The sequence below is a fragment of the Sceloporus occidentalis genome, unplaced genomic scaffold (genome assembly GCF_023333645.1).
Source record: "Sceloporus occidentalis isolate IW3139 unplaced genomic scaffold, rSceOcc1.0.p SCAF_1, whole genome shotgun sequence".
Taxonomy (NCBI): domain Eukaryota; kingdom Metazoa; phylum Chordata; class Lepidosauria; order Squamata; family Phrynosomatidae; genus Sceloporus; species Sceloporus occidentalis.
The window spans coordinates 126,845,290-126,967,185 of record NW_028316981.1 but is presented as its reverse complement, the minus strand read 5'-3'; the positions used below and the strand labels follow the sequence as shown (position 1 = coordinate 126,967,185).

General features: G+C 41.3%; 3 protein-coding genes and 2 non-coding genes across 10 annotated transcripts; 1 reads left to right on the top strand and 4 right to left on the bottom strand.

Annotated features, from left to right (window-relative positions):
- The first annotated feature begins 370 nt into the window (after window positions 1-370).
- On the top strand, window positions 371-44,422 carry LOC149322112 (nuclear prelamin A recognition factor-like). 3 transcript variants are annotated; one of them, XM_089534758.1, is made up of 12 exons: window positions 371-534; window positions 5,177-5,324; window positions 10,249-10,329; window positions 11,725-11,868; window positions 14,909-15,041; window positions 16,683-16,817; window positions 24,831-24,949; window positions 27,949-28,078; window positions 32,834-32,906; window positions 34,413-34,550; window positions 36,863-37,020; window positions 38,707-44,422. In XM_089534758.1, exons 2-12 carry the CDS (start codon window positions 5,298-5,300, stop codon window positions 38,946-38,948), a joined length of 1,380 nt encoding a protein of 459 aa, XP_089390884.1. In that variant the 5' UTR covers window positions 371-534; window positions 5,177-5,297; the 3' UTR covers window positions 38,949-44,422. The 3 variants fall into 3 exon arrangements, with proteins under 3 accessions (XP_089390884.1, XP_089390903.1, XP_089390893.1); XM_089534777.1 differs by lacking the exon at window positions 371-534 and adding an exon at window positions 1,111-1,552; XM_089534767.1 differs by lacking the exon at window positions 371-534 and adding an exon at window positions 1,725-2,260.
- A 1,896-nt stretch (window positions 44,423-46,318) lies between these two features.
- TRNAQ-UUG (transfer RNA glutamine (anticodon UUG)) lies at window positions 46,319-46,390 on the bottom strand. Its single transcript has one exon. It is a non-coding gene; the product is annotated as a tRNA-Gln (tRNA).
- Window positions 46,391-47,335: 945 nt separating this feature from the next.
- On the bottom strand, window positions 47,336-47,407 carry TRNAQ-CUG (transfer RNA glutamine (anticodon CUG)). The gene has a single exon. It is a non-coding gene; the product is annotated as a tRNA-Gln (tRNA).
- A 5,614-nt stretch (window positions 47,408-53,021) lies between these two features.
- On the bottom strand, window positions 53,022-71,074 carry LOC149322109 (dehydrogenase/reductase SDR family member 7C-like). The gene is made up of 7 exons (XM_089534743.1): window positions 70,919-71,074; window positions 70,244-70,403; window positions 67,280-67,392; window positions 63,638-63,848; window positions 60,140-60,232; window positions 58,573-58,728; window positions 53,022-57,187 (listed from the first exon to the last, which is right to left on the bottom strand). The coding sequence occupies exons 2-7, from the start codon at window positions 70,395-70,397 to the stop codon at window positions 56,979-56,981; spliced, it is 936 nt and encodes a 311-aa protein (XP_089390869.1). The 5' UTR covers window positions 70,398-70,403; window positions 70,919-71,074; the 3' UTR covers window positions 53,022-56,978.
- An 8,268-nt stretch (window positions 71,075-79,342) lies between these two features.
- On the bottom strand, window positions 79,343-107,622 carry LOC149322108 (germ cell-specific gene 1-like protein). 4 transcript variants are annotated; one of them, XR_016279797.1, is made up of 6 exons: window positions 107,328-107,622; window positions 96,870-96,917; window positions 95,618-95,770; window positions 94,387-94,498; window positions 88,248-88,843; window positions 79,344-80,002 (listed from the first exon to the last, which is right to left on the bottom strand). XR_016279797.1 is itself a non-coding variant. In XM_089507701.1 (5 exons), the coding sequence occupies exons 1-5, from the start codon at window positions 107,620-107,622 to the stop codon at window positions 88,552-88,554; spliced, it is 900 nt and encodes a 299-aa protein (XP_089363827.1). In that variant the 3' UTR covers window positions 88,084-88,551. The 4 variants fall into 4 exon arrangements, 1 of the variants encoding a protein (XP_089363827.1); XR_016279799.1 differs by having other exon boundaries at window positions 95,618-95,746; XR_016279800.1 differs by lacking the exon at window positions 95,618-95,770 and having other exon boundaries at window positions 79,343-80,002.
- Between the last annotated feature and the right edge of the window lie 14,274 nt (window positions 107,623-121,896).

Sequence of the window (121,896 nt, the reverse complement as noted above, 5' to 3'; positions counted from 1 at the left end):
TTTTACTATTCCAGTTTCCTGCTGGGTTGTCTAGTTTGAACGTATGTAATTTCTCTGTGGCCATTATTTCTGCTGCCCTTGTGTTTTGAACAGTAAGCCTGGCTTTGCACTTTCTCCCTTGGCCTCCCTCAGGACTGAGTTGACCTGGGCCAGGTCTGTGAGGAGGACGAGGAGCATCATCATTATGGCGTCATCTGCGTAGATGTGCGAGAGAAAGAGAGGCAGCAGCAGCAGCCGCCGCAGCAGGGGGCGCTGTGGGCCAAGGCGGGCGGCTACGTGACAGGCCTCAGGTCCACAATGGAGGCCGGCGGGCGGCGGGGGCGGAGGGAGGGAGGGAGGGAGGGAGGCTGAAGAGCCAGGCTCCCCAAAAACAGGGCGGGAGGGAGGAGGCTTTGCTCCCCAGACTGCAGCCGAGGAGGCCCCAGGCCCCGTCCTCCTGGGCCCCCTTCTCCCCTCTCCCTCAGAGTGGAGCTGTCATTCCTCCTCCTCTTCCTAGGGATGCCATTTGTGACTTAAGTCCATTGTGCAGCCAAGGTACTCTCTCTCTCTCTCTCTCTCTCTCTCTCATATATTCCTTGGCATGGCTTCTTGCATTTCTTATTGTCATCCATCTCCCTGCATGCTGCCTCCTTTTCTGCCTCTGCAAAGGCGTCCTCCATTTCCACCCTTCTGTCCACTGGGGACTTCCAAAGCGTCCTCCATTTTGAGCATGGCTGAGAAGCATGGATTTCTGTTTACACAGTTATATGAGTGTCTTTACCTCTTGGTTTTTAAAGGTCCTCCATTTCCACCCTTCTGTCCAGGGGGATTCCAAAGTGCCCTCCACTTGCATGGATTTCTATTTGTATGACTGTTTTTTTAGCTTCTATTTGGTCACATCCTCCATTTCCTTCCACTCTCTCTCCAAGAGGGACTTCAAAAGTGTCCTCCATTTTGAGCCTAAGAAGCATGGATTTCTATTTCTGAGTGTTTTCATTTTTTATTTTTAAAGGTCCTCCATTTCCACCTTCTGTCCAGGAGGAATTCCAAAGTGTCCTCCATTTTGAGCATGACTGAGAAGCATGATTTTATATATATATACACACACACACACGAGTGTTTTTTTACTTTTCACTTGGTCATGTCCTCCATTTCCACTTTCTCTCCAGGAGGGGCTTCAAAATGTCCTCCATTTTGAGCCTGACTATGAAGCATGGGTTTATATTTCTCTGAGTGTTTTAAGCTTTTTATTGGGATAGGTCCTCCATTTCCAGCCCTCTGTCCAGGAGGCATTCCAAAGGAGCCCAAAGTGTCCTCCCTTTGGAGCAGGGGTTTCTGTTCCTGTTGCCCGTCAATTGGGTCACGTCGTCCTCCATTCCGCGGGGCCTGGTCCTCCTTGGCGGTGTGACCCTGAACGAGGAGAGGAGGAAAGCTTTCCTAACTGATCGTTTTATGCAGAGTTTGCAAGAATAAGGAGGCAGGGACCTGGAAGGGCTGCGGATTGGGGCTTGGCTCCTTTCCCAACCGGGATTGGAACCCAAGACCCCCCAGACGCACGGAGGTGGCATTCTGGGTAATCCCTGGGATAAAGCGTTCCTTCCCAGCCTTGTCTCGCCTCTTTGAGAAAGAACCGCTATTAAACGCTTCAAACTGGGAAGGAGACCTCCCAGAATGAATACAAGGAAAATGGTTCTCAGGTGAAAGCCAAGAGAGGAGATTAAAAGAGGCAAAGCCTAGTAAAATACCCTTTGGCTGCTAGAGACACACCGCTTAGCCATGCAGGCTGCCCCTGTTGCGCTTGTGCTTTGTGGCTTGTGGTGGTGACCCTAAAGCAGTCATCCCCAAACTGTGCCCCTTAAGAGATTTTGGACTTCATCTCCCAGAAGCCTCAGCCATGTTGGCCAATAGCCTGGGATTCTGGGAGCTGAAGTCCCAAATTCCCTTAAAGACCGCTGCCCAAAGGAGAACCTGTCATGGGGTTTCTGGGCAAGATTTCTTCAGAGAGGAGTTTGCCATTGCCACCCTCTGAGGCTGAGAGAGTGTGACTTGGCCAGTGGGTTTCCGTGGTCAAGCTGGGATTCGAACCATGGCCTCTGGAGTCGTAGTCCAACGCTCTAACCACTGTGCCACACTTGGCTGTGGTAGTGTTGTGCATAGGTCCTTTTTTTCCCCACGAGGTCCTGTAACTTGATTTATTACCTTCCTTGAGGAAACCAGCCGTCCATTGTGGTGACCCATGCTTCTAAATGCATGGACATTCACAGTATGTCTTTGCCTAAAGGTTGGTATTTGTTGTTGTTGTTGTGTGCCTTATATGGTGACCCTAAGGTGAACCTGTTGTGTGCCTCCAAGTCATGGGGACCCTAAGGTGAACCTATCATAGGGTTTTCTTGGCAAGTTTTTTTCAGAGGGGGGATTTGCCATTGCCACCCTCTGAGGCTGAGAGAGTGTGACTTGCCCAAGGCCACCCAGTGGGTTTCCATGGCTGAGCAGCAACTCAAACCCACATCTCCAGAGTCCAGTCCATGCTGGCCCAGGCACCATCCCTTAACCTTGGGTAGGTATTATTGACTCAAGGGATGAAAAGAGAAGATGGATTGACCAGGGATGAGTTCCAGGTACCCAATATTTAGTGTAATGTATGGACCAGTATAAACAGCCCCTCAGTGGAAAGTATTATTTATTGTTTGTTGTTGTTGTTGTGTGTTTCAAGTTGTTTCCTGACTTACCTGTAATGGGGTTTTCTTGGCAAGTGTCTTCAGAGGGGGTTTGCCATTGCTGTCCTCTGAGGCTGAGGGACTGTGACTTGGGTTTACCTGGCAGAGCAGGGATTTGAACCTTGACCTCCAGAGTCCAATACTCAAACCACTACACCACACTGGCTTAAAGATTTATTATTTCCATGCCACAAAAGGTGCAGTGTAGGTGCTTAAACTTCCAGGTGTATGTGGATGTTTATTTACTTCTTCTGTGCATGGTACTTGTTAAAAGTGGATCAACAGAACGGAGTTGTTACAAATGGCTGTAACAAATAATCACTAATTTTACTTGAGGCACCAAGCTAAGCTGTGTCTTTTGGAATGGATATATCCTGGCATTAAGAGCAATTGGGTACACTGTAGAGCTGTGACATGGCATAAGGGAAATCTTAGAAGCCCAACTATCTGTTGGGAGCAGTTGTTGTTGTTGTTGATGATGTTGTTTGCCTTCAAGTCATTTCCAACTTATGGTGACCCTGAAGTGAACCTGTCATGGGGTTTTCTTGGCAAGATTTCTTCTGAGGGGATTTGCCATTGTCATCCTCTGAGGCTGAGAGAGTGACTTTCCCAAGATCAACCAGTGTGTTTACATTGCCAAGCCAGGATTTGAATCCTGGTCTCCACAGTTGTAGTCCAACACTGAAACCGTTGTGCCAGCCTGGCAGCATAATGTGCTCATGAAAGGCGATAGTTCCGAGGGAAGACGTGAACAAAAGGCAGATTCATGCTTCAAAGGCTTGTAGCTTGTGTAATGGTAAATGGCAGATATTTGAAAAACAGACCAGATGCATTCAGTTAGGAGTTTCATGCCTTACATACGTTTTGAAAAGCAGTTGTGTTGTTCACAGCTAGTTTTCAAAAGTAGTAGTTGTGGTGGTGTTGTTGTCTCCTTTGGAAGTCTTTACACATTGGCTGGATGGTTGTCTGTCAAGGATACTTTGATGGCAGGGGGTTGGAGTCAATGTCCTTTGGGGTCTCTTCCAACTCTATGATTCTCTATTCATGTGAGAAAGAATTTGCCAAATTCTCCTTTGTCTTTTAGCATGGCACAATAGTAATATGCATATGTGAAAGCCTGAAACAAAACGTTAAGGGGCATAGTACCCAAAACCAGCCACATTATTTGGTACTTGAGCCAGAAAATCCCACAAGGCCCTCTCCCCATCCCAGGTACCAAGCATATGATGTGTGTGTGTATGTGTCTTCAAGTCACCAGCTGACTTATGGTGACCCTGTGAATTTCATAGTTTCCTTAGGCAAGGAATCCTCAGAGGTGCTTTTGCCAGTTCCTTCCTCTGAAATATAGTCTACAGCACCTGCTATTCATTGGCGGTCTCCTATTGCTTAGCTTCTAAGATCAGACAGGATCTTGGTGCCTTTAGGATATTTAGGCAAACATGCAGTAGCAATAGTCATTGAAATAAGTAACAATTTGCTGTTCCCTTATATGACGCCCTGAAGCTGCTACCTGAGACAGGTGCTTCACTCCATCGAGTGGTACATCCAGCTTTGGACTGTCTTGAAAGACACAGTTCAGAATCTATTTCCCCAACTCAGATTGTAGAATTTTTTAAAAAAGTAATTGACTGTATCCATTATATCCCAAGGAATCAATTGTGGCCATTAAGTGTCTTAAATGTTAGCGTCTGTGTGTGTGTGTATGTAACTTGTTACATTATTTGTTACTTTTTTGTTGCTTTTTTAACTTTTAAAAAAATTGTAAAGGAATGGCATAGAACGTAAAACTAAAAAAATATTTTTAAAAAATGCAAAAACCTCATCCACTAAAGTGAAAGGTACAGTTGTTCCCATTTGTACTCTTATGACACCCCTAGCTGCCAAAATAAAGTAGCAAGTACATGTTACTTCCAAGATCTGTTCACCTGCCGTCTCCTATCTGATCCCATGTAACGTTAGTAGAAAGATGTCTGAAAGTCATCTCTCCTGTGTGTCTGTCTCCGTTTCTTTTTTGTTCATTTTATTTTTATCCTGCCTTTCTCCCAAGTTGGAACCCAAGGTAGCTCACAACATATATTTCTTAAAGAGAGACACCCTGAACTATAAAATCAAATGCTGGTCTTGGTTTCCATGGCAAGGAAAGCAAGGTGTTTTGTTTATCAATAGGGTTCAATAAATACATGTTTCATTGGAGCTAATTATTGCCAGGAATATAAACATTGCAGTGTGACAGTATTTCCGTGTTAGATGAGCTGACAACAGGCATTCATTGCTGTTCAGTTAATTCTCCAAAGTTTGATGATTAGAAACTTCCCACTTTCAAGGAGCAGTAAGAGGTGGAACTGGCAGACAAGCCGTCAAATGGCCCCTCCTTCCAAGTTTCCCATTGGTCACAGAAAGTCTCTAAAAGAGGTACTGTATAAGAGGGCTGAGATTGCAAATGGCAATCATAACTGCTCTTATGCTTTGTACTGTTTCAGGCAGCTGAAAAGCAGAAGTTGCTTCGTCTTCTACAGTTTTTGAATGCAAAAATAAGGACTCAGCAACATAAACAGCAAAACCTAGTTTAGCCACCTTAAAAACAACACCAAAGACCTACAAATGAAGTGTGAAAATTGCACCAAAAAGGTGAGTAGCTTTTAGAGTCCCTAAAGTTCAATCCATGTGCACACGCATTTGGTAGCAGGTGTTACTGAACTTGATGTGACTTACTTTGTGAGTAAACATACATAGGTTGAGCAACACAGTGCAAACCTGCCTTCCATTGAATTTTGCAAGCCATATTTCCAAGTAAACATTTACAAGATTCCAACCATGACAGCTAAATGTAATCTGTTTAGATACAAGAGGTTGCTTTTGAATTTCTGTAGCTTGCTTTATGTATCAGACTGTGAAGAAGAGTACTATAAACTTGTCTGTCCTAGCAAGTAAGAACCACTATAATAGATGCCCTAGTTGAGCAGTTTAGTACTTATGTTCTATGATTAGAATATATAAGAATAATAGCATCATCAAAATGTATTAATACCATTGATTCACCAGAACAGATTTATTTCTAAGTGTAAATACAGTAAATACAGTAATGATGGCATTACTTCAGAATGTCAGTGAAATGCATCTGGTAGTTTTCCCACTTTTGCAGTGTTCAGAATTTAAATTGCTCAAAATAGAGTTCTTTCCCAATGTCAGCCATACATGATCTTAGGAGCTTGTAATGTTATAACAGAAATAATGTTCTGTTTTGAATATCTATATATTAACATACAGTGTGAGTAACCATTTTGCCATAATTTTGCAGATTGCTTTGTAGAGTCCTTTCAGTTTATGTGGTATGGAGTGGGGTACATGTGAGATCATTTATAGATTTAATTATCTTTCTCACATGAAAGGGACTCAGAGCAACAGACTCCAAAATGTATATGCTGTCACTGCATTTTGTATTTGTGAGTTCAGAGGGACTATATCTATTCACAGACAGTTCTCCTTTTGCATGTATGTTGTTTAGCTTAGAAAATATGTGTTGTGTATGCAGTATCTTTCTGGTGGATCCTAGTTTATTATCCAGACTGAAGCAATAGAAGCATATTATTGGGCATAGTAATACAGAATTTATTACTTATTTGTTATTATTTGACAATTAGTAACATAGAGGATGATAAAAGCACAAAGACCAATAGATCCAGCTTGGAAAGAAATAGTCTTTATCAGTTATATATAATAAAATTATATCACAATAAAGTTTCAAGTGAAATCACATTTTGCTCTCTTATCTTAATTAGTTTTCATCAGTCTTCTTTAGGTTCTTAGGATTTTGAAGAAGTCTTTTTCCTTGAGCTAGAAAATAAACCATTTATCTTGTTATGTATTATGCACAGTATAAAAAATACAAAAATAAACTCAAACTCATTTGAGATACATTCTCCTTATTTCAGCTCTTAACAAAAAGTCTTATGCTTATTTAATTGTCTAATACATATTTAGTTTTTAAGTCCTCAGCTCTTATTTTTGTAAAGAAAGCTTTGTCGAAGGTGTCATTTGTTCATTTACAAACCTCCAACAATACAAAAGATTGCATACAGAGTATGAAAAGGAGAGAATTAAGTATGCTACTATCACAGAGTTATAAACTGTTAAATATCCAATACGTTTGTTTTTACATTCCATCTTGTTTCCCATAAGGCCAGAACCTTTTTCCAATCATCTTTCCTTTTCATTATATCTTGATCTTGTCCTTGACAAGATCTAGTTCTTTATACTCATTCACTTTTTGCATCCACTCATCCCAGTTTGGTCTTGCTTCTGATTTCCATAGTTTGGCTATTAAGATTCTCACCGCTGTAACTAAATATAATATTTTCTTCCAATATTTCTTTTCGTTATTTTACTTTAAACAGATGGAAAAATCATCTTTCGATATCGCTCTGAAAAGGATTATTATATTACGTTAGAGAAGCCAAAATCTAAACAGGTTGGCAATTTTGTGGACCTCAACAGGTGTTACATTAGGAATAGCGCACACTACACACAACAGGGCAGTGAACATTTTCCTTTTCCTTTCTTTTTCTTTTTAACTTTTTCTTTTAATTTATTTAATATACTATTTTATCTCCAGTGTGTCTGTTTAGATATTAATCGTTGTTGGGGGAGGGGTATAATGGAAAAATTTGTATAAAAATACAGAAGAACATTAAAATAAACGATTCATTGAAATAATTGCCAAACTGAAACCTGCATTCACAGAGGAAACCATGTTAGTCTGTTGCTACAAAAATAGGAGAGTTGTGTGGTACCTTGGAAGCTAACAAGTTTATCACAATATAAGCTTTTGTTGACATTTCCCACTTCAGTAGATCCATGACCTGTTACCTCAGGTTGGCACACCTATGTTCACCTGCATGGGTGGATGGAGGCTATCAGCAGTGAGGTCAGAAGAAAACTGAAGTGCTGAAAGTACAAGTGGGTGATAAGAATGGCCATTAACAAGATAACAGTTTTGTGGTAGCAAAGACATCCATGTGTGGATGTGCTGGTTTCTAAACACAGGATGGTTAAAAAAAAAAGCCATTGTCTCTATTCAGGCTAAAGGAGATCGTGTTGAATTTCTGACATGATCTGATCCAGAAGTTGCAGATTTTGATTATCTCTCCTATAACCCAGTCATATGGAAAAATTACTGTTTGGACCACAGTCCCTAGAATTTCTCACTCAGCATGGGAAAAAATGGGGGGTGTTATGAGAGCTGTAATCCAAAAAGTAATGTTCCCAAACTCTGTCCAAAACCAATTTATTTCGGTAGTTTTGGGCTTTCCTGCATCAAATATTTATATGCTCTTTGTACATTATGTGGTTTGTTGTTAAGTGCTGTCATGTCAACTTTGAATTATGGCAACCTTATGTCTGAGAGACCTCCAGGTCACTCTGTCATCAACAGTCCTGTTCAAGTCTTGCAGATTCAGGGCAGTGGCTTCCTTGATTTAGTCTATAATGTAGTTTGTAATGTAATCTTCCTGTTCCTACTGTCTTCTACCTTGCCAAGCATTATTGTCTAAGCATTATTGTCTTTTCTAGTGAGTCATCTCATTATGTGTCCAAACTACAACAGTTTTAGTTTAGTCATTTTGGCTTTTGGGAGAGTTCAGGCTCTAGGGCTCATTTATTTGTCTTTTTAGAAGTCTGTAGAATTCTTCTCCAGCACCATATTTGAAACGAGTTGAATCTTCCTAGAATCTATCAGTTTCTTCCTCTTCTACCTCTGTAGTTGGAATATAACTTGGATTATGGTTATTTTGAAATGTTTTCCCTGAAGTCTTAGCTTTCTTCACTGTCTAGCTTTCACAAACATACGTGGAAACTGGAGATATGATGGCATGGACAATCCTAACTTCAGTTATATATCATGACCCTTCAGGATCTTGTCTATTTCTTTCATGGCTTCTTCCTCTGTAGTTGAAACATAAGATTGGATTATGGTTATACAGTTAGGTTTTCCCTGAAGTCTTATTGATATTATTCAGTCAGACTTTGACTGTTTTGCTACATTAATGCCACCCTATTTCTTCTTAGGTTTTCATTTCCTGAGTAAAACACTGTTAGTCATCAGACTTAAAACATCCCATGCTAAGTTGAGTTCTCTCTTTTTTCTTTGTCCAATCCTGTCTCTACAAGCCAGCGGTAGTATGTTACTCAGTCTCATTCTATAGCCTGAATCCTTGGTTTGTTGCTGGCTTATGAACTTTGTTTGAACTCTTATTTCTTAGAATCTTAGAGTTGGAAGGGACCACAAGGGCCATCTAGTGAAATCCCTTTCCATTTTATTCCACAAATAAACCACTCCTGAATAATGCCCATTCAACTTTCTGTTTAACGACCTCCAAAGATGGACAGTCCACCATCCTCCAAGGCAATCTGTTCCACTATCAAACTGCTCTTACAGTAAAAAAGTTCTTCCCATTGTCTAGGTGGAATCTCTTTTTCATGAATTTGAATCCATTGGTTCATGTTTCAGTCTCTGGAGCTGCAGAAAACAAGTTATCTTCATAATCTTCATGACATCCCTTTAGATTTTTAAAGATAGTTATCATGTACCTCTTAGTCTTCATTTTTCCAAACTAAACATACCTAGCTCTCTAAGCTGTTCCCCATAAGTCTTCATTTCTAGACCTTTGATCATCTTGGTCGCCTGACTTTGGACATGCTCCAGCTTGTCAATATAGTTTGCTGTGGTTTGGCTGCAGGACTCCCCATGGATATCAAAATCAAATGGATGCTCAAGTCCCATTAAATAAAATGGCATAGTAAAATTGTGTCCCTTAAACAGAATGGTAAAAATCAAGGTTTGCTCTTTGGAATTTATATATTTAAAAAAATATTTTCAAGTCTTAGATGCTTGAATCTGTTGATAAAGAATCTGTGGTTATAGAGGGCTGACTGGACACAGCATTCCAAATGAGGTCCGACCAAAACAGAATAGAGTGACACAAATACTTGCTAGAACACTATACTCCTGTTGATGCATCCCAGAATTACATTGACATTTTTTGGCTGCTGCTTCAACCTGTTGACTCATGTTTAGTTTGTAATCTACTAAGACCCTTAGCTCCTTTTCACATGTACTGCTTTCAAGCCAGTGTCCTATATTCATACATTTCACTTTTAAATTATGTCTGTAGTTATGTCTAAACCCAGAAACATAGCTTGTCTATGGTTTGTGTTCCTAGCTGTCACCTATAACATACAAAGTAATAAAGGGGTTGAAAACGTAGCAGGTTAGAAACAGAGAAGATAAACTGATTTGTTAATCCTCTGCAGGATAGGTCATGGCTAGTAGCTAGCATAAATTATGTGTTAGTGTAATTTTAAAAGGCAGTCATTTATGATACTACATAAATAATAGCTGACTATATCAAGTTCTGTCTTTTGTTTAGCTTGTAATATAAATATTCTTGAAAAATTTGTCTATCGCAGAATGAAAATACCACAAAAAACCCATCCTATCTTCTGCAAAATTATTTGACCAGTGATTCCTTAACTAACAACCAATGATATGTTTCAGGAATGTAGTAAAAAACAGAAAAATGGAGACCAACCAAATTCACCAGCTGATGTACCCAGTTCTAATGAGGAAAATGAAGAGGTAACAACCTTTGAGTTGATTTCTAATTCATATTTTTTCCAATCCAGTTAAAGAACTGTGCTTTATAAAGGGCACATCCTCCCCAGGACAGTACTCCCGTTAAGGAGGACTGGAGTGGGATATGCCTCTGTATTTTTTGTGGCAACTTGTTTGGACTACTGTAATGCACTCTACATTTGACTGCCTTTGAAGAGTGTTTGGAAATTGCAACTGGTCCAAAGAGCTGCAAGCAGGCTGTTAACAGGGGCAGGTTACAGAGACCACACAACGCCCCTGTTGAAACAGCTCCAATGGCCAGTAATGTCGCTGGGGGGGGGGGAGCATCAGGTGACACCATGGGGGGAATGACACCATGCCACCACCCCCCGCCTATACCAGTCTTCTCCCATCTGCCCCTGCCATCACTCTGTCATCCCCCCGCTTGTGTGCATACTTTTATTTCCCTGTAGGCCCACACTTTTCAATGCTATCTTGAGTTTGAGGCAGCCATAGACCTCTGCTTGAGAGTGGTTTCTTTCTCTTTCCTGGGCCAGAGAAGAGAGAAACCAACACCAAGCAGTGGCTTTCCTGGCTGGAAAGCCGGTAAATACCACATGGCCAGGGAGCCTGCTTTCCTTGCCCTGTCCCCAGCTCCTTCAAAGTCTCAAGATACTTCCAGTACCAAAAAGACTTCAAGAGGAGCTGGCAGCCAGATATCGTAATTTAAAGGTGTAATTTTAATTTTGCTAGTTGTTTATGTCACAACTATTGCCATTACATTTAATGTTATGCGGAAATGGCTGCTAGTTTGTTTCCGGGCACAATTGAAAGTGCTGTTTATGACCTATAAAACCTTATATGGCTCAGGTCCAGGCTATTTGATGAACCATATCTCCCTATATGAGCTGGCCCAGGCCCTGAGATACTCAGGAGAGGCCCTTCTCTCAGTCTCACCCCAATCACAGGGAGGCTTGGTGGGGACACAAGAGAGGGCCTTTTCCATGGCTGCTCCTAGACTGTGCAACACCCTAGGGTGACCAGAATGGTCTCTTCCTTGTCTCTTCCAGGTTAAAACCTTCTTATGCAGACAGGCTTTTGAAACAGAATGTTTTTAAAGGACCGGCTTGGGGTGTTGTATTGTTTTAAGTGTTTTAAATAGTTTTATCTTTTAAAACTGTTTTTTATTCTTTTGCTAAGCAATCTATTTTAATATTGTAACAATTTAATTCTATTTTAACATACCACTTTTCTATGTTTTTAATTGTGCTCTTCTTTTATTATTGTGAATTGATATTTTAATATTTTTTGCTCATAGTTTAACCACCAATCAAAGGACTCCTACAGCATTTTGGGAACAAATCAACAGATATCTCTTTGTGCATTCAGTTTTATTGACTTTTTTCTTTTTACTTTCAGCCAAGTGAATTCCATAAATTGGCTAATGCTAAAATATTTCTTAGTGACTGCCTAGCTTGTGAAAATTGTGTAACATCAGATGAGGCAGTCAGAGTTTCCCATCAGAATCAGAATGAGCTCTTCCATGTATTGAACCTTAATAAGGTAAATGGATATCATTTGTATTTATCTGAAATGTGTGGCATTGACACATGGAACTCCAATTCACAACCATCTGCTTGTCCCACAAAGTTTGTCCCCTTCCTGTTTTTGCTCTGTCTATCCTGCCATCCCTGGTTTCCATACTTTCATTTTCCTTCTTGTTCCTCTGGAATTTTAAAATTTCATTTTCAAAGCTGTTCTCCTTATACCCCCAACACCTCTTTCTTTAATTGTTCTCCTGAGTAAATATCTGTTCCATATCTTCCTTTATTTCCTAGAGTCCTCAAACATAATGTTCCCAACTAGCACACTGATTTTAGTCTTGGGATTTATAGTTTATTGTATCATTTATTTAGTCCAGGTATGCAAACTGGATAGCATTTTTTCTTGTTCCCCTTTTTTCTTGCCAAAATTCAGTTAATTGCTAAATCCAGTTGACATCGACATCTTAATAATTTTAGCATTAAGTTTTAAAAAATATTTTATTACTAGATTTCTGGCTTATTCTGAAAGGTTTATTCATCAGTCTCATCTGAAATCTTAGTCTTCCATCCTACACCTCTTAATGGTTGATCATATTGTTTTGCTTTCTTCCTCTCTTTCTGCTGAATCTTTTATCTTCCAGCATTTCATTCAAACTCTCTTTTATGCTGCTCTACCTTTTCCATTCACCTAATTCCCACTGCCCACTTTGGCTGCACCTTAATTCTGGCACTGTCTCTTGACATTCAGAGAGCTCCCTTGATTATCCTGTGTAAAGAGTTTTAATGACCAACAATACTTCCTTTCACTGCCCTAACCACCAAATATAGGTTTTCTTTGCTTCTGGTCCTCCTTTTTCTCCTCTTTGCTGTGAACAGAGACTGTGGCCCTCTTCACACATTATATGTAGTGTATATCTAAAAGCAAAAGTTATGAATGCAACAAGCACATTCTACAGACACGTATCCTTCAAGTACACACATAAGAGAGTCAGCACACACTGGCTTCAGACTAAATTTTCACTTTGTGGTAAACCTTATTTTGTTGCTGTGAAATGGCCTGTTTGATTTGATTTCTGCTCAAAATGAAAAGGTACTTTCACTATTTATTGAAGAATTAATATATTCTATGTGTTTTGGATAGAGCATAAATTCAAGACCTTTCTCGCAGATTGTTGCTTAAGACGTCTGAGAAATTATAGATCATCCACCAGATTTAAAGTTGTGCTTATCCTTACTGGACAATAATTCTTCACTAAATTAGAGAGGCTTTTTTTCTCCTGTTGGTATTCCTTGCTCCTAAGAGAATAACCCTCTTGTTTTTTCATGATTTTATGAATTATGGCTAGAAGAAACACAATGCAGCTAAATTTATAATCCCATCTAGCAGTTTTCCTTTCATTTTTTAAGGCTAGCATTTCCACAGCTAGAAATTTTGGATTGTGGCAGTCTGAGTATCAAAAGAGTAGACAGCACAGCTGAATGAGATGTGATACGTGTAAATATATCATTAAATAGGCTCCATATCCTCCATCAGAAAATAAACATGTATGCAGGCAGGGCAGGAACATCCCAGTGAGATCAGTGGCCACCCTGCCATTCTGGGATGGAAGACTAAAGTAGGAGTGGAAATTACATGGCTTTACCGATGATGGATTTAAGTTTCCAGCAGCCCTCACCATTTCTAATACCTACAGGGACTTGCTGAGACTTGCAGTCCAAAAACATCTGGAGGGCTGCTTGATTCCCACACCTAAACTAGAAGAAGGTTTGGGTTAGTTAGCCTCCCTTCCCATGGCTACAGGCCTGAAGACAAAGTGAGAGAAAAAATACATCACATCAACACTTACCTTACCTGTATTGTACTGTGGCAGCTGTGGTGCCATTTCATGTGCCAAGGCAATGAGAGAGAGATGGACAACTCCAGATTTGAAGGAGTTTTCAGCTAAGGTGTTTCTAACACAATGCCTGATTTCATAGGCCTCTAGTTGTAGACCTACTGGGCAGTTGTGGAAGTGGGCAGTGTTTTGGATGTCATCATGCCCTAGAGGAATAAGTAGTATAGGAAATTAAAACAGCCAGCCAGCAATGCTAACACAAGGTAAGCCCACAACTGGATGTCCAGTGCAATCATCAGCACTGGTTGGCTATATTGGAACACTGAGGTCTTGGCAGAGCTGATGCCAAGCCAAAGGGAGAACAGGCTGACATCCACTATAAGTCAGTACTTTTTTTGAAGAAACAACATGTTATATTATGGCAACTGTCAATTTGGAGGTATTCATTCTCTCCTCCCCTCCTTTTCTTGTAATGATAAGATGAACAGCTGAGACCAGGACCTGTCCTATAGTGCTATATTTCCCCCAGAGAGAAGTGTGGAAAGCAATGAGAGATGGACCAATTCCCACTCTCTAAAATCTTACTTGAAAAAATGGATTAATATTTGTTGGAAAAGCCAGTACTGTGCAAGAAAGCTATATGCTGCCTTACCTTTAAAGCCCTAAATGGTTTGGGTGCAACCTATCTCTGGGACTGTCTCCGTCCATACAATCCACCCTGCACACTCAGGTCCTCTGGGAGGAATTGATTGCAACTTATAAAAACTAGGCTAACTGCAACCACCGAGAGGACCTTTGCGTCAACCTCTCCCAAATTATGGAACGGCCTGCCAGAAGAGATCTGTCACATCACCAGTCTAGACAGCTTTCAAAAAGCTGTCGAGATAGATCTCTTTCGGCAGGCCTTTCTCAAATAGAAAACCCAGCCACCAATTTGAACCCTCTTACGTCTCTGAAGTTGCTACAGTTTATTGTCCGATTGTTGATGTTGATTTGTTTTAATCTATGGTTTTAAATTGTTAAGGTTTAATTGATGTTTTAAGGGGAGGGTGGGATTGGGGATATGGGATTGTATGTAAATTAAGCCACCTCGATCGTCATCGATAGAGAGGCGGGCTGTAAATAAAGGTTTTATTTATTATTAGTATTATTTAATTATTAAGATATTCTCTGAACTGTTAATAGTAATGCAGCTGTATGTTTTCATTGTATATTGTTTTCCAGAAATGTGATACCTCAAAACACAAAGTATTGGCAGTGTCTATATGTCCTCAGTCCTTGCCTTATTTTGCTGCTAAATTCAATCTCTGTGTAACAGAAGCAGCCAAGAGGCTTTGTGGTTTCCTCAAAAGTCTTGGTAGGTTTTATTATTATGGTGAGAAAAAAGAGAACATAGCATTCTTTATCTATTTTCAAAATTTTACATGTTGCTTCCCTGGCAAACTTTTATAGCATGTGGCAGGTCACAAGACAGAGTTGTGAAACAATTGAGCAAGTGAATTATTCTGGATGTGTTTACAGTCGTGATAAATGGGCTTATAACAGAGCACTTATAAGCATGTGGAAATGATGAGAACAATCAAATCTTTCTGATGGTATAGTTAATAATCAGGAATCTAAAAGTCTAGGCAACTGCTAATGAACACACAGACAAAATTCTCAGCACAGCATTTGAGGAATTCATGTATCTGGTGACGACAAAGAATTCTGTACTAGGAATTGTACATTTTGCACCTCTCTGTTCATTGTACACATCCAATCCCCTGAATGGGGGTAGTTTTGAATGCACTGTGTCCTATTATCTCTCACTCACTCACCACCATAATCAGTTAACTAATCATTCATAGTAATGCCAATTCAAGCATGAGGGTGGGATGTGGGGAGGAAACCTTGCCACATGAAAGATATTTTAAGTTTGTCAATTTTTTATAATTAATTGAAATATCTGATCACAGAATTGTAGGTGAGAGCAAGTCTTGGTTTAATATATGCAACAAATTGAAGTGGTAGGGTACTTGTCTTGTGGGGAGGGTGCATATTTTTAAATGTTTCCCCTATGAAAATGATCTGCAGATAGAAAGTAGCACAGCTGAAAGAAGAGTTTTCACCCAATCCAGTCTATACTATGTTTCTGTCATCTATCTATCTATCTATCTATCTATCTATCTATCTATCTATCTATTGATATATAGATATGGGTCAAAGTAATGTATTCCAAACCTTCTGGCTACAGTCTCTTTTGGACATGATCAAGAGTCTATGTGTGGTACTTTTGGCTCTGTTCTCTTGGACAGGGGAGTCCTGTCTTGTCACAAAGAAGAAAAACTGATAGGTAACTGCTGTGAGATTGTTTCTCAATGTGATAACCTTGTAGCTTCTGCCCATAATACAATTAGTATAGTCATATTGATAAGTTTGATAAAACTCTCTTTCTGTGTCTGCGTGTTTGTAGGAAAATACTAGTGTAGATTTGTACATCTTTGTGCAAACAAGCAGGGTACATACTGCCTTTGAAATGCATACTACGGCCCTTTACAGATCAGCCTGAAAGGGCAGCATGGTGGCAGAGTCAGAGTGTAGCATCCTGACGATGCATGCCCTACTCCTCCCCCCAGGGCTCCCTGATGCGTGCGCTGTTCCAGACAGTGCGCAGCGTCATGGCACGCCTCTGGCTCTGTGTCCATATTATGCAGCCCTGAAGGAGCACCATATAGCTGTGCCGCTGTGGCTATGGCATCCTTTTGAGGGCACATAAAGCAAACGCAAAAAGTGGCTCTTTTTTGCACCTTCGAAGGGCCAGATCGGGACTGTGGCGTGAGGTGGCCGCGGCTCTGATCTGGCTAGGAAAGGGGTGGCATTCCCTTTCTGTATACACCTACATCATTATTTCTAAATGGGATGAAAAGCTTGGAGAATCCAAAAATGCAACAACATTGTGAGCAACAACATTAACCTGGGTGCATCTCATTGTCCTACTTTCTTAACTTTGTTCTTCTAGGAGTTCATTATGTCTTTGACACCACAATAGCTGCTGATTTTAGTATTCTGGAGAGCCAGAAGGAGTTTGTGCAACGCTACCATCGTCAGAATCAAGAAAAACATGCCTTACCAATGTTTGCGTCAGCTTGTCCAGGTAAGAAACTAATTCCTAGAAACTTTATATGTTTTTTTCAAGCTGACACTTCTGAGATGGATATTGAAGCCTGTGAAAGACAGTAAGGTCTAAATTTTCTTAGGTCCAAAACACACTGTAGAGATAATCCAGACTGCTTTAACTGCTCTGGTTCAGTGCTAGGGAATTCTGAGAACTTTAGTTTTATAAGACATTTAGCCTTCTCTGTCAGAGAACTCTGGTGCCACAATAAACTACAATTCCCAGGAGTCCCTAGCATCGAGCCAGGGCAGTTAAAGCAGTCTCAAACTGCATTATTTCTGCAATGTGTTTTGGACCAGGGGAAGGAGGGGGCCATGATTTGTGTCGGGGGTCAGTCACAGCGCCAGTTCCTCGGCACGCAAACATTTTAGAGAAGTTCTGGGCTATTTCATTATCTTCTAAAAGCATGGCAGCTAGGAAAATCCCCTTTGTACTAAGAAGGCTAGCACTTTTTTCACTTCTGTAATAACCAAATAAGGAAAGTCAACTAAAAAGCTTGCTGAAAAGGCAACCCACATAACAGAATTCTTCAGTGAGGATTGTAGTCTCCACTAGATTTTTTTGCTAAAACTTTGCAGCTCCTAACTCCTGAAATTTGAGTATACATGAGAACCTGGACAAAACAAAAATCAAAATCATGTTTCTTCTGAGATCATGATTTTGCTTTTGAGAAGGATTTCAGATGTTTTTCTGGTCCTTCACATAGTCTTCATTACAACAACATTACATTGTGACTTCTCTTTTCCATCTCTTTGATCCCCACTTTAGCTGGATGGGATTACGTGTGGAGGGTATTCATATCAGACATTGTATGGATAAAGGGAGATGGGTTTGAGTTTCATTTCAAGCAAGTCCTCTGTAATCCATCTTCCTTGAGCTTTGTTTCTGGAGTTCAGTCCTATGGAAGTCTGTGCAGAAAAAGCATGGAAACCAGAGAAAAGTTTCCTGGGTTCTCTGGCATAGGCACAAAGACTGTATCCACACAAAAGCACATTAAAATATTCTTTAAAAACTCCTAAAAGCAGTCTAAAAACAATCCTAAAATCCAGTTTTTAAACAGTTAAAACATCAGTTCCAAACATTGAATGCCATGCAGGAAAGCACTGCTTTGGTTGCCCACCAGAAGCTTGAAAGAGATGGGGCCAGGCTAACTTCCTTGGGCAGGGAATTTCATAGTCAGACGCTGGTACAGAGAAAGCTCTGTTGTGTGTATCCACCACCCTAACTTCACAAGGTATTGGGACACACAACAGTACTTCCTCTGAAGATCTCAAATTTCTGACACGCTCATGTGGGAGGAGGCAGTCTTTCAGATACTTTGGTCCCAAGTCATTACTTGTTGCATCTGTCATTACTGGAGTTTGTGAGTATCTGAAGCAAAGCTAACTCCACTACTGTGACAGATGAGACAGCAAAGGCCCTGTCTGGATGGGCCAAAAGGCCTATTTCCCCCCTGTTCTGGTGTTATTCTGTTTGGGCAATACACAGCTCAAACTCAAGTTCTGGTGTGAGCAGCCTGGATGACATCTGGGACTTTCTGCAAAATAATTGGGGTATAATAGCCTTAAATTGGTTTTTAAAAATATCCCCCTTGCTCCAGATCTTGTGGGAAGGCCTGGAGCCCTCCATTCCTATGCCACTGCAGTTGTCATGGGCTGAGCTGCCCAGTACATCTGCTGCCACTGAAGGTCACTCAGTTGAAATAAGAGCAAGATGCCCAGCCATGTGATCAAGACTGGGTGCCTCATTCTGATCTCATGGGAGCCACCTGTGGCGGTAGTAGGGGAAGGCTCATCAGGAAACATAGAATATAGAATCCCAGAGTTGGAAGAGACCACAAGGGCCATCCAGTCCAACCCCCTGCCATGCAGAAACTCTCAATCAAAGCATACCCGACAGATGGCCATGCAGTCTCTGCTTAAAAACCTTCAAAGAAGGAGATTCCACCACCACCACCTCATGCAGATAACCACCGCAGCTCAGGAAGGGAGGGCTAGGTAATGGGGCAATTGGGCAGCTGCAGAGCCAAGATATTCCAGGTTGTCCCTGGAGTAGGAGATGGACTGGTCCATGCAGACAGAGCCAAGAGTGAGAAGCCCCTTAAACCTGTGTCCCAGCTTTTTAAAAAAGTGGCTTATAAATAAAGGAGTACAGTAATGAAGTCTGTACTAATAATAGTAACCTGGAGAATTGTCTGAGCTTGACTAATGGGGTGAAGCAAAAACTAGACATCTGATCTTAACTAGTCCATCTGTCTATAGTCTGCCTGTCACACAGTGCTCATTGCTTTACTCTTGGCCTCAAGAGTGAGTATGTTGTCTGAGAGACATACATGGCACAGATAACAAGTCTTGTTCCTTAAGATCAGTCAGCAAGGAATCTCTCTCTTTTTCTCTTATCCCCTTATTTTTCATAAATCCCAACTAACCTTCATGCAGTTTTATTCAATACATGTTGTGACAGCATTTCATCCAATACTGTTAGCTGCCCCTTTATTGTAACCCTGAAGAGTCTGGGACTTTGTGTGGGAACAGATAAAAACTTTCTGGGCCCTTCAACGCATACTTTGCATAACTAAACAACAGTCAAATGCAGGCTGAAAGGCTAGGATTAATTGACTCAACTCTGTTTTTCTTCCAGAAAAATAGATAGTTGGAGGTCAGTCAACTTACAGTATGAAGTGACTCACTCTACAAACAAGCTCTTGGCTTTGCTCATTAAACTTCACCAAGGATTGCTTGATTATAAAGGAAGCGGGGCTTGAGGGGGAAAAACAAATCAGGACTGCAGTGAGATGAGACAAGCCTGTTGCAATGACAGAGCCTGGTCATGTACTTATGGGGACCAGAGGCTAAATCCAATTGACTGGAATGGACCCTTTGAAATCAATGGGGTTTATGCAAATGTTCCTTTAACAAGTCCCATTGGTTCAGTGTGACTAATCTAGTTGATAACTAACAAATGGTTATCTAAAAAGTCCCCAGTGAGAAAATGATTTTCTAATTTCATCTCAACTTTCTTTTTTGTTTTAGTTTTGCTTTGGGAGGCAACAGCTGCTTTGCATATTCATAGCACACTACCTAAGAGAAAGCTTTATATCTGGACATGGCTGAAAGCAAGGAATTCATAGATATGGGAGGGTGCAGCCAAGGCGGGTTAAGGTACAAGATAAGGAAAGCAGAAGGTGTGCTCAGATAGCTTGACTAAAATTGACTAAAATGTCAGCTTCCTGCTGACAGTTGTCATAGCTTTTAACAAGTTAACTAGTAAGACATTGGTTACACACTATCTATTCTGTCCCCCATATCTGCTGCAAAGTATTAGGCCAAAAGATTTTGATGAACATTTTCTAAGAGAAACCTGTCCTCTTTTTCCACCAAATTTTTGAGGGATATTTAAAAGGGAGAAAGCAGGTGCAGCTCAGAGTTTGAAGGGGTGTGGAGGAAAGAGCTGTCCTGTGTGGCCTATCCTCCTCTCCCCAATTCTCCAGTGACAAGACAGCAACTATGTTAGGAGGATGGCTGTGGCTGAATGTTGGGGTTAGGAACTTGGGGGATTACTGGTACCTTAGGCCCCGTACAGAGCACCCAAAAATGGCGGTCTGCCGGTGCCCTAGTTTGCTCCGCGAGAAAGTTGTAGCAGACAAACCATGCGGCTTCCTTGCGGAGCAAAAAGAACCCACGAAAAGCGGGTTCTTTTTGCGGTACCATAATGACGCCACAGTGTGCCAATGGTGCACTTGCAATGTCATTATGCCACCGTGACGTGCGGACGCTAAGTGTCCCTCGCATCAAAATGGCGGCACCCATCTGTACAGGCCACTGCCATTTTGATGTACGGAGGATGTGCTAGGGTTGCGAGGCGTCTGTAAGAGACGCCCCGAGGCAACCCTAGCATGTCATCAAGACGTGCCACAAGGCCCATCTGTACCGTCTGTACCGGGCCCTAGTCAGGCTTGATGTAGGATTATAATATCTCATCCTGTTCCAAGGTCATTAAAATTACAGGAGTCCCTGTCCTTCATCCAATCTGGCAACCTCACCCAAAAAATTAAGATATACCAGAGCATGGTGTGTGGTGATGGTGGTTGGGTGGAGATGATGTCAACTATTAGAAAAACACCTCTGAATCCACTCAGTGCCTGAGCACCAATTTGGCTGAAGCGGGATTACAAAAACAGGAGTGGGTTGTCCCTGGCTGCTTGTGCTTCAGTATCTGCTTGAGCATCTCCCTTGTTGGAGGTGGAGAAAGGAGACTACACATTATGTTGTTGTTGTTGTTGTTGTTGTTTGCCAACAAGTCAACTTTGACCTATGGTAGCTCTATGAATGAAAGATCTCCAGATGGACTCATCAACAGCTCTGCTCAGGTCTTGCAGCCTCAGGACTTCCTTGATTGAATCAATCTACCTATAGTGTGGACTTCCTTCTTTCTTACTGCCTTCCACTTTACTGAGCATTATTATCTTTTCCATTGAGTCACACTGGCCCGTTACAGACCGCCGAGAAGTGGCGGTCTGGCGCTGCCACTGGTTGCAGCGTTCGGGAACAGCAGCAGCCAAACGGCGCGGTTCCCGGACGCTGCAGAGAAGGAGCACGAAAATTGCACTCCTTCCTGGGCCCTGGAAGAGATGCCGCGAGGCGCTAGTCGCGCACTCGCCCCGTCACTTCTGGGGCGCGACGTGCGGGCGCAGAGCGTTCGCTACGTCAAAATGATGGCGGCCGTGCGGAACGGCCGCTGCCATTTTGACGTCATTACGTGCGAGGGGCAAGGCGTGTCAGGAAGTGCTGCCCCTCGCGAGTAATGATGGCGCAATGACGGTGCCTCATGGGCCCATCTGTAACGCGCCACTGTCTCATTACATGTCCAAGATATGACAACCTCTGTTTAGTCATTTGGTTTTTTGTCCAGTAAGGATAGTGTCTGCACCCCTCAGTTCATATTGAGAGCCATGGAACTGATTGTGTTTGCTAACATGCAGTCAAAGCAAAGGTACTATTTCCTCATCAGATTCCCTACATGGCCCCTGTTCAGGTGAGGCCACACAAGTGAAGTAAAAAGAAGCCCTAAAACCGAGTACTCAGCAACAGTGTAGCTACAAACTGCCACTGGGGTGAGTGAAAGGTAATGTTTCTATGGAATTTACTACATCACTTTTCAGCCCCCAAATATTTGCTAAAAAAATTCATCCAAGCAGCCCCTCTGTCGCCACTAAGAGCAAAAAATTGCATGGGCTGACTGTTCCTGGCAGACTGTCTTCTGCAAGTCTTCTCTCTCTGTCTCTTTTTCTCACATACTGCCCAGGGCTTCGATTTGTGTTGCTGAGGCTGCTAAACACAGTGTTGGAACATATAATTTGTAAGGCAGTTTGGTGCTCTTTAGAAGATTAGGGAGAGAAATAGAATCATAGAATTGGAAGAGACCATAATGGCCATTCAGTCCAACCCCTTGTCACAGAGGAATACACAATCAAAACACTCCCAATAGATGGCCATCCAGTCTCTGTTTAAAAACTTCAAAAGAAAGGAGACTCTATCACTAAGAGGCTGTGTTTTCCACGGTTGAACTGATCTTAGTGTCAGGAAATTCTTCCTAATGTTGAGGTAGAATCTCTTTTCTTATAGTTTGAATCCATTGCTCCCTGTCCTGGTCTCTGAAGCAGTAGAAAACAAGCTTGCTCCATCCTCAATATGACATCCCTTCAAATATTTAAACATAGCTATCATGTCACCTCTGAACCTTCTTTTGCCACGCTAAACATACCCAACTCCATAAGCCACACCTCATAAGACATTGTTTCCAGACCTTTCACCATTTTGAATTCCGTTGCCTAGAACTGGACATAGTATTCCAGATGAGACCTGATCAAAGCAGAATAAAGTGAAATATTACTTTCCTCAATGTAGGCACTATTCCTTTATTCATGCAGTCTAGTCTGCATTGGCTTTTTATCTGCCACATCACAATATTGATCATGTTCAACTTGTGGTTTACTAAGATTCCTAGATCCCTTTCATATGTACTGTTGTCAAGCCAGGTATCATCCCTACTATATCAGTGCATTTCATTTTTTCTTCCTAATTTTAGTACCTTGCATTTCTCCTTGTTAAATTCATTTTGTAATTTCTGTACCCAAGTCTCTAATCTGTTAAGGTCATTTTGAATTCTGATTATGTCTTCTGGGGTATCCTAATTTGGTGTCATCTGCAAATTTGATAAGCATGCCTCCTGTTCCATCATCCAAGTCATTTATAAAGATGTTGAATAGCATTGTGCTCAGGACAGAACCCTGTGGCATCCTTCTAGTCACTTTTACTCCAGGATAAAGGGGAGCCATTGGTGAACATAATTTGGAATATATCTTGGGTGAAAACTGTGCAAAAAAATAAATATTTGTTATTCTGGCTCATTTACAAGCAAAAGAAGCTGACTTGCATTTCAGCCATTGCCATGTGGATGCCTTTTTCTATGCTGAGATCCCACCATATTGGGGAAAGTCATATCTGAAATTATCCCCCCAAGCCATGCTCCCCGAAGAGGATGTAACACTTAATGCTGTCTTTTTAAGCAAGAGTAATTAGTTAAAGTTAAAACAAATTGCTCTTACCTTCACCTGGCACGCCTGCAGCTTTGGTTCGGGCTGAGCTCAGCCTCCCCTCCATCAGAGCTCATATCCATTTTGCTTTATTTAACTACTGGAGATCTGTAATAGATTCTCCGGTTAAGGTTTTTCCTAAGTTGTGTTTCCAACATTTTCCAAATTGCAAAGTCTGGAGTTTAAGATACCATAGGTTGCTTGAATCATATCCTGCTCTAACTGAAAATCCTTCTACCCAGAATTCAAGAGAGAAGCTACGTGAATACATTTTTAACCATGATGTGTATCTGGATAGACTGGCTATTAACAATTTGAAATTTTCCAAATGATTTAGATTATATAAATTGGACCATCAGATGGCTGTTTACCTAGGGAAGCTTACATTCCCAAAGTTTAGGCAGGCTTTTCAAACAATGCCTTCACCCATGATCGATGGTAGATATTCATACACACCTACGGATTCCTGTTTATGTATTTGTGGAGCTCCAGAAATTGAGGATTTGCCTCATTATCTGCTTTTTTGTTCACTATATACTGATCCAAGAACTAAATTTATGGGATTTATTCTGTCCAATTTACAGTCTAATACCACTTCTGAAAAGATTTTTTTATCCTGTCTGATATTGATTTTAAGGTAACTTATAATGTTTCACTGTTTGCCTCAGCAGCAATCAAAATTCAGGCAAGGGTAATAGCAAACATTGCAGTTGATTGTCATGGGGATGATCTTATCTAAACTTTGAAGTTCTTTTTAATGTTGTTTTATTTAATTGTCTGGAATTTTATTATGTTTAATGTATAAAATTTGGATGTTAGTTATTTGATGGAGCATTTTATAATTCTGAATTTCTGTCATCGATTTTACATTTTAATCATGCGAATGACCTTTGGCTTAAGCATTGATTGATTGATTTGATTGATTGGTTAAAACAAATAGGAATTTAAATAGTTACGGTGCTAAGACAGTTAGAGAGCCCACCTCCCCATCTCATTCTACTCGCCTGGCTAAATTAATTGTGTCTCTGTTAATCTGATTAGCCCAACATGAAGTGGACAGTGTTGTAAAAGGACCAGCTTGGTTTCATGGGTGGAATGTTGGACTAGAAGTCTTGGAAACCAGGATTTGAATACCTTCTCAGCCATGGAAACCTACTGGGTGGTCTTGGGCAAGTCATACTCTCATCCTTAAAGGAAAGCTATGTCTTGTCAAGAAAATCCTAAAATAGTATCACCAGAAGTTGGGGTCCACTTGCAGGAACGTAACAACAACAAATTTAAAATCCTGGGTCACTGAGGAAATTCCATATTTTGTTTCTTTATCCTTTAATGAATTTAATAGCTTCCATCATAATAACCCACAGCCCTTCCTGTCTTGTTCTATTCATCCATTCTAGGTTGGATCCAGTATGCCGAGAGGGTCCTCTCCAGCCTCGTGACTCCACACATTTGCACTGCAAAGTCACCACAGCAGATTATGGGTTCCCTTATAAAGGGTTATTTTGCAATGAAACAGGTAACTGACTCTGTTCCTTTTCTGGAATATTGGTGGTTGGAAGAGAGAATGGGTTTTTCACAGTGTGATTTTGATTCTAACTTGTTGGATTCCCCATAGTAGATAATTTTATTGATTGTTTTAGCAGAGTAGCAATGATGGACAAGCTTTTTAGTCCTGAGGGCTACTGTTGATCTTGAGAGTCCAGCAGGAAAGGTGGGTGGTTATCCCCCCCCAGCTTGGGGGATGGTGAACATGGTGTGGGAAAAGGCCACATGCTGCCCTAGAGCTACCCCTGCTCTGGTGAATGAAATGGGGCTGTGTCTCTATGCCAGATCTTTCCAGCATATCACTTTTTCTTCTCTGTTCATGATGATTTGTAGCTCCTGAATTTGCTATCACTTGAGGTGGTGGAACATTCTGATCTGGTTTTCTTGTACCTTCCATCCCAAAGAACCAGAGAATACACTGATACTTTCAGTGCATGATAGTAATGCCATTCACTTTGCTCTCATTCTGCATGGAGTTGGAGACACATGTCCACGTTGCTAATGCTTGCTGTCTTATCTTGCTTGTAGAGGTTTTATTGCCTAGGTTTGCACACAAGACAGGTTGTACTGGTCTGGTTGCTTTAGCAATAAGGCCATTTCCATGCCCTTCACACTGAAAAATCAGTTGTAGAGTCCCTTCTTTTGAGGGCATGAAAATGTTGGTAAACATTGGGTTGTGCATTAGCTATGCTCTGCACTGTCACACGGATCCTAATAATGCCACCCCAGGAATGAGTTCTGCTGACTTCAGTGCAGCATCTTTCCTTTCTAATAAATTTGTTTAGTTTGTTTAGAATTTAATACCTTCATCGAAGAACCAAGATGTATTTTGCCTTCATACTGCCCTTCTTTAAGTCTCTTTTTGCAATATATCTATCTCCCATGGATACCGAGGGAGACGTGCATAAGACTGTAGTCTTATTAATCCATTACCATGTTTTCTTTGAACCATAGTTGGTCTCTAAAGCAGCCAATGTATTTAAAAAATACCTAAAAAGTTAATAATAATATAATAATAAAGATTTATTTTTAGCCCACCCAATCACAAAGAATCCGGGTGGGTTACAACAATAAAATACATCAAATTACAATAGAGTTTTTTTAAAAAATCAAACCCTAGACCTACCCCCCCCCCCAATTCCCAGTACTAAAACAGAATTAAACAGAAATAGTATAAAAACATTAAAAACATTTAAAAAAATTGGCAGAAAGATAGGCGGGGAAGAATAGACAGATGAGGGGACAAAAATCTCTATATCTGGGGAGGGTAACTATGTTGGAAAGGCCTGCCGGAAGAGATTCGTCTTGAATGTTTTCTTAAAAGCTGTCAGAATGGGAATGTGACAGATCTCCTCCGGCAGGTCATTCCATAGTTTTGGAGCAGTAATAGAAAAGGCCCTCTGGGAGACTGATGTTAGCCTAGATTTTTTGGGGATGTAGTAGATTTCTTCCAGAGGACCTTAGTGTGTGGGATGGACAATAGGGAAGAAGGTGTTCCCTCAAGTACTCTGGGCCCAAGCCATGTAAGGTTTTAAAGGTAATCAACAACACTTTGCCCGGAAAATAATAGGCAGCCAGTGCAGGGACTTCAAGACCGGTGTTATATGGTCATTCTTAGAAGTTCCCGTGATCAATCTGGCTGCCATATTTTGTACCAACTGAAGTTTCCAAACTTGGCACAAGGGTAGCCCCAAGTAGAGCACATTACAGAAGTCCAATTGAGAGGTTACCAGTGCATGTACTACTGTTTCCAGGTCCCTCGGCTCCAGGAAGGGGCGCGGTTGGCGTATCAGACGAAGCTGACAACAGGCACTCCTGACTGTCGCATCCACCTGAGCTGTCAGTTGGAGCGACGAGTCAAGGAACACCCCCCGACTGCAAACAGAATCCTTCAGGGGAAGTGTGACCCCATCCAGAACTGACTGACACAACTCCGTTCTTGGATTCGGGGTTCCTATAGCAAGTACCTCTGTCTTACCTGGATTCAGCTTGAGTTGGTTTTCCCTCATCCAGTCCCTTACTGCCCCAAGACAGGCATGCAGAGGAGAGATGCCATCCTTAGTCACTGCTTCAGTCTGAGACATAGAGAAGTATATTTGGGTGTCATCAGCGTACTGATAACACCCCGCCCCATGTCTCTGGATGATCTCACCTAGCAGCTTCATGTAAATGTTAAACAGCATTGGGGACAAAATCACACCTTGAGGGACGCCCGATTTGAGCTCCTTCTTGGCCAAACAACTGTCCCCAAGCGACACCATCTGGAACCTGCCCGAGAGGTAGGACCGGAACCACTGCAATGCAGTGCCTCCAATACCCAACTCTCTCAGGCGTTCCAGAAGGATACCATGGTCAGTGGTATCGAAGGCTGCTGAGTGGTCCAAGAGCACCAGCAAGATCACACTTCCCCTGTGAATGCCCAGACGGAGATCATCAACTAAGGCGACCATGGCAGTCTCAACTCTTTATCCCGTCCTGAATCCGGTTTGAAATGGATCCAGAAAATCCGTTTCCTCCAAGACTGCTTGTAGTTGATTGGTGACCACTCTCTCGATCACCTTGCTCAGAAATGGTAGTAGCGATACTGGTCTATAGTTATTTCTATCCAGGGGGCCCAGGGAAGGCTTTTTTAAGAGTGGTCTAACTACTGCCTCCTTGAGACAGGGAGGCAGGGAGCCTTCCCTGAGGGATGCATTAATTATGTTTTTCAGCATCACCATGATTTTTTTCTCCCCCCTGGATAGCCAGCCAGGTTGGGCAAGGGTCGAGAGGGCAAGTCATCTTTTTCAAACTACATGTTAATAAGCAAACGTTAATATCAAGAAAAGCCTCTCAGAGTCTAGAATCTAATAAAATCAAAATTCTACTAATATGGTTTCTTTTCCTCACTAGGGGCTACCATCATTTTGCTGCATTTACTTCTTAATTTCTCTTGCAATATGTTAATTGTATGTTTTCTTCCTTTATCAGAATCTATCCCCTGATAAAATTTTCCACATAATTGTGGCACCTTGCTATGACAAGAAGCTAGAAGCCTTGAGAGAGGACATTTACACCCCTTTGTATCATTCTCAAGACATTGATTGTGTTTTAACATCTGGTAAGCATCTATTCTAAACTTAAGTCCTTTTGGACTTAAATTTGGACTCATATTCAAATTTTATTTTCATTTTTACACAGGAAATAATGGAAAAACAAAAAGTAATATAAAAAAAAGGTCATCTTCACAGTTACAGTTTGGTGTTTGGGGAGACAAGGAGAGAGAGTGAGGAGTAGGATAAAGTGTCTTGTGGTGTACTCCCGTTGTTAAAATATTGTGATATCATTTTTGTCAGAACTGAAGGTTCATTGGGTCTGTTTGGGATCTATCAGGTTCAAACTACAAAGGAGAGTGAATGTTCCTCTAGAATTTGTGGTCCCCAAAAATAAATTTTCCAATCTGTGTGCATAAAAAACCTTACATTTGACTCTGTGTGTGTGTGCATATCTGCCCAAATGTCATGTCTCTGAGAACTCATCATAGTACCATGAAGCAGCTTGAAGGATATTGCATAAAGTGTCAGCTTGGGTATTTGTGGTAAGATGAATTTTGCTTCATGGGGTCAGAGGTAGAGAGGAAGGCTACTGCATACTCTTTCTTACTTTGATTTTTGTTTTTGTTTGGGTGTTGTTGTTGCGTTTGCTCTGCTGGTTTGCTTTCTCTTCCTGTCCAGCCAGCAGAAGCTGCCCCTGGGACTTCAAGTATGCAAGAAGTCAGGCCCATCTGTAAGCAGGGAAGATTTCAGGTTTTCCTGAAGTCCCAGGAACGTGTACATTTACCTTGTTAGCACAGTGGAGACATTGTGAATGCTGTGTGGACTGGAACAAACAGTCATAAAAGATATCCAGGAAAGAAACAAATAAGGGAATTGCATGAAGGGTCAGGGAGACCATGCTCTTTATTCCTGATATGTTTTGAAGGATAACTCTTTCCGCAGCAATGTGAATTGTACAAATATACTAAAGGCAGTTTGCCTCTGCTTATCTTGAACACTCACTCAGAACTGAGGGCTGAAATACAAACAAAGGGTACAATCAGTCTCTGTACAGCTGTCATCCTGTTCTTTCCCCCATCCCTACCCCTGGGTGATACACTTGCTCCCTGGGAGAACTGGTGGCCTGATTAGCACTATCTGCAACTGGCAGTGGCCACTGCAAAATGACTGAAAGATGAAGAAGAATTCCTACTCTTGCCTTTAATCGCTGGGAGGGCTTGGTGCAGGCTAGTGGCACCTCTTAGTCAGCAAGGGCATGTTTGCTGACTGGATAGTTGTTCCTGTGTAGATATGAGCTGCTGATGTCAGCAGAAGGAACATCTATCTATTTGGCTGCTATGTGCCTACTCAGTGCTGATTCAGGTCTGCATTTAGAGACAGACTCAGGAATCCCCCCCCCCTGCCCCCCAGCTGCTGTGCGGTAACAACAGTTTGTTTTGCTAGCAAACCATCACACTGCCCTCTGCTGCCTACTCCTGAGCACTGGGAGGCCCATCTGTGCCCATTTTTATTATTATTATTATTAACCTTTATTTATAAAGCACTGTAAATTTACACAGCACTGTACATACAATCTTTTTAATTGGACGGTTCCCTGCCCTCAGGCTTACAATCTAAAAAGACACAACACAAAAGGAGAAGGGAAAGGTGGTGAGGAAGGGGCCTCTCTAGTAGGATAATACATATAAAATACATAGCAATACAGGAAATGATTCAATAAAACAGACAACAAAAGAACAACAAAAAGCAAGTGACAATTATGCAATGCCTGGGAACGCTTCTCTGAACAGGATGGTCTTCAGCTCCGTTTTGAAGCTGGTTAAAGAAGAGATGGCTCTTGTTTGCGGGGGAAGAAGGTTCCAGGAGTGAGGGGCAGCGAGTGAAAAGGGGCGAATCCGAGATGGGGCAGAGGAAATCCTGGGCTGGGACAGCAGACCTTGACTACCAGAACGGAGGGCCCTAGTGGGAAGGTGAGAAGAAATAAGGTCTGATAAGTAAGGAGGGGCCAGCCCATGGAGGGCTTTAAACGTGGACAGCAGGAGCTTATACTAAATACGAAAAGGGAGGGGGAGCCAGTGAAGGGATGCCAACACAGGAGAGATGTGGTCACAGCGGTGGGTGGATGTGATAATGCGTGCAGCTGAATGCTGGACAGAAATTAAAGGACAGAGGTGAGAAAGAGGAAGCCCAGCCAGGAGGACGTTACAGTAATCAAGTCGTGAGATCACTAGGGCATGGACCAGGATCTTGGCAGTAGAGACAGAGAGAAATGGTTGGATTTTGGCAATATTGTACAAAAAGAATCTACAAGCCTTGGCTGTGGTCTGGATCTGAGGGGTACACGACAGAGAAGAATCAAAGATAAAACCAAGACTGCAGGCTTGCTGGACTGGTTGAATAGAAATGTTGTCCACAGAGACAGAAAAGGAGTGTTGAAGTGTGGGCTTATACTTCGAAGTATGACTTTCAACTATAAATTCTTGAAACATGATACATGAGCCAATGTGTTAAACAGGCCATTTTGATGGGCAAAACAAGGATGCTGCCACACTGCAGAAATAAAGCAGTTTGACACCACTTTTAACTTCCCTGGCTAAGTGCTATGGAATTCTTGGATTTGTTGTTTGTTGTGGTCCCAGAGCTCTCTGACAGGGAAGGGTAAATATCTCAGAGAAGTCCAAATCCCAGAATTCCATAGCACTGAACCACAGCAGTTGAAGTGTCATCCTACTTTATTTCTGCAGTGTAGACCCACAGACCCTATAGCCACAGGACCCAGTGGATTCCAAAAATGCCATACTTTGACGATACCACACCCTTAGTTCCTTTTTTCTTTCTTTAAAGTAAAAATTCCCTGATTTTTCATTTATTCCATCAAATGTACTTGATCTGTCTTCTTCCATGGCAGTGTAATAGCACTTCTATGCAGTGGCAGCTGATGATTTCTACATGAGTGGGGTGGTAAATTGGTCCTGGTGTTTAGTCTGAAATCTAGCTATCAAAAATGCTGAACCCCATCCCCCAGATAAATTCATTCCGCAAGTCCTTTAAAGTTCAGATTAAAATCCAAAGCAGAGCCACTGTTCACAGATATAGTAGCTACCAGCTGCCACTGTTTGTATATCGAATTCCTAGAGAGAAAGAAAAATAGTTCAGCTGACCCTGGTGTAAAAGGACAGGATAATGCACAACAGGAGATGAATACAGCCCAAAACAACATGAGAAACAAGATTCAGCACAAGTATAATGTATGCTAGGGCACATTTATTTAACTAGGAATACACACTGGTGGTATCTGACCTGCTAGTCACTGTTCAAGAAGAAGAGATCCTTCAGCTGTGCTGGATAGCCCAATGAAGATATCCATGTAGAGTGCAGTAGTAGTGGGAAATGATAAACAGCATGCTAGACATTCCCATTTAAGTCAGGGATTGCCAAAGAAAGGAAGCAAAAGGAATGGAAGGGAAAAGGGGAAGAGAAGAAAAGAGAACCTGCCACATATTCTTTTGTATAAATGGATGGTCAGCCAATATGGAATACAATTCTGTGTGCCGTTCTTGTTGCTCAATCTCAAAATAACATTCTAGAGCACGGTACAGTCCAAGGAAGGGTAGTTCATAGGATCATTTGGAGCAACTTCATTAGTGGGAAAGGTTGATGCTTTGGGGGCTTTTTATAGAAAAAAAATACTTAAGTAGTATTCAAATGTAGTGGTGCAGAATATTTGGCTTTCCTGATACTTTGGTCTAAAACCACCATTATTTCCATCTGGTATGAACAGTGGTGAGAGCCAATGTGGTGTGGTGGTTTGAGCATTTAGTTTCAACTCTGGAAACCAAGGTTCGAATTCCCTTTTATTCATGGAAACCTGTTGGGCAAATCATATTCTCTCATCCTGAGAGGAAGACAGTGGCAAACTCACTCCAAACAAATCTTGCCAAGAAAACTACATGATATGTTTACCTTAGGGTCACCATAAGTTGGAAAAAATAACAATGGCCTGTGGTTAGTCCAGAACATTTGGAGGGGCCACCACTATTTTAGGTGTTTATCAAATATTATGTGCCAAGAAAAGATTTTCTATCCCATGTCATAACAGTAGAGCTGCGGGACAGGGTACCCATAAAATCAAGTTGCAGTAGATTCAGGACAGATGAAAGAAAAACTTACACAGTGCATATCCTAAGCTTATAGTCACTAGCTTAGGTATTTTTGAAGGGGATTAGAAAGATTCATGAGGGACACACCTATCAATGGCAGTTAGCCATGATACATAAATGGGACCTCCATTTGGACTGCTGGGAGGTGGGTTGGTTTTGCCTTCATGCTCTCCTGGTGAGTTTCCTAGATGCATTTAACTAGCCATTTCTACTAGAACCAGGCTGAGAAACCTATCAACCTTGTTATGTCAATAAACTACTATTCCTATCATCCCACACCATTAGGGAGATTAGCAATGGCAGATGGGAAATGTAGTCCAGCAACATATGAAAGGCTACAGATGCCCCAGCCCTACAGTAGGGCCTTTCTCTTATCAAGTAATGCCACAGAACAGCTCTAAAATCACAGGTGCTATTGTGTGGGAGGTAGTTTTGCTGCCAGGATGCTATGGCCTCCTCAAGATGTTGCTCAAGTTTAACACTAGACATCAACCAGCATGGCCAGTGATCGCATATGATATCAGGTGTAGCCCAGCAGCATCTGATGTAGCGTGAAGGTTCACCATTCCTGTATTTTTGCCTGAAGAGACCTCACTCCTTCTTCCCTCATGCCTATGGCCTCTCCGTGTACTGAATGACAATTTATTTTTCTCTGTGCAGGTGAAGTCTTCCAAGTCATGGAGCAGAGAAATGTGTCTTTGAAAGAAGTAGCAGAGGTGGCCTTTGATACTGTGTAAGTAGCTGTTGTGAAAAGGGTTCATTTTGGCAGTATGAATCTTAAAGGAACAGGGGCGAAAGCATGGGATATCAGTAATGATTATGGCTTCCTATTATTTTTCTACAGTATTTAATTTTGTGGTCTTAGGAGAAAGACGTAAGACAACATTGCCTTCTTCAGCCTGTGTCACTCCATTGCACAATACAGTTGTGAACTCACAGGTCCGCTCTAGGGAGCAAGGTATCCAGGTTATCTTTGCTGCCTCACTCAGCATAGGCCCGATCTTCAGCTCTTCTTGTCACTTAGGCTCCCTACCAGGAGTACTGCTTTAGCTGCTAGCTTCCGCCTTGTGTTCTTTGTGTCATTTCACAAGCAGGCACAATGGACAATGAGCAGCCACCAGTAATTTCCCCCTCTCACACACACACATACTCTGCTTGCAAATAGGCTTATTTGACAGTGTCATTGTAGTAGGCCAAGAGCAAGCTTCCAAGCATTTCACTTTTGCGAGCAAACCTATGTAGCAATGATGGCTGCCTCTTAGAGCAGCATGTGAATGTTAGCCCATTCACATGTGCAAGGGTGGAGACTGCACTAGCACTGCTGTTAGGACTCACAAGTGGCCCCAGACATTGGGAGGCAGGCAAAGCTCCATCCCCAGTACATGTTGCTAGGACACATAGTCCCTGGCAAATGACTTGTTATGCTGGTAGGTAGTGTGGGCCTGTGTGTACTGGCCAGAGGTATACATTTCCCATCGAACTGTGGCTTAACTGTCATAGCAACAGATTCCACCTACAATGGAATGTCCCATAAAGTCCTCATGAGATATTGCAAGATGGTACAAGGTGTCATCGAGTAATGAAGACTTTTCCAGATGTGTGACATCTTCCTAGTTTGTTGTGCTAATTTAACACCTTTAATGGAACAAGAAACCCCGATCCTGATAGCAGTTTCTAAATGAATACATGCCTCTTTCAAGAAATTTGACCATATGACATGTTTGGGCAGCAGAATGGGGCATCTGAAAAGCATTTGCTACTGTGAGGTATAATGTTTTTAAACACCAATGCCACTTCACTGTTTTAGGGTATGCCAGCCTTCCCCAAGCAGGTGACCTCCTGATGTCTCAGACTACAGCTTTCAGCATCTCCAGCAAGCATAGTTATTAAGGACTGGCCCTGTTGATCTTGGGGAAGGCTGGTATACTGTATATCCTGTGTTATGATGCAGGTCCCTTGACGGATAGTGGTGGCAAAAACATGAATGAATAAGCCACAGTGAACTAAGCAGCAAAACTAAACTTCTGTCATCCTCAGCACATGCACACACACACACTTTAAATACATGTTTATTGATAGGTTTTCAATTCTGTTGGTTTAATGTGGTTAACTAATACATGATTTCCAATTGGCTGATAACTTACTGGGGTGTAGGTACGGACCACCTAAGCTCCATACAGGATTCTTCATTTGCACAAAGTAATCCTACACTTCCTTGTCTACTCCCTTATTTTATAAGGTTTGGTGGGATAAATGAGAATGATTTAATGCGGCATGATGGAAGAAGATCAGATGGTTACCTAGAGCACATATTTAAACACGCTGCCAAGGAACTGTTTGATACTGAAGTGAAGGAACTCACGTACAAAGTATTAAAGTAAGTTCTTTATCTAAATCAAATTCATTCAGAAAATAGGTACTGCACCACCTATATCCATATAGCTGAAAACATCTGCATCATCTGCACCCATTAAATTGGCAAGGGGGGGGGGCTTAAATTTTATTTGCATCAAGCTAATGGCCATTACAGTTTTAACAAATGCTGTACATACAGTAAACACAACCAGCTTAAAAGCATTCTAATACTGATGATAAAACAATCATAAATTCAAAAAATATATCCCCTGCACTAAAACAAATATAAATGATGTAATCAAAGGCCTTGTGCATAAAATTATTAAATTAATTTAATAATAAAATTGTACAGTTTAAAATGGACTTGTTTGTAGCCTGTTTTAATAGCAGTTGCTAAGAACTTCAGTTTTTAGTGTCAAAATCAAAGCCTTTAAGGAGGAAATTCACATACAAGTTGAGCATCTCTTACTCAAAATGCTTGGGAACTTAATATACTTAATGAGACATAAGGGCTGGAGTTGGGGGCGGGTCTGTGAAATGGCAAGAAGAGTAGATTCCCACCATTTCACAAATCTTGCATCTCTCTACAGCCTCACAAATACAGTACAGGTACTTACTACACTACTTGTCCTGTAACTCAAAAAGTTTTGGATTTTGAAGTACTTCAGATTTTGGAATTCTGGATAAGGGATATTCAACCTATATTAGTTGGCTGAGTATCCTGGTTGAACAAGCAATATGGGGACATTTAACCCTTCATGTGAGTCTGTATACAATAAAAAACAAAACAAAACATGGACCACAGTTTTAATATTTCAAACTCCATGTACACACAACTGATTTCAAAACTGGATTCTACTGTATCTTCCTTCAAGTACTACTGAACAAAGTGCATCCAAATGTGGACTTGGGAAGTCTTTCCTATACGGTTCTCCAGATATTGTTGGACTGCACTTCCCTTCAGCCCCCATCACTGTGGCCTATGACAAGGTATGCAGGAATTTTAGACCAAGAACTTCTGGAGGACACAGCTCCCCCTTCTTGCATTATGCTTTTACAAGTAAGAATAAATTATTTAAGCACAAGAAAGACAAGTCCTTTGCAATTATGAAGTCATAGTAGTAGTTATTGTTTGACTTTGCTTCTGTTTAATATCCAGCTAAGCAACCATGTAAGGCAATTTCTGGCCCTCCAGTTGTTTGATGGCAATTCCCACTACCCCACTGCTGCCTAGAGATAATGACAGAACTTGAAGTCTAGCAACATCTGGAGGGCCAGACATCACTCTCTCCAGTATGGAATTCAGAAGTTACATGACGCATAGGGGACTGAGAATTGTGAACAAGAATAAATGGCTAAAACCTTAGTTTCCAGTTGCCTACAAACTCGCTCAGATCCCAAAAGACAGACACACAGTCTGAAAACAAGTTGATGAGCAACAATATTTTTCAACCTTGGTCTGATATTTAGGTATGTTGGCTGTATCACCAGCTTTACCCTTGAGGTTCCGAGGTCAGTAATAAATAATTTATAAAACAATGTTCAGATAAAGCACAGCTTCTAATAAATCCTTGCTCATTTCTGCTCTCTACATTCTTAGAAGGATTTATGACCTCCAGAAACTTCTCGAGTTGCAATGTACTTTAAGTAGAAGAATTTCAAAACTGGGAAGGCAGTCAAGTATGCTACCGCCTCTGCATTTGTAGCTCAAACATTGTGCATGAATTGTATCAGTGAACAATAGAGATAAAGGTAGTTCCTAGGATCAAAAGTTCCTGATTTGCTAGAAAAATGGAGCATATCATTAATTTAAAAATGGATGTTAAAAGCTCTAGGATCATATACCTCCACAATTTCATGTCAGAGAAGAGGTGCACTATCAACTGATAGCTGAACCATGAAGGAGGAGCATATAGCAAATGCATTAGAGTAGTCAAAAAGAACAATTGTGACTCTATCCAGTAGCCGTTCCATTAGACTAAGAAACATGAACATTAAGAACATGTGCCTGTATTTGCTGGTTTTCCTTTTACCTTTCCCTCCCATTTTCCTTTTATTCTGTGTCTTTTGAATTGTTCTCTTTGAGAGCCTTTCCAGATATAAGAGGGACATAAATGCTATTAAGAATATATATATCACAGTGTGTGTGGTGCAAAATGGTGGTTGATGACAGTTGATGAAAAGCATTTCTAACCATTACGTACATCTACATCTATCCACTCTTATCACTCTTTCTCTCGTGAAACACCCAACAGAGTATTTTCCAGCTGTCCTCAAGTTATTGCAGCCCACAGAAGAAGTCACTCTCTCTCTTTCCTTTCTTTGTCTTTTCAGAAACAAAGACTTCCAGGAAGTCACACTAGAAAAGAATGGCGAGACAGTGTTATGCTTTGCCGCAGCTTATGGCTTTCGAAACATTCAAAACATGGTCCTGAAGTTGAAAAAGGGAAAGTGTCCCTACCACTTTGTGGAAGTTTTAGCCTGTCCTGGAGGTAACAACTAAACATGAGATCTGTTTTGCCCCTTATACATAGGCATGCAGTAGGCGAGCCTGCTGTGCCATCCAGATGAATTGGACTATCAGTGGCCATCCTGGTTGAGAATGATTGGAGATGGAAGTCTAGCCCATCTGTTTGTTGCAGGCAGACACAATGGTTCTGATTCCTTCCTTTGTTGGTTTTTGATAGGTGATGGTTTTTCCAAGAAGGTCATCAAAGCCAAAGTCTCAAACCCTTGTCAATGAGTTCACCTTGGCAATGAAATGAGGCTGACATTGGCACCAATCAGGTCTCCCAAGGGAAGGACATTCCAGAGCAGTGTTGTTATAGCTGAGAAGGTCCTCTCACGTGTCCTCGAGTATTGCTTCCAATGGAGGGACACAGGGGAGGGCTCCTTTGACATTGGACATCATGGTCCCAAGACATTTGGCTATTTGTTTTGTGCATTGATGTTAAAGGAAAGGGTCTGAAATACTCCAGCACTGAATGTCAGTGCAAAAGATATCAGCTTGAGAAGTTTAGAAACAGAACAGGAAAAGGAGGCAGAGAAAGAAACTCTTCTAGGGAAATCTTGCTTTTTCTGTATTGTTGGCAATACTAAATTGGTAGCATTTGCTAAAGCATAGTGTCTCCCAACAGCATGGACAACAGTTTAGTAGCCTGGAACTTAAGATATTTTTGACCTTTAACTCCCAGAAACCTTTCCAAGCATAGTCAGTGGTGAGGCATCATTGGAGCTACAATTTAAAAAACATCTGGAGGACCACAAGTTAGCCATCCCTGCTGTAGGAGCCTTGGTGGCGCAGTGGTTAAATGCCTGTACTGTAGCCACTCACTCAAAACCATAATAATAATAATAATAATAATAATAATAATAATAATAATGGTTTATTTATATTTTCCCACCTCTCCTGAATGGATCGAGGCGGGATTACAACCAGTTAAAAAATACATCAGAATAAAATACATTTAAAATACATTTAAATACATTGATAAAATAGTACAGTTAATATAGAACTAGGTCCATTGAGTGGTAATGCAACAATTTATCCAGTGATATAATGATGATATTACAACAGGTCGGGTGGATAAGCTCGCCGGAAGAGGTTGTGAGTTCAATACCAGGGAAAGGGCTCAAGCTCAACTCAGGCTTGCATCCTTCTGAGGTCGCTAAAATGAGTACCCAGATTGTTGGGGGCAATTAGCTTACAGTTTGTAAACCACTTGGACACTTAGATACTGTTAGTTCAGTATGAAGCGGTATATAAATGAAGCTGTTTTTTTGTTTAGGAGATTGGGTTGAATAATTCCCATCTCTGAACTGGTCCATAAATACAGTACAGCATGAGAACATGCCTTTCTTCCTGAAACAGGGTTTGTATGCAAGCATAAGATCCAGTCCATGTAAGCACAAACTATGTGGTGAATTTTGGGATTTTATCTGGGATAGGCAATGTATTCTAGTACTGTACACATTGGATTTTAACCATGTAGACCCCATTTGAGCATAATAGATTGTGTGGAGCATGCAGGGATGCTAGAGGTTCATGGGGAAGGAAGGTACACTCTTGCTTCAAACCACACACATAGCCAACCAAAAGCAGCCAGTGATCTGGCTCTGTGTTTCTCTGTCTAAGCAAACCCATTTTCTCTTTTTTGACCTTGACCATCCACATTTAGGGTGTTTAAACGGGAAAGGTCAGGCTCAGACTGAAGATGGAAAACCAGACAAGGCTCTGCTCAAGCAGATGGAGGATGTGTACACTGCAGTTCCTGTCCAACTTCCAGAAACCAATGGGCACGTGCAGAAGCTTTACCAGGAATGGTTGGAAGGGATGGATTCTGTGAAAGTCCAACAGTCATTGCATACAAAGTATAGTTCAGAAAAACCAGTTGCCAACAGTTTGGATATCAAATGGTGACCATGCAACCACTAGACTTACATTAGGTTTGTTGTACATGCAGCACTGGCAACTGTTCTATGCAACTATTGACTGGGGCACGGATTCAGTGTTTGAAAAAAACTGGAATTGCCTTTGTTCCCAATTGGAACTTTGTAAAATTAGATTATTGCTTGATCAAATTGTTGTGCTGTATATTTGGACCATGTCTATTTAATCAGAGTCCAATGTTGTGTGTATCTGAGGACTTTTATTGGGCACACTGAGCCTCTAGACTTCCAGGATGGGACTGGAGGCATCATAACAGAATCAGGGCATATTGCTATGTGCTTTGATCTGGGCCACCTAAGTATGTGAGTCTGCCAAGAATGCAGTGCCATGGATTTCACTGATCTCCAAAAGGCATTTTGTTAATTTTACTGTTCATCCAAGACTTTGTATCTTTGCCAAACATTATAAGATACCAAAATGGGGTAAAGCAAACTCACTAACTTCCTACCATAGCATACCTATACCACTTTACTATATTAAGGGGATACTCCTCAGATTTGATTGTAACTCTGATACCTGCGGGTAGTGAATTTCCTTTTTATTCCTTTAATTTAATTTAATTGGCTCCTTTGGGAAAGAGGGAAATGTGTCCTATTCTTGCTTTCTGTTTCTAGCCTATTGTTCTCTCCCTAAGAATGTTGGGATCCTAACCTTCCAGTGAGACAGTTGGACATTCTCAGCCAAGTTGAAGACCGTATCTTCAACATCTTCAATAGCTCAGTTGTTGAGTTCTGGGTGAAGTAAAGTAATCAGAATGATTGAAAGGCAACATAGATGTAGGTACAAAATAGGATCATTTCACAAACATTTCAGGGGTGGGCAAGTTGAATGCAGATAAAAGTTGTTCAGATAACAGAGGCAGCCAACCTGAAACCAGAATCTCTAAGATAAGAATGAATTGGAAGTTAATATGATTGTGTGTATATGTGCCTTTAAGTAGCCTGTCATCCTGTGACCCCTTGAATTCCATAGGGTTTTCTTAGGCAAGAAATACAGGTGGTTTGCCAATTCCTTCCTCTGTAATATAGCCTACAGCACCTGGTATTCCTTGGAGGCCTCCCATCCAAGTACTAACCCTGTTTAGCTTCCAGGATCAGATAGGGTTTGGTGCCTTTAGGGTATTTAGTCCCCCAGAGAGGTTTACCTTTACCTTCTCTGAGACTGTGATATATGCCCAAGGTCATCCTATTGGTTTCCATGGCCGAGCAGGAATGTGAATCCTGTTCTCAGAGTCGTAATCCAACACTGAAACCACTACACCACACTATCTCTCAGAAGTTAATATACTTTACTGTTAATATTACTTTACTCCTCCTTGCATAATGATAAACTGCTATGTAATCTTTTAGGTTTTACCCACTTCTGCTGGTTGCTGAAGTTTAAGCTTTGGAGGAGTTTGCTAGGCTTTTATCTTGCCAGAAAATTCTACATGGATCAGATCCTTCTATCTGTCAAATGTCTTGGCTCAAGACTTTGGGACCACACCAGTGGTTCCTAGTGAGATTTCTTAATATTTGACCAAGTCTGCAATCCCTATAAACAGATACTCAAGTGCTTACTGAATTCACTGGCACTTGCTGAGCAGATATGCATAGGACTGCCTAGCAAATTACAAAGAGCAAAGTTACAAGCTAATGCGCAAACTCCCCATTTGTAACATTAGTATGTGTATGGGAGTACAGTGCAGGCTCACTGAAATTATTGGAAACTGTATACCAGCAGTATCTAATGTACTATGCCCACCAAATATAATTTTAAGTTCTATTTTTTCAACTTAAACAAAAGGGGCAATGATTTTTTATTTCTTCTGTTTTATTTATTAGTCCAGTACTGACAGCCCCAAAGTCTTTAAAAAACTTTTTGTTGAACTGCTTTAGCCGCTCCTCCAATTACTCCTTCATGTGCTTTTCCTCTCTTAACAAGAAAATACGGGTAAGCTTTGTTGTGATTTTACCATGACATTTACACATCCTTGTGGTATCCTTAAGTGACTGTCATGTTAAAAAACAAACAAACTGGGAATCTTAAGGTTGTCATATTTGCACTGTAAGATTTTAAACCTCTGATTAGAGGGCATTGGTGCTTCACTTCTCTTTAAAGGTTTTCAGTTCTCATGCTGGTTCTTATGGTAATAGAGACAGTTTCTAGATGCAATGAAAGTTTTGCTCAGATGGCACAGGAAGCAGTGCCACAGTGAACTGTTATGCCACTGGATATGGGGGCATTTGTGTGGCACGTCTTTAAAAGCAGCATAACGAAGGGGTGGGCAGAAAACGACTTTGTAAAAAGGAGCTTCTTTGTCAGAGGCTTTGTTATCAGAGATATGCCTGTATATATCATACTTAGTTCTGTCTTTGTAAAAAAAAAAAGGAAAAATAACTTAAGACAGGTATGCAAGTAATGCACCCTTGTGCCAGAAAAAGTACTTGGAGCAGCTGAGGTAACTGGGCATGGAGCTGTATCAAAAGGGTGCCCCTGCATGGCATTTTCTTAGTCCTCTAGATGTTTTCCATATTCCTGGTACAGCTGTAGTAGGAGAAATGTCAGTGAGAATATACTGAAAGAGGTCCACATTCCATCAAAAGCACTGATATACAGCCTCTGGTATCTTCATGATATGGTGGCAGTCTGATTAATTTAATTCTGTTTTCTTAGTTCGTTCGGATGTTTTGTATATAGGTTTTAGCTGTATGCGGTGTGTGTGTGTGTGTGTGTGTGTGTGTGTGTGTGTGTGTGTGTGTGTGTAAAGGTCCTTGGTATAAAGCTGGAATTTAATTTTACAAGCTGGGATCTCAAAACAGTACATCAGGACAAGCCCCCATGGATTGTGTTGCCTGCCCTTTGCTGAGTCAAAATGAAAGCTTCCAAGTGTAATTCTGTCAAAAAGACTCATCAGTGTACTTAAGTAACTGCTGGTAAAGGTTTAAACCCTGAAACCACAGTGCTGTACCAGGAGAAGGGTGGCAAGAACCAAATGTACAAAGCTGTGCAGTTCTCTTTTCCAGAAGTATTTGAAACGGGATGAGCTGAATAAAAATTCTGGCCATTTAAACTTTTACATTTAGAGTGCTTGTTACAAAATTTTTGTGCTGATATACATAATCTGGACCTATCTGTAGATCAGACAAGAAAAAGAATCATGTCTACTGGACATTCTGGCTTGGAGCTCTAATTAGACAGACCCTGCCTTTGCCTCTCTGGTGAGTCCATCTAAATGAAAACAGGCCAAGCTATTATTTTACATATCCATAATCTTATAGAACTGGAAAAGGTGTAAATTGTGTGTGTGTGTCCCACTTCTAGAATATCAGTGAACCTGCAAAATATGCCACCAAAATGGAGCTACACACTCAAGACTGAAAGCATTACTTGTCCTTCATATATTTGTTGCATCTTCTAATTAGTGAGGTGTCTAATTAGTTAGGGGGCTGCCCCTGAAAGGTAAGAGTGGGATGAACTGCCAAACACCTGAAATCCATAATACTGATTTGCTCTTGATAGCTTGAAATTAATCTGAACCAAGGCAAAACTATACATATAATATTCTTTCCATTCATGGAACAGTAAACCATAAGGCATGTAAATGTGTTAGATTTGGGACAGGTATCAAGGCAAGGATTCACCGACTAGTATAACAATGCTTTTCCATTATCTACATAGCTGTCTACACAGTAGCAATGCATATCTATTTACACAGTTGATAACTTAAATGCTCCCTTAAAAGACAGCATCGCTTGAATTCAGTTACCCAGGGAAGAGGATTCTCTCATCCAAAATGAGACTGAACCTTACTAGAATGTAGTTCCTTTTGTGATTGCAAAGCACTTGATTTCACAATTGTCATCTATTTCAAAAATTGTCCAGCAAAAGCAAATATGGGTGCAGTCTATTAACCACAACTGTTAATTAATGATGACAAAACATTAAACTGCCCACCAGGTACACCTTGCTGTTTTCTGGAAATCAGTTGTCTAGTGCTTGAAGTAAATCTTTTCATCAGCTTTGTATCCTGTTACTGACATTACCAAAGCCTGGGGCAATGTTTTTGGGAAAGCCAGCTTTCACTATTTTATTTCTCATTTGAACCTTTGGAAATAATTTTATTTCTGGACAGGTTGAGATGTGAAAAGTCTATGTGTTTGTACATATGTATATTTGCTTTTGTCTTTGTTTTTCAGAAGCTTGTAGAGATTAAACAATTGAGAATTGTTTCTGTAAAGCCATGAGGTCTATTGGCATAATCATATTCTGAAACCTCGGTCTTACAGACGTTCCACCCAATCCTAGGCATGCTTACGTGACACACATCTCCACTTTTTTGGGACAGCCCAAGGCAGGCTGCCATTGTTAAGCCTCAAGCCCCAGCCACTCCCTTTCCAGCTCCTACTACCAGTTGTACAGCCCTAGAAGTGGGCCTGTCCCTGTTGCAGCTTCCACAGTAAGCTTCCCCTCATATTGGTAGGAATGAGTACCTGAAAAGTTGCTTACTCGTTGGCATAACCTGGCTACTATCAGGTAAGCTGCTTGAGCACAAGGCCAGGGCAGCTGACACTCTCCCACTTGCCACTTCTCAAAGCGGAGTTGCCCAGAAGCAATGCATATATTGTACTGTTCTGGGAACTAAGAAACAGAATTAATGCAGTTTGACGCCCCTTTAACTTCCATGGCTCAATGCTGTGAAATCCTGGGATATGCAGTTTGTTGTTGCACCAGAGCTCACTGACAGAGAAGGCTGAATACTATGCAAAACTACAAATCCCAGAATTCCATAGGATTGACTTAAAGCTGGGTCAAACTGCATTAATTCTGCAGTGTAGATGCAGCCTCATTTGCCACTGTTGTAGTGCCAGCAGTTAAGCCCACTTGGGTGTGAAGAGTACCGCCTGGGAGTTGAAGTGCAACTGCAAGGGCTGGTTTTGGGTAGAGTTAGGAGGCAATGTGTGCAAATCCTGGCAAATGGCCCAGTGCTGGTGCCAGTTCTTGTCACTTGGAAGTCAGAGTCCTACTGAGTTGAATGCCACTTCCAAGGAAATATGCCTAAGATTGGGGCCCCAAATGCATCCATGAGATTTGTGGTCCTTAAATATAGAATTAGGAGTGGAGCCTAGTTAATGTGAATATGCTGTAATAATGGTACTGCTTACAGGTAGGCATTGTTTGGTAGGGAGAATATTCATACTATGTTATCTATCCACCTGAGGTCTTTAAAAGGAAGCAATAAATAATATGGGACTTTTTGGGAAAACCTCCGAGCCAAAGGAGATTGTAAAATCTTAATATCGGTACACACAAGTGACTGCAGTCCTTGACTGATATATCAAGTGTTTGTATTCAGCTCTGCCTTTTCAATATGATTGTACCTGAACAATATTCAGCTATTGGTGCAGTACAAATTTGAATGCTTAAACAATAATTAAAAAATACTTTGTAGATTTTTTTTCTAAGTATGCTTATTTATTTATTTATTTATTTATTTAAAAAATCCATCTGAGCACCAGAGCCAACCCCAAGATATTTTGGTGCCTCAGGGAATACAACTCCATGTGACACCTCACTGCAATTTATGGTGTTCTGATGTTAACTGCGCTTCTTTGGGACAAGACCTACTGGCTTCAGTGAGGATGATTTACGATTTGCACCTTGATTTGTATTGGACAATTTTCCTTATCAAGTGGCAGAATAATACAGGAACCTCCCTCAGGTAAGCTCTACATGCAGATCTCACTGTACATGCACCATCTTCTACAAATTTTGGATACTTAAGAGATGGACATGTTCAGTGCTGGATGCAGTGTCAGGATGAGTTAGGTGGGCATGCTCACATTACTTACACATACGGTGATGAGATTGCTGGGAAAAGAGATGCTAAAACATTTTTAATACTTAGTAATAAATAATCCTGATTGAGGATGTCCTCCCAATTTTCTCACAGCAATTCAAGCTATGCAAATGCGCCATATTACCAATAGAAAACAGCACGATGTGAAATGCTTATATTGAGGGGTTGAGGAAGAAAGGGCAGAAGGATGGCCACAGCTGAATATTTAAAAACACGCACAAAAATAATGACCAGAGATGGTTTACATAACTTAAAATATATGATATCAAAATGGTTAAAGACTTTTTTATACTTTGGCTCTATCATAAATCAAAATGGAGAAATGAGAAGACTAGGGCACATCCACACTGCAGAAATGATCCAGTTTGACACCACTTTAACTGCCATGGCTTCATGCTATAGTTTTGTGAGAGATCTCTGTTAGAGAGCTCTGGTGCCACAACAAACTACCAGAAATCCACTGCACTGAGCCACGGTAGGTAAACTGGTGTCAAACTGGATTATTTCTGCAGTGTGGATGCAGCCTTGGACTTGGTAGTGCAGCTCTGAAGGAACTAGATAAGATCCTTAAATGGAAAGATACTGAATATTAAAGTTAGAATCATCCAAGCCACCCTCGAGTCTCACGGTCCTTTCAGCACATAGCACTCAAAGTTGAATAAGCAAATATGAAACCTAAAAGATGAGGCATTACCAGTGTATGTCTCATCAGAAAACATATCGAGGCCTAGCTGTGTTGGCCATACAGCAAAATCCAATGACACCCAAACTCCATAAAACAGTGATGCCTTCATGGGGCCAACCAAAAATGCACAAAATACATTATGCAAGCTTTTGAAGCTTCATTTGCATCTTCATCAAACAAAGGTGTTAGAAATCATACAGGAGAAGAAGAAATTATGTAAGAGCCAAAGGCCTATATTCTCCCTATATTGGGAGGAAGGTGGGATAGATGATGATGATTTTGTCAAGACGTTTTTGTTGTTGTGACTTAAGATGGTGTGGAGGAGTATCCCTGCTGGCAGAGGCCACTCTTTGGCCATGTGGGCCAAAGATCCAAAACACACTGCAAAAATAATCCAACTTGAGACCACTTTAACTTTCCTGGCTCAGTGCTAGGGAATCCTGGGAACTGTAGTTTGTTGTGGCACCAGAGCTCTCTGACAGAGAAGGCTCAATGTCTCACAAACTCCCATGAGCTAAAAGGCCGTACAGAGAGGAAAGCCTTCAAGCAGACACGTGTTCTGACTGCATGTGAGAACTGGTTATGTCAAAGTAAAAAAGAAAGAAAGAAAGAAAACCTCATTTAATGAAATGGGGAAGGTAATGAGACCTTCTTCTGCAGCCATTTTAGTCCTGTCCGTGAAACGGGGGAGTTCCTATAGATTATTCCTTAATACAAGCCACCGAGTTTTGCCAGCACCGGATAAGGAAGCTAAAATATATATGTTGTATTGTTGGTGAAGCTTTTCTTTCCCTCCAAAATGTCCCTTTTTCAAACAGGTTCTACCGAGATTTGAACTCGGATCGCTGGATTCAAAGTCCAGAGTGCTAACCATTACACCATAGAACCACACGGCGGCTCTGAGGCCCGAAAAGTCCTCTATTAGCACGTCCCCGGAGGGAGGGGCGTCTTTCTCCCAATTAAGTAAATACTCAAAAAAGAGATTCTGAACTTTATTTATTTATTGTCCGGTAAAACTCTTTTCTTGGTGCCATAGGCTTCAGATTATGCTACTAGGTCTTGGAGGACACTGCAAAAGAAAAATGATTTCTTCCTCCTTCCCTGAAAACCATGCTGTGATCCCCAAACTGTGCCCTTTAAGAGATTTTGGACTTCAGCTCCCATAAGCCTCAGCCATGTTGGCCAATAGCCTGAGGTTCTGGGAGATGGAGTCCAAAATTCCCTTACAAGAGCACAGTTTGGGGACCACTGAGCCTCAGAAGCCGAAGGTCCAAAACACACTGCATAAATAGTCCAGTTTGACACTGCTTTAACTGCCCTGGCTCAATGCTAGGGAATTTTGGGAACTGTAGTTTTGTGAGACATTTAGCCTTCTCTGTCAGAAAACTCTGCTCTCACAGAACTACAGTTCCCAGAATTCCATTGCATTGAGCCAGGGCAGTTAAAGTGGTGTTGTACTGGACTATTTTCTGCAGTGTGGACGCCGCCTTAGTTGGGATCCAATTATTCCTTTAATTAAGCATAATAATAATAATAATAATAATGAAACCTAAGTTAGGCCTCTGGAGAGTAGAGTTCGAATCCTATCTCGTCCATGGAAACCCACTGGGTGACCTTGGGCAAGTCACACTCTCTCAGCTTCCTCAGGGGATGCCAATGGCCAACCCCCTCTGAAGAAACTTGAGAAGAAACGACAACAACAACAACACCAGTTATTATTTATTAAGCTGAAGTCAGGATGGAAAAGAAATAACAGAGCCTTCACTTTCCTCGTCCTCAAAACATTTAAAAAGAAAAAGTGACTGGGATTGTGGTAAAATGTAACTTTCTTTCAGGTTCCACCGAGATTTGAACTCGGATCGCTGGATTCAGAGTCCAGAGTGCTAACCATTACACCATGGAACCAGTTAAGGAAAAAGCGCTCTTCTGGATCTACTCATTGACGACGACAGAGAGCTCTCCCAGCCCTCTCAGTTAATCCGTTTGCCGAATAATAAGGGCGGTTTCAAAAGAAACGCCTCCCAACTGTAATAACGGCCGAGCCTCAACAGAGGAAAAAGCCTGCCTCGGAGGCACACCGCCTCACAGGGCGACGACATGGGCATAAAAGTTCTTTCCCAATAACGGTTCTCTAGAAAAACAAAGGTTCCCAATACATGTGCTGCCCCTCATGGAACCGTGTACGGGGCGGCACACTCGTCCTCGGAATAAAGCAATCAAATTCACACACAAAGGTCAACGCTGGGGCGACGTCTAAATGGCGGTTGAGACCCAGCGTAGGCACAAATAATTATATGGTCATATAAAGATATATATGTATATGTGTGTGTATATATATGAAGCGAGTAGAAATAAAATTAAGAGTTTTGACTCTAGATAGGCCCCATAATATAAAATGCAAGAATGGTTTTTAAAATACACACACATAACACATCCCCTGTAAAGAGTGTTTGGACTTCAGGTCCCAGATGGAAAAATGGTTACCTTTTAAATTCTTCACAACTCTTGTAAAACATCTTTTAAATAATGTGCCAAGAATACAGACTCAAAGTTTTGTTTAGTTTAGGATAAAGAAATAGCACTAAAGTTGTAACAATTTGGGGTGTATAAGCTACAAAGCAACAGACATTTTTTTCATCTGAAGATAAATAAAGAGGAGGGAGACTTCAGGAGACAAGCAACAAGCTCAGGCTATAGTATAGTTAATTGCAATAGATTTCACTTTTTCTACAAGGTAAAGTAGCGTTGAAGCGATTTTCTCTTCTGAGCATGCCTAATGAGGGTTATGAATATTAGTAACAGACCCATGAATCTATAATGATGAAATGCACATGCATTGTATGAAGTAGTATCTATAATGACTAAATGCACAAGCATTGTATGAAGGTATGGAAAATACACATGACATGGGAGTTTCATCAGCCAAAGAAAACTGAGATAAAGAAAATTTCAGTAGAAAATGGCTTATAAATATTGTGTAAAACTTGGGACAGTTGTGCTTAGTTGCCTGAGACACCCCTTCTTTCACGACTGTAATTAATAAATTGGTATTTGCGGCTTCACTTGTTTTGTCCTGATTAATTTGATTTGGTATGTTGGCACTTAGAAATCTATACCTCATGCCACACTACACTGTTCTAGTGTTATTATTCCACTTTAACTGCCATGATCCTAGTACACTACACTGTTCTAGCATTGTTTTTTCACATTAACTACCGTGTGACATTGGTCACTGAATCTTGAAGGCAGTTTAACAGCTCTCTCTGAAGATTCTAAACTGCTTCAAGCATTCACTTATAGTTTCTTCTTGCTATCTGAAGATGGTGACATTTATCACTCTTTACCCAAACCATCTCCAGTTAGATTAGGTTTTAGTTATTTTATGTAACATTTATTAAAGCCATTATTGTTCGTTTTTAAACTACAAACTACATGTTTGTTATTCTTTGAGTTAGTCTTTGTTTTTAGGAAGGCAGATTTAGAATAGTCTGACCCACACTTTTGCTGTTTCTACTGATGAAAGCTGAACTCTTAACAAGTTTAACTTTCATATTTGCATATTTTTGTTTCCCCTTAAAAGGGTTAACACCCTGGGAAACTAAAATTGCACCCCATAAAATCTAACTCATCTAATAATTAGCATCTGTACCCTCATTTCCCATAAACATCTACTGTCTCTTTTTATGTTCTATATAATTTTCTAATATTTTATAACAACAATACATCCTTTTAATTATAACATAATCCAAAACTCAATCCCTTTAATCCCATATATTTCCATTGTCCCTCCATATGTTATAATCAAAATATTCTAAAGTATATATTATTAAACAAAAAATCATTTTATATCCATTGTCTTTTTGAACCCATATTTTCCCATTAATTCCACATCTATTTCCATTATCCATCCACATGTTATTATTAGAACATTCTAAAGCAACTATGCATCATTTTGTAAAAAAAATGTTATGATCATAACACAATCCAAATCCATTGTCTAACCATATATTATGATTAGGATCTTGTAAAGCAACTGTTCATTTTATACAAATTCATTTTACAATTATTGTCTTTATCATCCTAATATAATCCAAATCTCATTCTCTTTAAACATATATTTTCCCATTAATCCACCAGGTATCCGGGATTCTTAACCCACTTTAACCCTTACTCTTTAATTTTTATACTTAACTCTTGGTTTTTATCCTATGCCTAACAGATCTTAACGTCACTGCCCACCACCATTGCCCAAGTAATACATCCATCCTCAAAACAGACATTGTCGGAAGCAGAGAACTCACCCCATGCCCCACAATCCTTTCTCTCCCAGAAATTCTCCCTAGCAATAACAAATTCAGTCTAGCCCAGGCCAGACAACAGTAATGGTAAAGTGAGCAGGAAGCCATTTTGGCTTTACTGGGATACTGGTAAAGCGATCAGAAGACCAAAGAGTAAGATGGTTGGGTAAAGGTAAAGGTAGTTCCTTTACAGGAGTGTCTAGTTGTAACCGACGGTGCTCATCTTCGTTACTAAGCCGAAGAGCCAGCTGCTCTGGTGGTCATGTGGCCAACATGATTGCACCAAATGCTGTTACCTTCCCACCAAAGTGGTACCTATTGATCTACTTGCATCTCCATGCTTTCGAACTGCTATTTCGGCAGGGACTAGTGACAGTAGCCCAACCCATCATGCAGCACTCGGGCCTCAAACTGCCAACCTCCCAATTGTCAGAATTGTCATCATAACCACTAAGCCACTGCATTCCTTAGATGGTTGGTTACCCAAAGACATTTCAGCTAGTTGCGAAGAGGAAAGCAAGAAAGCAACAGGGATGGCAGCCCACTGCCTGGTGGGATCTTACCTTCTCCAACTCCTACTGGCTTTACCTATTCAAAATCTTCCTCCCAAAAGGAACATTTGATGAAAACTAATGGAAGAACTCTGCCAAGAGAGAGGAGGGAAGCATGAGGCCATGGACCAGGTAGGTGTCTGTTTCAGGTCAGCCCTGTTGTCCCTTGGGAGCCTGCTGTGTGAAGTTGTGATGCCATGGAATGGTGATGGGAAATTGTGGAGTTTCCACAGCAGCCCCCAAATGTCGAGTTTCCAGCCTTTATATGAGGGTTCCGCCTTTTATCCCCCTGCTGTGGTCACCAAATGTGGGGGTTTACCAACCCTTATCCAACCTACTGTAGGATTTACATTTGGGCAATCACAACAATGCCAACAACTGCGAGGATTCTTCTCAGACAATCTCACTACTGGAGCCAAATGTTGGATTTCTATTCTTTAGCCCAGGGATAGGCAACCTGCGGCCCGGGGGCCGGATGCGGCCCGGGAAGGCCTTGGGACCGGCCCCAGCCTGGTCCTGCCGCTGATTGCCGCCGGAGCCTTTGGCCTCTCGTGTGAGGGTGTGGGGCCTGTGGCCTATCAGGAGGAGGCGGGCAAGGGGGGGCAAGCAGCGGGCAAGGGGGGCAATTGTCTATAGAAGCCTCAGAAACATGCATTTATATTAACATTTTTTTAAAAAAACAGCAATTTTTTTTGCGTGTCCTCCATTTTTTAAAAAGTGTCCTCCATTTGAAAAGTTTGTCCTACATTTGTTCTGGTTTATTTATTTATTAAAAATTATTTAATTATTTATTTTTTGGCTTCAGCCTCCCAGTTGTCTGAGGGACAGCAACCCGGCCCCTGGCTCAAAAAGGTTGCCTACCCCTGCTTTAGCCCATCATATGTGAAGACACTTTAGCCCATCAAAGGTGAAGGCTTTCCTCGATTCCCACCTCTGCTGCCATTTAAGGACTTCCTACAGTCCCACCTGTATAACGCCAACTTTGAAGACCATCTAAATGCCCTCAAGGTGCCTTTGAGGAGTTATGCAACTTCTATCCTCAGTGGATATCAGCACCTTTATGTTCACTGCTGCCACCACAAACACCTTGTGTGTCCAGACTCTCAGATAGGTAGCATTTCCAGAAGACAAAGCTTTATTAAAGCACCTGCAAACAACACATCTTTATTTACAGGAGTTAAACATAACACAGAGTTTATTTATTTATTACATTTAAAACACATTTTCTCTCTCTCCCCTTCCCTCATCTCAAGCTACTTCAGACACTTATCACTCACTCAGCTCAAACTTCCTTCTTTCACACTAACCCTAGTCTGACTCAAACCCTTTCAAGCTCTTTTCTCACTGCATTCTTCTCAAACCCTAGGCTAACTGAAACTCCCAACTGTTATTCACTAGATGCATTTACTAGATGCATAGTAGATAATAAGGTAAGGAGCTGTTGTGAGGGGTGACAGAATGAAATGCTGAGGATGAGTGATGAGGTGATCTGAATAAGGCTGTGAATGATAGTTGGTGAATGACAGATGACAGCGGGGATAGTGGTTAGTTAGAGAGCGAGGTTTGTGGGGTTGAGAGTTATTTAGTCAGGTTTAGGAATGAACGTGTGGTGTTTTAAATATATTAAATGATTAATCTGCTTTGTCATGTTCAGCTTCTGTTAACAAAGTATTATTTTTGATTTCATACACTGTTGGCCTCCACTATCAGAAAGCTTGGATTCAGACAAGGTGAATAAAGAGGGATGGTGTCAAGTGGGATAGAAGTTGCATAAAATCTCACAGGACTCTTGGGGGCATCTAGAAAGTCCACACATTTGATGATCCCACAGGTGGGACAGGATGTAGTCCTTAAAATATTGGGAGAGGTGGGGATCAGAGAAAGCCCTCATTCTTGGCAATTGCAGTGAAAATTATCAAAGTCTTCTCATTTGGTGGATTAAGGGGCAGAAACCACACACTTGGTTGCAGGGATGGGATTTTCCGAAGAGAAACACCACACAGGTAAAAAAACCCCAATGAAGATAGAATTCAAATTCATGTTCGCACAGCATAATTGATTTCAAATCCATTACTTTCCATTCTCTGCCACCTCACCAGGAGGAATGTACAAGACGCAGCCATGACATTGTTGCTAAGACAGACTTGCAGGTCATGGTAAAAAACTAAGCCCTCCATGTGGTTTGTCCTTTTCAGATGGTTTCCTTTCAAAAAGGTTCAAGAGACCAACAATGATACGATTTGTGAACAACCAAATGGTGTCAACAGGCATCTCTTGCCACTTTTACAAATATAGATGAATGGTTGCCAATGATGTACAGTCTGACCTTTTTATCCAGATTCTTTATCCATGGCAAAGCAAACTTTGATTTTGGCATTTTATATAAGGGACAGTATTTTACTACTCCAATGTATTTAATGGGACTTGAGCATCCACAGATTTTAGTGTCCATGGTGGATCCTGGAACCAAACCCCAGTGGATACTAAGGCCCCACTGTATATGGCAAAAAGGAAGTAAAGTGAAAGACAGTTTTGAAACACTTCCAGCAGAAGGAAAAAATGCTCCATATTCCTGACATTGTATGGTGTAACCTCTGATGTGCAAAAAATACGGATCCTCTTCCCACCATCTTCAGCTATTAACAGAAAACAGAAATGTACATAATTGAAACAAGTGTTTTATTTATCTCTCTTCAGGGCAGGGTTGCTGGTTGTGAAATCTAGAAGAAAGGGCAACACAATCAACATATTCTCTCAAATTTTAATCATGGTGCATAAGAGTTTTCTTCCAGGTTTGCCTAATGACAGTAGAGATTGTGACTGTGTTCTTAGAGGTGGAAGATTCTTTCAGAAGGTAGCAATATCTACTATAATTTGTAGCTAATGAACCCAGGGGAAGTAGATGAAGAGGCAGTGGAGTCAGGGAAGGTTTTGAAGGTGCGTGTCCCATCTAGGGTTGCCAGAGTAAAAACCGGCAATGCTTCCTGTCCCTTTAATGACCACATTGAAGAGAGAATTTGAACAGGTGTTGAACACGAGTTGAATTACCCTCTTTTGTACAGCTGTTAAAAAAACAGACAACCCTAGATCCAGCCCTTCACTCTGGCAACCCTAGTCCCATACCTTCACTTGGATAGAGAAAGGGTAACAACTATTCCTTCATCATGTCTACCATTTGGACACCAACACCTGGACTTTCTCTAGTAAACACAAGCCTAACAACAGCCATCTTTTACTTCAGCCACTCTCCTCGCACATGCATGTAAACATTTCCATAAAGAATGCATTTACTCCTCTTTCCTTCACGTTACATGTAATGCATGTCTGTTCCAACACCTCTCAGATTCCTGTTGCATCAATATGTAGTAATAATAATAATAATAATAATAATAGGATTTATTATTTATGTACTTAAAGCCTTTCCCCTGTGGCAGAAATGGGCAACTTCAGAGGGCCCATGGGCCAATTTCCTTTGTCTAGGACCCTCCATTGAAGGGAAGGAGAGGAAAATAGTTTTTTAAAAAAGTTTTGGGTGCCCTTCCATACTCTCTTGATTTGATTGGGATAATGCCAATTAATTCTTTGTTGTCTCACTTTTCCAGTTGCTTTTTAAAACGTCCCAGTTTCTCTCTTCTCTTCCCACTTTCCCTTTTTGTCCTCTGGCTTAGTTCAGCTGCTGCAAACTGAGTTCAAAGGGCAAAAGTAATTTGCACTCACGCAGAATCTTGCCCTCCTTAGTCAGTTTACAAAAGCAAATTGCATCAGCCCCTCCTTGTATGTTCTCCCTCATTAATAATTTTTGCCATCTTGACCACACTGCGGTTGCTTGGCCATATGTGTCCCAGTTAACATTTGTGAAGCGTTGGAGGATAATCCCCAAACTCCAGCCTATAGGCAGTCGGATAATGGTTCCCTGACACACTGTACATATTATAACAGTAATTAACATCCCAGCCACAAGTAGGCGCTCATATCCTATTTATCACGTTTCTTTTGTTGGTCCAAGCTAGTATCATATAACAGTCCAAAACCTCCTGCCTCTTGGCTTTATACAAAATACTTTCCCCCACTTTTGTCCCCTAACTAATATCTACAGTCAAAGGCCCAAAACACACTGCAGAAATAATCCAGACTGTTTAACTGCCCTGGCTCAGTGGTAGGGAATCCTGGGAGCTGTAGTTTATTGTGGCACCAGAACTCTATGATTGGGAAAGCTAAATGTCTCACAAAACTAGTTCCAGAATTCCCTAGCATTAAGCCAGGGCAGCTAAACTGGTCTCAAACTGGATTATTTCTCCAGTGTGTTTTGGACCCTAGTTAAACCTCAGCTTGCCACCCCATCATCATACTCACAGGTTTTCCATTTCAACTACTGTTCGCATACACAACCCACCCTTTCATTGGTATAAATATCTGTTCATAGGCACTGCCATATATGTGGTGTCCATAGGCACCATGCATCTGATAAAGCAAACACAGCCTATGAAACCTTATGCTACAAAAACTTCTCAGTCTCAAGGACCCCTTTGCATAATGCTACATTCTGACATGCTATGTCTTTGAATTCTGTCCATAACATGGTACAGCTTGACAGGATTCCCTCACTTTAAATTATACTGATGAAACATGGTGTTTTTCCCCACTTCACACTGGCTACATGAGGCACTATACCTAATACATTTCCTTTTTTATAAAAGTAAGAGGTGGGCCTTGTAGATTTAATTTGGGGAGCATCCTTCCTTTTCCTTCATAATTTGAGCCACTGATTGTGGTTGGGTGACCCAGTCTGTGAATTAGTTTTCCATTGTCAGTAGACACCTCTGACCTCTGTGCCTACTGAGTTATATTTTCTACTATTGCTCTCATCGGATAATCAAACTGAATCACCACCATGGTTTGTCATCCAAAACTGGTAACAAACCACTGACTACCATTACCAAACCACTACAAATCACAACAAAAGCTTCCTTATAGAGTGAACTGAGTTTTGCTGCAATAAATTAAAATGTATTTTAAAAGTCATTTTGGGGGCTTTTCAAAGCTCTCCTTTACCTCCAATTCTTATAGCTCTCTTACTAGACATTAGAAAGTCACCAAGGGCCAAAAGACTGCAGAAATAATCCACCTTGAGACTGCTTTAACTGCCCTGGCTTAGTGCTAGGGGATTTTAGGAACTGTAGTTTGTTATGGTAACAGAGTTCTCTAACAAATAAGTCTCTGAAGATGCCAGCCACAGATGCTGGCGAAATGTCTGGAACATGGCCACATAGCCTGAAAAACCCACAAAAAACTAAAGAAGTCTTAATGGCTCACTAAAATACAGTTCCCATAATTCCCTAGCGTTCAGCCAGAGCAGTTAAAGCAATCTCAAACTGGATTATTTCTGAAGTCTGTTTTGGCCCCAAGTCTAAAAGGCCAAGTGAGTGAAGTCATGAAAAAGGTTTAAAAATAAATAAATAAAAGTGAATTTAAAGTTTGTGATGTGATTCTCCTGATTAACTGATCTTTAATGAATGCTCTTAATAACAAGTACTTACAGTTAAATTATTCTGAGTGGATTGGGGTGGCTGGAATATATCTCCTGAGGTAGGGAAAATTATAAATATAAAGTAAATATAAGAAAATAAAGAAAATAAAACAAGTGGAGTTGGTTGGGGAGCAATGATGAACAGTATTTCCTATAACAATGAAAATGAATATTATAATAAATATTGTTTGGGGGGGTTAACATAATAATTTCACACAATTCCTGCCCTCATTTGGTGCATGGTTCTTGGCCAGTTGGCAAAGGAAAAATGGCCCCCACCAAAGCCCTGGTGCATTCCCACTACCTGAGGTAATGCTCCCCCCAGGTATTCTGGCTAAAAACATGCTAGAGACTCTCATAATAATCATGTGGATACCTGCACTAAACCACCAAAATATCATATATTTCCATGCCACTTCTTTTCTCCTTCCCTTGAGAATCTTCTCTCCTCCTTCTCTTGAGAATCTTCTCTCCATCTCTGTTTTGAGCCCAACAACACTTTGTTATCAAACATCATACACTCATTCCAGACACTGCATCTCTTCTCCAGTCTCCATTTCTCAAATTCCTAATGGTACTTCAGTCTCCCCATTTTATCCACATCTATATAGGTCTCTGAGGAACCTAAATACCCTAAAGGCACCAGAGCCTGTCTGAGCTTTGAAGCTAAGCAGAATCAGCCCTAGTACTTGAACTGGGAGAACACCAATGAATACTAGGTGCTGTGGTCTATATACTTGAAGGCACATGCAGACACACATTTAGGTCTTTCCCTATAACTGTTCTGAGCACAACAGCCAACATACTGAGCATATATCCTCTTTGCTGATTTATACCTTCTGTTAACTGTCTGCTAACTGTAATTCCTAGGAAACCAAGCAACACCCCAAGATTTCTGATGGTTCATAAAACACCCTGGGGATTGTAATCCAGGAGTGCAATAACTTTCCCAACTCCACTGCCTCCAAATCTTCAGAAATGTTTTGCCATTTCTTCTGGGGCTCTATCATCTTTCCCCACCTTGAGCTTGTCAATAGTTCCACCCATAAAATAAAAAGCTTCTGGCAATCCTATTGCCAAGATAGATGGACTAGATGCAATCATTTTTCATCTTCCATTTTCTGTTTTTCTTTAACTCCTGCAGCCACAACAGCAAAAAATAACTCTGGAAAGAATGTGCGTATGTAAACAGCTGCCTTTGCAATAGGATTTGCCATGAACACTTCTTGTTTCTTCCTGTTCACTGTTCTCAGAATTTCATCTGCCACTTCAACTGGGTGGACACCATAGGCCAGTTTTCTGCAAAGAACTGCAAAACAGACAGAGAAGAAAATATTAAAGCATGTGCTCTACCCACCCACTGTTGCCTTTTGTCCTTTTATCTTATCAAAACTGATCACAAGTGGTTTTTAGTCTCTAGACAATTATCTAAGGGATTATTTTGAAAAGTTAACATCGCATACTTTCCAACTGTCACAATTTGAGAGGGACAGTCCTGATTACTCATCTGTCATTCCAATTTTTCATCTGCTTTTAAAATGTCCCAGTTTCTTTCTGTTGTTTTCCCCTTCCCCCTTTGTTCTCAGCTTACTTCAATTGCTGCTGAGTTCAAAGTGCAAAAGGAGTTTGTACTCAGTTAACTCAGGAGCACAGAGATGAGAGGAGGGATGGAATCATGCCCTCCCCAATATGGTTAGACAAAAGCAAATTGCTGCAGCCTCTCCTAGCTTATCTGTTTGTCTTCATTAGTAACGTTTACCATCTTGACTGTACCCCAATGTTGCTTAGCCACACATGTTATAATTTTTATCTGTGAAATGTTGGTGGATATGACATTGGTGACTGAGCTGGTAAGGGGAACCCCATAGCATTTACAATAAAATAGATTTTAAAATAAAATAAAATCAGTATGGAAACAATTTTATAATGGTGAGGAATTATTGAATAAGAACCGGCAACCACAAACATTTTTGCTTATTTCAAAGGATTACAATATTTTTGTAAGAATAGACACATTCTAGAAATATAGGATGTATTTTCTCTCACCATTTATGGTAGAGACAGCAATTGCTTTATACAGAGCTATCATCCAGGTGGGGAAAGAGCAATGAAGCTCAAAACAATTGTGCTTACAACAGCTGTCCATTTGCCCAAACCCACCAGGGCAGGACAGAAAACAGTACTCCTTTATAGGTTGACCATATGACATCTAAGTCCCTGAAAAAATATTGCTACTAATTCCTTGGTCGCATCACAAGTTGATGATACTGCATGATGTAGAACAGAGGTGAAGAACATGTCACCCTTCAGTTATTGTAAGACTATAGCTTGGATTAGCCCTTGCCATCTTAGCCAGTCATGAGGAATGAGAGCAGCTGCGGTTCAACAATATCAAGAGGGCTATAATCTTTCTACTAAAGCATGGATGGGGAATACATAGTCCACAATGTTGCTGGATTGCAGCTGCTCCCACATGTGGCATGATAAGCTCTACAGCATATATGTAGTAAACTATAGCCCACTATCCTAATGGAGAGTCTTTTCAGTCTCTTCCCACTCCTTGGACAGGAAGGACCCCTATGATGTGCCTCCTCTATTTCCTTTTTATTCCAGCTTCACTACTCCTTTGCCTCTATGATCCTTCTGGTCTTTCCTCTTGTCCCAAGCTCCTTCATCCCCATGCTATTCTCTTACATTTCCATATGGAGGATTCCAAGTTGCTAGGTTGTGGCTGAGCATTGTATGAACATATGAAACTTGGAGTCACAGTACTGACACAAACACCAAACTCCTGCAGCTCTGCCCTCAGGCAGTCAAAGAACCCCAGAGCAGCATGCTTTGAAGCAGCATCTAGGAGCAAAACAGAGACAGCATTATTGACAATAGGATGGATAGATGGACTTACAGGCAGAGCTATGTTGAACTCTTAGTCTTCTTCTAACACTTGGGCTTCGTCTCTTTCCATATACTTAAAAATAGATGTGAAGGTTCCTAGGAGTCTTTTAATCTTTTAAACAATACAGCTAATTTCAACCCCAGAGTATAAAATATGTGTCTTGTAGAGCACCCTATTATTATTAAAAAAAAAAACCAAAAACCAAACCCCATCCCATTTTACAATGAGCCTTCCCCCTCCCATGATCCTCCAAAAATTTTATCTTGCAACATTTTCAGAAATTAAAATTTTATAATATGTGTATTCATATGGCATAAGAAACCAGGATTCCACAAGAATAGCATGCTAGTACATGCTGATTCTTTTCTTCCACTTGCCCAGAAGAAGCTTGCCAAATCACAGCTTCATTCTGTATTTGGGTTTCAGTTGTCTGGCAGTGGGCAGCTTCCCATATCTAGCATGTTCCCTTACAGCAAACCAAAGAAAGCATCCAGGGCTTGTGCTATCATGCAGGCAGCTGATGGTAAACCAACCATGGAGTAAAACTGTGTGCTTTGTTTAACCGCTGCTGCACTAGCACAATAATTTCCATGGAGGTAGAATTCAGAGACATAGCTGTATTAATCTGGAAGAGCATGCAAAAAGATCTTGTAGCATCTTTAGGACTGAGTGAAAAAAGTTGTAGAATAAGTTTTTGAAGACTTGATTGCATGTGAAAAAGTAGATCAAGTCTACGAAAACGTATGCTACAACTTTATTCACTCAATTAGTTTCAAAGGTGCTACTGCTTAGCACACTACGTATTCATCATGACAGGCCAAGGTTCCTTTGAACCCTGGTTTCTGTTATGTTATGAATGCATCCAAATGTTTCTGTTAGCCTATCAGTGGCATATTATGCTGAAAATACTTAAGGCAATACTTGGCCAATAGCTATATTTGTCAGTGTTGTATCAAAGATTCAGTCTGTTCTTTGGCTTCCACTAACAACAGACACAGGCTCTTAGGAGGAACATAAACTTTTTAATTTTAGTATAAAGGCCAGCTGAGGCCTGAAACCATCAGCAGTAACAACCCTAACAGTAACAACAGACAGTAAGTTATCTTCCTATGCTTCATCTGAGATGCAGACAGACCCTCCTACAAATCTAAACTCAATTCACATTACTATTGCATGCAATGTACCACAGTAATGCCAGTTTCTGACATCTGATAAATATTTATGTTGTGGCATGTGGCTGAGATGGGACCTGCTTTTCTTCAAAGGGCCTAAGAGTCGAAGACTTAAACAGAGTGGATTTCTGAAAACCATTCGTAACCATATTAAGCAGTCCATACTGTATAGCTACTATATTTGTAAACTTACAGGCAGCACGGAAAGGGACTCCTACTTTCCCCTGGATGTTGTTGACTAATATAACTTGACCGGTTCTCCTGGAGATCATGTTGGGAATAAGAGCTGGAGTGGGGTGGGGGTAGGGGTTGAGGAGAAGATGGAAGAAAGCAAATGGTATGAGTTTCAGCTACCAGAGGAAAGGGTATATCTTATTTAACTCTAGTCTCCCTCCTTTCTTTTCATTGCCTCCATAACAGTTAAGGTTTTATAGATCATTGAGGATAGTATCACAGAACTATATGGACCAAAGAATCCAGAAATACAGCTAACCCAATACCTTGAACAGTCAGTAATGGACTGGCACTGCCACTTTGTTTACCTTTAAAATTGTATTCAGTGCCAAAACAGTACTCTATTTCTATCCTGTCCTCAAAGGTTTGCAATTTATCAGTGGTGGCTCATGGATTCAGGAGAGAGGGAAACGGCTCATCCAGAATGGTGGAAGGATGAAGCTCTCTGCTTGGTCCACAAGCTGCACATGAAATATACACTTGATAAACAAAATCACAAGTGGGAGGGAGGGAACAAAGGTAGCATAAGAACAGAAAAATTGCCTTGCTAGAGCCGATGGAGGTATAACAAAGGAAACTGCCTTAAAACTACAGGCTATTTTTCAATTTCCAATTTTATTATTATTAAACAGCCAATTACAAGTTATAGCCAAACTGACTATTTTCCCATCTAGACCAGTATCATCTCTATAAACTCCTCTCCACAGCCTCAGGCTCTCTTTAACTACTCCCTAATCTTTTAAGGGATCATGCAGGAATTAAACCTGGGACTTTCTGCCTGCAAAGCATATTTCTGTATCAGTGTACTACAGTTTGTCTTCTTATTCTGTTGCATATTTCTGCCTTTTTGCATGAGGACTGTGGATGTTTTACAAGAGTTCAGATTCTCTGTGGAGATCTGAATTAACCACTTGCATGCATATTTTGAATAACGTCTTTAAAAGCTGTAGGCAGTTAGTTGTGCAATTCTATGTATATGTGTCCATCAGCCTGAAAACGCACCATGTTCTCCTTGGAGAAGGACATTGCTGAGTTGTTTGTACTCTACAAGGGAACATGGGATGCTTTCAGACAAAAGAAGTCATATTAAAATGACTCTTAAGACACTGCAGTTATTCTGTGTGAGTTTTTTTCTGAAGCAATTGCCCACAAAAAATGGTGGGTCATAGTTACATTTATACTAGAATCTTGTGCTATTCTTTAGTGGCTTGCCAGAACCTCTCAAATAGGGCACAGTGGTAGAAGAGCTGATAGCTGAAAACTAATGAAGAAACTCTGGGGATCAATCCAGTGTACTGTGGGCTTCACTGAGTGCTAGACTTCCAACTAAACACTGTCCACCTCACTCAGGGATTTTAGTAAGACATCAACTCATAGCACACAGCAGATAAACATTAGTGGCATGTCATTAAACAGATAAGGACTGAGAAAAAATGCAGTAGACTAGAAGTAAGTACCTGCAGGACAAGGAATAACAGCAAAGTGTAGTCAGAAACAGATCTATGGCTGCATCCGCACCACAGAAATAATCCAGTTTGACACCACTTTAACTGACAGGGCTCAGTAACATGTAATTCTGGGAATTGTAGTTTGTTGTGGCACCAGAGCTTTCTGACAGAGAAGGCTAAAGACCTTATCAGACCCATTTCCCCCCCGTTATGGGCATGGGAAGGAGATGCTGGGGGCCACGAGTCTGAGAAAAAACGCATTTTACTGCACCTCAAAGTGTCTTCAAATTGGCCCCATTTCGTCGCCCGGTGCCAAGCCGTTCCCATTCAGGACTGAGGCGTGTCCTTTGCTTCGGTCAGAGGACACTTTGAGGTGCGGTAAAATGCATTTTTTCTCAGACTTGTGCAGCCCTGAGTGGCCCCTTCCCATGCCCATAATGGGGGTGGTGGTGGTGGTTCCTAATGTCTCATAGAACTACAGTTCCCAGAATTCCCTAACATTGAGCCATGGGAGTTAAAGTGGTGTCAACCTAGATTGTTTCTGCAGTGCGGATGCAGCCATACAGTTGAAAAGGACCTTGCCAGACCTCTTCATGGGCCACTGCTCAGGGTAGGTATTTTGCCACTAGACTGACTCTCCTGTATTGTTATCCAGGTTCTGTTTAAATAACTTGAGTGAAAGAGAGCTCTGAAATTGAAGCTAGCTACTACCAGAGTGAAATGTGAACAGCAACTGCTTTTTCCTGGGATATATTCCTCAGTGGAAACAAAATTTTGTTTACCTGTTGCAGATCACAAGCTTTTGCCACCTCTGTATTTCACAATGCCTAGTGTGCTGGTGCTTCTCAATTATTGTTTAAATGCAGGCCTGAAACAGAGGGTGGTAGGTGGGGAGGAATTCAAAGCCAGACTGCCAGAGGAACATGGGTGGATCCATTCATAGTGTCCCCAACAGGACTGGAGTAAAACCTACACTCCACAAGAGAGACCTGGCTAGCTTGGCCACAGAATCGCTAGTTCCAACTTCCAGAGGTCTGTGAAAACAGTGGTGGGCTCTTGGCAGAAGAAGCCCACTTGCAGCCTTTCACATGATCTACCCAGTAAGCTGCAGAGCTCAAGCTAATTGCTCTGGTTCAGTTAAGGCCCTGTTTGGGGAATTTGGTAAATGGCTCACTTTAGTTTAGACCACATTAAAGGCTACCTGATTCAAGTCAGATCCATATCCAAATCTTCATGCAGAAATCCAAGATTTGGCTGAGTGGAAGCACATCCCATGTAGTACTAATAGTCAATGAGTTCAGCTGATACTGAACATATTTAATTTCCATTGATTTTAATGGAACACAAGCAAAACTGGACAATTGACACCCATTATAAGACACAGTAACCATTACTGGAATATTGCACTATTGATAACATTCAGGAAGATACTGATCACTTACAGAGAATGTTCACTAGTGTCTTCAAAGTACAGGTTGAGTCTCATCCAGAATTCCAAAATCCAAAATATTCCAAACACTAAAAGTTTTTCATGGGTGGCCAAGACAGTGACACTTTTGCTTTCTGATGGCTCAACATACACAAACTTTTTTTCATGCACAAAATTATTTAAAATATTGTATTAAATTACTTTCAGGCTATGTGTATGAGGTATATAAGAAACATAAATGAATTTTGTGTTTAGACTTGGGTCCCACCTCCAAGGTATTTTGTTATATACATATATGCAAATACAGGTTTTCCAAAATAAATAAAATCCAAAATCCAAAGCACCTTTGTTCTCAAGCATTTCTGGAGAGTGAGCTTCAACCTGTACAATTCCCAGGATACTTGGGGAAACCTGCAACAAATGCAGATAAACTAATACAATTTTAGTGTATTAGTAAATAGTGTAGATATGCCTAAAATGTACCAAACACCCCCCTCCCCAAGAGAGTAAACAGCAAAATTGTGACCCATCCAATGTTCCATCTTTCAAGAGAAATAACAGGAAGCATAGTTCCAGATACCTTTGGTGAGTGTTATAGGCCCAAAATAGTTGGCATCCATAATCTTTTTGTCAAGTTCCAGTGAGATATTCTGTACTGTTCCCTTCAACTTAGTGCTAGCATTGTTGATGAGTATATCCACACATCCATAGCAATCTAAGATTTCTTTAGCCACATCTTGGATACAGTTTACATCAGAAAGATCTAGTAGGACAAGCTTCGGTGTAAATGTCTACAAAATAAAATACTTGGTTACTGCAATACCTTTTTACTATTGTATGCCATACTTGTAAGTCAGAGCTGTGTTTACATATTTTTGAAGGGAAAAATGGTGAACAACCTCCTGAGTTGCAAGTACCCCGCAGAGGAACATATAATAGCAACCAACTGCCCACATTACACACAATATACTAACTAGAATTTACTAGATCACTGCAAAGTAATTAAACCAGGGTAGGATAAACATGTAGCCTAACTGCTATAGAGAGCATTGAAAGATGTTGAGTTTTGTAGTCCAACATCATCTGGAGGACTACATGCTGCCCCCACGCCTGATGTAAACTGAATTTAGGGATTACTTCATGTGAACATTACTGAAAACTACTGTACAATCCAAGAAATTCGCAGTAGATCCTTTGACTAAAGTGCTGCTTTTTCCAGGAATTCTGGGCACTTCTGCTGTCTCTACACAAGACTGCCCAGTTGTCACTTTTCATGTCCACTTTAATCATATCCAGGAATGATTGCCTGAGTTTGTTTGCATCAACAAAATGTTCATTGTGAAAGCTAACTCTTTACAAAAAGACTGTATCATTCCTTTGATTTCATTCAAAATATTTCTATACTCCCTTTCCTCCTGACAGATTCAGTGGTGCTATACTAGAATAAAAACACAATTCATAAAAACAACATGTCCATAATGTAATATAAAAGCAAAGTAGCAGGGCCTTAAAGGTCAGAAAGAGGCAAGGCGAACATAAGAGATAAAGTAACAACACCCATAGCATCAAAACACAACAACAGCCCTGCTTTAAAATGCTTGCAAATTATGTTTTGTCCTAGTGTTAAAATTATTTTGTTGCACACTGTTGTAGAAAGTGTGCACAGCTGTGCTGATGTATGTCTCACCCAAGGTTTGTTTGTTTGTTTTTTAGACATCATATGACACCCCTATATCTTCATTTTACACACCTTAGTCTTCAAATATGTGGTCTATTGACTTGTTTTGCTACTAAGAGTTTTTCTATGTTGTGCCTTAATTGTACATGTTCCCTACTTAAGGCACAGTGTTAGATTTCGAAGATCATAACCCTATTTTTTCAAAATTTCTTTCTTCATTTGCATATGAGTTTTATTATACTTGGTTGCTGCTGTCCTCAGTACAATAGCTAGATACCTTTTACTCATCTTCTAGCTATAATTTCTTCTGTCCTTTATTTCTTAACAGAATTTACATCTCTTATCTCAATTGAAATTCCTTGCAATTTCTATCCTGTTAGGAATCTTGAAGTTCTTACCACTAATCAGTACAGTATATGGAAAAAATTACAGCAGTTCCTGGAAAGCTACTGGGAACTTTTGCGAGCTGTAGTCTAAAAAGGACTCCCCCCCCCCCAAGCTCTGCCCAGAATAACATCTTTTGCTGCCTCTGAATGAGACAGCATGCTCCACCAGACCTGAAGGCCATGAGTTAGCTTAGGGGGTTCAGAGTAGGCTGATTGGCACACACACCTCTGTCAACATCCTCTCTGGTGCTGCCCACAGTGCACTCAAATAATGCTGGAAGGCAGCAGCAATGGTACTAGCTTGAATCATGACCACATTGATACATGACCAGCTGTGAACTGGCAAAGGAAGAGCATGGTAGCTTTAAAAACTCTCTGTGTCTCTTCCTCAGAACACCCAGCCTGCCAGTGTTTGTGAGGATCACAGATTCCTGGGACTGCCTCCTGCCTGATAACATCGGTTATCTCCCATCAGTCCCTCGCTCGGGAGAGGAGAAGAGGACGCACCTGTTTTTGCTACTTTGAACTTTGATCTGTTATAATTGTGTGTGTGCTTTTAAATTAATTGTGATAAACTGTAGTTTTTGATGTTTATTATGTTATATAGATTATGATTTTTGACATACTGAAATTGTTATTTCTATGTTTTTTATCATATATTATTTATATTTAATTTGCTTAATATTGTTTTGATGTGAACTTGTGCTGAGGGGTTGGGGAAAGGTTTTTTATGAACCTTGTTTGATTTATAACAGGGGTAGGCAACCTTTTTGAGCCGGGGGCCGGGTTGCTGTCCCTCAGACAACTGGGGGGCCGAAGCCAAAAAATAAATAATCAAATATTTTTTTTAAAAAAATTAAGTATATAAATAAACCAGGACAAATGTAGGACAAAATTTTCAAATGGAAGACACTTTTTTTAAAAAAAAAATGGAGGACAAAAATTTTTCTGATTTTCAAAAAAATGTTAATATAAATGCATGTTTCTGAGGCTTCTATAGACAATTGCCCCCCAAAGGCTCCGGCGGCAATCGGCAGCAGGACCGGGCTGGGGCCGGTCCCAAGGCCTCGCCAGGCTGCATCCGGCCCGCGGGCCGCAGGTTGCCTACTCCTGATTTATAACATTCTTATGTTTTCCTATTGATTGCCACTGTATTGATATTGTCTGCTTTATATAGTTGGGGGGCTGGGAAGGAATTCATTTGTTTTTATTGTATTTTTATTGTACTTCCACTGTTGTTAGCCGCCCGGATTCCTCGTTGACTGGGCAAGATACAAATAAATTATTATTATTATTATTATTACTATATTAAAGGGCTGCTGTCCAGTGGGTGGTCTGGCCTTGCAGCTTCTTGACCTATTTCCCGAGTTAGAAGACCTACTTCTGACTATGTGACCTGTAACATATGGAGAGAAGGTGACTAGGAAAGACAGCCAAGCAGCCAAGGCCAGCAACAAGCACTAACTGGTTTCTTGTGGAAGTGGGGCTGGGCTAGTCTGAGCCATGGAGGAACAGCTGGGGATCTACCACCTTAGGAAGCCACATCATCTTGTCTAATGGTAGAGCTGGCCCTGAAATGTAAGCTGGTCAGAAAAGAAATTCTATGTAAAATTCTTATTAAAAATATACATACAGTCCTCCGTTTTCGTGGGGGATCCGTTCCAGACCCCTCTGCAACAATGGAGACCTAACCCCATAGGCTTGAATGAGGCATGTGCCCACGAATGTGCGCAGGGGCGTGCCGCGGAGTGTGTGTGTGTCCCATTGAAAATAACGGAGGTTACCCCTCCGTGAATATTCAAGACTGTGGACCCTAAGTGTGTTCGACAGTGGAACACCCTCCCTCAGAGTGTGGTGGAGTCTCCTTCCTTGGAAGTCTTTAAACAGAGGTTGGATGGCAATTTGTTGGGGATGCTTTGATTGAGAGTTCCTGCATGGAAGGGGGTTAGACTGGATGGCTCTTGTGGTCTCTTCCAATTCTAAGATTCTAAGTCCGTGAGAAATGAGGGATTCTATGATTCTAAGTCCGCAAGAAAGGAGGGGCGACTGCATTCATATTCTCTGCTTGTGCATTATACACACGGAGAGAGACATACACAAGACAATTTCATTGCCTTTACATGGATCTTCAAGCTGTATCTTTATACAGAGTACTTACTGCAGTAGGATCAGCTGCACTGGTTAAAGAATCATAGAGACCTTCTAACTTGTCAAAGTGTTTACCACAGAGAACTAGCCTGGCTCCACCTGTGTGAAATACACGTGAGCATTCTGCAAAACAAAACAAAAAATCAGTGAATAATACAGGTTAATGAAGCTGTATTCTTGTTAAATAGAGAATTCGCTCTTGCCACCAAACAGCACACACATGCACACAAGCACGCACACTCTATTGGATATATTTCAACTAGTGAATCTTGCCAGAATCTTGAAATCTATATGTTCTGGTCACAACCCACAAATTGCATAAATATGCATACAGCTTTGTTTACAGACTGTTCCTTTACAGTGCTGTGTACACTTCAGGGTATAATAACTAGAAAGGATGCTGATCTAAACATGTCTCAAAATCATGATGCTTCAATAAGCAAATCATCCCACATCCAATACAGTAAGAGTGGGTAGAATACAGCCATACATATGCTGTTGGAGTGCACATCATATCAGCCCTGTCTAGGCAGCACAGTAAATGCTAAAGAATGCTGGGAGTTGTAGATCCACAAACTACAAGCCACAACCAGTTTACTCTAGAAAAGTTCCTTTCATTTAGGAGATTAAACAGTTTGTGGATTGCATCCTTTGGAGCCATGATTTTTCATGACACTAATTAAAATTTAATTTCCTTTTGGATAACTTTTTGAATAACATTGCCAATGTTTGACGTTTGTTAGAGCTTGGTTTAACACATTGGGCCCATTTGTGTGGCTCTTATCAAATGTTTGCCCAGCCCTTTTGGCCAAAAAGCAAGAGGTTTGAATTATGTTTGATATATGTTAGATGCCAGGAGGAATATTCTGGAGGAGGACACGGCTGTCTGGCTGGAAGCCTGAACAGGAGTACTCCTATTGGAAGTGCTGCAACATTTTCCTTATTTTCTTTATTTACTGGATTTATATTGCACCTTTCTCCCAAAATGGGATTCATTTTCTTATAGATTGTGTGTCTGTGTGCACACCTAAGTGTGTGTTTTACTCTCAAAACTTCTAAAGCCAATGAGTACAACTCTAATCTTCCAAAAAATGTCCCATGAGTCATTGCACTGAGTGATCCTAGCAACAATTTCTTCAGATGGAATTAGCAAATTCCAAAATATTTTTCTACTTGGTATCATCCATTGTTTTGTTTCTTTTTAAAAAGATGACAGGATACATCCTTGAGGCTGCTGCCACACTACAGAATTAATGCAGTTTGACACTGCTTTAACTGTCATAGTTCCATCCTATGGAATCCTGGGATTTGTAATTTGTTGTGGCAGCAGAGCTCTCAGACAGAGAAGGCTAAACATCTTACAAAACTACAAATCCTAGAGCCGTGGCAGATAAAGCGGTGTTAAACTGCATTAGTTCTCCAGTGTACATGCAGCCTCACTTTCAGTCTTGGTACAGCTCTGCAAATCTCTTGCCTTCAGAAAATTGATGCAAATGATCTCTCTCCATAACTCTGTGCACCTCCCCAGCTGCAGTTGCCAAGTGGTGCATATGAGCCATGAGGATTTCTCAATTGACAGCTCTCTTTTCCACCTGCCTGGCAGGCAACAGAGCAGCAGCAGCAGCAGGCCTAATGGAGAACTCCATCCACCAGAGGTATGAATCACTTTCCATTCCCCTGATATCCCATGTCGCTATAAACCCAGCTATTAACTGAACCACTGCTACCTCTTCAAGGTCTTAGCCCCAAGGCTAGCAAACAGTTTAGCTGCACGATAACCCTCTGCATATCATCTCTTGGTCCCAGAACTTAAAGCTCAGCACTGGTGCATAACTAATAGATTATAGAAATGTTCTATTTATACCATCTTGCTGCCACCTGATAGTTACTGTATGTGCAATTAGATCTCACCGCTACAGCACAGCCACCTTGCTATAAATAGAATCTTCCATTTCATATCAGACTTACGGTTTGAGGGAGGCAGCTTTGCAACTAATTCTGGATCTACCTGCCCACATTTCTCTGGTTGTATCACGAAACTGTTGTAAGGATGAGATTTTTAAAATATATCTAAAGCAACTTTTTATCACTACTTCTGCTTTGTGTAAGATGTGAATGTTGTCTATGAGCTATACGCTAAAAGTTGGCACTAGAAATAAATCTATACATTTCACAACAATAAAAGACCCAATTTCTGTTACAGAATCTTTTTATCAAGGTGGACTGATTTGCATATATGTATGTATAATTTGCTAATGTACATTTTTCTGTTGCTCATGTTCACAACATGTGATTTGTTTGGTATTTGGACCAAACATTACAGCCTGAATGTTAACATTTCAGTTTCTGCAGAATTTTGAAATGGTTTCAAGATGCAATGAAAGGGGAAGAGTGCAGAGGCCACAGGAGAACAATACCCAAGCCAAGATAACAACATATAGATTATGTGTTGTGGAAAAGAAAAGGAAATTAAACAACCAAAAATAGATAGATGGAAATAAAGCGAGTAATCTGGAGAACATCTTCCTTAGCCACTTTCTGCATGGAGAGGCTGCACTGAGTAACGGGATGGACTACTGGATGATCTTCAAGTTCTCTTCCAATTCTCTGATTCTAATAATATAATTGAAAATATTTATTCTACTCAAACATACCTGTTTTTTTAATGTTCCCATAGTTGCATTGTTCCCGTCATACCCTGGCTTCTAATCAGAATGATTGGCTTCTTAGCCTCTTAACAATGCTCCTTGGATTTCTGTTTTCATTTACAACCATGAATGCTAGTAAACCTCTTCTGTTCCTTTTTATTGGACATTAAGGTTCTTGGGATTCTGGATATTTCACATGTCAGAAAACATATCTGGTGTCTCCAGTCACAGCCATTCAGAGTTCTAGAATGTGAGTTTTTGTGCATTTGTGTATTTATTTGTGCAGTCACACTGTAGGATATTAATAATTTGCTACATCTACTTACCCTTGCCCATACCAGACAGAGCATCAGTGATCACTACAACTTTACTCCGCACAGCAGATTTTGACATCATCTGAACAACTGTCCGATAAATATATACGATCCCACTGATTACAACCACAAGCAGTGGGAGGATTAAGACAGCCAGGATACCCATCTTCACCTGATATGAAAATGAAAATAAAATAAAATAGATGATACAACACTGCAGTCACTTTTGCCACATACAATTTCAAAAAAGACAATAAAAGACAAGGAAGCTTGAAAGCTAGTAATATTTCAGACTAAGAATCCCCCATATATATATATATATATATATATATATATATATATATATCCCCCCATATACAAAGAGCTTTATAGAATTGCAGAAAGAAATTCTGTGCTTTGGGAAGTCAGTTTTCAAATAAATCCAAATCTTGAGAAAAAAAGAGTATGACATACATCCAATTTGAAACTGTATTGGGTTAATTTCCCTATTACCTAGAGCATCCTATGAATAGATTTGAAGTCAACACTGTTACAGGATAAATACTCAATTCATTATCACTGATCCAAGAAAAAAAGAGGAAAGAATTATGATATATTGTTTACTCAAACTAGAAATCAAAATCAAAGCTTCCGAAAATATGTCCATTTGACATCCACCAGAGGTTGTGTAACAAAGCAATAACTTACTTGGAATTGCACGCAGTCAACAAGCTGATGCGGTGGTATCTCCCGCCAACTGGTTTATTCAAGAAGTTTAATTAAACTCGTAGGCATTTTTGGAAAGGAAGAGCACCCCTGTACTGAAGCCTTTTGCCTTGAGCGAAGGTGGCTATGTATAGTGCTCAGCTGCATGACAGAGTTCTAAAAAGTAAATATAGTATCGGTGGCCTGAGCCACATACCTGACCTATTTTGTTTCACAGAGCTTCAAAGTATTTCTACAGCCCACAAGAGCAGACCAACTGAATGAGACAACGATACTGCAGTTACTTATTTAATTATATTTTTGCAGGGGAGACTGGATAAAGGCTAAGGTTGCTCTTGGAGCTTCCATTTGTAGAAAACATTTGTTTTTTGTTTGTTTGTTTTTAACTAAAGAGTGCCAGAATCACTGTGAGATTCTTGGCTCACTTCCTAAATGTTAGAAGGTGAAATCCTTCACATTTCTCATTGTGTGGTGGCATCTACAGTACCTCAGTGGTGGAAATCCAGTGAAAATTGTTGTTAATGTTTTCTACATGTAATATATGGTGGGTTTTTTTAAGTACATACGTATGTGTGCATGTATTATTCTTGTGGTTTTCTTTTTTAAAAAAATAAATAAATACATAAATGGCTACTATGCAAATAAATACATAAATGGCTACTATGCAGATTGTCCTTATTTTTGAGATTTGTCCAAACCTCAGTGACTGTGTTATTGTGCTATGCATTGTAACAATTACACCACATTGACTGCAGAAGAGCAACAACTGTACGGATTTCAGAAAATGTTCAGAGCTATAGTGGAACCTGCTCTCATATAAATGACACCTCTAAAGTATGCACCTGCCTTTTGTATTGGTGTTCTATAGTATAATACTATGATAATTTGTAGTACTTTGTAGTACTACAATAATTTATTGTACTGTGTCTATCCTTTATAAATACACAGTTGGATCATAAAAGCTAAGCTATAAAGAAAAAAGGCACTGTGACCTCTTTGAGCTGGCATAGAGCAAGAGGGTCACAGTATAAAAGTGAACTTTAGTAGAGAAGAGACAAGGGAAGAGTGGACATATTTATACTGACAAACCAGCTAATGATTTTCTTGTTCTTCAGAAGCATTCAGCTGTAGGAGAGCAAGAATGGAAATGCTGAATGGAAGGAATACGTTTTGGCAGGGGGTTCTACGACAAAATCTGTGAAAAGGGGGAAATCTAGCTATGTATTTGTGTGATTACATTGTAATTACTGGAGAAAACCGAAGTCAACTCTTTTTGGACTAAGTTTAAACAATTGGTTATGAAGAGATGCAAAAATCATGAGCTTCCATTGTGGACGCTGAAAAGGCAGTTCCTTGAAAAATTATGGGCAGGCAGTGCATCTCCAGAGGAGAGAAATGACCTAGTCTTGCATATGTGCCCCATAGGTGTCTGCACTGCATCTCAGTCCCCAAACCCCTATCCAACTGAAACTTTTGTATTACTGAATTCAAAGACAGGACAAAATTAAAAACTTGCTTGTGTTGAGGACCCTCAAGTAATGCACTGGCCTCCAGCTATCTGCCAAGAAATCAATGCATTTTAGGACTGCCTGCCTAACACCTCAGCATATAACGTAAAATGCTTGACGCTGTGGGACACTCTGCTACACTGGTAGCCTTTGTTGTTCCCCTCCCTTCCAATTTGTGGGGTGTACCTTCAAGTCATTTCTGATGTATGGCAACCCTAAGGCAAGCTTATCATGCTATTTTTTTTGGCACGACTTCTTCAAAGGGGGTTTCCACCACTGCCTTCCTTTGAATGAAACGGCCCAAGGTCACCCAGTGGACATTCCTTGGCCAAGTGGGGTTTTGAACCCTGATCTCCAGTCTTGTGGTCTGCATAGCTATTCATATTGAATTGACTGGAGCACATGATAATTGTCCAGGTTTTTTTCTTTTGTGTCTGTGGAATCAGAGTTTAGTCATAAGAACAGTGACTGGATAACAATGATCAGCATCTCTGGCCTCATTCTCACTTACAAATAATTCAGCTTGCGATCCGAATTGATGGATTGGTTCGGCAGCGGAGCATCATTCACGCTACACTTGTACTAATCAAAGCCCTCTTCCGCGGCTTCTTTTTCCCCATCAAGCCCGACACTCCAGTCCAGGCAATATGCTGAGGAAAGAGCAAGGGTCTGCAGTGGCAGAGGTTCCCTCCCCACATCTAACCTTGCATCCCCACTCCATGGCAGGGGTGATACAGGTGGCTGTAGAAGGCAGAAATGGCAGCAGCTTGTCGGAGGGGGACCACTGGCCCTCTCTGGGAGAGGAAGGCCATCCCCTCTCTGAACCATCAGCACAGTGCCACCGCCCATCCCTTGAAGTATCTGGGGGTTGCTCAGAGGGGAATCCCTGGGGGGAGGGCACAAGTACTCTGGACTCCCCGCCTGGGTGAAAGAACTGGTGGTTAGAGAAGCAGCGGCAGCAGCCACGGCCACCGCAACAGCCACATTTGGGCAGATGGGCCCCACAAGCAAGCTTGGGAAGAGGGGCAAGCCCACCTCACATTCACCCTCACCCATGGTGCACAAGTTGACGAGTGCGTCACAGGGAACAGATTTGGATCCTCAGCCCACTCACACTAGCCCTGAATCGATTTATTGCAAAAGATGCGGGAATTCATCATATCCAGAATATGCGCTTTAAACAGGTCTAGCACCAGGCCCCCCCTCAAGAAATCATGTCAGGGATTCAGCACAAGGGCCATTTAAATAACTTCAAACCAGTTTGCAAACCAGTTTATTATGTAGTGGGAATTAAACCTCTGTTTTATACGACTCATAGGCAACTGGAAGAAGCAGAGCCCTCCCTCCGGTCCATCTGCCTTGGTCCAGGCCTCAGAGGGAGAGAAGAATGCTGGACCTGATCCCCTCCCCCCTCACCATTCCCTTCTCCTTTTGTGTCGTGTCTTTTAGATTGTAAGCCTGCGGGCAGGGAACTGTCTGGTTAAAAAATAATAAATGTAAGCCGCCCTGATAGCCATTAGGGCTGAAGGGCGGGATATAAATACCTAAATATAAATAACTAAATTTTACATTAAGCCATTGAGTGCTTTGTTTTTAAATTAGCATCTTTCTAATGATTTAAATCCAGGCATTTAGCACTGCCTTCTACAGCTGGCCCTCCACATTTGTGGCTCTGACTTCTTCGGATTGGTTTATTTATGGTTTCTAGCTCCTCCAAGGACACCTCTGCCAGACATTGACCATTGAATCGTACTAGGGAACCAGAAATTCCTAGAGAAAGCTCTTCTCTAGGCCTTTGTAGGTCCTCCAGCATGATTCTATGATCTGTCAGATGTTGACCACAGAGTTGCACTGGAGGACTTGGAGATTCATAGAGGTGTTCTCCTAGGTAAAAAGAATAGCATTTTTTAATTTTCAGTTTTTCCACATTCATGGGGGTCCTTCACCCCTAACCTCAGAGAATGTGGAGGGACCACTGCAAATATCCTAAAGGTGCCATGTTCTGATCTTAGAAGCTAATAATAATAATAATAATAATAATAATAGTACATTAAAACATATACAATAAAAAGATAGCAATAAAACACCACACTATAAAATACTAAAATAATATAGCAATATGCTAAAAACCAAAACAAACAAAATCTTCCTCAGTCCCTGCCCATCTTGGCCACCTTAAGTAAGCAGGGTTAGATCTGTTTAGTACTTGGGTGGGAGACCACCAATGAGTAGCAGGTTCTGTAGGCTATATTTAAGAGGAAGGAACTAGCAAAACCACTTCTGAGTATTCCTTGCCAGAGAAAACTCTCTGAAATTCATGGGGTTTAGTATAAATGAATAGACAGATTTCTCAGCTTTAGGCTCCCTGAAAAATGTGGCAGCACCTGGGGAAAATGTCAGAGGGAGGCACCAAAAGGGCAAAATATTCTTCTGGGGGGATGAACTGGGTTGCAAATTGCAGCATCAATTTTTAAACAAATAAACAGGGGAGAGGGCTTCCAAAAGTGGCCTTGAGAATTCAGGTACCACAGAAGCTGCACTTTCCTCACCCAAGCAACCCAGATTATATTCTATGGAGGCATTTATATATGTGAACACTGCCCTCCCTTCAAAAATCCAGAAAGGGAGGGACACCAGGGGAGGGGGCAAGCTTTTTGTTCCTTCTCTGGAGCCATTCCTGGCTGGATGCAAATAAAGATTCATGGTGCCAGCAAAACTGTTGTAAATACCTCTGATCTGAAAAGGACATCCATTCAAGTAAGTCGATTTAAGATTACAGCCAGAAGGAAAGTATAGTTATTTGGGAAAGAGCCAATAGATTTAGTGAGGTTTAGAGCCATAAAATATATCATCCCAGGCCGTAGCCTCATTCAGCCAGTCAATTTTTGAAGTCAGAAGCTCCCTAACTTCAAAAAGGTGCCAGCTGAGCAAGATTTCAACCTGAGATGCATCCGGGCAGCAGCATTGCAGCAAAATCGGCAGCGATTTAGGTCTGATAACATCCAGGGGCATCCTGGATCCAGAATTGAAGCTGGAAGAGGTAAGCCAGCTTATCTGACCATGCAATAATTTCCTAAGTGTGGTCAAGATAGCAAAAGTTTTTAATGAAGAAGACTCACAACATATGACAGCTTGCAGAAGATTGCTTTTGCTTGAGCCTACTGGGAAGAGCAAGATTCTGCCCCCTCCTCTCCTCTTTTCTCCTCTCCTCTCCTTGCTGCTGAGTTTATGGAATACAAACTATTTCTGTATTTTAAACTCAATATAAAGCAATTTGTGAAGACACACTCAACTAAAGGTGGTGGCAGGTTTGGGCGTGCAACGCCGGTATCCTGGTGAAATCAAACTCTTCTACCCAAAAAGGCTCTGAAGCTGAATGTAAAGTTCAAAAAAGGGTGAAGTTTAATGTAAAGAACAAAAATAAAGAGTTTTCTCCTCCCCAGCTCTAAATAACTTGAAATAAAAGATACTTTACAGACTTTCAGCAATCTTCAGGGTGTCATCTTTCTGGGTCTGATCTTGGTTTGATCTCCTCTCTCAATGGAGCTGGTGCAGGGTCTTTCAGCTCCTGAATTCTTTGACTTGATGTAGGTAACTAATTTTGCTGACTTGTTTCTGGTAACTAAATTGGCTAACTAGTTCCTGGTAACTGAATGGCTAACGTGTAAGAAAGGCCCTTTCCGGTTGTCTTGGCCTGTTTGCCACGAAAAGACAGCTTTGCCAGCTCACAGCAAAGACTGCCTCAAACTAAAAGCCTCCAGCTGAAACAGAGCATGCTGGGAAGGGGCAAACCAAACCTGGGAAAATGCAGGGGATCCTACAGCTCCTCCCACAACTAATACAATGAACATTTCCTATACTGAAACATACTATGGCCTGAACCAACACGAAAGAAAATGCAGGGGGAGATTCAAACAGTCCTGGCTGGACATCACACAATTGAAGCAAGCTGATGACAAAGAGGAAAAGGAGGAGAGAGAAACTGGGACATTTTAAAAACAGCTGAAAAAGTAGGAAACATAGCATTAATTGTGACTGTCCCTGCCAAATTGAGACAGTTGAGGGGGTCTCTTGCAGCTCCAGATATTTTTCTGCCAATATTCTTCTTTTTCTTTGCAGTATGCTAGGGCACCTTTAGATGTCTCCCTATGTATATCATTTCTTCCTCACAGCTGGGCAGCTTTACTTCTGGGAGAAGTTGTTTGCCTGTTTGGAGTGCAGGTTGTGGTGGAAATCAATAACCTGAAAGCAAGCTTGTCACCAGACTTTTTTGGAGACAGGATGACCAAAGAATTTGCATAGCCTCACTGTAAAGCTGTTAACAGAGTTACTTCTGTGGAACAAGAGTGATTTCCCACTAATCCCCACCACTAATTTTGTCTGAAGAGATTGAAAACTGTATAGGCAGTCTTGTGAAGAAATCTTTATTGGGAGAAAATATCGATTCATTCTCTTTTTCTCACTACATTTCCCCTCATGGAATAATGGCATTCACTATACAGGACTGTTGTGTATGCAACTCCTGTTTTAGGCTGCATCTGCATTGCAGAAATAATGTGGTTTGACACCACTTTAACTACCATGGCTCAGTGCTATACAATTCTGGGAATTATAGTTTGTTGTGGCACCAGAGCTTTGCTGCTGGTGGTGGTCAAACCGGATTATTTCTGCAGTGTGGATGCAGCCTTAATCAGATACATTCCACAAGCAAGGAAGAGTTCTTTGCACTGGCACCACAACAATCTACAATTTCCAGGATTCCATAGCATTGAGCCATGACAGTTAAAGTGCAGATTATTTCTGCAGTGTGGATGCAGCCTTAGTCAGATATATTTCCACAAGCAAGGAAGAGTTCTTTTAGGGTGAAACTGCCACAAAAGCAAAATGAGTTTGCAATTTTTTTCTTTTTAAAGGGAGGCATATGCCTACCTGAAACATACTCCCATCTTCTAGTGCTCTGCACTACTACTTAGAGTGATGGTCTGAAAGCCATTGGCTGACAGTCTGCAGAAGGTCTGCAGGTTTGCAGTCAACTCCTAACAGTCTCTACATAACATTCTACTCTTTGGACTTTATCGGACCACCTCCTGTGCCCAATTTAACTTCTGAATTTGAGCCAAATTTGGAAGTTATGCTGATTTTATCACACAGACTGTTCCCTTAAAACAGCTTCCTGTTGTCTCCAGTGTTGAATTCAGGCTGTGTAAGTCACTTTGGTGGACATTTTTTCCAAATTGGAAACTTTCGTGTGATAAAACCAGCATAACTTCCGAATATGAGCCAAATTCTCAAGAGGTAAATCTGGCACCGGTGCGATAAAGTCTTTCATCCACACTGCTGCTTCCTGTGTCTGCATTATGACCACCATCTTGTGTATAGGTAAGGGCCAGCGCTGAACTTACTCAACCTATTCCTCACATCTTCTAGTGCTGACCCTTTTCTGTGGTATGGCACTCTATGTCTACCTGACGCCAGCTTCTTCAGCTCTGCCACAGGCCATCATAAAGCCATGTCTGTTTCCTACACTGTGGTAACCCTCACAACAAACCTTCTGATCTTTGGCCTTAGATAGGGTTGCCATCCCTGAGGACCTCCAAACCAGGAAAAATGTAGGACACGGTTTAAAAATGTAGGACCTTTTTTTAAAAAAATTTCCTGGCCAGGAAATTAAAAAAAAAGGTCCTACATTTTTAAACCTTTTCCAAGGCCTGGCTGGGGCCTGGGAGACAGCATCTCCCAAGCTCCAGCCAGGCCTCGGAGTACTCCGCGATCGCGGAGCCGCCTCCAGAGCCTCACTGGGGGGAATCCTGGGGGCGGGGCCAAACCGGGGCGGGACTGTGCGGACCCACCCCAAACCAGGAAAGTCCTGCCCCCAGGCGGGATATGGCAAGCCTAGCCTTAGAAACAAGGAGGTGCAGTGAGCTTTAAATGATTAGTGAGCCAGAAAATATTGTCATCTATAACATGATCTTTCACAGGCTTTAAATTCCCAGGCAGGCACAGATAGTGAATCAAAATGGAACATCATTCCTTCAATGTGCTATTTTAGCAACAGCAATAGCAAGTACATTTCTATACTACTTATCAGTGAACTAACACTTCCTAAGTGGTTTACAATGTTTAAGCCTATTTTATCCAAGAAAAATTAACATTTTATTGATGGATGAGAGATACTTTGACAATCATTTTAGAGTCCCTTTCTCAAATGTTGGCCTTCACAGAACTGAGGTTTTACAACCCTTTGCTTGGCAAAATTACTTTTTGGGGAAGTACAATGTTCAGAATCTCCTAGCAAACATGGCCAGAAAGGAGTTTTCTGAAAGCTATAGTCCAAAAAGGTAATTTTTAACAAGCTCTGCTCAGGAAAACAAACCTGTTTTGTTATGGTGATTCCTGAGGTGTAATGTGACAGTAAATCTGCTGCGTCACACACATTATCCTTCAGCACCATAATTCTTGCAAATTCTATATCCAGGAAGATTTGGGGAAGAAAAGGAAAGTGTTAGGTAGAAATGAAAAGGAAACCATGAATGGAGGCTTCCTTATTTTCACTCTGACTGTATGTAACAAGAAGTAAAAAGAGAAATGAGTTATTAAAAAGTTTAAATTTAAATCTTATTAAAATTACCAAAGCCCAGTATGCTATTTATTTAAACATATTAAGGTCTACTTAGTAAGCAACCTTACAAAACAAATACACAGTGCACTACTTAGACATTCCCTTATTACAAATGCCATGGTAAGACAAAGGATGACCAGAAATATGAAGTGTTTGTATGGTATTGGAATATATGACTAAATGTAATTTGATGAGTTTTTAACATTATTCACATCTTACTGAAATTGATACAAGCATGGATTGAAAATATCATGGAAGTTGAAACTAGGATAACAACAAAACAAAAGTTACAGCATAATAGGATAAATCAAACAACTGTATCAATAATATTTCAAGAGAATTTCTTAAAACTGTTACATCACTGGTGTACTGCATTCGTGCATTTGGCAAGGAAAACAAATACAATATGTTTTTAGACAACATGGCAAAATTTCATATCATACATGTAAGGGACATATGGAGCAATATTTGTTGATGTGCGCCTTCAAGCCACATCCGACTTACAGATCGTTGTTGCTGTGTGCCTTCAAGTTGTTTCTGATCTATGGTGACCCTAAGGTGAATCCATCAAGGGCTTTTTGTTTGTTTTTTGCATGATTTGTTCAGAGAGGGTTTGCCTCTTCCTTCCACTGAGGCTGAGAGAGGAGGTTTCCAAGACCGAGCAGGGATTCAATCTTGGTCTTCCAGTGTCCTAATCCAAATGCACAACCACTATGCCAAACTGGTTTTCACAGCCTGACATGTGAATACTCTAAGGTACCCTAAGATGAACCCATCACAAAGTTTTCTTGCCAAAGTTTTTTTCATAGAGGGTTTGACATTGCCTTCTCTGAGGCCGAGAGAATGGTTCTTGTCCAAGGTTACCCAGGGGGCTTTCATCATTGAGTGGCGATTTAAACTCTGGTCTTCTGAAGTCTTAAGCAAACACTCAAACCATCACTGAAAAAGGATAAATTCATATAATTAAAAACAGATTAAGAATAAATGGCTATTTTAAAGAATTATGCAGAAACACTCAAAATTGCTAATAAAGTTCATTAGATTTTTGCCCTCAAACTAAAGGGAAGGGAAAGATGCTACAAATGCATTACTGTCTGTCAAAAATCAGATTTAACCATTATGGGAGTATCTTTAATTTTCTTTCCCTTCTTTTAATTTTATTTTTTGTATCTGGTTGTTATCGTTTTTGAATTCTTTTACCTTTATGTAATACTTTAATATTAAAAACCCTAGCAAGCAAACAAAAACATTTCACTACTTCTCACTTCACTCTAAACATAATCCGAGTTGTCCTCATATCTTTGAAACATAAGCATGTTACTAAAGTGCATTTGGAGATCAGTGTTACATATTTTGCTGGGAGTGACAGTGCTAATGTTTTTCAAGGGAAATGACATTACATTTAAAACAATGCATCGCTTACAGCATAATATCTTTGGCTGTTTATCAGCTATTTTGTAGGTTTTGCGTTATTATCTTTTTGCAGTTGACTTTTATGTCATTTTCATGTTTCCAGGACAGGAGGTTTTGGATTCACATTGATATGTTATGTAGACTGTATATTTGTTTTATAGTTTCCTCTGACGCTTTGCAGTTTCATTGTGTGGGGTCTCACTAAACTCTTGCAAATGGACCTTTGATGTTTTCTGATCTTCTCACACTTGGCAGAGGCACAGATGAAGATGCTGTCTTTGAGGATGGCCTATCCAGAAATGCCTTTCTACTCATTATTGTTTGCTTTGTGTCACTCCAAGTAGGTAGTAAGCACTGACAGAAATGGAACAAGTGAGACCATTGTTTAAAAAAATGCAGAGCGAGTGAGAGGTAACATTATGCTCAGAGGAATCCAGACATTTGCCGAAGTACCAAAGTGTGTGTGTGTGTGTGTGTGTGTGTGTGTGTGTGTGGACTGAGCATCCTCAGTGGCCACAGAATACTGGAAAATAATTTAAAATAAAACACCCTGAGAAATGGCAGGGAGGGAAAAGATGACATGAAGTATCCTGGAGGTCAACATTGCTGGGAGTCTTCAAGTAATGGTACCTTGTAAAATAATGTTGCCGTTTTCACTTGTCCTTCTAGCACTAATAATTGTAGGGATTCATTGTGAGAAGATATTAAGACAGTAGGTAAAACAGAGAAAATGCATTTCACCTTTTGCCTTTTGCGGTTCAGCCCAAACCATCTTAGGCTCTCTTTGCTGGTTGCTTGCATGCCAGTGAGGTTTTTAGGCTTTTCAAATGAGCTCTCCAAAGTGCTGAATCCTGTGTTTGTGTATTGGTGTGTGTGTGTGTGCACGCACCTTCAAGTTGCCTGTTAACTTATGGAAGCCCCATGAATTTCATAGGGTTTTCTTAAGCAAGGAAACCACAGAGGTGGTTTTGCCAGTTCCTTCCTTTGAAATATATAGTAGTCTACAGCATCTTGTATTCATTGGTGGTCTTCTATCCAAGTGCCAACCAGGGCTGACATTACGCAGCTTCCAAGATCAGATGGGAGCTGGTATCTTTATGATCACTGTTGTTGTTAGATGTTTTCAAGTTGACTTCTACTTATGTAGAACCCTCTGAATGAGAGGCCTCTAAGCCCCCTATCATCAACCTCCCTGCTCAGGTCTTGCAGACTCAATACCATGGCTTCCTTGATCAAATCTATCTGTAATGAGGTCTTTCTCTTTTCCTACTGCCTTCTGCCTTACTTAGCATTTTCTAGTGAAGTCATGTATTCTCATGACATGACCAAGGTATGACAGCCTCAGTTTAGTCAACTTGGTTTCTAAGGAGAATTCAGGCTTGATATGCTCTAATGCCTATACGCTCTAATACCCATTTATTTGTCTCTTTAGCAGTCTGTGATACCCATAGAACTCTGCTCCAGCATGACATTTCAAATGAGCTGATTCTCCTCTTTTCAGCTTTCTTCACTGTCCAGCTTTCACAACCATACATAGAAATTAGAAATGAGATGGCATGGACAATCCTAACTTTAGTATAATATTCAATTATACATCTTGATACTTCAGGATCTTGTCTAGTTCCTTCATAGCTGCCCTTCCAAGTCCAAGTCTTCTTCTGATTTCTTGACTGCAATCTTTGTTCTGATTAATAACTGAGACAAGATATGGAAAATCTTGAACTATTTTAATGTCTTCATCCTGAAATAGGTCCAGGGTCATGGTCAGCTCCTTTAAATTCCACTTTAAAACCTGAAGAAGACTCACAGCCACGCTAACATGGGAGTTTTCAGCCACCACTGCCACTCTTTCATCAAGACATCTAATGTATAGTCTCCCAATCAGTTGCATGCCATATGTTTTTTTTAAAAATTGTAGATACCATCAGTCACAGCCAAGTAATGGTGAAGGATCATGGGAATTCTGCTCCAGGGCAAGGAAATACAAATTATGCCCTCCATATTTTTGGATTGTCTGTACTGATGCAGGAATATTGGAGTTGTTTCCTAAATGTTAGGACTGGCATAGCTCTGTTTTAGGGTTTCTGATTGAAAAAATATTACTGTGGTAGTTAGATCAATCTATTGGTAGAAGTTTCAGGCATTATACAGTGGGCCTTTGGTATCTACTGGGGTTTGGTTCCAGGACCTCCTATGTATCCCAAAATCCATATTTGCTCCAGTCCCAATAAATACAATAGCATAGTGAAATGGTGTCCCTTATATAAAGTAGCAAAAACAAGATTTGCTTTTAGAATTTGTATGATTTTTGAATATTTTCAAGATGTGGATGTTTCAATCCATGGATAAAAAATCCGTGGATAGAGATGGCTGACTGTACTACTTACTCATACTTTTCTCATCAAGCTTGTCCTAATGTGTTGCCTTCTCTTCTTCTCTTCTCCTTCTTGGACTCTCAGTCCCCTGTTTTTACCTTTTCACTACTATACCATCTCTCTGATCCACATGAATTCTAGCAAGCTTTAGCGACTCTTTTATAAAAACCTTCCATGCCTATATATTTGCAAATAAACAAATACATACAGTTACAATATGTCTCCAGTGGCCTTCTTTCAATGGCAATCATATCTTGAAAAACACTGGCCAGCATCCTGTTACTGACATTCACAAGTGTAGGTTCACCTTATAGAATTATAGAACCATAACATTGGAAGACACCACAAGGGCCATTTAGTCAAATCCCCTGCCATGCAGGATTATACAGTTAAGTCTCTTTTTCAAAACTTTGTGGCACCAGAGCTCTCTGACAGATGAGGTTAAATGCCTCACAAAACTACAGTTCCCAGAATTCCCCTGCACTGAACCAGGGCAATTAAAGCAGTCTCAAACTGGATTATTTCTGCAGTGTTTTAGACCATATTCTTTTTGTCTAGAGCTAGAATGCAGTCTGTTTCCCTACTTGTGAATGGCTGTACAGTTATATTATATCACCTCTCTTCAATATTGCTGAAGTCAATTTTTGCAAGTTCTCACTGTGTGAAAGAATAAATCATGAGATCATATTTTTTTAACAGCACATCAAGGCATCTTGTATGTTGCTTTGTACCAAAGTAGTAGCTAAAATTCTGGAAAATGTTGTTTGGTTGTCTGCAACTGTTGCTGAAGTAAATAAAGTTGTTTCTCAGGTTCTGGCAGAAATCAATAGCCTGCAAGCAATACAGACTTTCTTGGCACAGTTATCTGTGCAAGAGGATCAGACAGAGCAAGTCCTTGGAGATGTAAAGCTACCTGTGAGCAATAATGTCTTGCAGAAGGACAGGAGGAATAATGTCCTCCTAATTACTACCATAGCAATTCCTTGTCCTGTCTAAGTAAGTTGAAAACAACAACAGAAAACAATGTTCATCATGGTGAGACTCTCCTTATGGGGGAAAGTTTTGTTCACCCTATTTCCTAGATGTAGATCCCAGCTTCCCCCAGTCCATGGGACCGTGTGGCATTTACTAGATAGGATGGCAAGAAACTATTGTTCCAGTCAATTGAATTCTAAAAGACAGGAAGTGTTTCTAAAGGATAAAATTGCCATGAAATCAAAGTAAGTGTTTATTTATTTTCTTTTCAATGGTCTACTTATGTGAACATAACATATATATTCATGTATACGTTGACCTCATGTATATGTTGAGAGGAGATTTGGGGGTAAAAATTATGGATTTTGATATGTCCCTATGGATAAGTTGAGGGTAGACCTCGGGCATGTAGCAAAGGATGCCCAGCCCTCTCTCCCTGCCACGCACCATTCTGCTTATGTGTAGAGTGGCACGTGGCAGTGAGGTGGATGGCCCTGCCCCTTGGAATGGGTGACACCCTGGGCAATGATGTCACTGCTCCTGTGTTGCCTCTAACCAAACTACTTGAGTCTGGATCAGAGTCCTGGGATTAATAGAATCCTAGTGTTAGAAGACACTCCTAGGGCCATCCAGTCCAACCCCTTGCCATGCAGGAATACACAATCAAAGCACTCATGCTGGATGGCCATCCAGCCTGTGTTAAAAAACCTCCAAAGAAGAAGACTCCACCACACTTTGAGGGAAGTTCTTCCTAATGTGGGATCTCTTTTCCTGTATTTTGCATCCATTGCTCTGGGTCCTGTTCTCTCCAGCTGCAGAAAACAAGCTTATGTGACACCCCTTCAGATACTTAAACAGGGCTATCATATCACCTCTTAATCCTCTCTTCTTCAGGCTAAACATACCCAGCTCCCTAAGTCACTCCTCATAGGGCATGATTTAGAGACCTTTCACTATTTTGGTCACCCTCCTCTGGATTGTGGTGCCCAGAACTGGATACAGTATTCAAGATGAGGCTGAACAAAAGCAGAATAGAATGATACTATTACTTCCCTTGATCTAGACATTATACTTCTGTTGATACAGCCTATTCTATATGATATTCATCCATCAAAGTTAAAATGGGATCGTAGCACTATAATTGTACGGCGTCAAAAGCTCCCTGGTTTTTAACAACTACAAATTCAGTTGATCTTAGATTTGAAATCTCTGTTCTTTGTGTGTTACATTAGTCAGTGTTACTGGCTTAAATGGTATTATAAACTGTCCTGGGGGTTCAATGAATTAATGAATAATAATGAAATACCATATCCATGAAGGCCCTGGTTTGCTAGGGCTTTGAACAACAATTAAGACCATCATTCTGTATAACTAACTAGTTCCCACTTTCTGTTGTGTTACTCCTCTCTTCAGTTCCCTGATAGGATTAATATGATACTCTCTTTATCCATCACCTCTGACGGTGAAAGAAACTCCAGTGTCTTCTTGAATCCCCAAAAGCATGGAAGGGGTTGAGAAGAGTTGGTCACATCACACTGTCCTATCCTACATCTGCTTCTTAAAGCATCTAACTGAATTACTGGAGGAACAAGATAATTGCCATGATTCTGTAGGTTTCCATAGATTGAAAATGACTCTGCAGTTTCTTGCAGAGGTTCTTTCCTTGTTGAAATGGAAATATGAAATATCACTTACCCCAGGTTTCAGGTTATGTCATTGCACAGATAATTTCTTTGGGAATAAGACACCTTGAGGAAAATCCTCTTGGAGTGTTACACCTATGTAATTCCTGTGGTTGTAATGTTTATAATCTTGTTTAAGAAGGTATCTAGTGCCACCTAATGCAACCCATTTCTCTGCAATGCAGTAGCCCATAGGCCCAATGCCACTCTTCGACTCCAGAATCAGAACAGCCCCTGGAATGTCTGAGAAGCTACCAACCATGCTGCCACCTCAGTAGCAACGCCTCTCTCCAAGTAAATAGTCCTGAAGTACCCACACACACTACATAATTTTCTACCAAGAGCCAGTGATCCAAGACCTGTTGTTGTTGTGCCAAGCCAATAGCAGTATAGGAACAAACTGCCTGACTTGAAAGTACTGTTGTGAAGATTACTAAGATATATCATTCATGTCCCCATATGTTCCACATCAATGGCTTCTTGCCTAGCATCCTGTCATAATTTGTTGGACCAGGAACAGAGATGACACAGGATAGTTTGATACCTGGGGCCAAAAATCCAAGTGGTGTACCTTTTTTGTTGTTAACTGCCCTCGATCTTGACTCATGGCGACCCTGTGGATGAGACATCTCCAAGACTCCCTATACTATGCTGCTCTGCTTTATTCCTGCAAATTCATGCCTGTGACCCCCTCAATACAGTCCATCCATCTAGAGTGCGGCCTTCTTGTCTTTCTACTTTCCTCCACCTTTCCTAGCATTATTGTTTTTTCCAATGAGTTGTGTCTTCTCATGATGTGACCAAAGTATGACAGTATCAGTTTAGTCATCTTGGCCTCCAGTGAGATTTCTGGATTGATCTACTCTAGGACCCATTTGTTTGTCTTTTTGGCTGCCCATAGAATCCTCGGCACTCTTCTCCAGCCCCACATCTCAAATTAAGTGACTTTGTTTCTGTCTTGTTTTATAACTGTCCACCTCTCACATCCATACATGGTAATAGGAAATACAGTGGCTTGTATGATTCTAACTTTCATGCTTAGTTATATATCTTTGCATTTTACTATGAAAATGCTTTTACTATTTCTCTTTCCTCATTGTCTCGCTTGAATTTGTGAAGGCTTTCTGTGTCATTATTTTTGTTTTCTTTACGTTCAACAGTAATCCTGACTTTGTGCTTTCTTCTTTGATCTTCCTTAGTAGGTGTTCTAGGTCTATGATGTTTTCTGTTAGTAGTATACTGTCACCTGCGCATCTTAGATTGATATTCCCTCCTCCCATTTTCACTTCTACATCTTCTGTGTCCAAGCCTGTTTTTCATGTAATATGCTCTGCATATGGGAACCATTCTGTTTCTCTGTGTTCTGTTCTGACAGTAGCCTCTTGTCCTGAATACAGATTCCTCATCAAGACTATCAGTTTTGTTGGCACTCCCATGTCTTTTAAGAGTGTTCCACTTTTGGAATTCCTTGTTGCATTAAACTATTTGTTTGCAATGTAGTGCCTAATGCCTCTTTCTTTCCTGAACCCTGCTTGGACCTCTAGTATTTCTCTCTCCATGTATGGTTGGAGTGTGTGTTGCAGAATTTTGAGCATAATTTTGCTTGCATGAGAGATTAGTGCTATGGTCCTATAGTTGCTGCAGTCTTTTGTGTCTCCTTTTTTGTGGATGGGGATGTATATTGATCCTTACTTTGTATAGATATATTGTAGATAGGGATGTATATTGTACCTTACTTTATAGTCAAAGCATAATAACCAGCGTAATAACCCACAGGGTGTGATCCCCTTTAAATTGCTCCCTGGTTTCTGCCCTTAGTGACACAGGCAGACCCACTTCATTGAATGGAAGGAAAAACCAAGGAGCCAAGAACAGAACCTAAACTCTGGGCCCAAATAATCCTACGGTTGGATAGATCTGAGGAATTTTTGGCACAGTTCGATAGCTCTGTCGAGCTTGCCAAGCAATGGATGCTGCTTTCACTATCATTCATAGCAAAAGACACTACAGTATTCATCTAAGGCTCACTTTCATAGCTCTACTGTTGAATCTTCATAATCTCTTCCTTTGTTTACTTCACCTTTGCCCATAGCCAAAAGTCTAAAAACCCAGTTGGAAAGACTCACTTGTCAAATAATAATTACCCACTCAAGGGATTTCTTGGCAGCAGAAAGTTATAATGTAAAAGTTTTCTTAATTACCTCACCAGTAGAGAACTTTTGCAGGTGCCTCGGTGGGCATTATTAAAAAGTGTGTAAAAGTTTGTAGGGTGAATTTGTTTTTGCAGTCATAAAACATAACTCTAATGAGAGAGGGCTATCTATCTCAGTGTTAGAGCCCAAAATTTTAAGTATATCCTAAAGTAATAAAGGAGCACTCGCCTCCAAAAACCAAAACAAAACCCTTAATGTATAATGCAGAGAACAATTGTCTTTTAAAAAATTCTTCTCTGTAAAGCTCAGCTCTGGTTTAGTTTTGTCACATGAAATTCTTCTGAATGTGTAATTTCCCCCTCCTTACTCAAAAAATACAGAAAGTCATATTTGTGTATAGTTATTGTTGCTTATGTTATTGTTGTTGTTGATGATCATGATTATGATAATCATAAAAGCATTCAAAATTTCAAAATGCACTAGGCACAAGATTACAAGCTAAGGGCACAATCCAGCCAAAGTGGGCTGCTATTTTTAAGTCCTATTGATTTCAGCAGGAGAGTTAAGCAAATGCTTGTTCACTTACCTGGGATTACCGTAAATCTCACTGAATGAGACTGACTTCTAGTGTATAACATTGTAATGTCAATCACCATCTGGTAAAAATCAATGCGACTTTAGTGCTTAATTTTGCCTGGACATTGCCCTCAATCAGGACTGAAGCAAAAGGAGAGGAGAAATGAGAAGAAAGGCTTTTCTTCTTTTTTTCTTTTCTTTGTAAATTACCAACGTATTTTGCAGTTAGAATATCAGTCCTTGACATACAAAAGAATGTATCAAAGTAAGCACTGGTTATGCCAACCCAACCACTTCAGCCCTGTGCCACAGGTTCAGCAATATTCTTCACAATGTGCCAGGGGAATGTTATTCAGTCCTGCAAATGCTGTAGGATTGACTGGGGTGTGAATGTTTGTCAGGTGATGCATGAAGTCTCCAGCTGTGCTGTGTATGGTATCAATGTACATTGTCCATGCTTGATCTGGATCAGAGTACTTGCATTTTGCCTTTAAACGTCTCTCCAGTTTTTTCTGTTTATACTTGAATTCCAGAATAGTTTTTGTGTATCTGTTCATTGTGGTCACGGAGGAAGCCATACAGCAGGCAAAGGAGCCCCACGCAAGACTGTCAATAACAACAATAAAATCATGAATAAAATAGCAGAAGACACATACATACACTCACTTACAATTTGTTTGCTTTTTAAAGTACCACCTTGCAAGTTCCATATGGCCTCAAAGGACTTTTGTGCATGGACTTTTGTTATAATTCTGCGTATGGAACTGTTGTTTAAAAACACACACAATTTCTATGTCTCGTGGGTATACTGAACATTTTAAAAAATACAGAAACAGGTCATTCAAAGCACAACACAACCTGGTATACTTTGCTTTTATATTTCATTATTTCGAGAGCTGGATTGAATGATTATCAATGAACAATTCAACACAGAAACTGTTCTTCTGGGGAGGATGTCCAGCTCCACCCCTGCCCTTGTAATTTGCAGCCTGCTCTGCTTCAGTGCCATTTCCCCCTTCTTTCTCATTCAGAACATGACCCCAGATAATTAGAAATCATAAAGTGATTTCTATGTCACATGAAGTGTGACGGTTAAGTGATGGTTGAAGTTTTTTCCTCAACTGAACCTGAGTCCCTGGCTCCAGCTGACATGGTGGTATTGGCATTTTTAAGAACAAGCATCTTACCAGAGGAACTGAGGAGGCTTACTTGCCATGAACAGGAGCTCAAACTGAGGGCACCTGAGGCTCTGAGTCTGTGGAGTTTATCAGACTCAAGTTTTGGACCCTGCAATTGCGCTAAGGAAGTGTAAAGAACATTGCGAAATGGCTGTTTCGCTCGATGTCTTACCACATTGCTTGCTTTTCCGTCATTCTCCCATAACATTATGTTAGCGCTACAATTGCGCTACAATTGTGCGAAAGTTACGATTTCCGTGATGCGAAACCATGCATTGCGGAACTATTTACTACACCAGCGCTTTCCTTTTGTCTTTTGCATTTCACAACAACATATTTGCGCATGTGCCTTGGAGGTTTTGGTGGCATCCTGACCTTTGTGCTTCCCGGAGGGGAGAGAGGAAAGGGGCTGGAATGGGTGACCCCTAGGGGCCCCTTTCATTTGCAGCCTCCTAGGTGTCCATGCAGGACACCGGAATTGGGCTGGGATGGATGACCCCTAGGGGCCCCTTTCATTTGCCACCTCCTAGGTGTCCATGCAGGACAGAGGAATGGGGCTGGAATGGATGACCCCTAGGGGACCCTTTCATTTACAGCCTCCTAGGTGTCCATACAGGACAGAGGAATGGGGCTGGGATGGATGACCCCTAGGGGTCCCTTGCATTTGCAGCCTCCTAGGTGTCCATGCAGGACACCGGAATTGGGCTGGGATGGATGACCCCTAGGGGCCCCTTTCATTTGCCGCCTCCTAGGTGTCCATGCAGGACAGAGGAATGGGGCTGTGATGGATAACCCCTGAAAATACTGGCATTGTTAAGGCAGGCCTCTTGGCTCTTGCCCTGTGACTCTTAGCCTGGGATGCAATAGTCCTGCTTTACCTGCTCAATCCAGATGGAATGGGCAACAGAGCAGAAATACCTACTATGCATTAGCCTTGGGAAGCTTTTAGCAGAACAACATGTTTGCTCTCTAAATAAGAAAATGAAGCACCTATTGAGTAGAATGCCACAAGGCCAACTTTGACCAGTTTTAGGAATTTGTCAGGTGAAATTGGTGTGTGTGTGTGCTTATGATTGTTTGTTTGTTCTGCATTTCTGGTCAATGAAACATGGATTTAGAAAATACAAGGGGTGCTGCTATTTCAGCAATAATGTGCATGGGAAGATATGGCAATGGAAGTAGAACAAGCCAATGGAGGAGAAGCAAGGGGAAACATCTCATGGCTATTCTTCCTTCTGGTTCACCATCCAACCAACTGATTCCTGGCTACTCTAGCAGAACCTCATCAACCCACAAATACTGCTAGGTCAGTGACTGGGAAGAGCTGTATGATCCAGTACTTTATCCAGGACAAGAGAGCTGACAGCATTTACAAATGAAATCTGGTTAACTGAAGAGCTCAGTTCCACCCAATTATGCCCACCAGGTTTACAGGTGCATCAGCAGGCAAAATCTGATGGCTGGGGAGGAGCAGTTACAGTCTCCTATGTTAAGTACAGTCTTTTGTTGCTGTACGCTGTCCAACAATCTCTAAGGTTTGAGTGTATACACCTGGCAGCAGGGCAACAAGAAAGGATAGGGATTGTGTTGATGTATTCATGCTGCTGTCCAACTGTGTCCCTGCCAGAGCTGCTGGAGATGATCTCAGAAGTGGTGTCACTCTCCCCCCCCCCAAACCTATTGTGTTGGGGGATTTTTGTATCCCTTCTGAGGCACCCCCATTAGGGTCAGCTCAGAATTTCTTGGCGTGATTCATGGTGTGATTCAATTAATATCTGGCCATAAACATGTAGCAGGGCACACTTGATCTGGTTTTTATCTGGTCAGGACAATGGTGATCTGGGGGTACTTATTTTCATGGCATCGCATAGTTAATTATATTTGGCTATGTGGCAATATCACTAAATAAAAGGGAAACTGTTTTAAGAATTGAGGGCAACTTTTCCCATGGGTGATTCCAAAGCCATCAGATTACTGGCTACTGTTAGCACACCCTATATACACGGCACTGTACTTGAGGACCTCATATTTTCATATTTCATATCTGGAGTCAGCATGTTCTCAAGAGATCCCAATGACCTTTTTGGAACACTAGATGAGGTTCCCAGGAGAAAAAGAGAAAAGACTTGAGGGCATGTGGATGATCCAGGTAATAATACAATCAAGGCTAAATGGATGTACTAATTGCTCCTTCCTTCCCCCAAGTGCTTTGCATTTCCTCTTGACCCAAGAGACAACAGGGCATCATTGCACTGAAGCAGTAAACCAGTTCTCTCTGCCTACCCCTGCTATGCTTTCTGCCAACCTCCCTGTCCATTCACCCTGGGATTGTGCTGATCCATTAACATTTTTTGTCACCCTAAAGTTATAGCCATCCACCAGTCAGGAACCCCATTGCTGATTCCTGGGAAAGAACATCTAGTCCTTGGCCCGTTACAGACAGGCATATAGTACGCGCAGAGCATGTACTAGGGTTAGGAAGGGGCGCCTAACCCTAGTACATGCTCTGCACGTACAAAATGGCGGCGCCCTATATAGACGGGGGCCACCATGTTGATGTATCGGACACATAGCATCCAGACGTCACACACCGGAAGTGGGGCCGTGAGTGCGCGCCTCACACCTTGCGGTGCCTCTTCTGGGGCCCAGGAAGAAGCGCCATTTTGGCGCTTCTTTGTTGCTGCGCCCGGGAACCGTGCAGTTTGGCTGCTGTGGTTCCCAGACGCAGCAACCGGCAGCAGCGCGAGACCGCCTGTTTTGGGCAGTCTGTAACGCACCTTTGTTACCTTACAAGATAGCACATCACCAGAGACTAGTTTTCAGGTATAAATACTGGTCTCAAAAACTTAGCCTCTGTATGCACACAGTTGTACCAAGCTGCATTCTGTGTATGAGCTTCACCACCCTCAGATCTCAGCCTGAGCCACTCTTTGGACAGGTAAATATCACCCTTTTAAACTCCTCAAATGCCTCTATCCCATTTATATGTTTTCATTTTCATTCATTCTGAATGCTGTGTCTGTGAGAATTTCTATTGTGTGTGTGTCATTGCACTCTGCATTTTTTGAAATAAAATCCTCTTAATTCACCCAACCCTGGAGATCTCCTCAGTTCTTATCAGTATACACAGCTACTAATGATCCTAATGGTTACACAGCCCCTCAAATTTAAAGTACAGTGGGCCCTCTCCTTACATGGGGGATCCATTCTGGATCCCCCCACATAAGGGAAAATCCACCTATGCTCGAGTCCCAAAGGAAATAATGGTGCTCGTGCATGTGGCGGAGTGGTGCGTATGTGCTGTAGGCACGCGCACTGTTGTTTACTTCCCCAAGTGGTTTCCGCATAATTTGGAAGCCATGTAAAATGCGTCCGCGCTAGGTGTGGGCACACTGTAACACTCACATACTTGGTGGGGACACCCAGATGTGACAATGTCACTAAATACAAATGAAGCTGTTTTAAGATATGAGGCAGTGTTTCTTATGCGTGATCCCAAAGCCATCAGATTACTGGCTACACTAACCTTAAAGTGGCAGCACAGCCAATTACCTTTGTCCCTTTCCGTCCCTCTAAGCAACTGCTGCATCTTTCCCATCATCTGAAAATATTCACAAAATGTGCCCCGTTTCCATTCAAACTTTTTTGTCTCAGTTAAGATAAGTTACCTTCAGAGCTTGCATTCAGATGCCTGCCAAATGGGAGATTGTGGTAGACAACAGAGTAACACCCATGTACTCCACCAGAATTTGTTATCATGCTGAAAAAGGAAGATATTGGCCCTGCATAGAGCTCACACAATTGGCCAGACAGTATGCTGTTTGTAATAAGACACAGGACCAGAAAGCAGTGGCTAAAGGACTCGTAGAACAACATACAATGTGCCATTCCCTATCCCATTAATTAAATGTTGTGTGAAGTCATGCTGTTACTATTACATAACTGTTCAAAGACATAGCCATGTTAGTCTGGTAAAGTTTCATAGACTTGGTCTACTTCCTCAGATGCAATTAATCATGCATCAGTTCACTCCATGCAACTGAGGAAGTAGATTAAGGGGCTTGACAGATGGGCGGCTCCATGATGCCCGTCTTTACCCTGAGTCAGTGCTGCAGCAGCCACATGCTACAACACCAACGCACTGCCAAAAAGAAACTACCTAGAGTGGCTTCTTTTTTGCGGTGCCACAAACAGGAAAGGGCGCTGCCATGATGCTACTTCCTGCCAACAATATCTGATTGCTGTATGGCGGCGGCGTCATCATGGCACCCCCTCAAATGAACAGGAGGTTGTCATGATGGCAGATCCGTACAGACTAGGGGTTGGGAGCATGCAGTTGCTGCACGCTCCCGAACCCTAGAATCGGCGCCAGCACGCTGCTTCCCACCTGTATGTACCAGGCATAAGTCCAAGAAAGCTAATGCTACAACTGCTTTTTTTCAGTTAATCTCAAAGGTGCTAAAAGAGTCCTTTGTATACTTTTAGATCATTATTCTTGGATTAGTGTTTGTCATATGTCAATAAATCATTCAGATACAGACAAACAGTGTGCTGTCACCTCCTTCCTTCCATTCTGCAAAGAAGATCACAGATGGAAAGTTTCCCCAGACATCCACCTCATATGTGTTAGCTGTAGTTTGTTATCTGCATTTGTCAACAGAAACGTATTCCCAATTAGCCTATCTGTGCATTACTTGAAATTCTAGAAGAGCAGGTTTTAAATATTTGACTCCCCCCATGTTAATTTTCCCCATCCCTTGCTCTCCCATGAGCAACATTTTGCTTCTATGAATGATTGCCCTGGTACAACAATTATTTGCTTTGTTTGTCTTTCCTCTCCCACCGTTATTCGAATTTACTGTTATTACAAGTCTAATTTTAACAAATAGATAAAAAATATAGCCCTAATTTTAAGTTACCAATCAAAAAGTCATATGTTTGTTATTATTCCCCCCCCCCTCCAAATCATACCAGTAAGACCAGCCATAATCCCAGGTCTGTGGGCGCCAGTCTTCTGGACCCAGGTTGACAGTCATTTGGAATACAGTTGTATACATCATGTGTGCCACCATTCCCAAGAGACCTGGAATATTAGATAGTAACAAGGTTAGCAGTTATTTTTTACTAATTCAAGTCTGAATTTACTGTAATACTTGCAAATTACTAAGTGAAGTTCTTAAGGGAAAAAAGGGAAGAATATGGGAAGAGCAATCTCTTCACATGTTCAATAACAAGTAAATCCCACTATCATGCATTGATTACAGATTTTTAAGGAAATGTCATATAGACCATGTTTTCTTCAAACTGTACAGTTGTGTGTCTGAAAAAGTCTTAGCCTTTGATGCTTTATACTTGTCTGGATAAGAAAGAGAAAGCCTGTCCCATAGAAAGAGACATTTCAGGGGGACAGCTAATCTAGCCACCTAGATTTCTTTTGCATGAGAGACCTGCACAAACTAAATGTCATCTCTGGGAGAGAAGCAGTGCAGAAGCCATAAAGGGTCTTTGTTCAGGTACAGACACATGTGGAGTTACAGTGCATGGTGACAGCATCCAGGTCAGATTATTTGTCCATTTGTTCAATTCCTGGCATCTCTGGTTAGAGAGAGCAAGGAGACAATAATAGGAAAGATATTTGCTGCCTGAGAGCCACTGCTAGCCAGAGTTGACAAGAATGGGCAAAACAGACCAAAATAATAAAAGGGAGCTCACTGTACTTTTAGCAAACTGGCTAGCATCCTGTTGGTTAGTCCAACTAAAACAGACCCATTTAGTCAATTGTTGAATGGTGAGTCAACAACAGATAAATGTAACAGATTCATTGAGTCTATTCCAATCAGGACTGAAAGAGGATTTCTGTTTCTCTTTCCTTTTTCTGTTCCAAGCTGCAGAATTAATGTAATTTGACACCACTTTAACTGTCAGGACTCAATGCTATGGAATTTGTAGTTTTGTGAGATATTTAGTTTTCTCTTTCTGAGAGCTTTGGTGCCACAACAAACAACAAACCTCAGGATTCTATAGCATTGAACCATAGTGTCAAACTGCATTATTTCTACAATGTAGTCAAGTACAAACCTGCATTGTGTTCTTGTGTCTTTACTCCAGGTTGTAAAGACAAGCACTGCTGCCATATTATAGCAGAGTGCTAATGACAGTCATTGCAGAAAAGAATCTGTCATGCATATCCAGTATGGTATACCTGCTAGAACAGTGAAGATCGCAGCAAAAGCATTGAGCTTTAGCCCATCAAGGATGCTGATGGAATGACAGATCTCAATCAACATCAGGCTGGCTCCCATCAGGAGTAAAGTAATGTAGAGGAGTTCTGCTGCAATAGACAACCACAGCACCCCTGGAACAACAAAGGACAGCAGCAACAGCAGCACAGAGATTCACAGGAGCTCCAAGACAGTTGCTAATTAATATTTTGCATCCACTTAATTGCCAATATCTATACACACAAATGGAAAATTAATTCTAACATTCATCCCTTTGGATGAATGAGGCAGGAGATGTTTGATGTTTGTTTCATTAACTCTAAGGGGCACAACTAGCGGTCACATTGACTGTAGGGCCTCATGTTTCCCATGCTTGTTTTTGCCATCATGGCAGAAACGCAGGGTATAAATTCAATTAAAAAATTAAATAACCTCCTGAATGCTCCAAGGGCCCTCAATATATATATATATATATATATATATATATATATAGCTCTCAAAAGGGAAAATTGTACCTCCAGAAGGATCCAAGAGCTTATTCTCCCCTAATGCCTGTAATTTACACTCTCTTCTTTTACCAAAGTAACTGGAAGTGACCTTATCATCATTTCCAATTTTGCCAGGAAAGCTTGGGCAACACCAAGTGGGGGAAGGGTTGAGGTGGAAAATGGTAGGGACATGTGAACCCTCAGTTATTTCATTCTCCAAGCAAGAAAAAATAATTACTAAAGTTTTCTCCCCAATGCAGGAGAAAGGAAGTATTTCTCTGCACTATTTCACTTGTATTCACTGACTTCCATCCCAAATGTCCATATCCACATTTCACATCTCTGTTAGTCGTGTCACAAAATCCATATACATGTACTTGGTGGCATATATTTCTTATTTGAGATGTTGTCATCGTCACACAGCATGAGCTTGAGGAAGGTTCCCGATTTTCCCAAATCTCCTTTTCCAGCAGTTTGAGGTCTCCAATTTCAAATCCAGCTTGGGGCCCTTTGAAACATCTAAGGTACAACTCATCTTCTCCACACAAATTCAAAATACAGGGGGGGGGGGGAGGAATTACATGTATATATGAGTTAATCAAAGATTTGGATTGTTAAGCCAAAGCATTAAAAATGAAAAGTTATTGTTAGGTCTTTTAAAAAGAATTTCTTTTCCCGTGATTCAGAACACCAAACATAAAGATAAAAATAACCATAACCTGAAATTATGATAGTATGTAATTACCTCGATCTGCTGGGGGTGTCAGGCTAATAAAACTTCTACATTTCTCACCTGTAAAGCAAATATAATATACACTTAGAAATTATAGATTTTTTAAAAACCAAATGTCTAATTAGCCTCTTGAGCCTCCCTGTCTACCTAACATTTATAGGTAAATAGCTTCCCACGAGCATCATGAAAGGAGCAGATGGTAGGGGAAGCTAGAGGCACTGAGATAAAATATTCCAGCATTATTTGGAATGCAAACCCCAAGGGAGGGCACAAAAAGACCATCCATTCATCTTCATAACTCCAATACAGAAGAGAGTTGTGGCTGTTCCATATACATGCATGGCTGGTACAAATACATGTAGGCTGTGTCAGATATGAAATGTCCCTTCTTTTCAACAATTGTCCCACAGGGGGACAGGGATATAACATTTCACCACCACTACTCACATGCATTTTAAAAAGTATCAGCTCGGACACATTCCCATTCTCACAGCCCAAATGTCCATATGGCTTCAATAGTTTGCTGTCAAAACGGGAAATTTAGGGATGACCCTTTATGATGCTCTGTTGCAATCTTCCCTGATGTCATTAAGTATCATTCATCATGCATCAACCACTTTTACACCAAGCAAGCATAGAAACCACTAAGTCTAATTAATGAGAATTCACACACACACACTTTTCAAGGTTCTGAGATTCCTCTCTCTGTTCGACACTGCTCTAACCACCATGGCTCAGTGCTAAAGATTTCTGAGATTTGTAGTTTTGTGAGACATTTAGAAAGCTCTCGTGTGCCAGCAAATAACAAATCCCAGGATTTCATAGGATGGAGCTATGACAGCTGAAGTGGTATTAAACTTCATTGCATTTACAGTGGTGGCAGCAATCATAGTCAAATGGAAAGTATGAAGTGTATAATGATTCATAATACATTGCCCCCAGTCAACATGTTCATAACTTTCTCCACCAGATGAGAAATATGTACACAGACAAGGCAAGCACAGCCCAATGGGATCAAAAGTCAGTCTGTCCCAGTCCTGGGAAAGGCGATTAGGGGGGATGTTCCTTGTGGGAAGGCTTTTATGGTACCATCTGGCTATGGGGTTCAGGAACTCTGACAGCATTTGTAGGTTTTTTGTGAGTTTTGGGGCTATGTGTCCATGTTCTAGAAGAGTTTGTTTCTGATGTTTTGCCAGCATCTGGTATCAGAAACTAAGGCGCTTTACAGACCGCCGCTTTGCGGTGGTCTGCCGGCGCTGCTGTTTGCTCCGCGAGGGAGCCGCAGCATTCAAACCGCGCGACTCCCTCGTGGAGCAAAAAAGAAGCTCCAAAATGGAGCTTCTTCTTTTGGCGCAGCTATGATGCCGCGAGGTGCCCATGGCGTACTCGCGACATCATAAGCGCCATGACATGTCTGGACGCAATGTGTCCAAGACGTAAAAATGGTGGCGGCCATGTGGAACGGCCGCCACCATTTGTCACAGACTGAGTCCGTGATAGGGAAAGGGGCGTCTAGAAGAGACGCCCCTTTTTTAAAATGGGACGTCCTCAGGACGTCCCTAGTGGTGGTTTGTAACCTGCCAATCTCTTCTAGAACATGGACACCTAACCCCCCAAAAAAACACAAAAAAACTATGGATGCCAGACATGAAAGCCTTTGAACTCTGACAGCATTTACAGAGATTTTCCAAAGGCTCAGCACTGGTTTTCTGACTTTTATGTACTCAGGATATTCTTGTCAATATTGGCAGACTGTACTCTTAAATATAACCAACCCTTCTTTCATTCCTCAATTTCTGTGATGTCTCCTAGTAGATGTTTTACTGCCATTCTAATCCCTCCCCTCCAGAGTTCTTTCTTGCTCTCAGAGGTCACTTTTGCTTATTTCTAGAAATCCTGGGGTTCCCTTTACCCTCCCCCTGCAAGCTCCACAGGCAGGCCATTAGACAAGTCTTGCTGCATTTAGCACTTGTGAACTCTGCATTCCCTTTTTGCATCTAGGGCAAAAGCCCTTGCCTATGTTAAAGTCACATTCCCCCCATTTACCACAAGATATTTCTCAGGGGGTATTTCTGCTGTCACCATCTGTGATCATGCTACTGTGGTGACCCAAATGGTTTGTGTGGGTGGCTGCCTGAAGTGGAAGTGTCTCAATAGAGAGCTACATTACAGATAATGTTTTGCAAGTGGCTCCCTGCACCATTTGGAGGAATTTTAGTTTGGGCAAATTCAGCTCTACAGAAGGGGTGTATCTGTCACCCACCAATGTCAGTTACCCACCAATGTCAATATTTAGATTACAGGCCCTTGGAGCAGAATTGAACTTAACATTCTTTTTGTGAAGTATCCCCTATAATGTGTGGGCACCATATAAATTTCTGTGAACACATTTGCACGAGCAAAAGTAATACAGAATGCATTTCCTTTGGTGCAATCTAGATTAGGGTTATATCCCAATTTGTTGGGGTTACAACTGTTTGCGCACAACAGTTGCTACACCTCCCACGCGCTTGCAGCTGATATGTTTTAACAAGCAGAGAGGAACAATACAGATACCTGGATTACAGTTGTCTAGTTCACCACCAGCCTGCACTATATATAAGCAGATATTTGTCTGACATTGCCCTGAGTTTTGAAATCAGGGAAGGTAAAGTTTGTCCCTCTAAATGCAGTAGGCCTGCAGCTCGTTCTTACTGCTGTTTTTTTTTTGTTTTTTATTTATATACCGCTATTCCAAAGATCATAGCAGTGAACAGCAAGTAGGCTAATTAGCAAGTAATCTAATTTGCCCCCAACAGTCTGGGTACTCATTTTAGCGACCTTGGAAGGATGCAAGCCTGAGTCGAGCTTGGGCCCTTTTGCTGGTCTTGAACTCGCAACCTTGTGGTTTCAAGTGAATGGCTGCAGTACAGGCATTTAACCACTGCGCCACCAGGGCTCCTTATTGTGTGCCTTCAAATCATTTCTGACTTGTGGCAACCCTAAGACAAACCTATCATGGGATTTTCTTAGCAAGAGTTGTTCAAGGTTTGCCATTGCCTTCCCCTGAGGCTGAAAGCATGTGACATTCCCAAGATCACCCAGTGGATTTCATATCCGAGTGGGGAATCACCCTAAAATGCATGCTGGGTGCTGCAGTCAAACCACAACTGGTGGGTCATGCCTTGCTGGACCTGTTTAAATTGAAAAATTCAGCATTCTGGATGAAAGAAAGCAGGTACAGAGTTGACGCTGCTGTACAGTTGTGGTGATCCATACACTGGTACAGACCCGCTACCAGCTCATTCCTCTAGTCACTTTAACTATTCTTTTCATTTCCCCCCTTCTTTTGCAGGCTCAGGCTCACCTATTTTTTTTAGGATACCCCTTTTTGCACCTACTCTTGCCTGATTTCTGGTCTAAAAGACTGGCAGCTGAATTGCATATCAGTACTGCTGACAGGGCAGCAGCATCCACCACACCTGAGGGCAGCAAGAAGCTTAAAGGGCACACAGCAGTCCTGTTTTATCCATTCTGTGCTCCTTGGAATCTGAAAGCATAGGTAATTGCTTCACCCTATCTAATGTTAGGGCTGGCCCTTGGACTGTTCAAATTGAACAGTGAACAGCCAGTTCTTCTTTAACCTGGCCATTTGATATGAAGTAGAGGAGGAGGCAGTAGATGCAACAATCAATTGGCCGTGTCAATGCTAAGGTGTATCATTCACCTTCAACCTTGTAGCCAGAGCTGGAGGAGAAAAAGAGAGGGCAAGAACTATAGCACAGCATAGCTGCAGTTTGCAAAGTCACTCAGGCTGCACCCACACTGCAGAAATAATACAGGTTGACACAACTTTAGCTGCCATGGTTCAATGCTATGGTATTCTGGGAATTGTAGTCTTGTGAAGTATTTAGCCTTCTGTGTTAGAGAGCTCTGGTGCCACAACAAACTACAGTCCCTAGGATTCCATAGGACTGAGCCATGGCTGTTAAAGTGGAATCAACTTGGATTATTTCTTCAGTGAGAATCCAGCCTCAATGGCCAGGAGAGAAAGGCAGTAATCCATTAAAATTTGTGGTAGCTAAGCTGGGGATGATTCATTTCAGTAAACTGGAAAAAGTTCTTCTCTTCCGTTCTTGCATTGAGACTTATAGAGCACAGCCACACACATGATTTCAACACTGCCATCGAGGCTGGTATAGAATAAGTTCTGATCTGAGCCTACCATAGTTGTTATGACCCCCATGTTTCCATCCTAATAACGGAACTAATGATAGGTAGACCAGGTTTGCATTAGTCAGACTTCACCTGGAATACTGTGTTCGGTATAGGAAAGATAATGACAAATTAGAACAAGTTCAAAGAAGGGCAACCAAAATGATGAAAGATCTGGAAACTGAGGGAGCTGGGTATATTTACCTTGGAGAAAAGAAAACTGAGAGGTGATATGATTGCCTTCTTTAAATATCCAAAAGGATGTCATGGAGTCCTGGTGGCACAGTAGTTAAATGCTGGTACTGCAGCCACAAGGTTGTGAGTTCAATCCCAGGTCCACTCAGCCTTTCATCCTTTCGTAGATTGGTAAAACGAGTACCTAATTTGTTGGGGACAATTGGCTTACATATTGTAAACTGCTTAGGGAGTGCTTAGTGCAGTGATAAGCAGTATAGAAATGTACAGTGGGCCCTTGTTATCCACTGGGGTTTGGTTCTAGGAACCCCTGTGGATAACAAAATCTGTGGATATTCAAGTCCCATTAAATACAGTGGCATAGCAAAATGGTGTCTGTTATATAAAATAGTAAAATCAAGCTTGGCTATTTGAAATTTATACTTTTTTAAATAATATTTTCAAGCCGTGGATGCTTGAATCCATAGATAAAAAATTAGTGGATAAGGAGGACCGACTATACATGCTATTGCTATGTAGAAGATGGAACAAACTTGTTTAATTTCTGCTCCCCAGAGACTGGGACACTAATCGATTGATTCAAATTAAACATTGGGAACAACTTCTTAATAGTAAGAGGTGTTCAACAGTGGAAGAGACTGCCTTGGAAGGTGATGGGCTCTCCCTCTTTGGAGGTTGTTAAACAAGTCTGGATGGGCGTCTCTTGGGAATGTTTTAGTTGAGTATTCCTGCATGGCCTTGGGATCCCTTCCAGTTCTTATCATTCTATGATTCCAGGCTTTGAACTCTGGCAGATTATCCTGATTTCCTCAACAATTGTCATGTCTGCCTGCCCCGTGGCCCACCACATTTGCGGGTCATTTCAGGTCTTTTGCGCAGGTCCCACAGCAGCCCAGTACCATCCCTGTCTCCATTCCCATCCCAATCTCTTCCTATCTTTTCTCAACTTACTTTACTCTCCTTATTTTCATTTAAATCATCAGTCTCTTATGTGTCCCTCTTTCTCCTAGTTTTAGGTTGTCTGCCCCCTTTGTCTTTGGGTCCATCCAGCTCTTTCACCATTAAATCCCTCCTCTTCTTCAAGGAAGCCTTTTCTGGGAGCACTAGATATGAAATATCTTTATTATAAACAACTCCTACTCTACCAGGGAGTGAGGTGATTTCTCATTGCCTTTCCCTCAAGCTCTTTTCTCTTCATGGAGATCTGCTTTTTCTGACTGAAGCCTCATTTGTTATTTGGGACTGCCATGGAGTTATGGACAAAATTCATCATTTGAAATAAATAAAGAGCTCTCAAAGGATGCATCAGTATTTGTGAAGATGAATGTCACTGAATAAATGTCATTTCAATGGTCTTTTGAGGGGACTAAAAATATGCATAAGGGATTACTGTTAAGGGATGGATGAAATCAAATCATGGTTGCACAGAGAAGAAACATTGCTTAGAGCCTTTTCACACTAGGCAAATCCCGCTCATAAACGTGATTTTAGAAGTAGAAAAAGCCACAAATAAGGGATGATTTTCAGATGCATTTCTGCCAAACAGAAATAATGCGAAAATAACGCAAACATAAAGTGGACAAAAATGACACCTTTTTTACTTTTGGGAAGTTTGGCACACAAACACAGACACTTTCCATTTGCTTTATTTCTGTGGTATTTCTGTTTGGGAGAAATGTCATCTGAAAAACTTCCCACATTTGCAGGTTTTTCCTACTTTTAAATCGCATTTTTGAGTGAGATTTGCCTAGTGTGGTAAGTTCCTTAGTTAGCAAAGATGTAGTTATGAGAACACAAACTGACCTCTTGAGACCTCTATGAGTAATGAGAACAAAAGTCATGACAGGATTTTGGAGTAGAAGTCCAAGCTCCTATTCAGACAAATGGCCATGATGATTCTTAAATGTAGCAGAATTGTTGTACCACATTTTAAAATATGTAAATAATACAAATTAGCTTTCAGAGGAGGAGGTCCATTAAATACAGAGTCTGGACTGAAGTAAGACTTTTAAGTCCGGGGAATCTAAGGACTTTATTGCACCAGGCTGTTCTCCTGCTAAAATTGTGATCTTTTCATAAATGCTTTGCAGTTGGGACTGCTCTGTTCTTTATCACAGCTTCATAATCTTTCTGGAATTACAGCCATCATTCGCGCTAATGCCTTATCACATGCAGCATTTGGAACTGCCCATCCAGTACCACCCAGTACTGTCCAGTTTGCATCTAGTTTGGCACACAAACACAGACACCTACTAAAGAAATATAAATAAAAAAGAGTCTTGCTTTTGAAAAGGACTTTTTTTCATGGAGAGGGGACTTCCTGATTCAAGAAAGACAAATTGCTAGCAGATTATCTGCTCATCAGAACTCCTTCATCCTTGATCACTGGCAGGCAAAGGGCAAGCAATACCTAAAGCTAAAACCCACCCAAAGGCCACCCAAAATCAGGATAAAAGCAGAGTTGATTTAGTGCACTCTGAATGCTAACACCACAGAAATGGGAAAGGCGATCATTCACTGAGGTTTTGCATGAGTGAAAAGAAATGCCTAGCTAACGATCTCCCACCTAGATAGCAACAGAAAGGAGGCGAGATATAAGTCCCAGCAGAAGATGCTGTTGTTGCGGTTTATTGTCTCATGTGAGAAAGTCCTAAAAGGACCCTATTACATCATTGGGACATGGTAGGAAGTATGGGTTTCCCACAAATCAGGAGTAGAGAACCAGTTTGGGGAACAGGAGGCTGGATCACCTCTTCAGTGAAGCAGAGGAACTATCAGTTCCAGTCAGGGCTTTGGTCAGATTTTGGGTTTTGTTCCCTATATATCTTTCCTGTGCAGGGAAAGCAAGCTAGAAGCCAAGATAGGTTTGTTTGCCGGGCCCTTTGAGAGCTGAACCTTACCTTGGGACTCAGCCAGCTCTCCAAATGCTGGCTGAGTGCACTTTGCTGAGCTAGCCTCCTTCAACCAGAGCTTTATGTCCAGCTTTATGAGTTCAAAGCACCTCCAGCAATTCACAGATGATAACCAGGACCCTTAGGGCCAACCAACTTCAGAATGTGGTCAAAATGGCAAATGTTATTAATGAGGAAGAACACACAAGACAGGTTGTAGTGGTTTGCTTTTGCCTGAGCCTACAAGGGCGGGCAAAATTTGGCCCCCTCTTAGCCTCTCCGCAATGCGTATTGATTGAATGCAAACTACTGTTGGACCTCCGTATTCATGGGGGATCCATTCCAGACACCCCTGCCAGGATACCAAAATCCACTCATGCTCAAGTCCCATTAAAATTAATGGTGGTGCAGCATGCGTGTAACTGGGCACATACTGCCATTTAGCAAAACGGAGGCTTGCCATCCACAGATGGATAAATCTGCTGATGACAAGTCTGCCAATAAGGAGGGCAGACCGTACTTTATTGCTACACACTCAGTTTGGAGGAACTGAAGTGAATTTAGGACAAAGTGGGACAAAGGGGAGGAGGAGAGAGAAACTAAGGTATTTTAAAACCAGTTGAAAATGTAGGATGGCTGACAATTGGGATGGTCTCTACCAAATCAGAACAATTGGAGGGCATGAAGCACTGGCTGAGTATGCCTCACACGCCCACATCACCTTGCCACACGGAAGATGAAACAGGAACAAAACCAACTGAGAGTCATGGAGTTCCCCAAACTTTGCCCCATCTCTCTACTGATGGGAGTCAGTTCACAAACCTCCATCTCCCTTCCTAAAGGGTAGGTCTTCTAGTAAGGGTGAGATGACCAGGAAGCTTCCACATGATCAGAGTTTCCTTCCTTTGCCATAAAGAGTTTTTAAAAACACAGAGATTTGATTAATTTAAACTTATCTCTATGCAGAAGTAATATGTTGCAGTCATATACCATATTTCCAGGGCTCAAACTGCTGCACAAGCATTACTTCAGAAATGAATATAGAAAGTAGGCCAGCCTTATTCTAACGTGATGGCTTCCATGGGGTTGGTCTTCAAAAATAATGGCTTCCTTAGGAAGTGTATGACTGAGGTGAGATTTGAATATGGATTTCTAAACCTATGCTCTTGGGGCAGACTGACATCCTACTTTGGCAACTGCATGTTTCCAAACCTCCATATTGCAAGTTAATAGTTAATAAGAAGCTAACAACTTGTGTCTCTGTGTGTGCATACCTTTGCAGCAATACACTTTCTTGGGAGCAGACCAACATGCAAATGCTGGTTTTCATTTGCACGTGTATTTCCTCCCACCAGATATTTCCCTCCAAAGAAGGCACTTGCTTTGTTAAACATGGCTGGGGGAGAATTTCAAAGGAGAATTAGGGTTCAATACTCTCCACTCAACAAGTTTCTCCTCCAAGTGTATTTGAGGGAAAATGGGACTAAAAACCCCTTATTTGATAGGCGATATTAAATTCTGCTCCTAGATACTACACTGCTGACACTGGTTCAATGTTCTTTGTAAATTTTCTTCTAATAGTTGGAAAACATGCAGGGGTAGCTGTGTTGGTCATTTAACAAATCCAAACACAAATCTATCAGTGATACCTTTATTATCACTGATGGACTTTTGTCCTAATATTTGGGTTAGATATGCATGTGGAGTCAGTGTGGTGTACTTGCTTGAGTATTCAATGAAGACACTGGAAGACCAGGGTTCGATTCCCCATTCAACCATGGAAACCCACTGGATAACCTTGGGCAAATCACACTCTCTCAACCTTAGAGGAGCCCCCCTCCCCCCCAAAAAACCAACCTTCTGACCAAACTCTGCCAAGAAAACTCTGTGTTAGGTTGGTTTTAGGATTGCCATAAATAAGAAATGACTTGAAGACACACAACACTAAATGTATGTAGAGTTGAAAGTGCCAATATACTTAACCAAAAACTAACAGATTTTCCATCAATGCAGATTTATCAATGCTTTGTTATTATAATTTTAAAGGAAAACAATAATGGTTATCTTGATCTATGAAAGAAGAACATGGAATTTACAGCTGGGCAATGCCTTTGTTGGAACTGGATCAACCAAAATGCAACAAAGGTGTGTAAACCTTCATGTTCTTCAGAACTCTCTTCAGAACTCTTTATCAGGCAATCTGACACCTAATCTGATAAAAAGTTCTGTAGTACTCAGATATTTGCACATTTTTCTGGCATTTTAGTCCCAGTAAAAGTAGTGCCCGTCTGTGGATTTTTTCTTTCTGTGAAAAGACTTTGATGTTTCTGTTTTACCAAAATTGCTATTTTATTCTTTTTGGTAAATTCTTCTGCGTAAAAATAAATACAAATTTCTCTTCCGCAGTAAAGTGGTATTTCAGTTTTTTCACAGCTGTGCTGTTTTTGGTTCCATCCTGTCCTATTTGCTTGTAGCAAGGATGATGTTCAGGCTATGTTGGTTTCTTTCCCCCAGCTTCACTTCATAGTAAACTTGGAACTTATGTTCCAAGTAAAATCACTTTAGAATTAGGATCTAGTGCTCAGGGGTGCAGAGATGGGGTTGGGGACAAAATGAGACTCCAAACAGAATTCTACTCTCTCCATAAAAGTTTCCTTCAGTCCTCAAATTTCTAGCATTGCAGAGAGCAAGGCACTGAGAATTGTTCACACCTGGAGCTCTTATATTTGTTATATTTGCATTCCCATTTTGACTGTCCCTTTCCTTTTGATGCCTAAATGGTATTTATAAATTTGTTATTGCAATGCTAGAAGTTTGAAGACAGAAGGACAACTGAAGTAGGGGAAGTTAATTTTATTAGGAAGCAATGTCCTCATACCCCAACCCCAGCATCACATAGCTTCACACCAGTTTGTGCTCTCCTTAAGAACCCAGGAAGGAAAGCAGTTAGGAAACATGAGTCTGAATGTAATATGAGAATTGCTTCAACATCAGCAGAGCTGAGAACTGAATGTAGGCTTTTCACTGATCAGTCTGACATTATAACCTTTGAATCAGCGCAGCCACTGTGATCATTTTCTCTCCCTACCAGCTGCCCTTCCCAGCCCAGCACACAAAAGAAATGGCATGACAACCCTTCCCTGCTCCAAAGAAAATAGGGAGATAGGAGCTATAAGGGAACAGCACTCACCTTCGTCATTGAGCAGCTCCTCACAAGAATACCAGATGCCAGCGTGAAACTTTCGGTCCACGAACTTGTCATCCCCAGTCTCCCAGATGTAATGAACCACGTTGCTGTCATTCGCCCCGGAGCTGTTGAAGCGGATGCAGTGGATCCCATCCCCGTGTTCACCACAAAGAGGTTTGGGCACTTTCCTGGTCCCTTCACACCAGTAGCTGCTGCTGAAGGCAGTGATGGAGAAGATTAATGAGAGGAAGCTGAGAGAGAGGGCTGCCAAGGCTCTCTGCCGCCTGTCCACCCCCATTGCCTGACAACTGCCTACTTGTAGAGGCAGCTGGCAGCAGCATTTAAAAAGATGCTCAAAACACCCACCACCACCGATGCTGTTTCTTTTCCCCTCCTCCTTTCCCCTTTCCCTCTCCCTCCCCTCAGCATCCACTGAAAATTCTCTCCTCTAAGTGCCGGAGACCAGCAAGCAAGTTGTCATGACAGTTGTGAAGTTAAGATGATCCAGGTGGGCAGAGAGGATGCTCAGGAGTGACTTGATCTAAGCTGGAGTCTGCCAGAGCTGAGCTGTGCAGCCCTGTGCATTTGGCTCTGGAGCTTCTGTCAGTGCCACATGGGCTCAGCATGAGCACGATGGTTTTTTAAAAATGGCAAGCATGTCTCTGAGCATAAAAAGTATGAATTTCTCTTCTCTCTTGCCAAGGCACACACACCCATTCCAAGAGGGTTAAGAAGTTAGGAGTGCCAGCTCAGATGAGACATACTTAATCCAGACAGACAATGCATCAGAGCCTGGAAAAGAGAGCTACAAAATGCCTAGATTCCCACCCGCCACAAGAGAATATTTCCATGACTTGTTGTTAGGCTTGTCAGAATGAAAACTGAGGCGGGTATCCTCACCTTTCATGTGGAGAAGAGGGAATTCCAGGAGCTGCTGCTTGTCAGATAACAGGCAACAACTGCTGAAATTCCATCTTCCACATAAGCTTGAAAGATTCAGGACCTTTTGCTCTAGCAACCCTGTCTGTTGTGCCACACTGTAAATCCTGGTCTCAGCAACAAAAAAACCACACAAAAATATCCCGCATAGATCCAGCCAGGTTAGTTGAAAGATTACAAATGAAATAAGAGCAGAGAGTAAAAGGGAGGAGAAGGGGGAAAGCCCATCTGTTGTAACCCAGGAATGAGATTAGCTCCCAGGTAAGCAAGAGGAGATAGACAGATTTTTCAACTTAAGTTCTTGGGAAGGATGCCAAAGCTGTGTTTGCTTGTTTGAGAAATATAAGTTTACTACATTCTTTGGACTTTCTCATGGGACACAGCCAGAAGCCCAGAAAAACATACTTATGACATCTCAAATGGCATAAAAATGGCATAGCAACTTACTTATTTATTTATTTATTTATTTATTTATTTATTTATTTATTTATTATTTTCAGCATTTATAACCCACTCTTCAGCCACAAAGGCCCTCTGAATGATGAAGTCCAAAACCAGGTTTTGCAAAACAGACCTTTATTTAACTATGAAAAGCTAACAGCCATAACAGCTACACAACTGAAGGAAGAAAACTCAACTCTTTTTTTATTATATTGGGGGCACAGGTCAGAGAGAAACATGTAGGCCCCACTTAGTTGCTAAGCAACTCTGCACTATATTAGTACCCAAGCTCATTGTGTAGCTCTGCACCCTGAGTGACACCCGCTAGTACATGGGCTGACTATGCTGAGCCATTAAGAACAATTAACCCTTTAGACCAGAACATGCCGTCTTCTAGAAATTAGTTTGCCGTTCCATCAGCCACAGTCAGCCTAGCCAATGAGAAGGAATGCAGCAACATTTAGAGACTGCATGATTCCCACCTTGGGCTTTAGACATTTTTTTTGTATGTGTGTGACCCACCACTATTACTATTCCCAAAAATATCTTTGGGTTGAAATGCTGCAGGAATGCTCCTGTTAGAGGGAACTCCTGCATTCCTAATTCAGTCCTTCAGTACTAAAATGGAAGAAAGGACAGGTATGCCTGCTTTCTGCTAACCTGCCCTCCAGCCCCCAAACAGGAACCTGTCAAATTTAACACTCAAGAGCCTGAGTTCCCCACCAGAAATCCTCTTTCAAGTCTGTGTTCCCCAATGCACTCACTGGACATCTCCTGAAATAAGTGTTTAGTGGAGACTGATATACCAATGTACTGTATTGTACTGATATAATGTATTGAAAGCCATTTCTACAACCATAACTATCTGGCAAAACCCTATCATGTACCATATCATTACAAGAACATCTCTCAACTAGATGGGTCAAAGAGGTTTTTTCCCCTCTCTAGCAGTTAAAACAGTTTCATACTACATTATTTCTGGAGTGCAGCTGCAGCCTAGCTCTAGGTCACTACAAGTAACAGAGGATTAAGTATCCTTCATAACAGAATAATTTCCTTGAAATTTTTAATTATTTCCTTTTGGATCTACTATTTGTCAGTGTAAGCATTATGCAAGATGGCTAGTTATGCACTGCTAAATAAGTGAAAATGCTTCACAAAAAGAAGATCCAGGTTTGGATAATTGTTAATATGTTCTATACGTATACATACATGGTATCTTGCATTGCAGTTATGGATTCTGAACCTAAAGTTATTCACTTATGCTTCATATTCAAAATCATGGCACTATTATCACAGTTGTACATATCACCCCCAGAACCCATCTTAAATTAAAAGGAGCTGCTCCATGTAACAGAGACCTGCAGAGTAGTTGAGTGCAGCAATTCTGAATGACACGGCCAGCCCCCTCCCACTCTTAATCCATGCTGCAATGAGCAAAAGTTTCTGTTCATTGCACTGTAGTTCATGGGCAGGAAAGCTAGCTACATCCTAAAGCACTCAATTTGCCTTGGACAGCCACATGGCCCTCAATACATTATCTACTTAAACCTGCTGGGTGAGGTTCATAGTTATGAATTTGATGTAGGATCTTGGCCTATATAAGTTCTTTGTTAATGTTATAAATATTACTGTAATTTAAATAGAAACAGAATAAACCTTCTCATAATGGGGGAGATTATGGTCAGATAAGCCACGTGCCTGCCTGCTCACCCTCCCAACTGCTCTCCTGGTTTGTGATGCCAAAGGGAAACTTCAGGGCTCATACTTGTGGCTCCTTGTCCTTTTTATGATTCCTTCCTTGGTGACACTGGAGGATTCCAGTTTGATCCCCCTGGTAAAGCTTTCTGTAGTACCAAAATCTGCCGCGAGAGCACTGCTAGGGGATGGGTGATAGGTTGGGCAGCAGTGCAGCTGTAATCTTGCGTGCAGTAAAATAAATTTTAACCCGTTCCAGCCTGATCCTATCCCATGCCTGGGTCGGCATGAAAATTTCATGCGATAAACTCCCTACTCTGTTTCTTCAAAGAGATGAAGACTTTTCTGTTTTGGCAGGCCTTTGAGGACTGATTATACAAGGCCTGTTCCACCTAAATACTAGGTTGGATTTTCTTTTTCTTTGTTCTGTTGTGCTGGTTTTAAAAAAAATTGGTTTATGTTTTTAACCAGTTTTATTTATTTATTTTGGTAGTTGCATTTTTTATGTTTGTATTTTGTGAATTAAAAAAAATCTGTTGTAAGCCATCTAGAGAACTGGAAAAGGGACATACTACTACTACTACTACTACTACTAATGTTTGTACACGATTTTTTAAAAGTATTGTAACAGTCCTAGACAGAGCTGCACGAGTTCCTGCATGTTATATAAACCACTGTTTTTCAAATTATCTGAAATGGGAGACTGGAAATCCTCCCCCCCTCCAGTGTGCCAGGAATTGGTACCATATTTGTCCCCATTGGCTTGAACTGCTTTTTTTATTTTCTGGAAACTTGTCAGGGACCAGCAAGGAATGGCTCAAGGACCAGCACCAGTCCAGGGACTACCACTTTGAATATCACTATTCTAAGACAGTGTGGCCAGCCTTCCCCAAATCGGTGTTCTCCAAAGCTATGAGCCTACAACCCCCATCATCTCAGCTATATAGTGAGGCCACAAGCATGGGGAAAGTTGATCTAAGGCCATTTCTGTAGGTTGGGTGCCTGTTCATTCTGCCCCCTCAGTTCTGTCGACATTGTTATATAGCAATTAAAATGTTAAAGTCATCCACCCAGGATTCCATACTGATGTGTGCCTGTTATTGCCTCCCCGTCCCCCCCCCCCCCCCCGGGAGATCTTTCTCCCTCAACCAACTCTCCAGATGTGTAAGACTACAAATCTCATAATTCCCAGATGATGGGACACATTTGAAAGGCAGCAGTCTAAGGAAGACTAGTTTAACTCTGCCAGAAACACCCATCATTTGTAGGGTTGCCATAATTCTCTACTATAAACCGGGACAAAATGTAGGACATAATTTAGACCAAAATACAGGACAATTGTAGGATAAAATTTAGCCAAAAATGTAGGACATTTAAGAAAAATGGTGGACCTTAAATGTCCTACATTTCTGGCTAAATTTTATCCTACAATTGTCCTGCATTTTGGTCTAAATTATGTCCTATATTTTGTCCCGGTTTATAGTAGAGAATTATGGCAACCCTATCAGGGTTTTGTTGTTGTGTGCCTTCAAATTGTTTCTGACAGTGACTCTAAGGTGAACCTCTCGCAGGGTTTTCTCGGCATGACTTTTGTCCAAAGGGAGTTTGTTATTGCCTACCTCTGATGCTGAGAGAGTGTGACTTGCAAGAGGTTACCCAATCGATTTTCATGACCGAGCAGGGATTCAGATCCTGGTCTCTAGAGTCTTAGTACAACATTCAAACCACTGTACCATGCTGGCCCTCTTACACTCAAGTACCTTAGAACAAACACACCCATCTTCATCATGCTATGGGCTGTATGTGGATTTTGTTCAGGCTTATCAGGACAATACAGTGTGAATCTGGTGTCAAAAAGTCTTCCCAAGCTTCCAGTTCTGCTGAACTTCTGAATCCATTGCATGACTGCAGGCTGATATAAAGAGCTCTTCCCTTCTCTGGACCAGATTAACTGAACATATACCTCAGAACAACTGAGAAATGAAGTAATGTAGTATCTGATATAATTTCCCTGCACACTCTTCTTCATCCTCTTCTAATGTGTCTTTAAAAAATCTGCAAATGGTACAAGCTCTTGCTAATTGCAATTCATTTTATGCTTGTGCTTCTTTCCTTTTTCCCTGCAATCTCTTATCATTATAAAACTCCTGGTGCTGCCACATTAGTCTCTTTTTCTATTCCCCTTCCATTCTTTCCAGTGCATAAAGCTTGTTCACTTTGACGTCTTTTAACACAGCCTCATTAAGACTATGCTTTCCTTGGGTGCTTTTTCATTTTGTTTTGCAAGCCATTAGCTGAGCCAGATCCCCATAAGACAAAAAGGATATTTGTCCTGGGCCTGGATACACCTTTTAGAATGTATGAAACAGGTGGTTAGGGTATGTGTGTTCATACAAGATCCTCTTAATTGCATGTCTCTATTTCTGGGCTCTTACAGAAGTGGTTGTTTGTTGCATATTGTGAGCTTTTAGCTGTAGCCGCACTAAAGAAATAAAGCAGTCTGACAACACTTGAACTGCCATGACTCTATCCTGTCTCCTTCTAGCAAGCTGGGCACTTCTATTTAGCAATTTGGATGTGCTAGCTAGTGGATGAGCTCACGAGTCAACAGAGGAAACAGATTTTGATTTTGATTCTCTGAAGCTGCAGTGGTTCCTTGGGGAATATAGATCACTGAGCTGCATAACCAGTGGCCAGATGTGTTTTCTTTTGTTTTGTTTTTGGCAGTTATAGCATATGGTTCAATCGTGAAGATCCACCTACTTTCCAGGCAGCCTCAAATGTTTTGACCACCACTCTCATTTTGATCAACATATTGAAAACGGGCTGTCTGAAAAATTTCCTGATCCTTTAGCTTATTCATAGCACCATTTGGCAAAGAGAAAGAAACATGTAGAAACACTAAAATCCAAAATCCACAAAATATGTAGCAAAATGTAACAAAGGCGGGTTACAGACGGGCAGGGGAAGACGTCTTGAAGGTGTCTTCCCCTGAATACGGAGCCTCCAGACTGCCCGCCCTGGGGGGCGTGGCTAAGGTGGATGGGGCTTCCATACCGGGGGCAGTGAAGACGCCTCACCTGGGGCCGTTTCTTACCCGCAGCTTCCATACCGCCGCCTTGCAGGACGCTGCAAAGAGAGAGGCAGCTTCCGCACGGGCGGCCAAAAATGCAGCTTTTTTTCTTTTGCCGGCTAGCGGATGCGCAGCTGCGCAGCTGCGGCGGTCAGCACCGGTGGCAGAAAGCGTATGTGCACATTTAAACCGCCCAGGCCCCTTTAAACTTTTCCCCCCGCCCTACCCAAGAACAAAGGTGGCCTCCTGCCAGCTGGTGATGGCATCCTTGCTGCTTGCACGTTGCCAGTCTCACTGGCATCATGGATGCCTCCTCTCCTTTGCTCCTCGTGCTCTTGCTGAATCTGCAATGCACAGCCACAGCTGTCGCCACTGCCACCACTGCCACTGCTGTCCCCCTGCCATCCCCCATCAGCTCCCTTGTACATATGTAAATATTTAAAGTTTTAGTGTTTTTTTATTGTTAGGTGAAAATGGCGCAGGAATGTGTGTAGGGGTTCACTTTAAATTCCAAACTTTCCACAATTCTAGCAGCGCATGCGTACATGTTGCTCTAGGGTTAGGGTTATGAGCATTAAAATAGAGTGCAGCTGTGCCGCAGCTTCCACAGCTGCCTGGCATCTGATGCTGCAATTAAAGCCTGACTGCAAACCACGCATGTCCCGGGACCCCGACTCATTATGCGACGCAGCAGACACGGAGCTTTTAAATGGGCAACTTAAATTAGCGGTGTAACAATTCTGGCGTATCAGTGCAGCAGCTTACATACGGAGATGCGCACGTACACCGCTTATCAAAAAGAAGCGGGAAAAAGCGGCACCTTTTTAATGCCGCTTCTTCCCACTTGGGGTGTGCGGGCGGCGCGTTCATGACAGCATTCAGGTAAGGCCCATCTAAAGGCTACACCTTCATGACGTCATGAACACACCCCTTTTTGCCCATCTGTAACCCGCCAAAGTCCAAACAGCATTACCTTTATGGGGCTAACTACAAACCACAAAATAAATCATATAATCGTGTTAATTGAATCATTTATGATTTTTAATGCCTTTGCCTGATGAAGAAGCCAATGAAGCTTCAAAAGCTTGCATGATGTATTTTGTGCTTTGTGGTTGGCCTAATAAAGGCATTTTGTGGGTTTTGAACTTTGGTGCATTTTGCTACATGTCCAACACAGCTACCACTGAACATATTGGGTTGAAATATAGCCCCCAGCAGTCATGCATGCCTATACCTCATGTTAGATTTCACTCACTTAAGTGGTCTAATGCAAAAGAGGATAGGGTTCTTGTATCTCTAATAGTTGTGTGCAGAAAAGAAAATTTCAACAGGAGGAAGGCAAAAGAAGACATTAAGTGCAGTAAAGCAGACAGAATCAGCCCATTAAAAGGCCTGGATAATTAGGTCTGGAGCTAGCACCAAAACAATTTCAGAATTGGTGTCAGTGGTACCTCCATGGGGAATGCATTCTGTAGCTGAAGTGCTGCAACAAAGAAGTCTCTCTCCCTAGTGTAGTCAAGTCACTTGGAGAAGATTCTCCCCTGGCAATTCTAAGTCATGAGTAGGCTAGTATGGAAATGTTTTGGCCCATTATGATAGTCTTTTTCAAAATGAAAGGTGTATCACAATGGTTGCCTGAGTGGTGTTTAAACCTATTAACCTAACATGGCTGTTGAAATGCACCAGGACTGGACTGTGGTCCCTGCTAAGTCTCTGGACTGGGCAATTTCAAGAAACCCTTGTGGATCTGTTGGCTGAACAGTGGCTTGGCAGTCTGGTAGGCATTTGTATGTTTTCATAGCTAAAGGGAGAAACTTCTTTTCATGAAATAATGGAGGAAAACACATAAACAAATACTTTTGGCCTTGCGGCAAACTCCCAAGCCCTTGTACTGTTCCTGGCAGCTTTCCTTGCTGCTGCTTCTGGAACAAAATGGATTTTACAGCCAAAGTATAAAGTAATAACAATTACACCAAGTACTAGACTTGTGTCCAGAGAATCAGCATGTCTTACTTTCCCTGCAACAAGACATAAAAGACTATAATCTCCATCACTCCTGTCGATATGTCCAGTAGCCTGGGATGGTGGAAGTTATTGCCCAACGGGAAGGGTGCCAGGATGGGAAAGTCTACACTAGGCAGTCATCTACTCTTAGTACCATCCCCCACTTATCACTATTGCAGTGGGAGAGAAGAGAGAGAGAGGGAGATCTCCCTACATGAAAGCTGCTAAATCACACCCAGATACAATTTTGAAATTCAATTCTTTCAAAACTTTGCTCAAGTCCACTTTCCTTTATAGATTGCTCCCACTCCTTTCTTTTCTTCTGAAAGCTTGAGTAATTAATGTTTTCTCCCAATTTGCCAATCAGCCACCATTTTCAACCAATTCAGCCCTATTAGTCAAGAATCAGTACTGAAATAGCTACTACCTAATGACTTTCCCCACCTTTTGGAGCAAGGAGCTAAGATGGTGACACATATCAAGTGTTCACAGAACATACTGTGCTTTATTAGCCTTCCCACAGATGTAGGGGGGAGCTAATAAGCATGCCAGAGTTCCCTGCTGAACTTTCTCCACTTTTGCTGTCTTCACCAAACCTTAATCTGCTATCAGATATACTATAGAAATTAGGTTGCTTTTGCATAGACTCAATAAAATATGCAAAACCACAACAACTCCAAGTTCTTAAAGGGTTTGGAATTTCTTAGCTCCACACAGATGCTGGCACAGTTCATATAATTACATGAGATCCACCTAGTCCTTGCTAAGACTCTTAATGTAGGCCTTAACAGCAGGGTTTCTGTTAGAAGTCTAAGGAAAGAGAAAGTGGGGAATGTAGAGGCTCAGCTGTACATAAGGAGAGAGTGCCACTCAATTCATTGTGTCTGAATATAGCACAAACATGGTGGTGGAAAATGAGGGTAACAGTTTGGTCAGAAGTGGAGGAAACAGTGTATTGGTGAAGGAGGAGAGACAAGGCTTCTAAGAAGAGTTACTGTGAGGAGCACAGAATTTTGTAAAGGAGAGCAGCTGGAAGCAAGCCTTTCTAATTATGAGAAGCAATCATAGGAGCTCAACAGACCGCCCTGAAAGGGCAGGCTGGTACCGCCCATTTTTGCTCTTGCAGCAGCCAAACCGTGAGGCCTCCCTCTGCAGCAAAAAGAACCTGCTGAAAACGAGTTCTTTTTGTTGCATGCGGCGGGCACCATGAGTGTGTCATTGGCGCACTGTTGCACATCAATGATGCAAAAGCTGCGGCGCAATGTGCGGATGCTGTGCCACATTCATGGCAGCCCCCATGTGGATGGGATGCCGCCGTGCACTAGGTTTCAGGAGCATGCAGTCGCTCAGCTCTCCCGAACCCTAATTTGGCCCGGCTTTGCGCCTGTCTGTACCAGGCCATAATCTCTTACCTCTCCACCTCCCACTTTAATTGTTTCAGAGGAGATCTGAAAAATCATGTGACCCTTCTGACACTCTCCCACGGTCTGCAGTACTGCAGCCCTGACTTACTTTCAGAGGTTATCTAACCTTTAAGTAAGGTAGCTGGCTTTTGATTCAATTAAAGGTGGCAAAAAGTGAGGGAAGCTCACTCATACAACTCATTGTGTTATTTTGCACAATAAATAGATATGCAGGTCTGAATCTCAGCTAGAGTTCAGAATCATGGAGCTGAAAGGAATCCAAAGACCATGTAGTCCAACCCTCTGACAGTCCAGAAATCTACTGTAAAGTACCCCTGAGAGGTAGATATCTAACCTCAGTTTGAAAATCTGCAGCATAGTAGAGTTCATCACAAGGGAGTCGATTCCACCGTCTAAGAACTCTTACCAGCAGGAAGCAAATCCTAATGTTTGCTCAGAATGTCCTTTCCTGTAATCTGTATCCATTGGTACAGGGTCCTATCCTTTGCAAAAGCAGAAAATTCCATCTTCCATATGAAAGCCCTTGAGATAGAACATGGCTTTCAGATTTTCTCTCAACCCTCTATTCTCCTGACTAAACAAACTCATCTCCCCCAATTCTTCCCCACAGTGTTTGGCTTCCAGAACTGCCTTGAGCCTGTACTGGAAGGAAGGTGGGATATAAATAAACATTATTATTATTATTGTTGTTGTTGTTGTTGTTGTTGTTGTTGTTGTTATAATTATTTACCATCTTGGTGATTCTTCTATAGATCATTCCAGCTTCTCATTATCCTTCTTAAAATCAGGTTCCCAGAGCTGGACACAATATTCCAGGAGAAGTTTGACCAAAGCAAAGTAAAGTGATAAAATGTCCCTCAGTCTAGCCACTATACCCCTGTTGATGCAACCTAGAATTGCATACACCGTTTTTGCTGCTGTATCACAATGTTATCTCATATTAGCTTGAGGTCTATCAAGATGTCTAGATCCTTTTTACATAAACTGCTGTCAAGCTAGGTACAACCCATCAAATAACTGTGCATCCTGCCCAAAATGCCACAAAAGAGATACTGTTGAAATTCATTTTGTTAGTTTTAACCCTGTTTTCACATCTATTAATTTGAATCCTGATTCTGTCTTCTGAGGTATTAGCTAGACTTTCCAGTTTGGTATCTTTTGCAGATTGTGCTATCTATTGTGCTATCTAAGGTCCAAAACACACTGCAGAAATAATCCAGTTGGAAACTACTTTAACTGCCCTGGCTCAGTGCTGTGGATTTCTGGGATTTGTAGTTTATTGTGGCACCAGAGCTCTCTGACAGAGGAGGCTAAATGTCTCACAAAACTACAGTTTCCAGAATTCCCTGGCATTGAGCCAGGGCAGTTAAAGCAGTCTGAAACTGGATTATTTCTGCAGTGTGTTTTGGACATAAGTAATTTATAACGATGTCAAACACATCTGGGTCCAAAACAGAACCCTGCAGCATTCTACTTCTCACTTCTCTCAAGGATGATAAGGAACCATGGATGAGCACTCTTTGGGTTTGGTCTGTCAATCAGTTAAAAATAAAACCATCAGTAACACTGTCTAGCACACATTTTACCACCTTGTTTGCAAAAATATGATGGTGGTCCTTCTCAACAGCCATACTGAAATAAAATGCATTACATCCACTGCATTAGCTATCAAACTTGTTATTCTGTCAAAACAAGAGATAAGAATAGTTTGGCATGACATGTTCTTGAGAAATCTGTTTTGACTCTTAGTACTAACATCATTCTTTTCTAAAATACCACACTACACTGTTAAGCACTATTACTCCACTTTTACTGTTATAGCTGCCTCCTGTGACATTCTAAAATTTTGTAGCTTAGTGAGGCCTAATAGCTCTCTGGCTGAGGACTGTAAATGCCCTTCCCTAAACTGCAAATCCCAGGATTCCACAGGAGGCAGCCATAGCAGTAAAAGTAGCATAATAGCATTATAACACTGTAGTGCAGTATTGTCCTCTAAGCTGTTCATTTTTTTGTTCTACAATCTCCCCTGGTACTGATATCAAGCTCATGGGCTGACAGTTGTCTAAGGTCACTCTTTCCTGCCAGTTGAAAAAAAGACACTTGCCTGCCTTCAGTCTGCAGGGACCTCAGCTATTCTCCAGGATCATAGACTGAGGTTCTGAAATTGTATCTGCAAATAGACCCTTGAGCCAATGGAATTTGCCCATGTGTTGATTCACCATTCAACAACTGAGTCAACAGAGCTACTATATTTGAGATTAACCACTAGGATTCAGGCCATAATATCCAACGGATATGCAATGGATGAATACATACAGAGCACCAAATTGGAATGATATTTCAAACAAACACAGATGCCTAAAGCCTGATAGTCAGTTCTGCTTATGGAAAAGCAGAGGATTTTTTGGGGGGTGGGGGTCGGAATAGGGAAGTAATAGTCAGGAGAAGAATATTTTTCTACTCCGTATCACCTCACTACCAATCCCATCTGCATGAGAAAGATGTGTCTGGAATCCAGCAAGAGGGGAAATGACCTGGGTGGGCATAATTTAGAACTAAAAACATGACAGATCAGGTGATATTTAAAACAGCAAAGGCTTTGTTTTCCCCAGTGTGTAGAGTACCAGTATCTGAGGGTTTAACTCTCAGGGGTTAACCCCCACATAACTCAGTTTAAAGTCCTCTGAATCAAATTTTTGAGACTGTTGGCAAAAACATTTCTGCCAATGAAGTCCCCCCTCCTGAAACCGCAGGCCATAGTCCAAGAATCCAAATCAGTCTCAGTGGCATCATCTGCAGAGCCAGTTATTCACCTCCACTATTTTCCTCTCCCTTCCTGGACCATGCCCTTCAAGTGGGAGAAGAGATGAGATGAAACTTGTGGATCAAGCTCTTTCCGCTTCCTACCTAGAGCCTCATAATCATTCATGGATATTCTGAAGACTGTGCCTTGCAGTGGCATTAGTACCCACATGGACCAAAAGGAAGGGGTAATGGTCAGTCTCTCTGTTACATCACAGATTTTTGCCCCAGGGAGGCAATGCATATCCAGAGATATTTTGTCAGGCCTACAAACCACTGCTTCTGAACCTCATAGCAAGGAGTCCTTCAACACCACCACACAACATCTCCGATGCTTGGGAACAGCCATTCCCTGTTCTGATTCTGCCAAGGTTTCCTGCACTTTCCCTAAGGACTGGCCCTGCTGCTCTTCTTTATCATCCCTGATAAGGGAGAGAGCTTCAAATCAATTATGTAGCTTCAAGTTCACAGAACAATCTCTGATTTTCTTACTTCTAAGTTTCACATTCCTCCAACCATCTACCTCTTGAGTATGGGAATTGACCTCCTCCCCAGAAACCTCCTCTGTGTGTTCCCCATCCCATTCTGCTCTGTCCAGGAAAACCACTTTCTCCCTCATATGGTGACGTGTACATGCCTGGGCTTCCAGCTGCTGGACCCTCTCTTCCAGAAGAGCTACCAGCTTACACTTGGTGCAAGTGATGTTACCAACATCATCTGGCAAAAGACAAACATACCACAGCAGTTGCAGGTGACTACAGCAGCTCCCTCACTAGTCATGTTCAATAGTCTTAAGTAAAAACTAAAGAGAACTGTGGGGTTCACCCTATTGGCTGCTATGTCCTTTCCCAACCAAGACCATGATCTACTTTCTACTTGCTATATTGAGTTAGTTGCTGGTAGCTCCTCTTCCAGTCAGATCAGTGGCTTGGCAGAAGCCAAGCCCCCTCAGACCATGTGCTCAACCAGATCCCAGGGCCAAAAGCATACTACCCCCCCAGTAAACCCCATTAAAAACAGTGAAAAAGTAAAGGAAACCCCTCAAATACAGCTCCCAGTTCAACTTAAGCTCTCTACTTTGAGACGGATCATTGATCAAGAGTGGGATCTGCACATAGACACACGTAAGTATGTATATGTAAATGCTCAAGTTGGACATTTTCCTACCAAGATTGCAAAACACAGTTCAGTTCTATGCATGTTTTCTCAGAAGTAACAGTTGTGAATACCACAGTTGTCAGGCATACAAAGTAGAGCTTAATTCAATGCATGTTTGCTGAGAAAGCAATAGCGTATTATACAAAGGATGCAAAAAGACACAAGTCTCTACTTTCCGCACATTCTTGTGTAATTGGTTTAAATATTCTGATCTTTAAATACCTTTAAAGATCATCGATCAGAGATATGAATGTGATTTTTGTGCTTAATGCTAAAAAAAAGTCCCCTTCCCACCACTGGTTGCAACCTAGATCAGTGGCCCAGCACTTCTAGTAATAGTGTTTTTTCATAGCTTGAAAATGTTATTTTTTAGATTATAACTCTCAATGTAGTACTACCCAGCTAAGCCAAATGCCTTACCTCCCACTGGCACACTCACAAAATGATCCATCATTGCCTTCTGTCCAGAAATTGTTTTTAATGAATATAATAATAATAATATTTATTTCTATCTTCCAGCCTCTCCCAATGGATCGAAGCGGGATCACAACAAGGTTAGAATTACAATTACAGCATTAAAACCACAGTTAAAATAAAAGCATAAAAACATAAGAGTCTAAAAACATTAATAACAATCAGTCACAGGGACAGCTGGTCTCGTTCCATACTAGTGGTCTTCATAGTAGGTCAGGAGGATAAGCGCGGTGGAAGAGCTCTGTCTTTACTGCCTTCTTGAAGGTTTCTAGGGATGTAACAAGGTGGGTCCCCTCTGGGAGTCCATTCCAAAGTCTAGGGGCAGCTATGCTGAATGCCTTTAGGGAAGTAGAGACATGCTTGGATGATGGTATCTCCAAGTTCTTCCCACTTGTTCTAAGAGTGCGGGGCGGATTGTATAGGGAGATGCGATCCTGTAAGTAACCCAGACCCAAGCCATGTAGGGCTTTAAAGGTAATAACCAATACCTTGTACTGTGCCCAGAAGCTAATTGGGAGCCAGTGTAGATCTTTCAAAATAGGTGTTATATGGTCAAGTC

Bases quoted from the DNA above. Each gene is read 5' to 3' on its own strand.
- LOC149322108 (XM_089507701.1), bottom strand. From the start codon at position 107,622: ATGGGGGTGGACAGGCGGCAGAGAGCCTTGGCAGCCCTCTCTCTCAGC. The intron at 96,918-107,327 runs GTGAGTGCTGTT...TTTGCTTTACAG, and splicing joins GGAGCTGCTCAATGACGAAG to GTGAGAAATGTAGAAGTTTT. The intron at 94,499-95,617 runs GTATACCATACT...CTAATATTCCAG, and splicing joins GATCTTCACTGTTCTAGCAG to GTCTCTTGGGAATGGTGGCA.
- LOC149322112 (XM_089534758.1), top strand. From the start codon at position 5,298: ATGAAGTGTGAAAATTGCACCAAAAAG. The intron at 34,551-36,862 runs GTAAGTTCTTTA...TTGTCTTTTCAG, and splicing joins CTCACGTACAAAGTATTAAA to AAACAAAGACTTCCAGGAAG. The intron at 37,021-38,706 runs GTAACAACTAAA...ATCCACATTTAG, and splicing joins AGTTTTAGCCTGTCCTGGAG to GGTGTTTAAACGGGAAAGGT.
- LOC149322109 (XM_089534743.1), bottom strand. From the start codon at position 70,397: ATGGGTATCCTGGCTGTCTTAATCCTCCCACTGCTTGTGGTTGTAATC. The intron at 63,849-67,279 runs GTAAGTACTCTG...TTTATTTTGTAG, and splicing joins GTGCAGCTGATCCTACTGCA to ACATTTACACCGAAGCTTGT. The intron at 60,233-63,637 runs GTATCTGGAACT...ACCCCACTCCAG, and splicing joins GCCTATAACACTCACCAAAG to CTCTTATTCCCAACATGATC.